The sequence below is a fragment of the Oncorhynchus mykiss genome, chromosome 5 (assembly GCF_057628025.1).
Source record: "Oncorhynchus mykiss isolate SJ-2025 chromosome 5, ASM5762802v1, whole genome shotgun sequence".
Lineage (NCBI taxonomy): Eukaryota > Metazoa > Chordata > Actinopteri > Salmoniformes > Salmonidae > Oncorhynchus > Oncorhynchus mykiss.
In genome coordinates this window covers 63,904,493-64,023,178 of record NC_143026.1, presented here as the reverse complement: position 1 = coordinate 64,023,178, position 118,686 = coordinate 63,904,493, and the positions used below count along the sequence as shown (strand labels likewise).

The 118,686-nt window shown below is 42.3% G+C and overlaps 4 protein-coding genes and 1 long non-coding RNA gene across 6 annotated transcripts; 1 reads left to right on the top strand and 4 right to left on the bottom strand.

Annotated features, from left to right (window-relative positions):
- Positions 1-9,614: 9,614 nt before the first annotated feature.
- hcn2 (hyperpolarization activated cyclic nucleotide-gated potassium channel 2) lies at positions 9,615-80,926 on the bottom strand. 2 transcript variants are annotated; one of them, XM_021601253.3, is made up of 8 exons: positions 79,847-80,926; positions 74,009-74,432; positions 71,224-71,385; positions 56,343-56,561; positions 29,844-29,990; positions 28,092-28,332; positions 25,965-26,129; positions 9,615-14,369 (listed from the first exon to the last, which is right to left on the bottom strand). In XM_021601253.3, exons 1-8 carry the CDS (start codon positions 80,731-80,733, stop codon positions 13,393-13,395), a joined length of 3,222 nt encoding a protein of 1,073 aa, XP_021456928.3. In that variant the 5' UTR covers positions 80,734-80,926; the 3' UTR covers positions 9,615-13,392.
- A 2,396-nt stretch (positions 80,927-83,322) lies between these two features.
- On the bottom strand, positions 83,323-97,194 carry bsg (basigin). The gene is made up of 8 exons (XM_021603758.3): positions 97,011-97,194; positions 88,612-88,780; positions 87,750-87,838; positions 87,415-87,557; positions 86,882-87,155; positions 85,365-85,389; positions 84,710-84,777; positions 83,323-84,559 (listed from the first exon to the last, which is right to left on the bottom strand). The coding sequence occupies exons 1-7, from the start codon at positions 97,072-97,074 to the stop codon at positions 84,723-84,725; spliced, it is 819 nt and encodes a 272-aa protein (XP_021459433.3). The 5' UTR covers positions 97,075-97,194; the 3' UTR covers positions 83,323-84,559; positions 84,710-84,722.
- Positions 88,956-91,307, bottom strand: LOC110524269 (basigin). Its single transcript, XM_021603759.3, has 2 exons — positions 91,092-91,307; positions 88,956-90,420 (listed from the first exon to the last, which is right to left on the bottom strand). Exon 2 carries the CDS (start codon positions 90,389-90,391, stop codon positions 89,924-89,926), a length of 468 nt encoding a protein of 155 aa, XP_021459434.3. The 5' UTR covers positions 90,392-90,420; positions 91,092-91,307; the 3' UTR covers positions 88,956-89,923.
- A 152-nt stretch (positions 97,195-97,346) lies between the features above and the next one.
- On the top strand, positions 97,347-104,700 carry LOC149983547 (uncharacterized). The gene is made up of 2 exons (XR_016496225.1): positions 97,347-97,420; positions 102,964-104,700. It is a non-coding gene; the product is annotated as an uncharacterized LOC149983547 (long non-coding RNA).
- Positions 100,006-105,893, bottom strand: LOC110524267 (E3 ubiquitin-protein ligase RNF126). The gene is made up of 9 exons (XM_090235481.1): positions 105,409-105,893; positions 104,162-104,220; positions 103,911-103,971; positions 103,452-103,690; positions 102,547-102,615; positions 102,337-102,406; positions 102,084-102,177; positions 101,806-101,921; positions 100,006-101,576 (listed from the first exon to the last, which is right to left on the bottom strand). The coding sequence occupies exons 1-9, from the start codon at positions 105,481-105,483 to the stop codon at positions 101,421-101,423; spliced, it is 939 nt and encodes a 312-aa protein (XP_090091607.1). The 5' UTR covers positions 105,484-105,893; the 3' UTR covers positions 100,006-101,420.
- Between the last annotated feature and the right edge of the window lie 12,793 nt (positions 105,894-118,686).

Sequence of the window (118,686 nt, the reverse complement as noted above, 5' to 3'; positions counted from 1 at the left end):
CGGAGTCCCTATACTGGGACGGTTGTTGCTAACGTGCGCTAATGTGACAATAATGACGTTGTAATAACAGCAAACTTTTCAGGACATACATGATTCCATATGTGTTATTTCATAGTTTTGGTGTCTTCACTATTATTCTACAATGTGGGAAATAGTAAGAAGAAAGAAAAACCCTTGAATGAGTAGGTGTGGCCAAACTTTTGACTGGTACTGTATATATTTTTTTAAATACTATATTTCCCCTAATGTTATAGCCTACCTCCTCTTTCTCTCTATTGCTTCATTCCTTCCCAGCTTTCAACAATTAAATGAAATACGTGTTGTTGTCTTCATCATTCTAATGACATGCTTGCATAATATAGGACTAGAAATAGGTGCAGATGGCTTTCACTTCCCTTCACGAAGATTGAATGGTTATGAGTCTGAATAAATAACTGCTATAGCCTACCATCATTGCGCATTCGCTCTTCTTTCAAACTACACGTGAGCTCGATTGGCTGCTGTATTTAGCATTCAGCAAACAAGAGCTTGCATCCCTCTGAATAGTTTATTGATATAAAAAGAAGCCCGGCAAGCTATTGTAGTCTAGCTTTTTCTGCATGGGACTCAAAGAGCTAAGGAGCGTTTTCTTATGGAGAGGTCAGCGGAGCACAGGTGCTTGCATGTTGCGCAAGAGGCAAGCTATAAGTTAGAAGCTTATTATGCATAACCCATAATTAATTAGACTAATATAAAGGCTGATACTGCATTTAATTTATTACCTGAAAGAGATAGACTAGGACATATATATATATAAATCTAGAACAGGATTATCTATTTTGGATGCAATTTGAATGGAATTAAGAAAGATTTGCAAGAGAGTGTTCGCTTGTGAACTAATTTAAAGCAACAACATTTTAGTGATAGGCTGTTGTAAAACTGCAATAATAAAAATGAAGACACCTTTACAATTAAAAAATGAGGTAGTCGTCCTGAGTGGTGCAGCGGTCTAAGGCACTGCATCTTAGTGCTAGCTGCATCACTACAGATCCTGGTAGATCCCAGGCTGTGTTGGGACCGGGAGACCCATGAGGTGGCGCACAATTGGCCCAGCGTTGTCCGGGTTAGGGGAGGGTTTGGCCAGCCGGGTTGTCCTTTTCCCATTGCGCTCTACCTACTCCTGTGGCTGCCCGGGCGCAATGCACGCTGACACGTCGCCAGGTGTACTGAGTCTCCTCTGACACATTGGTGCGGCTGGCTTCCGGGTTAAGTGAACAATGCGTCAAGAAGCAGGCGGCTTGGCGGAGTCATGTTTCGGAGGACGCACGGCTCTCGACCTTGCCTCTCCCGAGTCCATACAGAAGTTGCAGGGATGGGACAAGGCTGTAACTACCAATTTGGATATCACAAAATTGGGGATAGAAAAAAAAAATGAAAAAAGGTGACCCTGAAAGCCAGATAGAGATGTGTAAATTAGACGCACATTTGGTCATTATATTACTTATAGGCTATGCTGCAGCAAATGCACGTCTACCTGTCACAAGAAAATAAAAAAAGGGATGGTGCCAGGTTTACTCCAGACTTGATGCTTGGCATTCAGGCCAAAGAGTTGAAACTTTGTTTCATCAGACCAGAGTCTTGTTTCTCATGGTCTGAGAGTCTTTAGGTGCCTAGTGGGCTGTCATGTCTCTTTTACTGAGGAGAGGCTTCCGTCTGGCCACTCTACCATAAAGCCTGAATGGTGAAGTGCTGCAGAGATGGTTGGCCTTCTGGAAGGTTCTCCCGTCTCCACAGAGGACCTCTAGAGCTAAGAGACCCCAACATTTTGAAAGGTAGTGTATGTAAATAAGGTATTTCTGAATTTTAATATTAATACATTTGCAAACATAAAAAAAAGTTTTTTTTCGCTTAGTCATTATGAGGTATTTTTTTATTTAATTCCTTTTAGAATAAGGCTGTAACGTAACAAAATGTGAAAAAAGTCCAGGGGTTTGACTACTTTCCGAAGGCGTTGTACATGTCTGCCTGAGACAGAGAAGTTGTAGTGAGAAAAATAGAGCAAACTCTAATGTTTCTAAGTGGAACAAAGACAGTAGCTCCAGCACGCTGCATCAGTTACATGGCCAAACAAGCCATGGCCAAACAAGCCATCTCCACCAAAGGGGGTAATGCTTGATAAGGAGGCTGTGTGCTTGAACTCATCCTCTCCCTGCAGTTATTTGAGTGCACTAGTACTGTTCCTATCTAGCTCCTGATTCTGTTTCCCCCAGCTACGGTTTAATGAGATGTGAGCCCCCTTCTGTTGTAAAAAAAAAAAACTTTCTGCCTTCAAAGGCCCTGAACGATGGGGTAATGGTAGTGTCTTTCTACTCCACTGCAGTCCCGGAAGGATTTCCCTTCGTTTTGACCCTCTCTTGTTCCGCTTGTCATACTTATACCTCAGTCTGTTTTATCACATTCGCAAGCCCATTTACCACTCAAAGCCCTCCAAATGTAGATGTTTTTGAAATGGTGTAGGTAACCCTCTCACCAAACACTTGACTAGTTTAACATGGAAATAATGGTGAAAAGGACATCTCAGTAAATTAACTTGTATGATATTGATTCGCTAGGGGAGGCTAGGGATATTACTAATAGATATTTAAAGGCTTAGAAACACTACATTTTACTACAGCCGTTGCTGTTGAGCCTATGTGATTGCATTACTTCAAACAATTGTTGCTTTCATGTGCCATAATCGGTAACAGTCAAGTTGGTAGATTTCTTGCCGTCCACTAAATTATTTTGCTTTTTTACATTCAAGTGAACTAAAGCAACCTGGTTTGGTTTAGCCAATAATAAACATTACGTTTTGGAATAACGTGTGAATTTGGGGGTTTTCTGTTGGGAGGAAGACTTTTTGGGACTCGTGACTCTCTGCTCGAGCTGAGAAGAGAGAAGGACACTATTTGTTGAGCTTAAACTTTTACATCTGTGAAGATATGAATTGCATTTATTTAGCAAAAAGACTGTTGCCTAATCTTATTTACATGTTACAGTCTAGAGAAATTCTAGTTTAATATCTAACTTACCTGAATTCGCCTGCTGTGGATTTATTTTTTATTTTTTATTTCACCTTTATTTAACCAGGTATGCCAGTTGAGAACAAGTTCTCATTTACAACTGACCTGGCCAAGATAAAGCAAAGCAGTACGACAAAAACAACAACACATAGTTACACATGGAATAAACAAACATACAGTCAATATCACAATAGAAAGTTTATATACGGTGTGTGCAAATGAGGTAAGATAAGGGAGTAAATAGGCCATAGTGGCGAAATAATTACAGTTTCGCAATTAAACACTGAAGAGATAGATGTGCAGAAGATGAATGTGCAAGTAGAGATACTGGGGAGCAAAAGAGCAAACAAATAACAGCATGGGGATGAGGTAGTTGGATGGGCTATTTACAGATGGGCTATGTACAGGTGCAGTGATCTGTGAGCTGCTCTGACAGCTGGTGCTTAAAGTTAGAGATGGAGATATGTCTCCAGCTTCAGTGTTTTTTTGCAATTTGTTCCAATCATTGGCAGCAGAGAACTGGAAGGAGAGGCGGCCAAAGGAGGAATTGGCTTTGGGGGTGACCAGGGAAATATACCTTCTGGAGCGCGTGCTACGGGTGTGTGCTGCTATGGTGACCAGTGAGCCGAGATAAGGCGGGGCTTTACCTAGCAAAGACTTATAGAGGACCTGGAGCCAGTGGGTTTGGCGCCGAATATGAAGCGAGGGCCAGCCAACGAGAGCATACAGGTTGCAGTGGTGGGTAGTATATGGGGTTTTGGTGACAAAATGGATGGCACTGTGATAGACCGTATCCAATTTGCTGAGTAGAGTGTTGGAGGCTATTTTGTAAATGACATCGCCGAAGTCAAGGATCGGTAGGATAGTCAGATAGTCAGTCTATTTGTTACGAAATAGGAAGCCGATCCTAGATTTAATGTTGGATTGGAGATGCTTAATGTGAGTCTGGAAGGAGAGTTTACTATCTAACCCGACGCCTAGGTATTTGTAGTTGTCCACATATTCTAAGTCAGAACCGTCCAGAGTAGAGAGGCTGGATGGGCGGGCTGGTGCGGGCAGCGATCGGTTGAAGAGCATGCATTTAGTTTTACTTGCATTTAAGAGCAGTTGGAGGCCACGGAAGGAGAGTTGTATGGCATTGAAGTTCGTCTGGAGGTTAGTTAACACAGTGTCCAAAGAAGGGCCAGAAGTATACAGAATGGTGTCGTTTGCGTAGAGGTGGATCAGAGAATCACCAGCAGCAAGAGCGACATCATTGATGTATACAGGGAAAAGAGACAGCCCGAGAATTGAACCCTGTGGCACCCCATAGAGACTGCCAGAGGTCCGGACAACAGGCCCTCCGATTTGACACACTGAACTCTGTCTGAGAAGTAGTTGGTGAACCAGGCGAGGCAGTCATTTGAGAAACCAAGGCTGTTGAGTCTGCCGATAAGGATGTGGTGATTGACAGAGTTGAAAGCCTTAGCCAGGTCTATAATATGGCTGCACAGTATTGTCTCTTATTGATGCTGGTTATGATATCATTTAGGACCTTGAGCGTGGCTGAGGTGGACCCATGACCAGCTCCGCTTGCATAGCGGAGAAGGGGATTCGAAATGGTCGGTGATCTGTTTGTTAAATTGGCTTTCGAAGACTTTAGAAAGGCAGGGCAGGATGGATATAGGTCTATAACAGTTTGGGTCTAGAATGTCTCCCCCTTTGAAGAGGGGGATGACCGCGGCAGCTTTCCAATCTTTAGGGATCTCAGACGATGCAAAAGAGAGTTTGAACAGGCTAGTAATAGGGATTGCAACAATTGCAACGGATAATTTTAGAAAGAGAGGGTCCAGATTTTCTAGCCCGGCTGATTTGTAGGGGTCCAGATTTTGCAGCTCTATCTAAACATTTCCTATCTGGTTTTGGGTGAAGGAGAAAAGGCGAGGCTACATTTGATTGTGAGGAATTCTAAATCAGGTGAACAGAAGGATTTGAGTTCCTGTATGTTTCTTTCATCACACCATGTCACGTTAGCCATAAGGCATACGCCCCCGCCCCTCTTCTTACCAGAAAGATGTTTGTTTCTGTCTGCGCGATGCGTGGAGAAACCCGTTGGCTGCACCGCCTCGGATAGCGTCTCTCCAGTGAGCCACGTTTCCGTGAAGCAAAGAACGTTACAGTCTCTGATGTCCCTCTGGAATGCTACCCTTGCTCGGATTTCATCAACCTTGTTGTCAAGAGACTGGACATTGGCAAGAAGAATGCTAGGGTGTGGTGCACGGTGTGCCCGTCTCCGGAGTCTGACCAGAAGACCGCCTAGTTTCCCTCTTTTTCGGAGTCGTTTTTTTGGGTCGCTGCATGGGATCCACTCCGTTGTCCTGTTTGTAAGGCAGAACACAGGATCCGCGTCGCGAAAAACATATTCTTGGTCGTACTGATGGTGAGTTGACGCTGATCTTATATTCAGTAGTTCTTCTCGACTGTATGTAATGAAACCTAAGATGACCTGGGGTACTAATGTAAGAAATAACACGTAAAAAAACAAAAAAACTGCATAGTTTCCTAGGAACGCGAAGCGAGGCGGCCATCTCTGTCGGCGCCGGAAGTAGGTTCCCTGTGTTGAGGATCAGAGAAGTGGAGGTGTTGTTTCTTACCTTCACCACCTGATACGGGGAAATAGTAATTTAGTTCAGTTACCTTTTCTTTCTTGAGTACAGGAACAATGGTGTACATATTGAAGTAAGTGGGGACAGCAGACTGGGATTGGGAGAGATTGAATATGTCCGGTAACACACCAGCCAGCTGGTTTCAAGGGTTTGCTGCGGTACTGTGAGTAACATTGTGTTCACATTCATTGCTTAATCATTAATTGAGCTCCAACGTGAGTCAACATTAGCTTGCTAGGTCAAACAGTGTCATTGACTGAGTTTTAAGAGGGAGCTCTATAACCAGGATTTTGTTTTTGATTTCTATACTGTAATTAATTGTATTGCGTTTGTATACCTAATCATTATTTTAGCTAATACATTTAAGTCAAATTGCATTCAGTGTGTGGTTATATTTTCATACTACATTTATTCTATTGCAAAGGAGTACATTCTGAAAACAACCATCTAAACTTTAAATATCTATTAGTAATATCCCTAGCCTCTCGTTTTTCCCCTAGCAAGTCATTATCATAGAATTTAATTTACTGAGATGTCCTTTTCACAATTATTCCCATGCTGATCCATCCGAGTCACAGAGATGACTGTTTTCAGGATGTTCTCCCATGCAATCATAACTCAATAAAAAGACAACTACACACGGAATGCAATTAACTTTAAAATATTATTAGACAAAATTATTTGGCACAACACAATCACAATACAGAAATAAAACAAAACCCTGGGTATAGAGTGCACTCTTAAAACCTCTGTCACTGAAGTGATGACTAACTCAGCAAACAAATGGAAATCCAACATTACTCACGGTACCGCAGCAAACTCCCCGAAACTATAATTCCAAGGCCGATGCTTATCTATAATCCATGGCGGAAAATGCCCTGCGTGCAATAGAAATGATGTCCAGCGTCATAAAATAAGTCCTGCTCTCGCTTGGAACAACTACCATTGAAGCAACGATGGCTACACTCCATAGCAGGTGAATTCAGGTAAGTTCGATAGATAATTGAAGCTTGCACATGAAAGCAACACAAGTGTTTGATGAAAAGCAACCGAACATAGTTTTACTACAGCCTTTGCTGTTAAGCCAAAGTGTTTCTAATGCATTATTTCAAAAGGATGTAGTATACATTTGAGGGATTTATAAACACTTAACTAATTATCTGATGTCATGGTACATAATGTGCACAGTAGCGGGTATCCTAGCTATTGAAGCAACCTAGTGTGAGGAGTTTTAGCATGGCTCAAGCTGTAAGGGATCCAAATGTCTCCATGTGTTAGCCAGGACACTCACTCACTGAGCGAGCTCTTTGGGTCATCTGCCAAGCTCTCCCAGTATCGCTGCGTATCTGCTGCCCGTGGCGTGATGAGTGCCCACCTCTCAGCAGAGCCGGCAGGGGGGGCGCTGGCCACTGGCAGCCCCAGAGGGGGGTTAGGGGGTACTCTGACCTAGAGCTCTGACGCACACTAATGGGTGGCGTGGCTCACTGACTGTCACACACACCTCATCACTGATGCAGCGGCCCTAGCTATTGTCACTGTCTGTGTTTGTGTGTGCTTGTGTGTGTGTGCGAGTGCACGCCGTGTGAGTGAGTGAGTGAGATTACTGTGCTGGGACGTCATTGCATTGAGCAAATTAACCTTGGAAGAATAACAATAAGGTCATGTATTGACAACCATGTCAATTTTTCCCTGTGTACAATTACAATTGAATCAAGAACAGTCAAGAGGATGTTCCATCATTACAGACATTGGCAATGAATGTCAAGGGTCATGACCACTTAGTCATATTGCTGCAGCAAGTGTCACTAATGGAGGAAAAAGTAACCTTATGAGTGAATGCTTTATTGCACAGTAAATGGTGTATTTCAAAGGTGATGGAAAATCCTATCAAAAGGTTGAGTGCAGAGAACAGGGGAACACCAGTTGATTATATAATGCTATAAGGATATGTATGATATAATCCCTATTAACATTTGTTAGAAGTGCAATGTGCATTATGTAATAGCTGATCAGCCAACAAGACATTAGTAATCCAAATGGTATTGATTAGCTTTCCTTATTACATGTATTGTAGTTAGATATACATCACAACTGAATGTATTTGCATTTGGGGAGCTTTTGTTTTACAGCCACAGAGACAATTAACTCTATGTAGTATGTGGAAACTAGGTATGCTAGGCACTAGGTATATACAGTACACGTGCTATGGGGATCCCTTTTCAAGAGAGATGAGACATTTACTGCTCTTTAAAAGAACCAGCTCCCAATTCTGATTAGCATGTGTACCTTTATTGTTTCTGTTGCTCTAACTAGCTGTAAGTATATATATATATTTTTTTTCTTCATGGCTGAGTTTCCAACCAGCTCTGAAAAGAGACCATCAGCTGTTAAGTCAATTGAGTGCTGTAGTTTAGGAACAATGTTAGGCGATAACAGCTGACTCTGCCACTTTGTGCTCAAAGCACCATTTGTATACAGTCACCTCCCTCCAATCTCTCTCACTGTCCACACCCACTCAAAGACGCACTCAAATTGAATCATATAGTCTGTGACGCAGCTAAAAACATTACAGGTTAAATGGGGTCAGCACTAGAGAGGAACAACAACAAAGACTATATTGTGCAGCATACTGTACATATGCTCACATCACATCGGTCATTATACACGTCTATGGCTGTAAGCAATGAATTCACACTTTTTGGGGGGAATAACATTCATGAATATATCATCTATCTCATTGCTTACAGTTTAGGATATTGGTAATAAACCAACAGAAACGGATTTTGTTCAAATGTCAAAGATGTTTGTCCGACCACAGCAACACTTGAAATATAACGTCAGACAAAGCTCAACTGAAAGGACTAACTGATCATTAATTTGATTTGGTGGAGTGATTATTCCAGAGGCCCCCCATCATGCAGTGTCAATGGGATTTCTGTTCAAGTTTGAATCTTAAATTAGGATTAGGCACTACGATGTTTGTGGAACTCCCCTAAAATGTGAGTTTGAAGACTGGGCCAAGCTTTCTGGTAGACTACAAAGCCTGTGAAATGTCAGCTCACGTAACAGTCACCCCAAACCCTCTCTCTCCACCATGACTGGCCACTTCAAAATGACCTCTCTCCCCATCGCAGCTATTTGAATATTTTCTTTCCGAGGTTGATTAGTATTAAATTGTAGCCCTTCTCTAATCCATGTTCTCCCTGATTTATGTCCCAGCTTTACATGATATTTCTCCACAATCACCTGCTCGGCAACACAACAAAAAAACAGCCATCAGTGTCTCCCTAAATTAACTCACTGAGCTGAAGCCATTTCTAAAACTGCAACAGTTTCTGTAAAGTACACTATATTTGGAGAGAGGGAACGACATATGGGGGGCTAATAAAGCATTTGGAAAACACAGATGCTGCGGATTGTGACAAACGCAGATGCCTAACTTGGCCCAGGGGTGTTCTGTGTTTTTCTGTAAAAAGCTCAGGCGCATAATTTTTTTTACAGAAAAAGAGCTTTTCTCTGACAGTGTGAGAGAAAGGGTTACACCAGTGTCAGGATTCAAGGCTAAATTGATAATTGGTTTGAGGATACTTCAGGAAAAGTGGTTAGGAATGTTTGCAGAGCTGAGAGACAACAATGCCCTGAAGATAGTGTTGATAGATATTTCATGTAATTGTATAGCACTGGAAACATCTATTGAGCAAATAAACACTTCATTCAAATTCTTGATAGAGTTTCTGTTGTGTATAGCGATGAATAAAACAGTACCACACGTTTCATTGTTTCAGTTCCTCTGAATAGAACAAAACGTACTAATTGTTATAGAATATGACCTATACAGTACGTACAGTAAATATAAGGGTTTAAAAAGTTATTTCCGCCTCTTCCTGGAAATGTAAGCCAAAACATCAAGGACTCTTTCTTATGCTGCTTGTTATTGCGTCATATATTTATTCAAGTTACAGTTTAAATCACAATTTGGCAAGGAAACATCCCAAGAAAAATGCTGGGTAAAGGCTAACCACATGACAACAAATGTAGCTATTGGAGAGGATAACTGTCATTCTAACCTGACAAAATGAACATGCTTCAGATAGGATTGTAAATGGATTGTATACTAAACACAAATACAGTATAAACGCAACATGGAACAATTTCTAAGATTTTACTGAGTTACAGTTCATATAAGGAAATCAGTCAATTGAAATAAATAAATTAGGCCCTAATCTATGGATTCCACATGCCTAGGAACATTGACATCAGCAAACCGCTTTCCCACACGACTCCATACACGTGGTCTGCGGTTATGAGGCCGGTTGGATGTACTGTCAAATTCTCTAAAACGATGTTGGAGGCGGCTTATGGTAGAGAAATTAACATTCAGTTCTCTGGCGACAGTTCTAGTGGACATTCCTTCAGTCAATATGCCAATTGCACGCTCCCTCAAAAATTTAGACATCTGTGGCATTGTATTGTGTGACAAAACTTCACATTTTAGAGTGGCCTTTTATTGTCCCCAGCACAAGGTCCACCTGTATAAAGATATTGCTGTTTAATCAGCTTCTTGATATGCCACACCTGTCAGGTGGATGGATTATCTTGGTAAAAGAGAAATGCTCACCAACAGGGATGTAAATAAATTTGTGCACAACATTTGAGAGAAATAAGCTATTTGTGCGTATGTAACATTTCTGGGATCTTTTATTTCAGCTCATGAAACATGGGGCCAACACTTTACATGTTGCGTTTATATTTTTATTCAGTGTATATGGATTGCATGAAATATTCCCACCATTTACCATCTTAAGTGTGTCATGTACAGTAGATATAAGAACTTCCAAACGCTTCCCATAAACAAATCTTAAGCAATTCAAAAACATTGAAATTTTATTCAAATTTTGGCTTTTCATCTACACTGTATTGTATGGTATTTATTACATGTTTGCTAAATGTCCTAATTTATTGCTAGACAAATAGTCTCAAAACCTGCTCAGCAATCAAAAAGGAATTTGGCCATTAAAACCACCTTCAAACACATGAAAGTTCCCAAAGAAGTTTCATTGGGCATAATTTCCAGCAACAAATCCCTTCCAAACCCACAACCTTGGCGCCACCGACAAGGTGGATAATACAGTAAAACTTATGATGAAACACAATGGAAAGTAATAACAGTCCAAAATAAATGGGGCCTGAGGGGATCCAATCTTCTCTCTCATTACATAGTAATGGTGGTGGTGGTGGTGGTGGTGGTGCGGGGGTTATTGAGCAGCAGATGAAGTGGATATCAGCGCTTGGAAAGCCTCTTCCACTAATACTTTTGGACACTAATCAGTGGAGGCCGGTACACACATTCAGTGGCATCACTTATGGTAGGAGACACATCATTGAAATGCACCCTCCAAAATGTCTGCTCTGTCCTTGCTGCAGATTAGAATAGAATCGGAGTCATTTAGATTTCAGCATTCCAGAAGCATTATGTCATTTATGCACACAAAATCTACCTCAATTTGATGCAATATTACTGTTAGAATTTGAGAGGAAAGGAAAAATAAAATGGATTTGTTTTAAACTTCAAATAATCTAAAAAGTCTTGTAATGGATGGGAAAATGAAGATGAGATGAAAAGTTCAATGTATTCATTAAATGGTGTAATGTGTGGATCTGACCAGGGTGCATCAGTCTGTACAGTATAAGAATTACACTGCACAGTGCCTTCAGACCATCAGTCAGACTATAAAATATAAAACTATGATCTGTCTATTCTAAACTTCAGCTATGCAAAAAAACTGATACGCATTTCCATCAGAGTTGAATGAGATACGGTATGTTAAAATATATTCATGTGATTCATAACTCAAATCAGGAAATGGATTTCAATAGCCGAGCAGCCAATGGGGATGGATGACTTGGTTTAAACACTATATACACAAAAGTATGTGGACACCCCATCAAATGAGTGGATTTGGATGTTTCAGCCACACCCGTTGCTGACAGGTGTATAAAATTGAGCACACCGCCATGCAATCTCCATAGACAAACGTTGGCAGTAGAATGGTCTTACTGAAGAGCTTTCAACGTGTCACCGTCATAGGATGCCACCTTTCCAGCAAATCAGTTCGTCAAATTTCTGCCCTGCTAGAGCTGCCCCAGTCAACTGTAAGTGCTGTTATTGTGAAGTGGAAATGTCTAGGAGCAACAACGGCTCCGCCCAAAGTGGTAGGCCACACAAGCTCACAGAATGGGACAGCCGAGTGCTGCAGCACATAGAGCGTAAAAATTGTCTGTCCACGGTTGCAACAGTCACTGCCGAGTTCTAAACTGCTTCTGGAAGCAACGTCAGCACAATAATTGTTCATCGGGAGATTCAGGAAATGGATTTCAATAGCCGAGCAGCCGCACGCTAACCTAAGATCACCATGCACAATGCCAAGCGCAGGCTGGAGTGGTTTAAAGCTTGCTGCCATTGGATACTGGAGCAGTTGAAACGCCCTGACCTCAACCCCATCGAACACCTTTGGGATGAATTGGAACGCCAACTGCGAGCCAGGTCTCATCGCCCAACATCAGTGCCCGACCTCACTAATGCTCATGTGGCTGAATGGAAGCAAGACCTCTCAGCAATGTTCCAACATCTAGTGGAAAGCTTTCCCAGCAGAGTAGAGGTTGTTATAGCAGCAAAGGGGGGACCAACTCCATATTAATGCCCATGATTTTCTAATGAGATGTGGTCAACGAGTATGTGCCCACATACTTTTGCTCATGTAGTGTATATCACTTGCACCCTAGCTGTATTCTGGCCAAGCCAGAATGAAATGTAGGCTGTAGACTCCAAGAAAAATACTGAAATGATACCTACACTGTCATCTGCAAATACAATTTGAGGACAGGGGAAGATATATTTTATATCCTTATTAACACACACACACACACACACACACACACACACACACACACACACACACACACACACACACACACACACACACACACACACACACGCACACACAAAGGATATGGCTTCAAATGTTGAAATCAATGCAGTGAAATGATCTATCCACTCGTTTTTTTCAGAAATATATTATTAATCCCATTAATGCAATGCAACATTTTGTTTATTAAGCCCAACCTGTAAAAAAACAAAACAAAAAAAAACAATAATTTAAGACATGGTCTAAAAAAAACATTTTCTTGTTTTCTGAAACAATATTACAGTGACGTGAGTAGAACTTTTGTTAAAACCAGTCCGTAGAGAAAAGATAAAATCCCAGAAGAACTTCTGCAAAGTGTTGATGTCATCGTTGTCATCGGAAGCAGGTTCCTGATTTTCTTCTTGTCCCTGCCAGTTTGTATTGTTCAACTATATAGATAATGGGTGAGAGATGCGTGCTATTTATGTTGAATATGGTTACAGTAAAGAGAGTAAATAAAGGAGAGATGTGGGGAGAAGGTGCTACTACTACGTACGGCCGGTATCTACTATCTATGTCTGTGGGTGGAGTAGAAACATCCCACCTCTGATAATAACTATATTGTTAGTCATACATTGTCTTCCAGCTACGGTCTCCCTCTCCAAGGTCCCACAGCATACATTCTTATAGTCATATTCAGACCTGCGTGACAGGGAGAGGGGAGATTATGGGGTCTAAGGACAAAACCTTCCACAGTTCCTACAACCAAAAACTCCTGGCTCTGCAGAAATCTAATAAAGGTCACAAATTGGAAGATAGCCTCGATCTGACATGGTCTGTCTCAGGGTGGCTGGCTTTGGAGTCCTTTTTGGGTAAACCCGAGTCCGGAAGGGCTGGCGCCAAGCCTGATCCCATGCCCACTCCCATGCCGATTCCCATACCCGCACCCATGCCTGTCCCCAGCGATGTCAGAGTCCCCGGGAGGGAGGCTAGAGGAAACGCCCCCACAGACATCTGGTGGGGCAGAACCATCCTATGAGTCACAGCGCTCCTGAGCCCCACAAAACCCGGGGGGGTCTGAGGTGGCCCAATGGAGGTTGAGGAAACACGGTTGGACTGTGATGGGCTCGGGGCCATGGGTTGAGCCCCTCCCTGGGGCAGAGAGGGCTGAGAGGCAGACAGTGCCCTGGCGTCCTGACTCAGACTGCCCATGTGCAGAGAGCGGGTGCTGTTATGGGTGTTGGGCCGGTGTGGGGGGCTGGGTACAATCTGCTGGACCAGGGAGAGCTGGGAGCCAGAAGAGTGGCCGTACTGGAATGTCCGTCCCCCAGCAGCTAGGGGGCTCTGGATGGGGGGGCTCGAGAGGGCGGAGGCGAAGGCACCACCGGCGTGTAGCTGGGGCTGCATGGTCTGCTCAGTCAGGGGAGGAGGGGAGGCTGACATGCTCTGCATCACCTGGAACCTCCGTACCATCCGAGGTGACTGCAGGGCCCCGGCCCCTACCAGGGGGCCTGCCATGGGGGGACAGAAGCTCATAGCCACAGCCTGCTGGAGGGTGGCGATGGCTGAGCTCTGAGGTGGGGCTGGAGGAGCGAAGATACCCCCGTGCGTGGGGGGGTTGGACATGGACATGGCACGAGGCCTCTGCATGTCCACCTGCTGCACCATCTCACGGTCATATTTCACAATCTCTTGGATAATTTCATTCTCTCGGTTGTTGAAGACACCCGAGTTGAGGTCATGCTGAACCTTGTGCATTAGGATAGAGTTCTTCTTCCCTGAGGACGGAAAATAGAAGAGGAGAGATGAGACTCTGTTACCTGAGCAGACACAGTTCCACTGTAGAATCAGCACAATCAATACATTATACAAAGTAATAAACAGCCAAATGGTCCAATGAATACTCCTAACAGTGCCCGACAGTAATAGCATTCTCCCCCCTGATTAGTTGGTATTAGAGAAGTTGCTGGCATAGCAGAACAGAGTATGGGGCAGCTGGAAGCAGTTAACCTGATCAGGACAGACATGTATTCACATCTCCTTTCAGTCTGCCTATCTGGAGGCTGTCTGTAATGGCTAAGGTGCATAAAGGTGGAGAAATTCGGGCCTCCCGGGTGGCGCAGTGGTCTAAGGCATTGCATCGCAGTGCTAGCTGTGCCACCAGAGACTCTGGGTTCGAGCCCAGGCGCTGTCGCAGCCGACCTCGACCGGGCGGTCCATGGGGCGACGCACAATTGGCCTAGCGTCGTCCGGCTTAGAGAGGGTTTGGCCGGGAGGGATATCCTTGTCTCATCGCGCACTAGCGACTTCTGTGGCGGGCCAGACGCAGTGCACGCTGACCAGGTCGCTAGGTCCTCCGACACATTGGGTTGGATGCGCGCTGTGTTAAGAACCAGTGCGGCTTGGTTGGGTAGGGTTTCGGAGGACGCATGACTCTCAACCTTCGGAGTTGTAGTGATGAGACAAGGCAGTAACTACTAACAATTGGATACTACGAAATTGGGGAGAAAGAGGGGGTAAAAATAAATTTTTTATTTAAAAAAGATATGACGCCATTGTTCTTGCACTATCCACAGACTTTTTAATCTACGGTGTGCAACGTGTAAATCAGCACAATCTACTTTTTGTTTTTTTTAATTGCCACCTTCTTGGGGCTAAAATAAGGATCATGTATACTGTGCTAATGCCAATACAAAACAAATAGTATTGGACAGCATTGTACAATACAGCAAGCTTAGCAAATTAGGTGTCTGTGGTAAGTACACGGGGGCCGCTATCTTTATGCACCTTCGCTACTGAATTCACAGACAGTAATTTTTCACTGAGAAGGGAAGATAAGCTCGAGCCTCCGTATGTGTCAGTGGTCTCACTGTAGATGTTTTAACTGTGTGTGTTTGTGTACTAGAGCTGGGCAAAAAGTCATATTGTGATCAATTGAATTCTTGACCCATTTTGCTCGATAACAATAAATAAATAATTGTCAAAAGTTTGGACACTCATTCAAGTGCTTTTCTGTATTTTTACTATGTTCTACATTGTAGAATAATAGTGACGACATCAAAATTATGAAATAACACATGTGTTAACCAAAAATATGTAGTAACCAAAAAAGTGTTATACAAATCAAAATATATTTTAAATTTGAGATCCTTCAAAGTAGTCACCCTTGATGACAGCTTTGCACACTCTTGGCATTCTCTCAACCAGCTTCATGAGGAACGCTTTTCCAACAGTCTTGAAGGAGTTCCCATATACAGTTGAAATCGGAAGTTTACATACACTTAGGTTGAAATCATTAAAACTTGTTTTTTAACCACTGTACAAATTTCTTGTTAACAAACTAGAGTTTTGGCAGGTCGGTTAGGGCATCTACTTTGTGCTTTACACAAGTAATATTTCCAACAATTGTTTACAGACAGATTATTTCACTTATAATTCATTGTATTACAATTCCAGTGGGTCAGAAGTTAGAAGTTGACAATGCCTTTAAACAGCTTGGAAAATTCCAGAATATGATGTCATGGCTTTAGAAACTTCTGATAGGCTAATTTACGTCATTTGAGTCAATTGGAAGTGTACCTGTGGATGGATTTCAAGGCCTACCTTCAAACTCAGTGCCTCTTTGCTTGAGATCATGGGAAAATCAAAAGAAATCAGCCAAGACCTCTCAGAAAGAAAATTGTAGACCTCCACATGTTTGGTTCATCCTTGGGAGCAATTTCCAAACGCCTGAAGGTACCATGTTCATCTGTATAAACAATAGTACACAAGTATAAACACAATGGGACCACAGACCCGTCATACCGCTCAGGAAGGAGACGCTGTCTCCTAGAGATGAACATACTTTGGTGTGAAAATCAATCCCAGAACAACAGCAAAGGAACTTGTGAAGATACCGGAGGAAACAGGTACAAAAGTATCTATATCCACAGTAAAACGAGTCCTATATCGACATAACCTGAAAGGCCGCTCAGCAAGGAAGAAGCCACTGCTCCAAAACCGCCATAAAAAAACTGCACAGGGGGACAAAGATCATACTTTTTGGAGAAATGTCCTCTGGTCTGATGAAACAAAAATTGTAAATTGTTTGGCCATAACGACAATCCTTATGTTAGGAGGAAAAAGGGGGAGGCTTGCAAGCTGAAGAACACCATCCCAACCGTGAAGCACGGGGGTGGCAGCATCATGTTGTGGGGGTGCTTTGCTCCAGGAGGGACTAGTGCACTTCATGAGGAGGGGAAATTATGTGGATATATTGAAGCAACATCTCATGACATCAGTCAGGAAGAGAAAGCTTGGTCGCAAATAGGTCAAGCATACTTCCAAAGTTGTGGCAAAATAGCTTAAGGACAACAAAGTCAAGGTATTGGAGTGGCCATCACAAAGCCCTGACCTCAATCCGATAGAACATTTGTGGGCAGAACTGAAAAAGCGTCTGTGAGCAAGGAGGCCTACAAACCTGACTCAGTTACACCAGCTCTGTCAGAGGAGTGGGCCAGAATTCAACCAACTTATTGTGGGAAGCTTGTGGAAGGCTACCCAAAATGTTTGACCCAAGTTAAACAATTTAAAGGCAATGCTACCAAATACTAATTGAGTGTATGTAAACTTCTGACCCCCTGGGGATGTGATGAAGGGTATAAAAGCTGAAATAAATCATTCTCTCTACTATTATTCTGACATTTCACATTCGTAAAATAAAGTGGTAACTGACCTAAGACAGGGAATTTTTACTAGGATTAAATGTCAGGAATTGTGAAAAACTGAGTTTAAATGTATTTGGCTAAGGTGTATGTAAACTTCTGACTTCAACTGTATGCTGAGCACTTGTTGACTGCTTTTCCTTCACTGTGCGGTCCAACTCATCCCAAACCATCTCAATTGGATTGAGGTCGGGTGACTGTGGAAGCCAGGACATCTGATGCAGCACTCCATCACTCTCCTTCTTGGTCAAATAGCCCTTTCACAGCCTAAAGGTGTGTTTTGAGTCATTGTCCTCTTGAAAAACCACACATGCGGAGATCATCCATTCACCTACTCTGCGTCTCACAAAGACACGGTGGTTGGAATCAAAAATCGCACATTTGGACTCATCAGACCGAAGGACAAATTTCCACCGGTCTAAGGGACATTGCTCATGTTTCTTGGCCCAAGCAAGTCTCTTCTTTTTATTGGTGTCCTTTAGTAGTTGTTTCTTTGCAGCAATTTGACCATGAAGGCCTGATTCATGCGGTCTCCTCTGAACAATTGATGTTCAGATGTGTCTGTTACTTGAACTCTGTGAAGCATTGCGCTGCAATTTCTGAGGCTGGTAACTCGAATGAACTTATCCTCTGCAGCAAAGGTACCTCTGGGTCTTCCTTTCCTGTGGCTGTCCTCATGAGAGCCAGTTTCATCATAGCCCTTGATGGTTTTTGCGACTCCACTTGAAGAAACTTTCAAAGTTCTTGAAATTTTCCAGGCTGACTGACGTTCATGTCTTAAGATAATGATAAGCTTATTTGAGCTGTACTTACCATAATATGGACTTGGTCTTCTACTAAATAGGGCTATCTTCTGTATACCACCCATACCTTGTCACAAAACAACTGATTGGCTCAAACGCATTAAGAAGGAAAGAAATTTGACAAATTGACTTTTAACAAGGCATACCTGTTAATTGAAATGCATTCATGAAGCCGGTTGAGAGAATGCCAAGAGTTTGCAAAGCTGTCATCAAGGCAAAGGGTGGCTTCTTTGAAGAATCTCAAATATATATGGATTTGTTTAACAATTGTTTGGTTACTACATGATTCCATATGTGTTATTTCATAGTTTTCATGTCTTCACTATTATTCTACAATGTAGAAAATATTCAAACCTCGAATGAGTAGGTGTGTCCAAACTTTTGATTGGTACTGTATATTTTTTTTATGCACAGTCACTTTCCGTTAGCGGCAGGACTTTTAAGGTGCCAAGTAAGACATGAAAAACGTTAGCTATTTCATCTAACATGTTCAGGAAATTAATATCTATATATATATATATATATATACACTGCTCAAAAAAATAAAGGGAACACTTAAACAACACAATGTAACTCCAAGTCAATCACACTTCTGTGAAATCAAACTGTCCACTTAGGAAGCAACACTGATTGACAATCAATTTCACATGCTGTTGTGCAAATGGAATAGACAACAGGAAATTATAGGCAATTAGCAAGACACCCCCAATAAAGGAGTGGTTCTGCAGGTGGTGACCACAGACCACTTCTCAGTTCCTATGCTTCCTGGCGGATGTTTTGGTCACTTTTGAATGCTGGTGGTGCTTTCACTCTAGTGGTAGCATGAGACGGAGTCTACAACCCACACAAGTGGCTCAGGTAGTGCAGCTCATCCAGGATGGCACATCAATGCGAGCTGTGGCAAGAATGTTTGCTGTGTCTGTCAGCGTAGTGTCCAGAGCATGGAGGCGCTACCAGGAGACAGGCTAGTACATCAGGAGACGTGGAGGAGGCCGTAGGAGGGCAACAACCCAGCAGCAGGACCGCTACCTCCGCCTTTGTGCAAGGAAGAGCAGGAGGAGCACTGCCAGAGCCCTGCAAAAGGACCTCCAGCAGACCACAAATGTGCATGTGTCTACTCAAACGGTCAGAAACAGACTCCATGAGGGTGGTATGAGGGCCCGACGTCCACAGGTGGGGGTTGTGCTTATAGCCCAACACCGTGCAGGACGTTTGGCATTTGCCAGTGAACACCAAGATTGGCAAATTCGCCACTGGCACCCTGTGCTCTTCACAGATGAAAGCAGGTTCACACTGAGCACATGTGACAGACGTGACAGAGTCAAAACAGGATCTAGAATGATCAGATTCATTTGGGGCTCTTTAGAGATGAAGTTACCTGCATCTTTTGTGCATATTGGCTTAGGCTATATACTACATAATTCAACACCTAAGGAAGTGGAAGTCAAAACATATTAGCTAGATTGCCAACCCTAAATATGATATTGTTGCTAGATAGCCATGTAATTGATATAATTAATATCCAACAAAACACGTTCCATTGGTTAGGCCTATGTAGGCACTTGATGATGTATTCACCACAAATGGTGCGCTCGGTTCCGCCAACGCATCACCTCAATTATATACTCCGTTTGTAAAGTGTTGAGAAATGTTTTTCATACATACAGAAAGCTGAGACTCTCTTCTCTTTAACAACAGTAACATTAGACAAAAAGTGTTTTTCCTGCAATTACATTTTCTTCACTCCATGCACAAGGTGGGGGGAGGGATTGAGAGCGGGCAGCGAAACAGGGGCGGAGGGGCAGATACTTTACTTGCAGGAAGCAGGTTAATGCACATTACAGTTGACCAAATAATGGTTTGAATAGAACCCTAAAACACATTGTGTAGCCTAATTACCAGTTTATGGACGTAAGCAAAATGCTTTGGTAAGAGGCAGGCAATTAATCAGTTAATCGTCCCATCTCTAGCATGCACCACCTGAATTGTAAACACAAGGGTGTGAGAATGGGTGGCCTGTGTTTTCTCAAACATGAGGTGGATCAACATGTGCATGTGTGTAGTGGTTGTGTGGGCCTGGGTTGGTGGTGGTGCTGGGGGAGAAACCAATTTGCAGCTGAAATTGCCTCCTTCACGGAGCTCACGCAGGCGGCCAAGTAAGATCACAGATCCATCTCTCTCATCTCTCCAGTGTTCAAAACATTTCTAGTTGAACGCGCATTAAAAGGATTATTAGGATTATTACTTCCGCCCCCTCTCAAGTTTCAGAGTTTCATCTTTACTACTCTCTGTTTTTCTCCCCATCGGCAGGGGACTTTCAACTTGTCCGTCTCCATCGGGCTTTTAAAAACAAATAGAGTGACACCCACATGAAAACATCAGGTGGATTTGAAACATGAGTCTGAGGGACTGGAAGAACATGGAAAATACAGTCTGACAGGGACATTAACTCTAATTCAAGCTGCATAACTAGCTAGCATGGTACAACACAGTCCAGTTGACTGCAAAGTGGTTGGCTGCTATAGGCCCCAGGCCAAAAGGGCCAAGTCTATTATGTTTCCTTAGGGTCAGGATAGAGTTCAATGAGTCTAGTCTACTGTCTCTTCCATAGACATCTAAAGGCGCCAGAGCACTGTAGTACACACCCTGATCTGCTAAACAGAAGGATCATAGTCTCCTGTCCTGACATTGTGTAAACTACAAGACTTTATAAACATGATTTCTTTGGATGCTTTAGGTGAAGGTGTCGGAAAAATACCAAAATAACCAAAATACCAAAATAACTCCAAGGTTAACAGATAATTACCATCCTCTGAATTACTGTTTAGATCTGGAATTCATAAGCTTCCTACCCGCCAGTGACTGTTTAGTCTGGCCACTTACAACACTAAGCCTTTGATCCAGGATGCTTCTGTTGTCAGTAAATCTAGAGAATAGCTAAAACAGCAGACGAATGAACCCATTCGCGTGCTTGTACAATATTTAGCACAATATCAAAAACGTGCCACAAATCAAATTATGTTTGGTATGAATGCAAACTGTATTTTTTTGTGAAGAATCAACAACAAGTGGGACACAATCATGAAGTGGAACGACATTTATTGGATATTTCAAACTTTTTTAACAAATCAAAAACTGAAAAATTGGCCGTGCAAAATTATTCAGCCCCCTTAAGTTAATACTTTGTAGCGCCACCTTTTGCTGCGATTACAGCTGTAAGTCGCTTGGGGTATGTCTCTATCAGTTTTGCACATCGAGAGACTGAAATGTTTTCCCATTCCTCCTTGCAAAACAGCTCGAGCTCAGTGAGGTTGGATGGAGAGCATTTGTGAACAGCAGTTTTCAGGTCTTTCCACAGATTCTCGATTGGATTCAGGTCTGGACTTTGACTTGGCCATTCTAACACCTGGATATGTTTATTTTTGAACCATTCCATTGTAGATTTTGCTTTATGTTTTGGATCATTGTCTTGTTGGAAGACAAATCTCCGTCCCAGTCTCAGGTCTTTTGCAGACTCCATCAGGTTTTCTTCCAGAATGGTCCTGTATTTGGCTCCATCCATCTTCCCATCAATTTTAACCATCTTCCCTGTCCCTGCTGAAGAAAAGCAGGCCCAAACCATGATGCTGCCACCACCATATTTGACAGTGGGGATGGTGTGTTCAGCTGTGTTGCTTTTACGCCAAACATAACGTTTTGCATTGTTGCCAAAAAGTTCAATTTTGGTTTCATCTGACCAGAGCACCTTCTTCCACATGTTTGGTGTGTCTCCCAGGTGGCTTGTGGCAAACTTTAAACAACACTTTTTATGGATATCTTTAAGAAATGGCTTTCTTGCCACTCTTCCATAAAGGCCAGATTTGTGCAATATACGACTGATTGTTGTCCTATGGACAGAGTCTCCCACCTCAGCTGTAGATCTCTGCAGTTCATCCAGAGTGATCATGGGCCTCTTGGCTGCATCTCTGATCAGTCTTCTCCTTGTATGAGCTGAAAGTTTAGAGGGACGGCCAGGTCTTGGTAGATTTGCAGTGGTCTGATACTCCTTCCATTTCAATATTATCGCTTGCACAGTGCTCCTTGGGATGTTTAAAGCTTGGGAAATATTTTTGCATCCAAATCCGGCTTTAAACTTCTTCACAACAGTATCTCGGACCTGCCTGGTGTGTTCCTTGTTCTTCATGATGCTCTTTGCGCTTTTAACGGACCTCTGAGACTATCACAGTGCAGGTGCATTTATACGGAGACTTGATTACACACAGGTGGATTGTATTTATCATCATTAGCCATTTAGGTCAACATTGGATCATTCAGAGATCCTCACTGAACTTCTGGAGAGAGTTTGCTGCACTGAAAGTAAAGGGGCTGAATAGTTTTGCACGCCCAATTTTTCCGTTTTTGATTTGTTAAAAAAGTTTGAAATATCCAATAAATGTCGTTCCACTTCATGATTGTGTCCCACTTGTTGTTGATTCTTCACAAAAAAATACAGTTTTATATCTTCATGTTTGAAGCCTGAAATGTGGCAAAAGGTCGCAAAGTTCAAGGGGGCCGAATACTTTCGCAAGGCACTGTATATATACACACATACCAACAATTCTTAAGACCTGAGAGAGAGAGATATGTATGTGTATGTGAGAGAGAGTGTGTGTGTGTGGATTTGTTTAGATATTTGTTTTGTATATACTGAGTGTACAAAGCATTAAAAACACAGGTAAAAGCTATGATCCTTTATTGATGTCCCCTGTCAAATCCACTTCAATCAGCGTAGATGAAGGGGAGGAGACGGGTTAAAGAAGGATTCTGAAGTTTTGATACAATTGAGACATGGATTGTTTATGTGAGCCATTCAGAGGGTGAACGGGCAAGACAAAAGATTTAAGTGCCTTTGAACGGGGGATGGTAGTAGGCGCACCAGTTTGTGTCAAGAACAGCAACTCTGCTGAGTTTGTATCAAGAATTGTACACCACCCAAAGGACATCCAGCCAACTTGACAACTGTGGAAGCATTGGAGCCAACATGGGCCAGCATCCCTGTGGAATGCTTTCGACACCTTGTAGAGTCCATGCCCCAATGAATTGAAGGCAACACAATATATGTTCTGTAAAACCTTCCTAATATTGAGTTAAGGAAATTGCTGTAAAATGACTCACTCTGTAGTCTCCATTGACTTGCACTGGATTTCCTTATGTACTCTAGCGGTGTGTGTGTATAAGAGAGCGTGTTTGGATTGGCTGTTCTGAAGGTGTTCCTAATGCTTGGTATACTCAGTGCATTCGGAGAATATTCAGACCCATTTCCTTTTTCCACATTTTGTTACGTTACAGCCTTATTCTAAAATAAAACAATTTCCTCACCAATCTACACACAATACCCCATAATGACAAAGCGTAAGCAATTTTTTTGAATTTTTTGCAAATGTTAACAAAATAAAAACAGAAATACCTTATTTACATAAGTATTCAGACCCTTTGCTACGAGATTCAAAATTGAGCTCAGGTGCATCCTGTTTCCATTGATCATCCTTGAGATGTTTCTACAACTTGATTGGAGTCCACCTGTGGTAAATTCAATTGATTGAACATGATTTGGAAAGGCACACACCTGTCTGTATAAGGTCCCACAGTTGACAGTACACGTCAGAGCAAAAACCAAGCCATGAGGTTGAAGGAATTGTCCGTAGAGCTCCGAGGCAGGATTGTGTCGAGGCACAGATCTGGGGAAGGGTACCAAAACATTTCTGAAGCATTGAAGGTCCCCAAGAACACAGTGGCCTCCATCATTCTTAAATGGAAGCAGTTTGGAAGCACAAAGATTCTTCCTAGAGCTGGCCATCCAGCCAAACTGAGCAATTGGGGGAGAAGGGCCATGGTCAGGGAGGTGACCAAGAACACGATGGTCACACTGAAAGAGTTACAGAGTTCCTCTGTGGAGATGTGAGAACCTTCCAGAAGGACAATCATCTCCACAGCACTCCACCAATCAGGCCTTTATGGTAGTGGCCAGACAAAAGCCAATCCTCAGTAAAAGGCATATGACAGCCTGCTTGGAGTTTGCCAAAAGGCACCTAAAGACTCTCAGACCTTGAGAAACAAGATTATTTGGTCTGATGAAACCAAGTTTGAACTCTTTGGCCTGAATGCCAAGTGTCACGTCTGGAGGAAACCTGGCACCATCCCTACAGGTAAAGCATGGTGGCGGCAGCATCTTGCTGTGAGGATGCTTTTCAGCGGCAGGGACTGGGAGACTTGTCAGGATTGAGGGAAAGATGAATGGAGAAAAGTACAGAGAGATCCATGATGAAAACCTGCTCCAGAGTGCTCAGGACCTCAGACTGGGGCGAAGGTTCACCATCCAACAAGACAATGACCCTAAGCACACAGCCAAGACAACGCAAGAGTGGCTTTGGGACAAGTACTTGAGTGGCCCAGCCAAAGCCCGAAATTGAACCTGATCAAACATCTCTGGAGAGACCTGAAAATAGCTGTGCAGCTCCCCATCCAACCTGACAGATCTTAAGAGGATCTGCAGAGAAGAATGGGAGAAACTCCCCAAATACAGGTGTGGTAAGCTGGCAGCATCATACCCAAGAAGACTCAAGGGTGTAATCGCTGGCAAAGGTGCTTCAGCAAAGTACTGAGTAAAGGGTCTGAATATTTATGTAAAGGTGATATTTCAGGGGGGGGGTTTATACATTTGCAGACATTTCTAAAAACTGTTTTTGTGTTGTCATTATGGGGTATTGTGTATAGATGATGAGGGGGGAAAAAATGATTTAATCAATTTTAGTGTCAGGCTGTAAAATGTGGAAAAAGTCAAGTGGTCTGAATACTTTCCGAATGCACTGTATATATTGTTCTGGACAATCTATATACCAACATTTTTTTAAAGATCGAATCATTTAAACATGTATTCATTCACATGACGTGATTCATGAAATGTGTAAAAACAGTAACCCCATGTCTCTGGAGACAAAATATAGTACAATATCAACAACTCACATTGTAGACAAATGCTTTGGCTGATTTAAAAGATGTCTTCAGATTCGTCCATCAGTAAGCTCAGAGAACAAGTGTACTAAAATACATTTTACATTTCTGTTACAGACATGAATGGGTTAAACAGAATATTAAACCTTTCTTGCTCCCCTATGCTCTATTCAGGTTAGGTATTAATCTGTTGTCAAAGATCAAAGACAACTCAATCTCATCTGAATGTGTGAAACCGAATGTCTCGTACTTGATGTGGAATCTGGCTGCTATGGCAACCGCTGGCAGGTGGTGGATGCAGGGCCCCTGCACGTCACTGAGCGGTGACATCAGCATCACATTGACCTTGCCTTCACTGTTTAATAATTTATATGTTTACACTCAAAGCTCGGAATTCACTAACCAGGTGCTTTCTGATGATAGCTGAGTGACTGACAGCGTAGCAACACTGGAGGTAACGCAGCAACCAAGAGAGAATACGGTAACTTCCTCCCTTCCACACAGAAGAGGAGAGCATAAGGAAGCTGTTTAGACAGTGTGCTGAGCAGTCCCTTTCACAAATGAGCTTCACTCCTCTTGAGAGCACATTTACAGTAAACCCAGGGGAGGACGGCACACACAGTCATTTTGAGATAATAATCATATCTTGTGAAAATCATATGCTGAAGATACACCAGCTGCATCTAAATCAAAGGAACCAGGGAAGTCAAAGAGAAATGATTAGTGGCATAGTTACAGTAGGTTCCATTGATAGAATACAGTATGTCTGTTTTTGTTCTGCTGATTCTGTGAATGACAAAATGCCTCAACTACGCGCATAGCTAATCCTGTATGGGTCAGTGGCTTATTTACTGGTCAGTGGGTGGGCTGGTCTCACCTATCCGGTCCAGTCGGTCGATGGCCACAGTCTCGAAGGCTCGTCTCATCATGGGGTACTCCTCCAGCACCTCATTGAAGTTATCCACAGACAGGGAGTAGAGACGGCAGTACGTGTCCGCCCGCACACTGGCCGTCCGTCTGCCTCGGGTCAACAGACAGATCTCTGAGGGAGAGAGAGAAAGACAGGACGATCAGAGACAGACACAATTACTACACGGCCAGAGGGAGCATCATTACTGTAACTCAGCTACAGAAAACATGTCAAAGAAACATGAGCCATTCGAATGTCATGGTCCCCATGGCAAAGTTCCCTTGGACATGTCACACTCGTTATTCTTCTTATTTCTATCTTATAAAACACTGCTACACTATGATTCAAATACAATGCACACACAATCCTACAGTATCAATGTATCACATGTGGACATAGGTCATTTACAGACAGGATACAGAGCATGAATACAGAGAGGAGAAAGGCATTTAAACCAAAGACCCTGCTGAGACTACTTAGTGTATGGAGGGAGCTACAGGATACGTAGTAGAGCCAAGGTTCATTACATTCAGGTGTTACCCTTCCTTCTCTGGCCTGTGACTGAGGGTTGTCTTGACAACCATATGCTCTTTTTACTCTGCTGCCTTCTCCCCCCTCGCTCTGCTGTCGCGTGTGAAGGGTATCCTCTGGCTCTCAGTAAAGGGGGGGGGGGGGAGTATTTACTGTATGCATGGGGGAACTGCACTGGCTCCACTCTACATATCAGCTTTTACAGTGGTAGGCAACCCCCCGGGGACAATGGAAAAATAGGATTTAACAAGAAGCGCAGTCAAGTAAAAGATCAGCTACTGCCGGCTGGACAGAGGCCCACATACCATTAAAGAGCAACAAAGGGATGTTCCATTCATGAGTTATACATTTACATAATAATCTTGTCAGTAAGCCGCAGTGACAAACCCTCTCCACCCCAGCTCCCCTCCCACTCTCAAAATGGCTCCTTATTCACAGGGTATTAAAGTGTGACCTTGGGTGTCAGCGCGGCCCTGTGTCTCTCCGCTATCTGATGGGGGATTTACAGTTCTTCACAAGATTAATGAGATTCCGTTCTCTCTGCTGTACCGAGTGCTGCAGAGGCAAGCAGCAGAACACAATGCTGGGATGTGATTCTGACTCTACTACACCCATTTACCCACTCCGGTATTTCCTCCTTTAATAACAAATTACGGCAAATATGGGCCATGTCGTTTCCCTTATGCCCACATTTCATTTATCTCAGGGCAACTATTACAGTACCTAGTTTCTACCTTCTTTCCATATGGCCTCATCATACTACAACAACATGGCCAAAATACGGTATCTTCTCCAGTAATATTATTAATTGTAAATAATAGCAGATGAATCGGCAAATGCCACCACAAATCCAACAGACATTCTGATTCAAGTTTGTGCCTAGCCCATGCCATGTAGAAAAGGGTTGGCCTCCTGGTGGCATAAAATATAATGGCTTGGCTTTGAACGTCGACGGTTGACATTCCTAATTGCTCTGTCATTGGTGTTCTGTGGACTAATTAGCTGTTATTTATGAGCCGTGGGTGCTGCTGTAGATCTCTCTCCCTCAGCATCCGCCCTTGCTCCTGGCACCTCACAGCCCAACCCACAGCACCACTGAACTGAACTCTGCTCTTCTGAAGAGGAGCCGGATGTGAAGAATGCCCCCAGACCATGGCCCAGACACATTGGGAAAAGTTGTGCTTTTTTTGTGGATCAACAGCAGCAATGCATCTGAAAACAGGCAGGGAAGAGGACAGACTGCATGGGAAATGGGGACAAAACTGTCTGCAGGGCGAAAAGACTAGTGAGAATAAGTCAAATGTCAGGGTGTTTTTATTTTATTATCTTGCCTGCTACAATTTTTATATTAACATAGTTGAGACATTGGTGGTTTGGATCATAGGATTTAGGGCAGGGTTCCCCAACTGGTGGGCCACAGGTGGTTTTATTTTTTAATAAAATAAAATAAATTGTATTGTTGGACATAAAAGAATGTAAAAACACCAGGAAATCAGCTCCAAGTCATTTTTATTTAAAAAAAGCTGTTCCCAAGTATTCCTTCACATAAAATATTATATATACCTCCAAAGTAGGATCCATCAGAAAGCTTCATGCCCATAGTTCCTTTGGTCAGCACGCTGGTCACACCATGTTGGATGAAGTACATCTTCTTGCCGATGGTGCCCTCCCTGATGATGTAATCTCCGGGCTGGAAGACCTCGAAGCGGAGCTTGGTCAACATGGCTGTCACAAAGTTGGGGTCGGCATTGGCAAACAGGGGCATGGATGCCACCAGCTTACGGCAGTTGAAGTTGACAATTTCCTGAGGGAAAATATAATTAATGTAACTGAATTTGAATTGTTAAGTCTAAGACTAACATACACTACATACACAAAATGATGTGGACACCCCTTCAAATGAGTGGATTCGGGCGATTTCAGCCACATTCGTTGTTGACAGGTGTATAAAATTGAGCACACACCCATGCAATCTCCATAGGAAAACATTGGCAGTAGAATGGCTTTACTGAAGAGCTGACTTTCAACGTGGCACCGTCACAGGATGACAACTTTACAACAAGTTAGTTCGTAAAATTACTGTCCTGCTAGAGTTGCCCCGGTCAACTGCAGGTGCTTTTATTCTGAAGTGGAAACATCTAGGAGCAACAACAGCTCAGCCGCGAAGTGGTAGGACACACAAGCTCACAGAACGAGACCGCCGAGTGCTGAAGCGCCGGGAGCTTCAGGAAGCAATGTCAGCATAAGAACTGTTCGTCGGGAGTTTCAGGAAATGGGCCGAGCAGCATCACACAAGCCTAAAATCACCATGAGCTTATTGTGGACTATAGGAAACGGAGGGCCGAACACGCCCCAATTCACATCAACGGGGCTGCAGTGGAGCGGGTTGAGAGCTTCAAGTTCCTCTGTGTCCACATCACTAAGGATTTATCATCGTCCACACACATACAAACACAGTCGTGACGAGTGCCCGACAATGCCTCTTCCCTCTTAGGAGGCTGAAAAGATTTGGCATGGGTCCTCAGATCCTCAAAAAGTTATACAGCTGCACCCGCGCTTGGTATGGCAACTGCTCGGCATCCGACTGAAGGTGCTACAGAGGGTAGTGCGTACGACCCAGTACATCACTGAGGCCAAGCTTCCTGACATCCAGGACCTCTATAACAGGCGGTGTCAGGAAGGCCCTAAAAATTGTCAAAGACTCTAGCCACCCAAGTCATAGACTGTTCTCTCTGCTACCGCACGGCAAGCAGTACCGGAGCGCTAAGTCTTGGACCAAAAGGAACCTGAACAGCTTCCACCCCCAAGCCATAAGACTGCTGAACAATCAATCAATCAAATGGCCACCCAGACAGTTTAAATTGACCACCTTTATAACTTCTTCATTTATTTTGATGGTTTTGCACTGACCCCCTTTCACTGGCTCTTGCACACCTACTAGACTCTACCCACACACATACTACACTGACACTCCAACACACACCACCACGTACACAGACACACTTTCACTCACGCTGCTGCTACTCTGTTTATTATATATCCTGATGGCCTAGTCACTTTTATCCCTACCCACATGTAAATACTGTATTACCTCAATTACCTCAGCTACCTCATACACCTGCACATTGACCTGGTACTGGTACTCCTTGTTATGGTTTTTATTGTGATTTTAAAGAAGTGGTTCAGAACTTCAGAAGTTCTCAGTGGGCATGTTTGCAAAAGACATCTGGGGCAGAGACATTGTTTTTCAGTTCCTTTGTTCCTTTAAGTGTAAGACCTTGTCAGGGTTTTTAATGGTGTGTTTGGTTGTTTTACCTCCCGCAGTGGTTCATTAAGCTCCTCCAGGATGCTCTCCTCATCAAACATCTTGCCCTGGTATCTGTGTTCATAGTAGTCATGGATTTTCTGTCGGAAGTCAGCCGGCAGTTTGTGGAAAGACATGTACTGCTCCACTTGTTTGTACTAGAGAACAAGAAATAGAGGGAGAGGGAAAGAGAAAGAAAGAGGGAAGAAAGAGGGGACACTCAAATTAGCATGATATGTTACGTTTGGTTTGGTTACATAAGACAGAAGATTACTGAAGGCAAAAATGAAAGGAGGGTGGTTGGTTGGGCTTTTAACGTCTAGCAACCCAATGGCTGCGCGTTCGAATCTCATCATGGATTTTAGCTAATTAGCCACTTTACAACTACTTACTACTTTTCAGCTACTTTTCAACTACTTAACATGTTAGCTAACCCTTCCCTAACCTTAACCCTTTAACCTAATTCCTAACCATAAACCAATCCTTAACCCTAACCTTAACCCCTAAACCTAACCCCTAGCCTAGCTAATGTTAGCCACCTAGCTAATGTAATTGTAATTTGTAACATATCATACCTATTACAAATTCGTAACATATCATGAATTGGAATTTGTAACATATCATTTGAAATGGATGATGGACATCCATAAATGAATGTTACATTTGGTATGGTATGTAATACTAATTTGAGTGTCCTGGATTTTCATTTACAATGTTACGTCTACCCCTGAGTGCAGGTTGATATAAATGGAGAATGTGGAATACGCTCTACAGCAGTGTCTCCAAACTCTGGTCCTCGAGGCAACAGCACACATTTTTGTTGTAGCGCGGACAAAAACACCACATTCAACTTGTCAAGGGATCAATGATTAGTTAACAAGTAGAATCAGGTGTGCATTTCCGGGGCCACATCAACAATATGTACTGTTGGGGGCACTCATGGACTGGAGTTAGCACCTGCTTATTAAAGGAACAGTTTGTCAAAATAAATATGTTTGGCAGACATAGCAATGCGGCTCTGAGACCAACGTCCTCAGGCGATGCACAGCCCGAATGTGCAACTCCCCAAATTCACAAGCAACGCGGCTCCACGTACTCATCAGCCATCCATTTGAATGGGGTGAGGGTTGGAGAAATTGCTCTAGCAGCGCTGAGAATTTGAAAAGTATGAAAGCCAACGGTCCAATATTCTAGAACACTGCTGTGTGTACGCATTCACGTGTTGGACTCCGATAGATGCTTAGACAACGTTTGATAAATGTATATTTAACCTAACTATTATTTTAAGGTCATGAGGATATTCACACTAGTACTCAATGCATTGTGGTTGTTGTATGCATTCTCATACAATACCATTCACAATAAACAACCTATTGCATATCCATGAAACCATGAGCTAAACATATGTGGTCCTATACCTCTTACTGTACATTGAACATAAACATACATAGGGAAGACAAGGAAGACACGTTCACAGCACTCACCTGACCTATTTATGCTACAGAGCTGGTGGGAGAGGGAAAACATTTAGTTGTTGAGGAAAAGTGACAGCTCCAGAAAGCCCCAGAGATTTCCCACATTTACATTTGAGTCATTGACTGTGTCAGAGTATGTCAGATGTGTACCAGGCTCTATTTGACATATATTAAACCACAGGCCTGCTCTCAGTCAACACACGCCAATATAACCCTGCCACAACTGTTTATCTGGCAACAGTAGTCATATTATTGGACATGGAACCACTCTTTGGCATGATGATGATGACTGTATTCAGTGGAGGACAGGGTATTAATTGGAGCATCATGCATTCCTGTACTTGGGTACTATTCTAAGAGGCATAGATGTAAGTTACTTCCAGTGGAATTGATGGGTATATGCACAGGGGTAGTTTACCATTCTGATCTGATGTTTGTAAAGTGGTGGCTGGACTGTAGTACTCTAAGTTTACTCTATGCTTGTTCATAGAGAGAAGGTCCCTGCTCAAATTGAATTTCAATGATTCAAACCATATTCAGTGTTAAAATCCAGTGTTTCCTTCTCTCTTTGAGGTAGCTGCCAATCGAAATGTGTCAATTCTGCCTCATCAAAACATATTTAACGCTGGGTTTAATGAAACAAATATACTGTAGGTCACAGTAGTGTAAAATGGTGCCCTTTCATGAAGAGGCAGTAATGTAAAATGGTGCCGTTTCATGTATAGACAGTAGTGTAAAATGGTGCCCTTTCATGAAGAGGCAGTAATGTAAAATGGTGCCGTTTCATGTATAGACAGTAGTGTAAAATGGTGCCCTTTCATGAAGAGGCAGTAATGTAAAATGGTGCCGTTTCATGTATAGACAGTAGTGTAAAATTGTGCCCTTTCATGAAGAGGCAGTAGTGTAAAATGGTGCCCTTTCATGAAGAGGCAGTAGTGTAAAATGGTGCCCTTTCATGAAGAGGCAGTAGTGTAAAATGGTGCCCTTTCATGAAGAGGCAGTAGTGTAAAATGGTGCCCTTTCATGTATAGACAGTAGTGTAAAATGGTGCCCTTTCATGTGTACAGTCTGTTGCTGCAACTGAAGAATAAGCAGGGTATTTGCTCATCCCTTGATATAAGAGCATAAAATTGGGTTTTATTCTAGTTTCAAGCATCACTGGATTTCAGTTAACAATGCACACACCTGTCACACACACAACACGAAACACGTGGACAGAGAAGAGGAAGGTAGCTTAATCATGTGACTTAGCTGTGTATTAAACCAATACAGTGAACGCCCCAACCACGGACAATCTTTTCAGCTTCCATTTAATTATAAAACGTGAATAGAGTACTGTAAAGATGCAGAATCAGACAGAAACAATGGTGAAATATGTTGCGTTTGTAATCAACAACCTTGGTTTTCATACCACCGGTCCCCACCCATCATTACATCAAGTGTCAATGAATCCACACGTGAATGAACGAACAGGAAGCTGTGGTCCTATAGAGTCATAGTGACTAATTGACAAGCCACATGGATTGATAATGCTAGCCACATCTGAAGGAGGAAGATTTTGCATAAGCTCTCTCTTCCTTTCTTTATCTCTCTTTCACTCTCTCCCTCTCTCATTTTCTCTATCTTTCTCTCTTTATCTGTCCTTCTCCATATTGTTCTCTCTGTCTCTGGGGTTGGATTAAATGCAGAAGACACATTTCGGTTGAATGCATTGATTTGTGCAACTGATTAGGTATCCCATTTCCCTTTCTTTTCTCTCTGACTGGGTTCAGCTGTGAGAAATTGTTGCAGTACAGATTCAGTACTCACTACTGGACTCACCAAGGAGGAGATCAAGGGCCAATCCAGCCACCTCCCACCTCAAGGGCTTTGGTTTCTCTCCCTCTCTGCCCCAACATGGAACAGGCATTTTGTTGCCTTTATGTATGGGTCTGGGGGGGGGGGGGGGGTATATATGTGTTTTAGTCCAGGCTATACGTGAAAAGGATGTTAACAATTTTGCCATGTACAACCGAAAAAACGCCCCCCCTGGCAGCTCTGACGGCCATTTTGCTATTCCGCCATAGCTGGAAAATGCATTTTTCTTCATATCTGCTGAACCAAACATGACACCACAGAAAAGGTGATGTCTACAGCTATGTTTTTATGGTCAGGGATTACGTTGGTGCCAAGTACAACATCATAAACAGTTCAGATTATTATATAATGGGGAACTTGGGTAAACCATGGTGATAAAATCCAAATAAATCGCAGTTTCTGACAACATATGTAACGGATGTGAAACGGCTAGCTTAGTTAGCGGTGCGCTCTAAATAGCGTTTCAATCAGTGACGTCACTTGCTCTGAGACCTTGAAGTAGAAGTTCCCCTTGCTCTGCAAGGGCCGCGGCTTTTGTGGAGCGATGGGTAACGATGCTTCCAGGGTGACTGTTGTTGATGTGTGCAGAGGGTCCCTGGTTCGCGCCCGGGTATGGGCGAGGGGACGGTCTAAAGTTATACTGTTACACATACACAATATAATATTGTCTGCCTTTGATTCGAAAACTGGAAATCTATAAATATTGAGCTTTTTCATTGAACATAGCAGTTAGACATACAGTGGATAGTCATATTAATAAAATTATCTGCCGAAATTGTTGCAACCCCTATTAACTAGCCTGTTCAACCTCTCTTTCGTATCGTCTGAGATTCCCATCGATTGGAAAAATGCCGCGATCATCCCCCTCTTCAAAGGGGGAGACACTCTAGACCCAAACTGCTACTGACCTATATCTATTTTACCCTGCCTTTCTAAGGTCTTCGAAAGCCAAGTCAACAAACAGATCACTGACCATTTTGAATCCCACCGCACCTTCTCCGCTATACAATCTGGTTTCAGAGCTGGTCATGGGTGCACCTCAGCCACGCTCAAGGTCCTAAACGGTATCATAACCACCATCGATAAGAGACATTACTGTGCAGCCGTATTCATCGACCTGACTAAGGCTTTCGACTCTGTCAATCACAACATTCTTATTGGCAGACTCAACATCCTTGGTTTCTCAAATGACTGCCTCGCCTGGTTCACCAATTACTTCTCTGATAGAGTTCAGTGTGTCAAATCGGAGGGCATGTTGTCCGGACCTCTGGCAGTGTCTATGGGGGTGCCACAGGGTTCAATTCTTGGGCCGACTCTTTTCTCTGTATACATCAATGATGTCGCTCTTGCGGCTGGCTGGTGATTATTTGATCCACCTATACGCAGACAACACCATTCTGTATACTTCTGGGCCTTCTTTGGACACTGTGTTAACAACCCTCCAGGCAAGCTTCAATGCCATACAACTCTCCTTCCGTGGCCTCCAATTGCTCTTAAATACAAGTAAAACTAAATGCACGCTCTTCAACTGATCGCTGCTCGTACCTGCCTGCCCGTCCAGCATCACTACTCTGGACGGTTCTGACTTAGAATATGTGGACAACTACAAATCCTAGGTGTCTGGTTAGACTGTAAACTATCATTCCAGACTCACATTAAACATCTCCAATCAAAAATTAAATCCGCTTCCTATTTCGCAACAAAGTATCCTTCAGTCATGCTGCCAAACATACCCTCGTAAAACTGACCATCCTACCGATCCTCGACTTCGGCGATGTCATTTACAAAATAGCCTCCGATACTCAACAAATTGGATGCAGTCTATCACAGTGCCATCTGTTTTGTCACCAAAGCCCCATATACTACCCACCACTGCGACCTGTATGCTCTCGTTGGCTGACCCTCGCTTCATACTCGTCGCCAAACCCACTGGCTCCAGGTCATCTACAAGTCTCTGCTAGGTAAAGCCCCGCCTTGTCTCAGCTCACGGGTCATCATAGCAGCACCCACCCGTAGCACGCACTCCAGCAGGTATAGCTCACTGGTCACCCCCAAAGCCAATTCTTCCTTTGGCCGCCTCTCCTTCCAGTTCTCTGCTGCCAATGACTGGAAAGAACTGCAAAAATCACTAAAGATGGAGACTCTTACCTCCCTCACTAGCTTTAAGCACCAGCTGTCAGAGCAGCTCACAGATCACTGCACCTGTACATAGCTCATCTGTAAATAGCCCATCCAATCTACCTCATCCCCATACTTTATTTATTTATCTTGTTCCTTTGCACCCCAGTATCTTTACTTGCACATTCATCTTCTGCACATTCTACCATTCCAGTGTTTAATTGCTATATTGTAATTACTTCTCCACCATGGCCTTTTTATTGCCTTACCGCTCTTATCCTACCTCATTTACACATGCTGTATATAGATTTTTCTACTGTATTATTGATTATTGATTGTGTGTTTGTTAATTCCATGTGTAACTCTGTGTTCTTGTATGTGTCGAACTGCTTTGCTTTATCTAAGCCAGGTCGCAGTTGCAAATGAGAACTTGTTCTCAACTAGTCTACCTGGTGAAATAAAGGTGAAATAAAACATTTAAAAATACTGATTATCGTTTATAGTGATTAGCTCTGAATGTGAAAACAATTGTATGGACTTTTCACAAGCCTACTAATATGACTACTTTGCTTGTAAATATTTCACACCACTTTATATTGGCAATATGAAATGTGTGCTGAAATTGATTGTTCCTGTCAAGTCAGCTGTCAAGCAGGAAATGAATCATAGCTACACACGTCACATGGCCACTCCCATCGTATAATATTGTCAGGGCGGTGTCATGTGTGGATGAAAAATACAGCATGCATCACAGAAGACTATCTCCACCAGTGGAGGATCCTCAGAGGAGGAAGGGGACCATCCTCTGTAGTCAATTTCATAAAAGTAGTGAAACATTTAAAAAGGTATCCTTTTCAGATAAAACTATACTAAATATTTTCACGTCACCAAATAATTGATTAAAACACACTGTTTTGCAATGAAGGTCTACATTAGCCTCAACAGCACCACTCTCTAGGGCTGCACCATGATATGGCCGGAGGACAGCTAGCTTCCATCCTCTGGGTAAATTGACTTCAACACAAAACCTAGGAGGCTCATGGTTCTCACCCCTTCCATAGACTTACACAGTAATTATGACTACTTCTGGAGGTGTTGTCCACCCAGTCAAAGGATTAGAGAATGAATCTAGTACTGAAAGCATATGATACAGCTAGCTAGTACTGCAGTGCATGCAATGTGGTGAGTAGTTGACTCAGAGAGAGAAAGACAATAGTTGAACAGTTAACAACAAATTCATTTCTTCAAAAATGAAGGAGAAGCAAGAGAGAGAGAGAACTATATTTTGTCATTTATTTTCGCTGTCACTTTACCTACTTAGCAAACAAATGCAGCTAGCTAGCTAGTTTAGCCTACTCAAAGACTCGGCTCAAACAGAGGGATACTATGGTAGCTAGCTGGCTATGACTATCCAACACAACACTGGAAATCTTCCAAATCAAGGTAAGCTTTTGGTTTTACAAATGTATTGCCACCTGGGCCTGCCAGTGTAACTGCTAAGCTGCTTATTGAACTGCTTACTAACTGTACACTGTAACATTACTGTATGATTGTAGCGGGTTCACTAACGTGTTAGTTCTATTAGCTATGTTGACTATGACGTTACTTTAGCTAATATGATGAAAACTATGTAGGCTGTGTGACGGTTATGATATGGTTTTGCTTGGAAAGTTTTTTTCGCCTATACACATACAGCTGAAGTCCACAAACGAAGGGAAAAGGTGAGAGGAGGGGATCGCATAGATGCGAGAAGGAATACAACGTGGCTGTTATGAAGTGAACTGTGTTACCATGTGATCAGGGGTGTAGTCCTTCCACCAATTCTGTTGTAAAACGTTTCTTAAACAGAAGCAAACAGAACGAAACAGGGATAAACATACCTGGATTTGTCCAATAGAAACTGTTGGACTAATTATTACACCCTAGATCAGCTAGATGCGGGCAAGAGTGTGCAAGGGAGTTTTGAATGTGTCACTGTTCGTCACATAAAGATTTTCTCTCTACCTGTGTACACCTACATTGTAAACTTTCATTCATAGGCTAGGTTGTAGCAACCTCATGATGGGTATAGGGAAAGTTTTAGTATCATGTAGTAGCCTGAAACTATCGATGTTACATTGAACTGGGTGAATGGAATATGAATGACAGTCATCCGATATGCTGTAATAGAAATAAGGCCATGCTGATGAGAAGAGTTTAATTATGCAATTATGTGATTATCTCCACGTGTTTGTGGTTATGCAGTTGGGGAATTCAGTGCAGCATCAGACGTGTCATACATGCAAACTCCATTCTTTAATAATTGATGGTGCTGATGTGTTCCATGCATGTCAATGGCCCATCCCAACATTCATGATGTATATGAATGGATGAATGGGAAGATGGGAGCAATATCATGGTTAGCATTTTCAACACCACAATAAATGTAAATCTCAACAAACAGAAAATACATCTTGGCTTGGTTTGACAATCTTCAAATGTTATTAAACATTTGTGTTTCGTAACAGATCTCTCTTTCCATTCACCAATTGGCCACTGCACAGTTCGGATTGATTGATTGATTGATTTTATTGGTCCGAAAGAAAAAAATATATATACACAAATACTTTTAAGGTACCGGGATTGCACAATGAACTCAGGGATTTTTTTCCAGTGGTCCCTATTTTTAACATAAATACAATTACATAGATACAGACACAACAATGCACTGTAGACAAAAATATGCTTAACCTCCAGATAAGTTTGAGGGGGGAGTTTAAGTACAATTCTTACAAGCTTGTTGGGCTGGTAACTTATTATTTAGATGTTTGGGGCTGCTAGTGAACCATGATGTGCAGGCATGTTCAAAGTGACACTAGACTAATGCACGTGTCAGTCTTTAGGGTGTCTACAGCTTGGTTTCCATGTCACGACTTCTGCAGAAGTTGGTCCCTCTCCTTGATCAGGCGGCGTTCTGCGGTCGAGGTCACCGACCTTCTAGCCATCGCTGATCCACTTCTCATTTTCCATTGGTTTTGTCTTGTCTTCCATCACACCTGGTTCCAATTCCATCAATTACATGTTGTGTTTTTAACCCTCTGTTCCCCCCCATGTCCTTGTCCGTAATTGTTTCTTGTAGTGCTTGTGCACGGTATGCTGGTATTACCGGGTTTTGTTTGACCCATTTTATGTATTGTTCTGTTGACGGTGGTTTATGGATATTAAACGACACCGTTGTAAATCAGTTTCTGCTCTCCTGCGCCTGACTTCTCTGCCGCCAGTACACACCTCACTACATTCCATCCAATTGGAGACACATTTTCATGTGAATATTCTAAAATCTTTATGAAAAGCAATATGCCACTTCAGAGTTTCCTTTAGCGAAATTTGGCGCCGGACAACATGACAGGGAAGATTTAACTTTACCGGACATTTGAGAAATTCTACGCACATCCATATGCATTCAGATCCAACCTGGCGCATCCAGCTCCATCAATAAATCAGTGATGTTGGCTAAATGAGCTACATTTACATGGCTTTAACAAATTACAAAAACACTATTATTTGTGTTTCAATGTGTACCATATACAAAACTTTGTAGCCTGTTTTTATTGTATTTTTTGGCTACTTTCTTAAAGTAATAAATGTCCACCTCACGGTTCAGCTGTCAGATATTTGAGCACTAAATGTATCAGGGCATTGTATGCAAAGGCCTATAGGCTTACAGTGCCTTGCGAAAGTATTCGGCCCCCTTGAACTTTGCGACCTTTTGCCACATTTCAGGCTTCAAACATAAAGATATAAAATTGTATTTTTTTGTGAAGAATCAACAACAAGTGGGACACAATCATGAAGTGGAACGACATTTATTGGATATTTCAAACTTTTTTAACAAATCAAAAACTGAAAAATTGGGCGTGCAAAATTATTCAGCCCCTTTACTTTCAGTGCAGCAAACTCTCTCCAGAAGTTCAGTGAGGATCTCTGAATGATCCAATGTTGACCTAAATGACTAATGATGATAAATACAATCCACCTGTGTGTAATCAAGTCTCCGTATAAATGCACTTGCACTGTGATAGTCTCAGAGGTCCGTTAAAAGCGCAGAGAGCATCATGAAGAACAAGGAACACACCAGGCAGGTCCGAGATACTGTTGTGAAGAAGTTTAAAGCCGGATTTGGATACAAAAAGATTTACCAAGCTTTAAACATCCCAAGGAGCACTGTGCAAGCGATAATATTGAAATGGAAGGAGGATCAGGCCACTGCAAATCTACCAAGACCTGGCCGTCCCTCTAAACTTTCAGCTCATACAAGGAGAAGACTGATCAGAGATGCAGCCAAGAGGCCCATGATCACTCTGGATGAACTGCAGAGATCTACAGCTGAGGTGGGAGACTCTGTCCATAGGACAACAATCAGTCATATATTGCACAAATCTGGCCTTTATGGAAGAGTGGCAAGAAGAAAGCCATTTCTTAAAGATATCCATAAAAAGTGTTGTTTAAAGTTTGCCACAAGCCACCTGGGAGACACACCAAACATGTGGAAGAAGGTGCTCTGGTCAGATGAAACCAAAATTGAACTGTTTGGCAACAATGCAAAACGTTATGTTTGGCGTAAAAGCAACACAGCTCATCACCATCCCCACTGTCAAACATGGTGGTGGCAGCATCATGGTTTGGGCCTGCTTTTCTTCAGCAGGGACAGGGAAGATGGATGGAGCCAAATACAGGACCATTCTGGAAGAATGGTCTGATGGAGTCTGCAAAAGACCTGAGACTGGGGCGGAGATTTGTCTTCCAACAAGACAATGATCCAAAACATAAAGCAAAATCTACAATGGAATGGTTCAATAATAAACATATCCAGGTGTTAGAATGGCCAAGTCAAAGTCCAGACCTGAATCCAATCGAGAATCTGTGGAAAGAACTGAAAACTGCTGTTCACAAATGCTCTCCATCCAACCTCACTGAGCTCAAGCTGTTTTGCAAGGAGGAATGGGAAAAATGTCAGTCTCTCGATGTGCAAAACTGATAGAGACATACCCTAAGCGACTTACAGCTGTAATCGCAGCAAAAGGTGGCGCTACAAAGTATTAACTTAAGGGGGCTGAATAATTTTGCACGCCCAATTTTTCAGTTTTTGATTTGTTAAAAAAGTTTGAAATATCCAATAAATGTCGTTCCACTTCATGATTGTGTCCCACTTGTTGTTGATTCTTCACAAAAAAAATACAGTTTTATATCTTTATGTTTGAAGCCTGAAATGTGGCAAAGGGTCGCAAAGTTCAAGGGGGCTGAATACTTTCGCAAGGCACTGTAGGTGTCCACTGTATGAGTTATACAGTACCAGTCAAAGGTTTGGACACACCTACTCATTCAAGGGTTTTTCTTTATGTTTTACTATGTAGAATAATAGTGAAGACATCGAAACTATAAAATAACACATATGGTAACCAATGTAGTAACCAAAAAAAGTGTTGAAAAATCTAAATATATTTTATATTTGAGATTCTTCAAAGTAGCCACCCTTTGCCTTGATGACAGCTTTGCACACTCTTGGCATTCTCTCAACCAGCTTCACCTGGAATGCTTTTCCAACAGTCTTGAAGGAGTTACTGTTATGCGGAGTGGAACAGGGGAACCCAAGAGCAGACTCAGATGAGGAGACTGGGATGAAGTAACCAAGGTATTTATTGACACACGGTGAGATGGAGTGCAAGTCAAGGGAAGCTCGGGCGGGTTGCTGGAAACCAGGTGCGAAGGCTGAGGCTGGAGCGAGGGGGGTTGAGACAGGGTAAGCAGGTCCTGAGGGGAATCCAAGGGAGTAGTAGAGTGGGGAATCCAGGAGAGAGTATCAGGATGAGGAGACGTGGGACTGGAGACAGGGACCAGAGTCAGAGCGGGCAGAATGAGCAGAGATTTCGATCTGGCAGCGTGGAAGTGACAAGGTTGAGTATTTCTAGAGGTCTTGATTATGGAACAGGTGGCAGCTGGTGGGGATCTACGCTGACTCCAGCATACATGTCTCTGCCCACATAATCACACAGACAGAGAGAGAAACAGAGAGAGGGAGTACTGGGGTAGTGGCGACAGGTCAAGGAGACACAGGATGAGCAGTAGAGGGCGTTGCAGGAGCAGATGTGACAGGTCCCACATATACTGAGCACTTGCTGGCTGATTTTCCTTCACTCTGCGGTCCAACTTATCCCAAACCATCAAAATTGGGTTGAGGTCGGGTGATTGTGGAGGCCAGGTCATCTGATGCAGCACTCCATCATTCTCCTTCTTGATCAAATAGCCCTTACACAGCCTGGAGATGGGTTGGGTCATTGTCATGTTGAAGAACAAATGATAGTCCCACTAAGCGCAAACCAGATGGGATGGCATATCACTGCAGAATGCTATGGCAGCCATGCTGGTTAAGTGTGCCTTGAATTCTAAATAAATCCCAGTGTCACCAGCAAAGCATGGCCACACCATCACACCTCCTCCATGCTTCACGGTGGGAACCACACATGCGGAGATCATCCGTTCACCTACTCTGCGTCTCACAAAAACACTGCGGTTGGAACCAATAATCCAACCAATAATCTCTCTGAGACCAAAGGACAGATTTCCACTGATCTAATGTTCATTGCTTGTGTTTTTTTGGTGCAAGCATGTCTCTTCTTCTTATTAGTGTCTTTTAGTAGTAGTTTCTTTGCAGCAATTTGACAATGAAGGCCTGATTCACATCTGAACAGTTGATATGTGTCTGTTACTTGAACTCTGTGAAGCATTTATTTGGGCTGCAATCTGAAGCTGGTAACTCTGATAAACTTATCCTCTGCAGCAGAGGTAACTCTGGGTGTACCTTTCCTGTGGCGGCCCTCATAAGAGCCAGTTTCATCATAGCGCTTGATGGTTTTTGCAACTGCACTTGACTGACCTCCATGTCTTAAAGTAATGATGGACTGTCATTTCTCTTTGCTTATTTGAGCTGTTCTTGCCATAATATGAACTTGTTATTTTACCAAATTGGACTGTCTTCTGTATACCACCCCAGTCGCAACACAACTTATTGGCTCAAATGCATTACGAAGGAAAGAAATTCCACAAATTAACTTTTAACAAGGCATACCTGTTCATTGAAATGCATTCCAGGTGACTACCTCATGAAGCTGGTTGAGAGAATGCCAAGAGTGTGCAAAGCTGTCAAGGCAAAGGGTGGCTACTTCAAAGAATCTCAAATATAAAATATATTTTTGTTTGTTTAACACTTTTTTGGTTACTTACATGATTCCTTATGTGTTATTCATAGTTTTGATATCTTCACTACTATTCTACAATGTAGAAAATAGTAAAAAAAAAATTTAAAAAACCCTTGAATGAGTAGGTGTGTCTAAACTTTTGACTGGTACTATATATAATGCCTATATAAAAGGAAGAGAAGTTTAGGCCTAACCCCAGAGATATAAAGATACAGTATGACGGTGGCATCCTACGACACCGTCATGTATTTCTTTATGTGAGATGGCTACTGCGTCTGCTATACAAATATAGAAGTACAGAAGGAGGGTAACTCGTACGTTTTTATCAAAATGTTTTTCTATAAAGATAAGCATTTTATTGTTGGATTATAGGAGTAACTCTGGTAGACCTGAAACAGACTTCCTCACCTCAAGTGTTGAGTCAGTGCGCCGGGGCACACCGCCTTCATATCATAGTCCTGCAGTAGCTACATTTTAATAATAACCACACCTTCACAAATGTTTCTAAACTGTCACGCCCTGGCCATAGAGAGGCTTTTATTCTCTATTTTGGTTAGGCCAGGGTGAGACTAGGGTGGGCATTCTATGTTCATTTTCTATGTTTTGGATTTCTTTGTTGTTTGGCCGGGTGTGGTTCTCAATCAGAGGCAGCTGTCTATCGTTGTCTCTGATTGAGAACCATACTTAGGTAGCGTTTTTCCCACTGGGTTGTTGTGGGAAGTTGCTTTCTGTTTTTGTGTCTGCACCAGACAGAACTGTTTCGGTCGTTCTCTTTGTTGTTTTGGTCATTCAGTGTTCAGTTAAATAAACAAGATGAACACGTACCACGCTGCTCCTTGGTCCTCACTTTCTAATGAATGCCGGTACATAAACTTTATTAGGGTAATATCAAAAGTCAAGACATTATTGATAGGAAAAATACAAGCAGAAGAGCGAATGTAAACCGGGGAAAAAACACACTACCTCTCCTGTGCCCAATAAAAAAAAAACACAACCCTTTCCAAAGCAGAAAAAAATAAGTTTGACAACCCTCCCCCCAGTACATTTCGATCTGTCACTTACAGAGAAGAGCGTACTGTCAGAAACAGAGTTGTGACCCTTTGGGCTGTAGTCCTTGTTGTGGGGTTATCTGGCATAACCCTTCTCACTTTTATATCATCTAATAAGAAAATAGATAAAATATGATATGGCTATGTATTTGACAACCTCTTCTTAACGAAGCTCCAAGAAAAGCTCAGTGTACATGCATTCACAGGTGTGTCAGAAACACTTTCAATCACACTTAGCATGAGACTACAAATGTCATTTCTCCCTCAACTGTATAATAATTAGACTTATTTTTACTTCTACAAAAACACCAGGGTAGGCTTTGATATATATACACATTATAGGACAGTATTAAGAGAGTGATTAGAAAAATAATAAGTCAACATAAATACAAAAAGATAAATCAGTATTTTATGAAACATTTATGAAATATGATATACAGTGGGGCAAAAAAGTATTTAGTCAGCCACCAATTGTGCAAGTTCTCCCACTTAAAAAGACGAGAGAGGCCTGTAATTTTCATCATAGGAATACTTCAACTATGACAGACAAAATGAGGAGAAAATCACATTGTAGGATTTTTAATGAATTTATTTGCAAATTATGGTGGAAAATAAGTATTTGGTCAATAACCAAAGTTTATCTCAATAATTTGTTATATACCCTTTGTTGGCAATGACAGAGGTCAAACGTTTTCTGTAAGTCTTCACAAGGTTTTCACACACTGTTGCTGGTATTTTGGCCCATTCCTCCATGCAGATCTCCTCTAGAGCAGTGATGTTTTGGGGCTGTTGCTGGGCAACACGGACTTTCAACTCCCTCCAAAGATTTCCTATGGGGTTGACATCTGGAGACTGGATAGGCCAATCTAGGACCTTGAAATGCTTCTTATGAAGCCACTCCTTCGTTGCCCGGGCGGTGTGTTTGGGATCATTGTCATGCTGAAAGACCCAGCCACGTTTCAACTTCAATGCCCTTGCTGATGGAAGGAGGTTTTCACTCAAAATCTCACGATACATGGCCCCATTCATTCTTTCCTTTACACGGATCAGTCGTCCTGGTCCCTTTGCAGAAAAACAGCCCCAAAGCATGATGTTTCCACCCTCATGCTTCACAGTAGGTATGGTGTTCTTTGGATGCAACTCAGCATTCTTTGTCCTCCAAACACGATGAGTTGAGTTTTTACCAAAAAGTTAGGTTTCATCTGACCATATGACATTCTCCCAATCTTCTTCTGGATCATCCAAATGCTCTCTAGCAAACTTCAGACGGGCCTGGACATGTACTGGCTTAAGCAGGGGGACACGTCTGGCACTGCAGGATTTGAGTCCCTGTCGGCGTAGTGTGTTACTGATGGTAGGCTTTGTTACTTTGGTCCCAGCTCTCTGCAGGTCATTCACTAGGTCCCCCCGTGTGGTTCTGGGATTTTTGCTCACCGTTCTTGTGATCATTTTGACCCCACGGGGTGAGATCTTGCGTGGAGCCCCAGATCGAGGGAGATGATCAGTGTTCTTGTATGTCTTCCAATTTTGTTTCTGGTGTCCTTTGACAGCTCTTTGGTCTTGGCCATAGTGGAGTTTGGAGTGTGACTGTTTGAGGTTGTGGACAGGTGTCTTTTATACTGATAATAAGTTCAAACAGGTGCCATTAATACAGGTAACGAGTGGAGGACAGAGGAGCCTCTTAAAGAATAAGTTACAGGTCTGTGAGAGCCAGAAATCTTGCTTGTTTGTAGGTGACTAAATACTTGTTTTCCACCATAATTTGCAAATAAATTCATTAAAAATCCTACAATGTGATTTTCTGGATTTTTTTTCTCATTTTGTCTGTCATAGTTGAAGTGTACCTATGATGAAAATTACAGGCCTCTCATCTTTTTAAGTGGGAGAACTTGCACAATTGGTGGCTGACTAAATACTTTTTTGCCCCACTGCATCTGCCAAACAAGAAATATTAAAAGGTTGGTAAAACAGAAAATTCTCATAGCCAAATAGAAAAACACCCCCACCCCCATGAGTACATGCACCCACAAGTACACACAGTCTTGTATGGCTAACCTTGTGGGGACACACAATTCAGTCCAATTCAAAATCCAAATTTTCCCTAACCCTAACTCTTACCCTAGCTCCAAAACCTAAACCTTGCTCCTAACCATAAACCTAGCTCCTAACCCTTAATGTAAATCTAACTCTAACCTTAACCCCATAGCAAAATGTCCCTAGTTGGTCAAATTTTTCTTTATTTACTATTCTTGTGGGGACCAACACGTCCACACACACACACGCCCACACATCCACAACCACACACAATCTGGATATGTGAATGTTGAAATCATTTATTAATCGTGTGGAAATCCCCCTCAAAAAATTCAGTCAAATCCTTTTGTTTTCCACGTAATCCGATTTTAATCATAATCTAATTAATTCAAAATGAATTACAATCGGTCTTGGCTTTTTTTGGCATAAACATCGATAGAAGCATGCAATTTTCACTCCCGATTCCTATCAAAACAATTGGCTAATAAATGCCTATTGATTATTTATTAATGCCTATGATTCTTGTAATTTATCGTGCTTGAATGTTTAAAATACTTAGACATTTTTATGATTGCTTATAGAAAGTCATTCTAAAGTGTTCACTGGAGAGAGCAGTAGCCAGTTTGCTATCATCTCCAAATCCCATACATGTATGTAGAGTGCCATCAGAATGTATTCACACCCCTTGCCACAAACCAATTGAAATGTTCAACATTTTGTTGTGTTACAGCCTGAATTGAAAATTAATTTAATTTAGATTTTGTGTCACTGGCCTACACACAGTACCCCATAATGTCAAAGTGGTATAATGTTTTTAGAAATGTTTACAAATTAAAAATGTAAAGCTAAATGCCTTCAGTCAATAAGCATTCAACCCCTTTGTTATGGCAAAAGGAGTTCAGAAGTAAAAGCTTGCTTAACTACTCACATAATAAATGGCATAAACTCACTCTGTGTGAAATAAAAGTGTTTAACATATATTTTTTAGGACTACCTCATCTCTGTACTGCACACATAATTGTAAGTTCCCTCAGTCGAGAACGGAATTTCAAACACAGATTCAACCAGGAAGACCCGGGAGGCTTTCCGACGCCTCGCAAAGAAGGGCACCTATTTGTAAATGGGTAAAAAAAAAGCAGAAGTAACATCCCTTTTTATCATGGGGAAGTTATTAATTACACTTTGGACGGTGTATTAATACACCTAGTCACTACAAAGATACAGGCGTCCTTCCTAACTACGTTGCCGGAGAGAAAGGAAACAGCTCAGGGATCAAGACAATGGTGATTTTAAAACAGTTACAGAGTTTAATGGCTGTGATATGAGAACTGAGGATGGATCAACAACATCGTAGTAACTCCACAATAATAACCTAAATGACAGAGTGAAAAGAAGAAAGCCTGTACAGAATAAAAAATATTCCAAAACATGCATCCTGTTAGCTCACAGTGGGAGAATTACCCAGGAGTCCCTCATTCCATCAACCTAGGGAGAAGCTGGTGAATTCCGTTAAAGTGATGGCTGTCTCTGGATCCACAAATACATATACACTCGCCTTACTATCGCTATTCCATGGCTTTGTAGGACATTGTATTTTATCAACTACCAGTTTTATGATGTTTTGAAAACTGGAAGTTGGAATAGAATAAAGAGTGGAGAAAATGAAGGTCAGTGGCATCACTTGAATCAAACAATTCACCCTAAAACATAAAATACCACAACCAACCCTGGTCTCAGAGCATTTCTTATTATTCTGTAAGTACAGTGCATTCAGAAAGTATTCAGACCCCTTCCCTTTTCCACATTTTGTTACATTTCCAGCCTTATTCCAAAATGGATTAAAACTTATTTTTTCCTCATCAATCTACACACAATAGCCCACATTGACAAAGTGAAAACAGGTTTTTAGAAATGTTTGCAAATGTATTATACATTTTTAAAAACCTAAATACCTTATTTACATAAGTATTCAGACCCTTTGCTATGAGACTCGAAATTGAGCTCAGGTGCATCCTGTTTCCATTGTTTATCCTTGAGATGTTTCTACAACTTGGAGTCCACCTGTGGTAAGTTCAATTGATTGGACATGATTTGGAAAGGCACACACCTGTCTATATAAGGTCCCACAGTTGACAGTGCATGTCAGAGCAAAAACCAAACCATGAGGTTGAAGGAATTGTCTGTAGAGCTCCAAGACAGGATTGTGTCGAGGCACAGATCTAGAGAAGGGTACAAAACCAAAGATTGGAACCACCAACTCTTCCTAGAGCTGGCCGCCCGGCCAAACTGAGCATATAGTAGGTATATGGATGGACTTAGTAAGGGCTTAGTACAATTATAATCTGATATTGCTCCGATTGACCGAGGAGTCATGTGACATGTTGGGGGGGTGTGGCCTTGGCCTATTTTGGACTTTGAAAGGGCCTGAGGCCAACTTTATCATATATGCTTATTCAAGTATGATGCTGGGGGTGCCTCATGGAGCCACGTTAGTAGATCAGATTTGGTCTCATCCGTAATTGATCTATGACATCCAATTTCGATATACAACCACAATTTCGCCCTTACAATCATTACTCTAAATCTCAAGTTGGATTGAAAAGGGTTTTGTGCCATTTCCAATCTATTGCCTAACAACCACGTATGGACTCCCCAGCCAATCTCAACACATTATGCTACATTTGTACAAAGCCCTTACCAAATCCATATCTGAGCCTATCCACACTACCCTAACCCCAATTGGATTGGGGTTAAGGTTAAGTTTAGGAGTTAGCTAAAAGGGTTAAGTTTAGGGTTAGGGGAAGGGTTAGCTAACATGCTATGTAGATGTAAAGTAGCTAAAAAGTAGTAAGTAGTTGAAAAGTTGCTAATTAACAAAAATGCTTGAGTTGTCCGTGATGTGATTTGAACTCGCAACCTTTGGGTTGCTAGATGTTTGCGTTAGAAACCTACCCATCCACCCTGACCAACTACCCTACTTTAATTTTTGCAACAGTCTCAATGTCAACAGTGAAGAGGCAACTCCGGGATGCTGGCCTTCTAGGCAGAGTTCCTCTGTCCAGTGTCTGTGTTATTTTGCCCATCTTAATCTTTTCTTTTTATTGGCCAGTCTGAGATATGGCTTTTTCTTTGCAACTCTGCCTAGAAGGCCAGCATCCCGGAGTCGCCTTTTCACTGTTGACATGCAGATTGGTGTTTTGCGGGTACTATTTACTGAAGCTGCCAGTTGAGGACTTGTTTCTCAACTAGTCTGTTTCTCAAACAAGTCACTAATGTACTTGTCCTCTTGCTCAGTTGTGCACTGAGGCCTCCCACTCCTCTTTCTATTCTGGTTAGAACCAGTTTGCGCTGTTCTGTGAAGGGAGTAGTACACAGCGTTGTGTACTGCTCCCTTCAGCAATTTCTTAGAACAAGAATAGACTGACGAGTTTCAGAAGAAAGTTATTGGTTTCTGGCCATTTGGAGCCTGTAATCGAACCCACAAATGCTGATGCTCCAGATACTCAACTAGTCTAAAGAAGGCCAGTTTTATTGCTTCTTTAATCAAGGCAACAGTTGTCAGCTGTGCTAACATAATTGCAAAAGGGTTTTCTAATGATCAATAAGCCTTGTAAAATGATAAACTTGGATTAGCTAACACAGCGTGTCATTGGAACACAGGAGTGATGGTTGCTGATAATGGGCCTCTGTACGCTTTTGTAGATATTCCATTAAAAAATTGCCATTTCTAGCTACAATAGTTATTTACAACATTAACAATGTCTACACTGCATTTCTGATCAATCTGATGTTATTTTAAATGGACAAAAAATTAGCTTTTCTTTCAAAAACAAGGACAGTTCTAAGTGACCCCAAACTTTTGAACAGTAGTGTACATTCCTACCAAAACCCCTGCCACTGTCACTTTAGGCACAGGGTGTTTGGTACAATGGTGAATTGTGAGATTTAGGGCAGACATACGCCACGGAAAAGTATATATTTTTTTACCACTAAGTTGCCAGACCGTCGGTGGCTGAATGTCAGTAGCTCTGATCTTCTCTACAGCTCTGACTCACTGTATCACTGCAGGCCAAAGGGCAGCTCTGACACCACATCACACTGAGCACACACACTCTGTCACAAAGCTCCGGGAGGAAGTACAGTATTTGACAAAGGGACCCCCATGGCAATCAAACACACACATAGAACATACAGTCAGTGCACTGTGTTTAAAGACAAAGACCCCCCCCCCATACAATACCTGTGTAAGACAGACACCTATGTGAGTCTGTGGAGAGTCAGTTATACAATAGTTACTGCATTGGATATTCCGCTTCACTAGAAGTCAGACAGAAAGTGTAGTTCTTTAAAGCTCCACTGACATGTGACCCTCCATGTCTGCTACAATACAGCTTGTCCTCCAAGGTCATATTTCTGTCCCACTGTCCATCTTATGAAATTAGGCTCAGAGCAGAGATACAGGCAGAGCCGGGGCTATATCTCTTCCTGCACTTATATAAAGATGCATTACATTTTCTGAAATCCAATCTGTTCCCGTCAGCCTGTAGACTTAGGGGAGGAAGAGTTCAGAGTTCCTTTATACATTTTATAGGACATAAAGCCACTGGTCTGTGGCGTACTGGCATGATGCATGGCTGTCATTAGGAGTGGGAGCTGCCACAGAACCAGAGGAGGAAATTAAATTGTCCCTTGAACTAACACAGGATGCCGTAGGCAGGTAGGACGAGGTGGGGCTCAATGACTTGTGTGTGGATGTGTGGAGAGGGGGTGTCAAAGGTGGATCACATCAGAACTGACGTAGCTTAACCTTTCTGGCGCAGGCGTTCCGCTAGCGACCCACCTCGACAACATCCGGTGAAATTGCAGAGCTCCAAATTCAAAATACAGAAAGTGTCATAATAAACATTCATAAAAAATACAAGTGTTATACATCGGTTTAAAGATGAACTTCTTTTATCCCAAAATCTCAGTTTTGTTGGCGCGTTTTGTTCAGTAATCGACTGGCTCAAAGGCGGTCAAAACATGCAGAGGAATACATCCTAATAGTACCGGTAAAGTTCGTTGAAACATGTCAAACGATGTTTATAATTAATATTCAGGTTGTCAATTGTCTAAATAATCAATAATATATTTAAACCGAACAATAGCGTATTCAAAAAGAAAGGAAAAGCAAAGAAGGGCTCGCACTCGGTCAAGCGTGCTAACCAGCGCTGCATGATTCTACAGTCCACTGACAGAAAGGTCTCATTCTTCTTCATTTTTCAGAAAACAAGCCTGAAACAATGTCTAAAGACTGTTAACATCTAGTGGAAGCCATAGGAACTGCAATCTGGGTCCTAACCCATTAGATACTCTATAGGATTTCAATTAAAAATACCCACATCAACAAACAAAAAACACTACTTGGATGGATTGTCCTCAGGTTTTCGCCTGCCATATCAGTTCTGTTATACTCACCGACATTTTTTAACAGTTTTGGAAACTTTAGAGTGTTTTCTATCCAAATCTACCAATTATATGTATATCCTAGCTTATGGGCCTGAGTAACAGGCAGTTTACTTTGGGCACGCTTCTCATCCAGACACCGAAATTCTGCCCCCAAGCCATAAGAAGTTTTAAGCAGGATAAAACTCAACGAGCCGGGAATGTAAGAGTCCTGGACTCGTGCTACACCCCCAATGAAGCATGCTGCTCAAAAGGAAGGACAAGGGGGACCTGAACAGGGACAAAGTCATATACATGAGCTAACACAGTGAACTAACACTTTAAAAGTTGCAGTGTACTGTGGCACAGCTTGCATGTTGCGGCAGAATTCTATGGCACGTTATTTAAGTGTAAACCACTGGTACCATTAATGTTAGTTAGTGCTAGTTTGACCAGCAGAGGGCATCTTTGAGAAGCATTTGATAGCCTTCAATAATGGCTGAACTAGAGAACGTGGGCACGCGGGAAACTGGGGTTCAATTCCCCGACGAGGAGGAAGGAGTAGGCTGTCCTTGTAAATAAGAATTTGTTCTTAACTGATTCCATATGTCTTATTTCATAGTTGTGATGTCTCCACTATTATTCTACAATGTAGAAAATAGTAACAATAAAGAACCCTGGAATGAGTAGGTGTGTCCAAACTTTTGACTGTTACTTGCTTAATTTAATTAATTTGATGAATATTATGTTTCTATTCCAAGAAAAATTAAAAACCCTCAGGGTTTCCGTTAGGATGGAACGGAAAATCTGGCGCTGTACAATATGACGGTCGGGAGTACAGTACTGGGCTACTTAGCTAAATCCCTGTGTCGTGTGGGCAGGGCACAAGGGAGACCGGGGTTCAATTCCCCAATGGGGAAGAAGGAGTAGGCTGTCCCTGTTCTTAACTAAGAGCATAACATCTGCACCCTAATTTTCTAATTCTAGTCTAACCAAAAACCCAAATGGAGATTCAGTGAAAATAAAAATCTCATTGATTTATCCCGACCAGTCCCCATGCTTATCTCAGAGCAGCACGAAACGGTGCTAAAATAGTTGTAGGCTTTTGCTTCAAACTTCAATATGCTCTTTAAATAAATAAGACCTACACCACTTTTAACAGCACGTTACTCAACACTAGTGAGATTCATGTCGCCTACGGTGGGGTGAGACATTGTTACTAATTTATAAATAAATCCAGTTTGTTATTTAGAATGATTTATTTCTGTTTTTAGAGGGAGAAAAAACAAAAACCTACAGTCATCTCATGGGTCTCCCAGTTGAGGCTGGCAGGGGTATTGAACCAGCATCTATAGCAACACAGCTTCTTAGACCGTTGCACCACTCAGGCGTTGTGCTAGAGTAAGAGCAAAATAATCCTAACAAAATAAAATAATAAAAACCTTAGTGTAACAACAGTTTTAGTAAGTAATACTGAAGTCGTGCACAATTATCAGTTTCTATTTAGGTTTATGTTGCCGATTCATAGTCCGTTAGAGACTCAGTAGAACCCAAAATCATAATCAGTGCTTTAACTCCCCCCCTGCGCTGGTCTGGAGCAATGAAGTGGTGATGCAGGGTAACGTACTAAACCACAAATGACCTCTAAGTCCCATGGTGTAAGCTCGCAACTATTAAAGGAGGAACCACTGTACAAGTGTTTCTACACCATCATTTCCCATTACACATTCCATAGGATTTTCTTTTGATTTGTCTTATTCCAATGAGCTTTCACAAGAAGCAAATAAATACCAATCACACTATGGAAATATTGACTCATGTACCAGAGAGACCACAGGGGTTGTGCTGAGTCAACGAAGACAGTAGGTTGACTGGACCCCAGTGGAGAACTGTTCTGCCCTAGAGGCCCCTTGGGTCACATCTTTCTTCAGAGCCTATTCAGCAGCGTTGCTGCATCCCTCTGGAGGAGGAGAAGGACAGTAGTAACAGTTACATAAAGCCTAAAGATCTGGGCGGCGGGGCCACTTGCACGCTGTGTCCTCTGGCAGATGATGTTTCACCCAGTTAGATGTCAAAGACGGAGGGAGGTGAGAGAGGGATGGGGGGGGGGGGGGGGGGGGGTTGTGTCACCTCAGAGGAAGAGAGGACACAGGGACATGCTGCTGCTGCTTCATCTGTTGCCACACTGTCCTCAATACGAGAGACAGACACGATACGACAGTGTATCTGTGTCCTCTACTCAACACCATCAGACGATTAGGACACAGGTTGATGGTATTCCTTGTCTCCTATGTGAGAAAACCCAGCAGACATGTGTGTGCGTGCGTGCGTGCGTGCGTGCGTGTGGAATCCTTTCCCCAGAGGGTTCTCCTATGGGAACAGCTGAAGAACTCTTTTGGAACTTTTTTTTCTAAGAGTGTACATGGAATGTGTGACCGGGTGAGATACATGGAGAGGGACAATGTGTACCTTTAGAGAGCCATTGAGAATGAGCTGCTGAATGTCTAATGAGAAACAGAAACTCTGACCGCCTAAGGCCCAGACGCCACACTCTGATAAATCAGTAGCCTACGCATTGTCTAACAGTGTGGACATTGCAAACAATGACAATACCTTCTCTCAACGTAAAAGTGGATTTTCTCGGTGTCAGAAGTACACTACATCACCAAGAGTATGTGGACACCTGCTCGTCCAAAATCATAGGCATTAATAAGGAGTTGGGCCCCCCTTTGCTGCTATAACAGCCTCCACTCTTCTGGGAAGGCTTTCCACTAGATGTTGGAACATTGCTGCAGGGACTTGCTTCCATTCATCCACAAGAGCATTAGTGAGGTCGGGCACTGATGTTGGGCGATGAGGCCTGGCTCGCAGTCGGCGTTCCAATTCATCCCAAAGGTGATTCATCCACACCGATTTCGACAAACCATTTCTGTGCGGACATCGCTTTGTGCATGGGGACATTGTCATGCTGAAACAGGAAAGGTCCTTCCCCAAACTGTTGCCACAAAGTTGGAAGCACAGAATCATCTAGAATGTCATTGTATGCTATAGCGTTAACATTTCCCTTCACTGGAACCAAGAGGCCTAGCCCGAACCATGAAAAAACAGCCCCAGACCATTATTCCTCCTCCACCAAACATTCCAATTGGCACTATGCATTCGGACAGGTAGCATTTTCCTGGCATCCGCCAAACCCAGATTCGTCCGTCGGAAAGCCAGATGGTGAAGCGTGTTTCATCACTCCAGAGAACGCATTTCCACTGCTCCAGAGTCCAGAGAGCTTTACCCCACTCCAGCTGATGCTTCACATTGCGCATGGTGATCTTAGGCTTGTGTGCAGCTACTCAACCATGGAAACCCATTTCATGAAGCTCCCGGCGAACAATTATTGGGCTGGCGTTGCTTCCAGAGGCAGTTTGGAACTCGGTAGTGAGTGTTGCAACCGAGGACAGACGATTTTTACGCGCTTCAACACTTGGTGGGCCCGTTCTGTGAGCTTATATGGCCTACCACCTTGCTGCTTAGCCGTTGTTGCTCCTAGACTTTTCCTCTTCACAATAACAGCACTTACAGTTGACCGGGGCAACTCTAGCAGGGCAGAAATTTGACGAACTGACTTTTTGGAAAGGTTGCATCCTATGACGGTGCCACGGTGAAAGTCACTGAGCTCATCAGTAAGGCCATTCTACATCCAATGTTGTCTATGGGGATTGCATGGCCATGTGCTAGATTTTATACACAACGGGTGAGGCTGAAATAGCCGAATCCACTAATTTGAACGGGTGTCCATATACTTTTGTATATATAGTGTATCATGACTAATCTGTTTCAACACAGAAACCACGGCTAACTTTTTACACTGCGCTGTCAATACGACCACGCACTGACGCCTGTGTTTACACTACCCTGTACAAAGAAACACTTTTGTGGGGATCGGAGGCGAGGGTTCAGACTCATTGTGCCATTATCACTGTGTAATCGGATGCCTGCCTCAGTGTGTATCGCAGTATACTGTATCTCAAGTAGCTGATGATGAATAAAACACCCTCATGAGTGATGGCCTGAGGAAGATCTAGATGTGATGAGCTGTCTTCGCTGGATCACGGTAGTCACATCGTTAGTTCTGACATTAGGGAAGAAGGGGAGCATGAGAGAGAGAGCAGTTCCAGGAATAACGGGGCCTTCCTGGCTTTACGTGCTCTTCCTGTGATAGGAGGCGTGTGCATCTCTTCAGCTAGAGATCTCTCTCTCTCTCCATCTCGGTCACCGAGTAGGGAGTAGTAGGGATTGATGTGCTGTGTCAGGAGCATACTTGTTGTAACCGGTCCGAACAGTCCTGAGATAATGTAATGGGCATATATTTAGCTAGGGAACAGAGAGTGTGGTTTCACTCTACATTAAGTGGCCTAAATGTATGTTTTTGAGAAGTTACATAAAGAGGTAGTGTAGTTACAGAGTAGGTACAAATTGCTACATAGCACTAACTGTTGCATCTCCATCACTAGGGAGTAAGGAATAGGGAGAAGCACATCTCTATTGAACGTTTGTATTCATTATCCCATGCAGGGGAAATTACTTACAGCGGGTGCACTTGTGTATGAATGATAGTATGCAGTGGATACAGATCATGTCAAATTGGTTCAGGGAAACCCTTTCCTGTGAATTTAGTCTAACTTTTATCTTACTGTACTAGCCGACTTAATGTTATCTGATCGGAGACTTGGTTTATATAATCCCTCATTCAAATGCAAATTCATTCTGTTTCAAGCACACAATTTCCCCTCGTCGCTCCCTAGTATTGTGAACCAGAAAACAGGATGATTATCTCTCCAAGATAATAACAAAAAGGTATTGGAGACTGAGACAGAGGGCAGAAACTAGAGACAGGATGGAATCCTGTCTCAGGTCTTGAAGAGAAGCCAAACAGTAGATGACAGAAGCGGAGTCGGAGGCACTGTTCTCCTCTGTTCTCAACATTAGCCAGATGCTGCAATTAGACAACAAAGCCTGGCAAATGATTGCAGGCCAGGGGGACATGCTGCTGACAGACTGAATAATACTCCACCAGATCACCCAGTATCTAAGAACTCTATGGAGACTCAGCTGCAATGTCCTTATAGAGCAGTGTTCTCCTTCTTAAGAGACTTGACCACATGCTTTGATCTGACGACACAGACTGGTGGATGCCGGTAGGGACAGGGATTTTCCTGACTATGTGACTTGACCAGGGAAAACTCTAGGCCGTACTAATAACCTGTGTCTACGGCTCTGAGTTTCTCCTGGTCACATGGCTTGGTCCTCATCGACGGCGGTCTTACCTTCTCCTGGTACTGGCGCCGGGATGAGTCCAGGGACTGGATGAGGGCGGTGGCATGGCCAATGAACATGGCATAGCAGGTGGCGCCCACGATCATACTGAGCATGGTCAGCCAGATATCAGACATGCTCTCTGGGGCTTGGCGCCCGTAACCGATACACAGCATGTGACTCATGGCCTTGAACAGGGCAAAGGAGTACAGCTCGCTCCACGAGTCGTTCTGTTGGGAGAGAGAAAAAAAACAGGGTTTTTGTTACAAAAAAGGATATTATATAGAAAGAATAACATTGCATTAAAACCACATTTTCAATCTCACTGTACAAAAAAACATGACTATGATACCAACCTAAAAGTCTAAAATAGAAAGCCTTTAAAAAGAGAGAGAAAGAGAGAGCGAGAGAAAGAGAGAGGGGGGGGGATATGAGAAAGTTCCTGGAAGAAAGCTGAGATCTCTCCTCTGGAGTAGGTAAGGAGTTTGGCTCCATTGTACTAGCTTGCTGTTTGTTGAAGACCTAATCACTCCACCATAGTGTTGTTGACTCAGGTATAGAAGGCCTCTTCAGACTGGGCTCTAATGAGGAGCCATTACGTCTGCCTCCTCCACTCTGCCTTTGATTTGTGTATACAGTGAGACTAGTCATGTTAGAATCATTATAAACACTGTCTACTCAGCCGTAAACAGCAACACTGACTGAGAAACGCTGCCTGGCTACAGGTTTGCTCATCCAGGGAAATGTCACTGTTAATCTTCTCCTCTGCCATCTACAGTGCTTTTGGTTCAGAGTTAGACTGGCCTGGCGGTATTAGTTATTCTGTTTATTTGGCAGGTACAATGTACAACAAAACATACGTCTCAGAGTAAGAGAAGTGATCCGTTGCACCAGCTTTAGCAGACATTTACACCTGCAGTCCCCTGGCAGGTGAACATATAAACATGAAAACATTAAGTACAGACATTTAAAAAAAAACATGCTTTACAGAGCTATCTGCATGCCATAGAGAGCCGAGCCGAACAGAGCAGTCTCCACTATCAACGGTTGACTCCTTCTGGATCGGCTATCTGCATGCCATAGAGAGCCGAGCCGAACAGAGCAGTCTCCACTATCAACGGTTGACTCCTTCTGGATCGGCTATCTGCATGCCGTAGAGAGCCGAGCCGAACAGAGCAGTCTCCACTATCAACGGTTGACTCCTTCTGGATCGGCTATCTGCATGCCGTAGAGAGCCGAGCCGAACAGAGCAGTCTCCACTATCAACGGTTGACTCCTTCTGGATCGGCTATCTGCATGCCGTAGAGAGCCGAGCCGAACAGAGCAGTCTCCACTATCAACGGTTGACTCCTTCTGGATCGGCTATCTGCATGCCGTAGAGAGCCGAGCCGAACAGAGCAGTCTCCACTATCAACGGTTGACTCCTTCTGGATCGGCTATCTGCATGCCGTAGAGAGCCGAGCCGAACAGAGCAGTCTCCACTATCAACGGTTGACTCCTTCTGGATCGGCTATCTGCATGCCGTAGAGAGCCGAGCCGAACAGAGCAGTCTCCACTATCAACGGTTGACTCCTTCTGGATCGGCTATCTGCATGCCGTAGAGAGCCGAGCCGAACAGAGCAGTCTCCACTATCAATGGTTGACTCCTTCTGGATCGGATTGTATCTGTTTTGAATTTCTTTGAACTCCATTTGCATTCAATTCAAAATGCTTTAGTTGGGAGAGGAGTTGGGGTGGAAATCAGGAGAAATGAGTGCGAGGCACCATTAGATTGTTTTGAAATGTGACAGAGCGAATTGGATGGAAAGGAATAATGGAAGAGGACAGATAGGTACTGTGTGGAATTGCATGGGGATGAGATGAGATGAGATCTTGGGAGCACTCAGCAGTCAGCACTGAGGAGGGACTGCCAGTAAAGAGCCAAAGCAGAGATGGAGATGTATTTGTGTGTCCTCATATGGAACCTCCCTCCCCCTCTCTCTCTTTGCTAGGGGCAGCTTTAGCCTCAGACCTGGTCCCAATACCTTGGGTGTGCAATAGAGGCAGAGCTGCATCTCTTTCCTTCTCTCTCTCTCTCTTTCTCTCTCTGTCCCCCTGGTCTATCAGCATGCTGCCTACAGAGCATGCCCGCCAGGCAAACAGCAGCAGCAACCCGTCACCCTGAGCTCCAAACTCTGAGCCGGAAATAGCACACACACACGCACCCATCCAATGCCAGATCAGGACAGAATTAGCAGCAAATGTTCTCTATTGTGGACTGTGGTCTCAAGACTGAGCTGAAATATATATATATATATATATATATATATATAAACCTTTATTTAACTTGGCAAGTCAGTTAAGAAAAAATTCTCATTTGCAATGACGGCCTACCCCGGACGACGCTGAGCCATTTGTGTGCCGCCCTATGGGACTCACGGCCGGATGTGATACAGCCTGGATATGTGTACTCCCTACCACCAGGCCTGTTTGACTGACATGTGCAGGTAGCTACAATAACTCTGTCAGAGCCAGAGAAACTGTCCAACATGGATGAAAAAAGAATACATTCAGATAAAGTCATGCCTTTAAGAAATGTGACAGGGAGATGTAGCTAGCTGCTCTGGCTCGGCCTGCTTGCAGTAGCTTATCTGAATTTACAATGTTCACCCAGGCTTTTATACTAACGTCTCTATGCTGCCTCACTGCACCCCGAGTTTGAGGAACTGAGCACAGCACACACACACACACACACACACACACACACACACACATCGCCTGTGATCTAAAGACCCAATCCCCAGTGCAGATGACTGAACATCCTCCACAGTACTGACACATCCATTTTCTCTGTCTCGGTAGGACAATACCATATTTTACCCACTGCACTGTGTGTGTATGTGTGCCTGTGTGTGTCGCACCGCGCCATTACTGCTTCCATAGCGACAGGGAGTTGACAGAAATGCTAATCTATTAGAACATGCATCCATCCTACAGGTACGGGAGCTCAGATTTGTGATCAAATGATGAAACATAGTCCCCAATCCCCACAGCAATAACGTCAACAGACAGCCTGGTGTTTAGACAGGAGCAGGTGAATCATCTCTGTTCTGTACTCTGATTCTCACACCGATATGATATAGGCATACACTTTCCACTAAAAATAACCCATTACAATGACAATGGGTGACATGTGGACCCAGCTCATAAGGTATTGGCTCTGAGGGATAGTGTGGAATACACACCACAGCTCCATTGAAGCAGGCTACAACCCAACATTCTCTGCCAAGGAGAAGGTGCAAATGCTAGAGAAAATCAAATCCCCCAGTCTAGTGTGCAACCGTCACTTAGGATCAAACTCTACACCTTTCACTACATGATGCACGCCACTGAGCTCTGTTTTGTTATTCACAATTCAGCAGCAATACAGAGGATAATCTCCCCCATCCATTGCATTAGTCATTCCCCAGCTAAAGGAACAGGGGCAAAGCCTAATTGTACATAATCCATTTACAGAAAGGAGCACTCATGCAGTATGGGTTGTGCATGATCTATGATGGCATAATCAGAGATAAACGCAGATTTGTTCCAAGATCCTGGAGGGAGGTAAGATGTGGAAGGAGAAGGGAGGAGGGGTTGTGGTGTGTGTGTACGTGTGTGCATGTGTGTGTGTGTGTGTGCAGGCGTGTGTGTGTGTGTGTGTCTGTGGACTTTTTGTCACTATTGCTCCCTCACTTCTGAACTGTGCCTCGGAGCTTACGTTTAACCTCTGAGTGGCCTGCCTTCATAGATGGATAACAGTGAGAGCTGAGTAAAAGGCTCTTTCTTCAGCTACATTCACCATGTCAGATGCCTAAACTGGTACAGCCATCTTTACCATCCCTAAGGGCCATGGGTAGGCATGATATGAGGGTTGAGATGCTGAGCCACTCTAATGGATTCAGTCATTTAATAAAGGGAGGATATCCTTATTAGCCATTGAAACAAGGGTATTTCCTGTGGCTCTGTGGGTGGGGGTGTGAGTGTGTGTGTGCGCGCGCACATACAGTGCCTTCAGAAAGTATTCACACCACTTGACTTTTTCCACATTTTGTTGTCTTACAAAGGGGGATTATGATGGATTTCATTGTCATTTTTGGCCAACGATCTACACAACATACTATGGTCATGTCAAAGTGGAAGAAAAATCCTAACATTTTTTTATTTTGTCAAATAAAACACTAATATATCTTGATTCGATAAGTACTCAATCCCCTGAGACAATATATGTTAGAATTACATTTGACAGTGATTATAGATGTGAGTCTTCTGGGTAAGTTTCTAAGAAATTTGCACCCCTGGATTGTACAATATTTGCCCTTTTTTTTATTCCTTAAACTCTGTCAAGTTGGTTGTTGATCATTGCTAAACAGCCATTTTTAAGTCTTGCCATCGATTTTCACGCCAATTTAAGACAAAAATGTAAGTAACTAGGTCTCGTCTTGGTAAGCAACTCCAATTTAGATTTGGCCTTGAGTTTTAGGTTTAACTCTTCTTAGCTCCATTCCGTTTCATTTTATCCTAAAAAATATCCCTATTCCTTGCCGATGAGAAGCATATCCATAACATGATGCAAGCCACCACCATGCTTGAAAATATGAAGAGTGGTACTCAGTGATGTGTTGTGTTGGTTTGGCCCAAACGTAACGCTTTGCATTCAGGACAAAAAGTTAACTTCTTTGCCACACAACAGGATACATGTTTTGGAATATTTGTATTCTGTAACAGGCTTCCTTCTTTTCACTCTGTCATTTAGGTTCGTATTTTGGGGTAACTACAATGTTGTTGATCCATCCTCAGTTTTCTCATATCACAACCATTAAACTCTTAACTGTTTTAAAATCCCCATTGTCTTGATTGTAAAATCCCTGAGTGGTTTCCTTTCTCTCTGGCAACGTAGTTAGGAAGGATGCCTGTATCTTTAGAGACTGGGTGTATGGATACACCATTCAAAGCCTAACAAATAACTTCACCATGCGTAAAGGGATATTCCATGTGTAACTCTGTGTTGTTGTTTGCGTCGCACTGCTTTCCTTTATCTTGGCCAGGTCGCAGTTGTAAATTAGAACTTATTCTCAACTGGCTTACCTGGTTAAATAAATGTGAAATATATATAAATATATTTTTTTAACTAAATTGCTTTGGATAAAAGTTTAATATATTACATTATTACTTTAACCACAATTATTGAACACAGAATGAGTCCATGCAACTTTTGTGATATGTTAAGTACATTTTAACTCCTGAATTTATTTAGGCTTGCCATAACAAAGGGGTTGAATACTTATCAGCTCAAGACATTTCAGCTTTTCATTTTTTATTAATTTCGAAAATGTTCTACAAACAAAATTCCACTTTGATATTATAGGGTATTGTGTGTAGATCGGTGACACAAAATCTAAATTTAATCCATTTTAAATTCAGGTTGTAACACAACAAAATGTGGAAAAAGTAAAGGGATGTGAACACCGTCTGAAGGCTCTGTATGTGTGTGTATGTATAGGTGTTTTTTTAATAAATAAATTACATATATATATATTGCACCCTTATTTAACCAGGTAGACTAGTTGAGAACAAGTTCTTATTTACAACTGCAACCTGGCCAAGATAAAGGAAAGCAGTGCGACAAAAACAACAACACAGAGTTACACATGGGATAAACAAACGTACAGTCAATAACGCAATAGAAAAGGTCTATGTACAATGTGTGCAAATGTATTAAGATTAGGGAGGTAAGTCAATCAATAGGCCATAGAGGCAAAATCATTACAATTTAGCATTAACACTGGAGGGATAGATGTGCAGATGATGATGTGCAAGTAGAGATACTGGGGTGCAAAAGAGCAACAACAACAAAAAATACAAATATGGGGATGAGGTTGTTGGGTGTGCTATTTACAGATGGGCTGTGTACAGGTACAGTGATCGGTAAGCTGCTCTGACTGCTGATGCTTAAAGTTAGAGAGGGAGATATATACGTCTCGTCTTAGTAACTGTATTTTCCCTGGCTGCCCTGCATCTTCTAGCCAGATGAACCCTGGCATGAGAGCCGGATTACTCTACCTCAGGTCTAAGATCATAAAGGACAGATGGATAGTGAGATGATCCAGGGCTTTATTATAATTCTATTGATCTAAGAGCCATACAGGATAAGGTATATGAGATGAAAGCACCTGGCCCTGACTTGGGCTTCATAACAGAGGGGACATTTTTATTTAATTTGATCAGGTGCTATAAACTTAAATCCTGGCTTATAGCAGAACAGTCTGTATCTAATAACAATGAGGTGGGTGCTTATATTTGTCCTATTTCAGACATGTACCAAGTGTGTGTCATACTCATGTGTGAATTGGAAATCCCAACTCCCCGAGACACCCAATGGCAACCCTGGAGCAATTAGGGTTAATTGCCTTGCTCGACCTAGTTGGCTCGGGGATTCAAACTAGCAACCGTTCGGTTACTGGCCCAACACTCTAACCGCTAGGCTACCTGTCGCCCCGTATCAGTGGTCAGATCAGGGAGGGTCAGGTATTATAACATGTTGACTTGCTGACTTGCTGCACCCTCGACAACTACTGTGATTATTATTAATTGACCATGCTGGTAATTTATGAACATTTGAACATCTTGGCCATGTTCTGTTATAATCTCCACCCGGCACAGCCAGAAGACGACTGGCCAACCCTCATAGCCTGGTTCCTCTCTAGGTTTCTTCCTAGGTTTTGGCCTTTCTAGGGAGTTTTTCCTAGCCACCGTGCTTCTACACCTGCATTGCTTGCTGTTTGGGTTTTTAGGCTGGGTTTCTGTATAGCACTTTGAGATATCAGCTGATGTAAGAAGGGCTATATAAATAAATGTGATTTGACTGGCTGTTTGATGAAGGGACCTCCTGGTAATTCTCTCCCTCGGGGCCTTAAGATAGTTGGAGGAAAGCCTCTCCCACACCTGATGCTCTGGCTCAGTGAATTAGCCCAGTAGGGACCTGGAGAAGTGGCTTCCTGTGTGTTTGTGTGTGTGTTACAGCTGGGCGGAATACCATATTTTACTATACTGAAGACTTGTATTGATGCAAGGACCGGCTTGTGTTTTTACTTCTATAACGGTATTTCACTGTTTGGTTTGTTAAATGTGATACGCCACTCTGCCGCGTGTAAAGACCGTTTGTATAGGTTACTTCGCTATACTTAATTTGTCTCTCTCGCTCTCTCATACAACAAGCCCCACCCTGCCACGTGACTCGAGGAGCGCAGTTGTCGTTTCTCGACCATTTGCTGTTCACTCTTCAGTCTGCATGTTCAAGACTGACAACATTGCTCCATTCCACTTTGCTTCCTAATATAAATCCACAAGCATTCTATAATTACACTTAGTTTGTGTATCTTACTGTCTGCAAACAGCTAGTTTGTCTTTTCTTAGCAAGTTGTGGCTACAATAAATCATGTTTGCTCCAATTGCTTTTCGCTAGTTAGCTGGCTAGCTGGTTGTTTGTGCATTAGTATCTTCTAAATCAGAGAGAAATAGGCAAAGCATGAATATGTTAGCTGTATTCCATTTAATGAAGACAAAGATTAAAGGGTCTCCTTGGAAACACTGACCAACATTTTGGTTCCTACCCTGTCACAATAATGCCACCCTGGCTTTTTCATTCGCTGTCAAACGAATGTCAAACTACACTGTATTCAGTGCCTATTGTTATATTCTAACTATAGAATTATAATAATCATTGTATTCCCCCTTTTCCAACAGTTTACCCAAGTGTTTTGATCTAAATTGCAAGTCAAATCGCAATTTCAATAGTTCAGACTCTATGTTTTGCACATATTGTGCAGACCAACATGGCAGTGTGGAAATAATCTCAAATGAGTGCAGGGAATGCAGAAATTTATGAAAATGCTTAGGGGGGGTTGAAATTAAATTGAACAGTATAAAACAATCAGAAAGGAGACAGAGCCATTGAAATCACTTAGAATGTACAGTTGAAGTCGGAAGTTTACATACACTTAGGTTGGAGTCATTAAAACTTTTTTCAACCACTTCACAAATTTCTTGTTAACAAACTATAGTTTTGGCAAGTTGGTTAGGACACCTACTTTGTTTACATACACTAAGTTGACTGTGCTTTTAAACAGCTTGGAAAATTTCAGAAATGATGTCATGGCTTTAGAAGCTTCTGATAGGCTAATTGACATAATTTGAGTCAATTGGAGGTGTACCTGTGGATGTATTTCAAGGCCTACCTTCAAACTCAGTGCCTCTGATTTTCCCATGATGTCAAGCTAAAGAAATCAGCCAAGACCTCAGAAAAATAATTGTAGACCGCCACAAGTCTGGTTCATCCTTGGGAGCAATTTCCAAACGCCTGAAGGTACCACGTTCATCTGTACAAACAATAGTACGCAAGTATTAACACGATGGGACCATGCAGCTGCCATACCGCTCAGGAAGGAGACTTGTTTTGTCTCCTAGAAATGAACGTACTTTGGTGCAAAAAGTGCAAATCAATCCCAGAACAGCAAAGGACCTTGTGAAGATGCTGGAGGAAACAGGTACAAAAGTATCTATATCCACAGTAAAACAAGTCCTATATCGACACAACCTGAAAGGCCTCTCAGCAAGGAAGAAGCCACTGCTCCAAACCCGCCATAAAAAAAGCCAGACTATGGTTTGCAACATGGGGACAAAGATCATACTTTTGAGGAATGTCCTCTGGTCTGATGAAACAAAAATAGAACCGTTTGGTCATAATGACCATCCTTATGTTTGGAGGAAAAAGTGGGAGGCTTGCAAGCCGAAGAACACCATCCCAACTGTGAAGCACAGGGGTGGCAGCATCATGTTGTGGGGGTGCTTTGCTGCAGGAGGGACTGGTGCACTTCACAATATAGATCATGAGGAAAGAAAATTGTATGGATATATTGAAGTAACATCTCAAGACATCAGTTAAAGATTGGTCGCAAATGGGTCTTCCAAATGGGTCTTCCAAATGGACAATGACCCCAAGCATACTTCCAAAGTTGTGGCAAAATGGCTTAAGAACAACAAAGTCAAGGTATTGGAGTGGCCATCACAAAGCCCTGACCTCAATCCTATAGAACATTTGTGGGCAGAACTGAAAAAACATGTGCGAGCAAGGAGGCCTACAAACCTGACTCAGTTACACCATCTCTGTCAGGAATGGGCCAAAATTCACCCAAATTATTGTGGGAAGCTTGTGGAAGGCTAACTGAAACGTTTGACCCAAGTTAAACAATTTAAAGGCAATGCTACCAAATACTAATTGAGTGTATGTAAACTTCTGACCCACTGGGAATGTGATGAAAGAAATAAAAGCTTAAATAAATCACTCTACTATTATTCTGACATTTCACTTTCTTTAAATAAAGTGATGATCCTAACTGACCTATGACAGGGAATTTTTACTAGGATTAAATGTCAGGAAATGTGAAAAACTGAGTTTAAATGTCTTAGACTAAGGTGTATGTAAACTTCCGAATTCAACTGTATGTGTTGCCACCATAGGATCATAGACTACTCATAAAGCAAATGTAGAACTATTATTCAAAAACATAAAATACAGTCAAACTTTCAAAAATGTGAAAAGTATTGTGGCCACAGAGATGTGTGTGTCTCTGTTCTCTGAGCAGCATGAAGGATGCAGACCAGGATGCAGTGAGTAGACAAGCAGCCACTCGAAGTGAACAAGTCTCGAGTGGCAGGGAGATGGATCATTTAACGCTGCGTCTCTCATTTGAAGCCATCCGCCTCCAGAGAAATGCTGACCTTGGTTGCTGGGAGATGCCAGCCAGCCTGCGCCTGCCTGCACCCGATCGCCCAGGACGACTGTTCTCAGAGAAATTGGCATGGAGTACACAGAGTAGGGGCCCAGCTCAGAGGAACAGAACATCAACAGGACCGAGAGGCATGGGTTCGTGTGTATGTTTGTGCACGAGGCGTACGCGACGTACACTCACAGTGTGTCAGAGTGTGTGTGTGTCAGAGTGTGTGTGTGTCAGAGTGTGTGTGTGTGTGTGTGTGTGTGTGGCATACACACAGCACTGCACCCTACCTACCATCATCCCAAATCAAGGAGGGAGGTAGGGGAGGGGGCCAAACACAATTACTGCACAGTAAGAGACTGAGTCAACGTCTGCGCTTGCCATAATCCTGGGCCTGGTTCAGAGACAGTGATGTAGAGCTGGCACGTAGTAGTGGAGCAGTCTACCCAGGCAGGCACAGTCCACCCAGACCCAGGCCAGTCTGAGGGGAGATGTGGGAGAGATAGAGCCACCCTCCACCATCTCACTGCTCTCTACTATGGGGTAATGGTGGCCATCTGGAACTAGAGACCTGGAACATACAGCTCTTTTAGTTTAAATCAAATCAATTGCAGCGAAATGCATCGGTTTCTAGCTTCAACAGTGCAGTAATATCTAGCAATAAAAAAAATAACATACACACATAATCCAGAAAAATACAAAAATAAATTATGTAGTATAAGCCATGACTAGAATACAGCATATACAGTACCAGTTAAACGTTTGGACACACCTACTCATTCAAGGGTTTTTCTTTATTTTTTTACTATTTTCTACATTGTAGAACAATAGTGAATACATCAGAACTATGAAATAACACATATGGAATCATGTTACAACCAAAAAAGGGTTAAACTAATCAAAATATATTTTATATTTGAGATTCTTCAAAGTAGCCACTCTTTGCCTTGATGGCAGCTTTGCACATTCTTGGCATTCTCTCAACCAGCTTCACCTGGAATGCTTTTCCAACAGTCTTGAAGGAGTTCCCACATATGCTGAGCACTTGTTGGCTGCTTTTCCTTCACTCTGCGGTCCAACTCATCCCAAATCATCAAAATTGGGTTGAGGTAGGGTGATTGTGGAGACCAGGTCATCTGATGCAGCACTCCATCTCTATCCGTCTTGGTCACATAGCCCTTACACAGCCTGAAGGTGTGTTGGGTCATTGTCCTGTTAAAAAACAAATATAGCGCCTCTAAGGCGCAAACCAGATGGGATGGCGTATCGCTGCAGAATGCTGTGGTATCCATGCTAGTTAAGTGTGGCTTGAATTCTAAATGAATCACAGACAGTGTCACCAGCAAAGCACCGCCACACTATCACACCTCCTCCTCCATCAAATCAAATGTATTTATATAGCCCTTCTTACATCAGCTGATATCTCAAAGTGCTGTACAGAAGAAACCCAGCCTAAACCCCCAAACAGCAAGCAATGCAGGCTCCATGCTTCACGGTGGGAACCACATATGCAGAGATCATCCTTTCAGCTACTGGGACCACCCATATGTAAGGTTTGATTTCCACCGGTCTAATGACCATTGATGGCGTTTCTTGGCCCAAGCAAGTCTCTTCTTGTTATTGGTGTCCTTTAGTAGTGGTTTCTTTGCAGCAATTTGACCATGAAGGCCTGATTTACGCAGCCTCCTCTATTAAGATGTGTCTGTTACTTTTATTTGGGCTGCAATTTCTGAGGCGGGTAACTCTAATGAACTTATCCTCTGCAGCAGAGGTAACTCTGGGTCTTACTTTTCTGTGGTGGTCCTCATGAGAGCCAGTTTCATCATAGCGCTTGATGATTTTTGCGACTGCACTTGAAGAAACTTTCAAAGTTCTAGACATTTTATGGATTGACTGACCTTCATGTCTTAAAGTAATGATGTTCTTTGCTTATTTAAGCTGTTCTTGCCATAATATGGACTTGGTCTTTTACCAAATAGGGCTGTCTTCTGTATACCACCCCTACCTTGTCACAACACAACTGATTAGCTCAAACGCATTAAGAAGGAAAGAAATTCCACAAATGAGCATTTAACAAGGCACACCTTTTAATTTAAATGCATTCCAGGTGACTACCTCATGAAGCTGGTTGAGAGAGAATGCCAAGAGTGTGCAAAGCTGTCATCGAGGCAAAGTGTGGCTATTTGAAGAATCTCAAATACAAAATATATTTTGATTTGTTTAACACTTTTTTGGTTACTAAATTATTCCATGTGTTATTTCATAGTGTTGATGTCTTCACTATTATTCTACAATGTAGAAAATAGTCAAAATAAAGAAAAACCCTTGAATAAGTAGGTGTCCAAACTTAACTGGTACTGTACATATACATTTGGTGAAATAGTATGTAAAAATTATTAAAGTGACCACCGAAAGTTTGCTGGATCGAATCCCCGAGCTGACAATATAAAAATCTGATGTTCTGCCCCTGAGCAAGGCAGTTAACCCACTGTTCCCCGGGCGCCGAAGGCGTGGATGTCGATTAAGGCAATTCCCCCCACCTCTCTGATTCAGAGGAGTTGGGTTAATTGCGGAAGGCACATTTCAGTTGAAGGCATTAATTTGTACAACTGTCTAGGTATCCCCCTTTCCCTTTCCCAATGACTCTGTACATAGGGCAGCCGTCTCTAAGGTGCAGGGTAGAGTGCTGGGTGGTAGCCGACTAGAACAGTAAGGTTCAGGGCAGGGTACTGGGCGGAGGCCGGCTAGTGGTGACTGTTTAACAGTCTGATTGACTGGAGATAGAAGCTATTTCTCAGTCTGTCGTTCCCAGCTTTGATGCACGTGTACTGCCCCTGTCTTCTACATGGTAGCAGGATGAACAGGCTGTGGCTTGGGTGGCTCTTTTAGTTCCTGCCTGAACTATTTGTTTTCACATGAACATGTCTCAATACTTCCTTATTTGGACTTGGAATTAGCATGTGCAGAAGCATGTGTTTTTACCCATTGGAGTTTTATGTTACAGCACAGCACTATCATTAAGGCAACTCAACAGGTTGCAGGTTACTCTATGCTTGTAGAACATAAATGTGTCTCCTGTGTTGTTAGATAGTGCTTATGGCATGACAGTGCTTATGGCATGGCTGTTAGTTGTAATGGCATGGCAGTAAAGGTCCTGAAGACCTGGGGTGGTGGTTCTGGGGCTGCCAGCTACTCTCTCAGCTGTACGGGAGTCCCAGTCAGTCACACCACCTGTCTGCTAAAGCTCCTCCGTTTCAGGTGAACTCTATTCCTCAACCCCAGAGGAGGGCACAGGAGAGGCACGGGGCTCATCAATACACACACGTTTAAACATATCGGATCACTGCAATTTATTGGACAGAGAGTAGGGCTGAAAAATGCCTTTTTAACTCGGTATGGCCCCAGACCCCAGAAAGACTTTGTTCCCAGATGGGAGGGGTTGTATAGGCCAGAGAGGGCTAGATGCCAGCGGGAACATACACAGACAGTGTGATGAAGAGGGTGCAACAGCTTGGCCCCCAAGACCCTCACAAACCTCTACAGATGCACCATTGAGAGCATCCTGTCGGGCTGGTTCAACCCAACACATCACTGGGGACACACTGCCCTCCAGGACATCCATGGCACCCAGTGTCAAAGGAAAGCCAAGAAGATCATCAAGGACCTCAGAACCAAGCAATGTGTTGAATCTCTGAGTCAGGTGCATCTATGTTGATCCTCAGTCATGCTAGCCCTCAGCCTGTTCAAAACACATTTGTCTGTGAGCACTCAGCCAGATATTTATGGCTTGTGAGGGCTGATGGATTGCTAGCACTATGATATCTGGAGAAAGAGAAGGAGAAGACCGGTGTGCTGCTGCAACGTGCCCCCTGCCTGTTCACGTCTTCTGTCTTTATTCTCTCTGTAGTGTTGTCAGCCTCCTCTCTCTATGAGGAGTCTGCAGGTGGACACAAGCAACGAATCATCTGTGAGTCCACAGACATCAGAGCAAAGAAAAGGAACGGAGTGCAGAGAGAATGACAGGTCCTTTTTATCTTCCTTTCTGACAGCGAGAAAGCGTCGTGTGCTGAATGATTGGGGTCCGGGCCTGAGACTAGAGAGAGCCTGAGACTAGAACAAACCTTCAACAAGCCTCTTGAGTACTACTATAATTGCTTGTTTACTGCAGGCCTGGGTGAGTGTGTCGTTCTTAGCAGGAGCTGGTTAGGAAACACCTGTTGGTCCATTAATATTTTTGTCTCAGTAAAGACAATATATTCACTCTAATACGGTCTGTGCCTTGGGATTCTTGCTTTTCCCAGCACTGGTATTTTGGATGAGCGTCTACCTCAGACCTCTTTTGAGGTAGGAAATACTCCTTCACGGTAGCACTTGAATGGTTGATTTTACGGACCTAGATTAAGCTTACTCCTGGACTATAAAGCATGCTCCGTGGAGAATCACCACTGAAAGTGTTTTTAGTCCAGGAATAGGCTTCATCTGTGTCCGCAGCCTAGCCTCAGGGCAATTCGTAAGATTTGGAATGTAAATCTGTTCCCCTCCATTTAGTACGAAACATTACACTACGTTAGGTTACATTACGAATGGAATAGCAGTCGTACAATATATATATATCATATGAATTAAAGGACGTATAGTATTATACGTTCTTCTCTGAAACCAAGTTGCTTGTTGCATGGTAACAACAAAGGAGAATTACAGGGAGAATTTGCATTGGTGGATAAATATCAACAAAGGTTAGGATAATTTATGTAAAAAGTCAGGGGAACTAAAACGACAAAGGTTCAGAAAGTGAAGTAAAAAAAGTTAGATGAATTGGGTTAAGGTTAGAATATGGATTAGCTCAAATGCTACGGTTGTCCCTGACACGTCTAGAACACGCAACCTTTGGATTGCTAGACGGTCACGGTCCAACGTCCCTCCGATCGTTTCTGTCTTAAGTAACCATACCAAATGTAACATATAAGACTTATTGGAAATGCTAATATTTACATAAAATACCAAACGTCTGCCCGGTAGTCCAGTCTGGTGTCCAGGAATTGGCCCCTAGAGTACCGGATCGAACTACACTCTAGAGTGTGTATTAAGCAGCACTTACCACCATCTTGTTGAGAGAGACCCAACAGTCCTGGGGGAAGTCCTGCAGCATGGGAACCAGGAACTGCAAACAGCCATCCCAGTGACACAGCAGCAGCATCATACCAATCAGGTTGAAGATACGCATCACTGCACTGGCCAGGTCATAGGTCATATGGAAGATCTGTCATGAGAGGGTCAGAGAGAGAGGAGTAAGTGGTGTGTTACACACCTCATTCATTCACCATTTCACATCGACTTAGCCTGTTAACATAGCCAATGAACACATGATTAAAAAAAAAAATGAAACCGATTCCATTATAAGCATTATCTGGTTACAACAGGATTTGGATTCATGATCGGATTAGTTATTGTAATTAAGTAAGTAAGTTTACCGGTGCCAAAAAATGCACAGTTGCTTTTCTGTACACAGAAGTTGAACGTAGTTTGCCTTGAGAAATGAAGTACATCAAATAACTTCAGTGATGACGGCACTCCTTTCCTGCACTCATCAGAGGCACTGAAAGCTTTGATGAGACAAATATGACCAAGAGGGATAAGCATGGAGTATCTCCATCGAAGTGTGAGCCAGGTGATTCAGTCACCTCACAAGACCTCACGCAAACCCATGGGTTTAAAGCTTAACCGGACACAAAATGAAAAGCAGCTCTGATAGACAACACAAGGTCGGAGTGCCTCCTTCCGCTGTTTGTAAGTGACTGTATTGGAATATCTGTGGTGAAAAAGGCCAAACAAGCCTCCTTCTGCATGACCTCTTTCTATCTGTCTCAAAAGCCCTAAAATTAAAAACAAAATCCCTGTAATACTGAGTTTGGGTGGTATTGGGTTATTTTCACGGTGCCTGTACAGCTATTTCTGTATCTGTTTATGGACAATTTACCTGCAGCGTACACACACACCTACATAAATGCAATGGCTTGTCTTACACCATTAAGGTCAGAGGGCTCAGATTGGTGCGTTTAGCGTATCGCGGTGCCCTCACAGGCAGTTGCTCGCCATCTCTCAACTCCCCCTCCATGCTTCTGCTATCAGACTCACTGCCCGCAAGCAACAGGAGGAGAAGGCCTTGAAGGCCTTGCATTTTGATTAGGATCCAATCATGGGCTAAAACTAAGTCTTCAGCTAACTAGCAGAACTATGACATGTAACATGTGTCACTGTCAGTTGGCCGGAAGGGCCAGGGCACATAGCGTAGATGTAACAAGAACCTTGTGGCCTGCAGCCCATTACACAAATAGAAACGCAGGACAAAGCATTACGCAATCCACTCTAACACATTACACAACAGTTCCACAGCCACTAATATGGAAATACTGTATCAATTCAATTAAAATGTAATTGTTTAAGGATTCTGATTCAATCATAATGCTCTAGATGGGAATCAGAAATGAGAGCATGCTAAGTGAAAGTCCTCCTGAACCCACAACGCAATCCCAGAGTGCCTAGTGCACTGCTGCCTGGCCAGCCCAGCTCATGAGAAAGGTAACATCCACTCAGTCTGGACGTGACTGCAAATGGAAGAGGTTGATACAAGCTTCCTATTCCCAGAAAGCCTCAGTGTTTTTACCGCTGCATCCTGTCTAGCACCTAGAACACAAACTAACAAGCACGTACACACAAACAGCCCAATGCAGAGGGGATGACACTCAGGGAATACGTGGGTCCTAGATAGGGTATCAGAGAAGTGCTCCAAACAGCTGTCAGCTACATGCAGTAGTAAAGAAGACCGTGTTCCCAGGTACATCTTGATGAGCACATTGCTCTCTAAGAAAATCAAGTCACTATATGACAACAGCTGTGAAAAATATTGCAGTTCAGGTTCCTCCTTTATTCGGTGACTTGTCTAACTGGCCCTCTCATGCTCCAGATGAGGTGAGCAGCTGCCCTGTGCAGAGCAGAGCTGAGCAGTGGGTGAGAGGCACTCGGTTACGCAAGGGGTTGATTCAATAATTAGGGGGTTGTGTCTGGCTCAAATTACCACTCTGGAATCAAGAAAATAATTGTCCCATTAAGTAGAGTACAGAACACACACAAATGAGTCATCAGACTTGGGTCAGCTCAGAGCCTTTTCTGGAATATCTTAGCTAGCACAGAAGGGGCATAAATGTATGTATAGCCATCCTACCCTCTGTTTGGCCAGTACAGCTTTACACATCCAGTCACATCAGGGTAAAACAGGCCACTGTGACTGGCTGCACACCACAGCCAAAGGTTGTGATGATGAGGCTAACTGGCCAACACAGTCACTGAGAAAGCAAGGCTGTGAATCTCAGCATCCTGCTGATGTATATCACTACAGATACAGAGAGAAAACAGTGTTGAAGGCCTGTGATAGTGTGAGACTAGCCTATTATTGGAAGGACATTACTCTGAAGTAGGTTGGGCTGATGATGTTCATATCTGACTCCCTTCTGTACTTGCCCTGATTTGACAAACTAAAAGAGCTTATTCTTTCTACTGCTGCCTTTGTATCATAGGGGCATTATTGCGGCCTACCCCCTCTTTCCATTGGTCGATGCAAGTACTTAACCTATAGTGTGTAGCCTCTCATTTTAAATTCTAGAAACACATTGCCAATCCCATCTCCTCCTGCCACTGGTCAAAGTTAGACTCTGCCGAGTCATCAACAACCTCCTCCACATTTACTGGATTAGTTGAACAGTGCAGAAGAGAACCTCCCCAGTTATTTTTCTTCTCCTCAAGACCAGTATGTAGGAGATCTAGTTTCAGGCATTTCTTTCACGCCTGCTATGTTAGGTCAAAGTAAGTTCTAGAGCCCAGTTTACCTCTTCCCATTGGTGGATGTAGCGGATTAGCCTGGACAGCCTGAGCAGCCTCAGCAGACTGAGGATCTTGGTAAAGCGTAGGATCCTCAGGGCTCTGGCCGTCTTATACAACTCAGAGTCGATCCCCTTCTCAACAATCAGGAAGATATAATCCACAGGGATGGAGGAGACAAAGTCCACCAAGAACCAGGTCTTCAGGTACGTCCTCTTGATCTTCCTGGGGTCCAGGATAATCTCGGTGTTGTCCTCAAATACAATGCCTGTGCGGAAGTTGAGGACCAGGTCCATGAGGAAGAAGGTGTCAGAGACCACGTTGAAGATGATCCAGGGCGCGGTGGTCTCGTCCTTGAAGAAGGTGATCCCAACGGGGATGATGATGAGGTTGCCCACCATGAACATCAGCATGGTGAAATCCCAGTAGAACCTAGAGGGCAGGAGAAGGAGGTTAGGGGACTGAGAGACAGTTATGGTGGAAGAACTCGGGACACCTGAACTTCAACTCCTGTTCAATCGAGTACAGGCTTAACTAAATTAAAAACAAAGAATGCAATATAACATTTTATTAAATTGTTTGGGGAATGGTCTTGTCGCGAGGGAAGATCCTCGGAGACAGGGCTTCTTGTCATCACATAATCAATGCGGGACCAATTGACAGGTGCTTTTACTTAGTAAGAATACTACAATAACAGTACAGTAAGTGACTAGGGTAGGATGAGTACTAGTTCAAGTAGAAACTGTAGTATCATTGTTTTCATTATGAGCAAATGTTCTTATTTTCTGTTTGCTGTGCATATCACATGCAAGTAGTAGGGAATGGCCAGGAACGTCGCAATACATTATCACTATACCGAGGAGCTGATAAGATACTGTATGTACTGCGATTCTCACGACTCCCACCATTCTCACGAATCACAATTCTACATTTATTGCGATTTGATGTTCCAAACATATTCTCACTATATGTCTGCTGCAGAGACAAGAGAGAGCAGGAGAAAACAAGTTATCATCAGTCCGGGAAATATAAGTGCTGAAAAGAAATTGGCTCCCTATTCTTTATTTTAAAGATGGAGAACAAGCTATGAAGGAAAAGTACTGGTGTTTGGATGCAGGTACAGCCGACTAGTACAAGCTGATGCTACCTACAGTGGCACAAATAAATAAACGATACTTGGAGACAAATATCAATATAGTATCATCCAAAAATAATATCACGATATGTAACTGTATGGATTTTTTCCCTCTAATCACTAAAAAGTTGCTGATGTTGCTGATCACTCTGACAAGTACCCTCTCGACTTACTGCAGCCTGCTCTCTACTGTCCACATCTCACAACACCCTCTGTCAGAAAGGGCCACACTGACAATAACACACACACACACAGAGTCAAGCAAACATGTGCATGCAAGCTCACACACACACACAACAAGGCTGGTGGCATAGCCTACCGCAAAACAGTTAACAATCAACAGTCATATCACTGCAACCTGTCAGAAATCAAGTCCATCCTCCTGCTCATGCATGACAAGGTCATGTCAAGGACAGGAGGGGAGGCGATGGGGGAAGAGGGTAATATGAGGGTACAGCTGGATGGTGAATTGATTCTAAATCCTTGCCACAAGGACAAAGGGTGGCATAGGTGAAACCAGAATAGTAGGCCTATATCGGTATATTTGAATTATTGTGACTGCCAGGTTATGTAAGATAGTTACACTACAAGTTTATGGAATTTTGCATATGGAATGTTACACTTGACAATAACATGTGAGGTAAGAGATTGATTAATATTGAAGAGCTCAACTGAAAATACATATTGAATTGTGCACCTAGTGTAATATCAGTGGCTATCAATATTGCTGTCTAATCAACCCAAGGTAATGCTTGGAAAGAGTGTAACTGATAGGTGGGACGCTGAGTCATGTCTTGATTGACTGATCGGAAACGGACATCGATGACTCCACTGAGTGAGTGATCATCCTTCCAACGAGAAATTGCTACAGTAGGCTACATAACAAAAATGCCCTAAATGTTGCCGTGAAGTTTGCAAATTGCTCAAATTTACTGTATCGGAGAAGTTATTGGTTGTGAAATAGGCCTAAAAATCACTCTCTGTCTAAACGCACAGTATGTGACAGTATGCTGTCATGTTGACAGTTTTGAATGCCGGGCTGTTTTTCATGGTTCGGGCAAGGCCCCTTAGTTCCAGTGAAATGAAATCTTAACGCTATAGCATACAATAACAATCTAGATGATTCTGTGCTTCCAACTTTGTGGCAACAGATTGGTGAAGCCATTTGTGTCCTGTTTCAGCATGACAATTCCCCCATGCCCAAAGCAAGATCCATACAGAAATGGTTTGTTGAGATCCGTGTGGAAGAACTTGACTGGCTTGCACAGAGCCCTGACCTAAATCCCGTCGAACACCTTTGGGATGAATTGGAACGCCAATTGCGAGCCAGGCCTAATCGCCCAACATCAGTGCCCGACCTCACTAATACTCTTGCGGCTGAATGGAAGCTTGTCCCCGCAGCAATATTCCAACATCTAGTGGAAAGCCTTCCCAGAAGAGTGGAGACTGTTGTAGAAGCAAAGGGGGGACCAACTCCATATTAATGACCATGATTTTGGAATGAGATGTTCGACGAGCAGGTTTCCATATACTTTTGGTCATGTAGCGTATCTCACCCTATGTGAACCTAACCTGCAAACTGAAGGCTACCTAACAAACATACATAACAGTACTACTTTACATTTGTGTTACTGAGTAATGGGTCAGTGTACGTGCCAGTTTGTTTCTCTAAAAGGTCATGTTTCGGAAAGAGGGAGCAATGGGACAGGGTGCTGCTTTATAACACAATTCATCATTCACTTTAAAAACCACTCCAACCTGAACCCTAGAAGAGAGATGATACCTTAACTCTTTCTTGACATCAAGACCTGGAATTGACTTAATAAAAAATCATGGTGCCTCTTATAATTACACGTGCACGTAATGAAATTGATTATCAGTCGGCTTAAAATAGCTGTCACCATACGAGGGAGAGTCTGTCTTAGACCGAAGCGTCTGATTTCGGGGGAAAGCCTAAATGTTTATGGGAATCTATTGTAGAGCGATGTGAGGAAATGGGAGGAGAATAGAGAGGGATAGGGACGAAGCAGCTACAGTGAGATAGCTCAAGCTGTTTTTGCATTCATGAAAGAAATTGTTCCCGATTTTAATTACAGAGTATTAAATTAACACCGACACCTACCCATAACGAAATCCAAAAGATCAAACTAGATTGGTACATTTAGTATTTTCAATATGAAATCTAATATGAATATATTTGCATGGAATAATATCCTGTCAATGCATGCATGGTTCCATTCATGTAACGTTCATATTTTATGAATAAGCATTGACAAAATAAATATGAAACATGTTTGACCAAGTTATGTGACAAAACAATATCAGATGTCTGTGTATGATAATGTAATCCAGGGATGGGCAACTGGCGGCCCACACACCCCCTTTTGAAGGCCCTCGGATCAATACCCCCACCCCCAAAAAAATATATACAGTACCAGTCAAAAGTTTGGACATACCTACTCATTCAAGGGTTTTTCTTTATTTTTACTATTATTGTAGAATAATAGGGAAGACATGAAATAGCACATACAGAATCATGTAGTAACCAAAAAAAGTGTTAAACAAATCAAGATATATTTTACATTTGAGATTCTTCCAAGTAGCCACCATTTGCCTTGATGACAGCTTTGCACACTCTTGGCATTCTCTCAACCAGCTTCTTGAGGTAGTCACCTGGAATGCATTTCAAGTGTGCCTTGTTAAAAGTTAATTTGTGGAATTTCTTTCCTTCTTATTGCGTTTTAGTAAATCAGTTGTGTTGTGACAAGGTAGGGGTGGTATACAGAAGATGTGGTATAGATCTTCTGGGTGGTATACAGAAGATGTGGTATAGATCTTCTGGGTGGTATATAGAAGATTTGGTAAAAGACCAAGTCCATATTAGGTCAAGAACAGCTCAAATAAGCAACACCCTCATTACTTTAAGACAGGTCTGGGCAATTCCAGTCCTCGAGCGCCTGATTGGTGTCAATGTTTTGCCCCAGCCACATCTAACACACATGACTCCAATAATCACCTAATCATGATCTTCAGTTTAGAATGCAATTCGATTAATCAGCTGTGTTTGCTAGGGATGGAGAAAAGTGTGACACCAATCAGGCCCTCGAGGACTGGAGTTGCCCACCCCTGCTTTAAGACATGAAGGTCAGTCAATCAGGCCACAAGAGCAGTCGCAAAAACCATCAAGCACTATGATGAAACTGTCTCTCACGAGGACCGCCACAAGAAAGGAAGACCCAGAGTTAGCTTTGCTGCAGAGGATAAGTTCATTCGAGTTACCAGCCTCAGAAATTACAGACCAAATAAATGCTTCACAGAGTTCAAGTAACAGACATCTCAACATGAAATGTTCAGAGGAGACTGAGTGAATCAGGCCTTCATGGTCAAATTGCTGCAAAGAAACCACTACTAAAGGACACCAAGTAACAGCCAACAAGTGCTGTTAATATGTGGGAACTCCTTCAAGTCTGTTGAAAAAAGCATTCCAGGTGAAGCTGGTTGAGAGAATGCCAAGCGTGTGCAAAGCTGTCATCAAGGCAATGGGAGGCTTCTTTGAAGAATCTCAAATATATTTTGATTTGTTTAAAGCTTTTTTTGGATGCTACATGATTCCATGTGTTATTTCATAGTTTTGATGTCTTCACTATTATTATACAATGTAGAAAATAGTCAAAATAAAGAAAAACCGTTGAAATATATATATATATATTATATATAGTTTTTAAGAACTCGGTCAGTGTCTCAATTTTACTGTTGCGATTTCGAGTAGTAAACTACACAAGGTACAATTTGCTGTGCATCAGCAGTTTTTACAGTCAGTCAATTAGCCCATGTCAGTTAAAAAAATAAAAATAAAAAAAAAGATTGCCAAATTAATTTAGAAGCCAGCTATCTAAGCTTGTTATCATCGTCGAATGAATGGCGGCCCCCACCATTGATTTTGTTAGTCTCACTCAGATATCATTTTAAAAACAGCAAACATTTCTCATGATGAGCTCAGATTTTTTTTGTGGTCCCCACCCCCATCAAAGTTGCCCATCCCTGCTTGAAATATGGCTATACTATTAGGGAATCTGAGAAAAACGCTTTATAGTAGGCTACCATTAAGAGCTTAATAAAAAAGCGCATGTAGCATTTCATGAAGGTGATAACCTGGGACACATTTTATCAACTGCGTGGGTGTTTTAGATTGATTTCATGCGGTATATGTTTGCCAAGTAACTTCACCAACAACAAGGCCTTTGTGGTCAGCTGTTTTACACACGCGTCTTCACTGTAAATCGCGAGACATAAATAGGCATTTCCTGTAAACTACAGAGGTTTCAGCAACGCAACTCTCATCCCTAAATCAAGTATTTTCCATGGAATAGGTCTTTCGACCCCAATGAATCAAAACTGCGCAATGATGAGAATGTGCAACATACCTTTTCAGCTTTTAGATTCGGTGTTGTTCTCCCAATATATGTTGCCTAATTTGACATTTAGTGGCAATGCATTACTCATGAAAAGCAGCAGACCGCACTGACAGCAAACATCAAAATGGATGTCAACAAATCTTATAATTTAACAACTCATAAACTACTTCCAATTCTTAATATCAAATTGGTTATGTTAATTTATATTCAAGTTACTTATTGGGTAAATTGTTTAGCCCATAGATCACATTAACAATTTGCGCCCACCTCAGAGTGGCACTTCACTCAACCCATACCTGAAATCGCTGTATGGATGAATAATCCAATTACCGGCCGATTGGACGCGCTCTTGTTCCTTTTCCACCGCTTTTTGGCTCCCAAACATACGCAGGGAAAATTTATTAACTCCAGGCTGAAGCATGGAACTAAATTGGCGCTGCATATAAGTCCGATTGTCCTGCGGTTCCCCATCATCTGGCACAATCTGGGGTCCATCCTCAGATTTAAAAAATGCGAGAGAATTCCTGTTCTGTTGGTTCTGCACAGAGGACGATGCTTTTCTATTAGGGGCACTTGAGAAGGAAACTCTGGAGTCCTTTTTCTCATTGCCAGTAGTTGTGGCCCCGGCCACCTCGGGCCCTTGCCCCTGTACTGAGGTGATCGAACCGTCCATGCTGGCGACTCTGGAATTACATCTAGTTGGCCTTTTCCCGTTGTCCGCTGCAACTATTCCACCGGTCTGTTTCTCCTGCCTAGAGACGATGGAGGACAGGCTCCCTGAAATGTTGGGGTCCCTTCTGCAATCTCCGTTGTTGTTGCATATCACACCGGTAGTGCCTTCACCTGTCCAACAAGTAGCCAACCCGGTTACCGCTGACCCTGGGGCTAAGTCCCCTCCAGCCCTATAGTATGAGCCGCCACGGGCAGTAGCATCTCCCTGGCATAACAGAGCACAGCTTGTGGCGCCTGTAGGAGCACAAGGTGCAGACTCTTCGCCTTGCATGAACCACAGCTCATTGTTGGAGTTCTTGCGCGCTGTTGATGATGCTCCCCCTCCTGGCGTAAATTGCTTCATCTTCAAACTTAGACCGTTCCTATCGCCTCCGCCACCAACGGAGCCGGTTCCGCACAATAAAGGCTGCTGGAATTTGGACTCATCTTCTCCATCCTCAGCCTCGTCCATGACAGCGCCTGGGAATAGAGTGCGCGCCTTCGGAACCTTTGCGTGGCTGGGCGGCGACGAGTTCAAAGCAGCCCCAGCCTATTGTATCCAGTGGAAACCACTTTAGGATACAGCACCAGTGGCGTTGCTATGGCTGCAATCAGGCTATTCGTTTCATGTCACAGTGAAACGGAGAGCCCGTCCTATTACCTATAACCTCAGAGCCCTCCTCTCCTCCTCACGAATGACATCCAAGGGAAGTTTCCAATGTGAGATGACAGCATGGTGGACCAAAGAAAGATGGAAAAGAAGTAATACAATCGTGAAATATTTTATATATCTGTTTTGAATATTGTATTTTCAATACAAATAGTTTGTGAAACATTCAAATGCAATAGAAGCCTTGAAAGGTCAATCGATAAGCACATTGGCAAATTTACTCAATTTTATGCATAGCACGCATGTGTAATCCCCAAATAATACTGGTGGATTACTTCACCTGAGAAATGGAATATGTGCCAATATAGGCTACAATATTCACCAGTCCAGATGTCGATTTATTCAAGACACCTTGATAGGCTACGTCAACCATGCCACATGGAATCACAATGGTTCCTCCACTGATGATTAAATGGCACCCTCTGGTGTCGAATCTTCTCAATGATTTGGATGTGTAGGCCGACTGATGTAATATTGTACAGTGAGTCTATATCGGTTTGGACTATGAAATCAGACTTTTAGTCCACTCATTTACTAGTCTCACTAGGACCTAAGTAGATACATTGCCTCCCACAACGTTAGCAATGTTCCAGTATACAGTCGTGGCCAAAAGTTGAGAATGACAAATATTAATTTTCACAAAGTTAGCTGCCTCAGTGTTTTAGATAGTTTTGTCAGATGTTACTATGGAATACTGAAGTATAATTACAAGCATTTCATAAATGTCAAAGGCTTTTATTGAAAATTACATGAAGTTGATGCAAAGAGTCAATATTTGCAGTGTTGACCCTTCTTTTTCAAGACCTCTGCAATCCGCCCTGGCATGATGTCAATTAACTTCTGGGCCACATCCAGACTGACGGCAGCCCATTCTTGCATAATCAATGCTTGGAGATTGTCAGAATTCGTGGATTTTTGTTTGTCCACCCGCCTCTTGAGGATTGAGCATAAATTCTCAATGGGATTATGGTCTGGGGAGTTTCCTGGCCATGGACCCAAAATGTTGATGTTTTGTTCCCCGAGCCACTTAGTTATCACTTTTGCCTTATGGCAAGGTGCTCCATCATGCTGGAAAAGGCATTGTTCGTCACCAAACTGTTCCTGGATGGTTGGGAGAAGTTGCTCTCGGAGGATGTGTTGGTACCATTCTTTATTCATGGCTGTGTTCTTAGGCAAATTGTGAGTGAGCCCACTCCCTTGGCTGAGAAGCAACCCAACACATGAAAGGTGCTTTAGTGTTGGCATGAAAGATGCTTTACTGTTGGCATGACACAGGACTGTTGGTAGCGCTCACCATGTCTTCTCCGGACAAACTTTTTTCCAGATGCCCCAAACAATCGGGAAGGGGATTTATCAGAGAAATTGACTTTACCTCAGTAGTCCAATCCATGTACTTTTTGCAGAATATCAATCTGTCCCTGATGTTTTTCCTGGAGAGAAGTGGCTTCTTTGCTGCCCTTCTTGACACCAGGCCATCCTCAAAGTCTTCACCCCACTGTGCGTGCAGATGCACTCACACCTGCCTGCTGCCATTCCTGAGCAAGCTCTGTACTGGTGGTGCCCCGATCCCGCAGCTGAATCAACTTCAGGAGTCTGTCCTGGCGCTTGCTGGACTTTCTTGGGCGCCCTGAAGCCTTCACAATTGAACCGCTCTCCTTGAAGTTCTTGATCCGATAAATGGTTGATTTAGGTGCAATCTTACTGGCAGCAATATCCTTGCCTGTGAAGCCGTTTTTGTGCAAAGCATTGACAGCACGTGTTTGCTTGCAGGCAACCATGGTTGACAATGACTCCAAGCACCACCCTCCTTTTGAAGCTTTCAGTCTGTTATTCAAACTCAATCAGCATGACCGTGATCTCCACCCTTGTCCTCGTCAACACTCACACCTGTGTTAATGAGAGAATCACTGACATGTCAGCTGGTCCTTTTGTGGCAGGGCTGAAATGCAGTGGAAATGTTTTGGGGATTCAGTTCATTTGCATGGCAAAGAGGGACTTTGCAATTAATTGTAATTCATCTGATCACTCAGAACATTCTGGAGTATATGCACATTTCCATCATACAAACTGAGGCAGCAGACTGAAAATGTATATGTGTCATTCTCAAAACTTTTGGCCACAACTGTATGTAATGTTGTTGTCATAGGTCTGGAATTTCCAAGACTACTCCGTCACCATTGGGTAACTCCTTCTGTATGTATGCCAGCTTCAAGTCATGCCATTTACCAGAGGACCAACACCTTTGCTCTACAAACCCATCGCCCACGACTAGCCAGGGCACTTAACAGTAACTTCATAGCTTGGTGTGGGATGACCTATAGCATTTTATTGCCCAGAGGAAATGAACCAAAATGTCCATCTTATTCAAGCAGTAACGACAGACCACATCTCTTAAATCAGATCACTTTATTGAGATTGTGCAAATTGGTACAGTTGTGTTGAATCTAATTAGTTACTTTTAAGCAAAATAAATGACAGTCATTTTCACATGTACGTCTTAAACTACCGGTGCACATCCAGTCACAATACTAAATCAAGTTAGTGCAACATGTGGCATCTGAGTTGTCTACAAAATGGAGGTTAGAAAAAGGACAATGCTTCAATAGTGTCAATCCTGTTTAGGTTCCATGTACCCTTCAAGAAAACAAGCCATTTAAAAATCGCCTTCCATTCTGATTAATACATTAGTATTAGTCGTTGTTCAGAAGCAGAAAACCAATCTCTTACACTTGGTCCTTTTTCAGGAAGTATTACTATGGATGTGACTATGGCAACAAAAGCATAGAAAATTCAAAACTACAACTTAACATAGTAGTAAAACTCCAAAAAGCTTGGGTTTTATTTTGCAATGATTAGCCTTTTAAAATCTCAACAGCGCATGTATTAAATACAGCAGGAACTCAGACGAAATTGCATTATAATCCTACCTGCTGCGTTTAATTTAGGAACTACCTACAGTATTATAACTTCCTCTGCAGAAAATCAAATACAGTGGAGGAAGTCAAATGGACTGTGTTAAGGTGTATCCTATAACTCAGCCAACTATGTGAGGGATGCATGGATGGGCCTCTCCAGTTCAGGGGCCTGATTCATGTCATTTGTCCCCAGCCCTATATCTAAACACACCTGATTAAACTAATTGCATTCTAAAGACAATGATTAGTTGATTGGAATCAGGTGTGGTAATAGGGCCTGGGGAAAAAGCATGTCAGTGTCCAAACGTTTCACAATCGTAGTAAGATCCATGTTGCTTAACAGGTGGCTGGCTGTTCATGCTTGCAAATATAAGAGCAGATATTTAGACGTGAAGGACAGTGGAGGAAGCTATAAGCACAAATAGAAAAACCACCAATAGATCATTCCCACGTAAACCTTTACAATGGACTTCACTACGAACAAACACTTCTAGAACGGCAATAAAACTCATGCAAAAACATGTTTTTTTTTGCCAATGGCCTTAAGCCGAAAGCACAATATGGAGAGAAATATAGAAGTACAATTCAGTCCATTTCTCAAGACATTAACGTTCAAGAATTTAAATTTAAAGTTGTTTAAAATTTGCAGGGTGCACTAGATTATGTGACGCTCAGCAAATGCTCTTCATCCTGGAAGATGGTCATCAGGATATCTGTCAGGAAAGAAAGGGGACTGACAATTAGATTGAGAGCTCAACCTCTACGGGAGGTTTACTGCTTTGATTTTGCAATCAGAATAAATTAATTTGAAATAGGCTCATCCAGTCGAGTGGGTTGATTCAAAAGCACACACACACACACACCTCTCATCTTCTCTCAGTTGGAGTTCCTTTGCCTGACATCCTTGTGGTTTGTGGCAGCATTGCTTTTCCTGAAAGACATTTTCCATCCAGAACTTTACAAACACAGCAATGTATATCTTTAAAAAAAACGTTTTTACCCCTTTTTCGTGATATCCAAATTGGTAATTACAGCCTTGTCCCATCGCTGCAACTCCTGAACTGACTCGGGCAAGGCGAAGGTCGAGAGCCATGTGTCCTCCGAAACACGGCCCTGCCAAGCCACACTGCTTCTTGACACACCGCCCGCTTAACCCCGAAGCCAGCCGCACCAATGTGTCGGAGGAAACACCGTACAACTAGCGACCGAAGTCGCCTGTGTGCGCCCGGCCCTCCACAGGAGTCGCTAGAGCACGCTGGGACAACGACATCCCGGCCGGCCAAACCCTCCCCTAACCCGGACGACGCTAGGCCAATTGTGCGCCGCCTCATGGGTCTACCGGTCACAGCCACCTGCGTGCGACAGCATGGGATCGAACCCAGGTCTGTAGTGACGCTTCTAGCACTGCGATGCTGTGCCTTAGACCCTTGCACCTCTCGGGAGGCCCATTTATATATTTTCTTCATGAGTAATGAAATGTATTGCATTTTTACATGTCAGTGTAAAATGTGTACTTACAGGGGAGCAGAACCTGAGTCCTCATCTATAAAGCAGCACAGGGACAAGAGAAAAGATGTGTCAACAGCTGAATTGGTCAGAGACTGTCTGGTAGGGAGACATTCTAATGAGAGCAAGGCATGGAGAAAATTCTTTCCACAGACAATGAAGGAAATGGTGACAAAGTTCCAAGTATTTCTTTAAGTAGGCCATTGTCAAATGATTGCAGTCAATTATGCAAAACAAGCATACACTGCCATAATTCTATCTGCAATAAGCAAATACAGTTACATCGCTTGAACTTAATCATTTCATTTAAAAAGAAAACTGCAGTTATGACAAATCTACCTACACTGTATCCCAACTCTATGTTCCTGATTAGAAGATATGGTATCAATCTGTTCTGAACATCTCAAAATAACGCAAACAGGATAACCAAGTGAAAAGTGAAAAATTGAAGGGACAATGCAACACCGAAAACAGCTCTAAACAAAGCGTACAGGTATACTGCAGATTAAAAAGGTCTGGACATGACCGTTCAGTCACCGGTTAAAATCAAAGAATAGGTGCCCTCAGGCAATGAATGAGATCAATGAAATGATATCCCTATTATAAAAAAAAGAAAATGACTTGTCATGCATGAGATCAAGATGCAGATGGCATGCAAGACAAGATATTATAAAAGGTACACACAGAAATATGACATAACCAGAGCAACTTCCTGCTTACAGACGTCAACAACTGTATGCAAGCAGGAAGTTGCCCCGTGATGTCATACTGCTGTGTGTACCTTTAAAAACCCTAAACCCTTATGTGTTTCCAACACTACAAACCATGACATTAGGCCTAATTTCCATCTCCACATAAAATCACATGACTTGGGCTATTTGACCCTTTTACTGGCATGACAAAAACACATTGATTGGTGGGCATAAAAATGTGGCTAAGTTTTAGCAGTCTGAAAATGTATTCCAAATTTGGCCCAAATTGGTCCAATATATGAATGCAAGGCCAGTGGAAGAGTTCCTTATTAGATACATTCTTAACAAGTGAACGCAGTGCATTCCTATAGCTTCTCAGTTACGGTCATCTCAGGTCAACCACTTCCGTCTGACATGCAGTTTTGATCACTTACCAAAACGCAAACGCAGCAGCGAACAGAGAAATACAAAACGGAGAAGAAAAAAAAGTGTTCTAATAGAAAACCAATTGCTTTTGATCAAATGAAATGACTAAAATCATAAGTGAAAAACATTTAAATTGCAAATCAAGAAGACCAAGTAAATAACAGTAAACCTGCTATATCCAAACCATTAAGAAAAGACAACGTGTTGAGATATCATTAAAATGGCAGCTAATGCACAGCAATCTTTGGAGAATGACAGTACATCTGAAACTAAGACTGTTCTGCCACTGGAGGGCAGCAGACACTCACAGCTAAATCATATGGACTTAGCGAGGTATGCTACTTCAGAAATCATGAATGGCAAAACAAGAGTACTTAGTTTCTGCATTTCTCTGTGGGTGTTCCTACGTACCGTCGTTGATCTCATCAGGCTTTCTCCTCTTCTCGTAGATGAAGATGATGCTGACCAAGATGATGACCTCGGCCACGATGCCCAGGAAGGGCCAGAGGGCGGCCAGGCGGCTGCGGACGCGCAGGTGGATCTTGTCGAAGGCCGAGTCCACTTCTCTGGCACCGTAGCACACGTAGTCGCCCATGTCCATGGCGATGTCCAGGTCATTGATGGTCAGGGTGGTCCTGTTGGGGGTGCTCTTGATCTCATACCTGTCAGTACCGTTGGTGATGGCCTGAGAATGACAAATAGGGAGCAAAAAGTAATTGAATACTCAACTCTTATCTAGGGCAGAGACCTCTTTGGATAGTACTAGTGCATGTGGCAGTACTGTGACTTCAATCAAGATATTGATTTAGTCAACGATTCCTAACATTGGAAAATAACTGCAGCATGTGACTTCATTCACTCAGTTCAGCATCAGGGGTTATTCTGGCTCAGTGAAACTCATCGTGGTTAAGCCTAACGGTGCGTCAATGATGGTAAACGCATACCTTCTTCAGCATTTCTTCTCCTTCCAGTTTGTACCACTTCCAGTCAGTAGGCAGTGGATATCCATGACTGACACACACCAGCACACCCTTGTCCTGCTCGTTTCCATGCTCAGAGCGTTTGTAGGCCGAGACATGGATAGCAGCTAGTGACAAACACACGGATGCAGGTATTTATCGGATAGCCGCGATTCATCCAACACCTGCAGTTGTCTAAAACTGGCTATAGAAGCCCATTACAGCTTTCAGATACTCAAAGTGCACTAAGGTAGTAACATTCATCGGCATAGCTAATGACAGTAGAGACTTCACTTTAAAAGTTCAAACGCATTACTTACTTTTGACTGCAATGGATTTCTTCACCACAGGATCAGACAGGAAGACGCAGTCATATACTCCACCAGAATGGAAATCAATTTTAGCCAAGCTAATGGGGGGGGGAAAACAACAACGTAAGCCCTGAGGATGAGAAACGCAGGCCTACAGACTTCACTCAATGGCTTCAAACACATCTCAGTCATGAAGTCACTTTGCCTGTAAAAACACACTACAAAAGATGCTGCACCAACAGGCTGAACTTCAAATGGCTCCCTGTTGCTGTTGAGAATGAGAAGCAACCAGATGAAAATAAACTGCCTCTCTCCTTGTTACAAACGCTTCTACTTCCCCCTGGTAACAACAATCGGACTTGTGTCGGCACTGGAACCCTCCCTGCTCTTTACGTCTGATGGGGAATTATGGTTATTATGAGAGTGAAAGAATGGGAGTGCTAGGGGGCGCTTATCCATGCTGCTGCCAAGGCTACAACCAAAGCTGCAGTCCATCTCGCTGCTAATTAATGGCAGGGAATGCCTGAGCAGGGCCTGGAGTGTTACCATTAATGGATGGTATGTGTATGTGTGTGTGAGCAATAGAATGAGGGAGAGCTAACATGTAGAAAATACATGGAGGAAAGGTTGGCGTGGTTTTTCATTCAGTGTTGCTGTGCGGTCAAATATGTGACCTACCGCCCTGCTGACCAAACATTATAAAGGCATGGTCGCTAATAATGACAAGCAATGACTGCTAGATTCAGGACAACAGCTGAATCTCAAATCAGCGAGCCCAGCTCCGGGAAATCGTTCTATAGCTCAGAGGGATTCCTGTCCATCTGGTGGCTCAAACATGCAAACACACGCTGCCTGCCTGGCAGGCACTTACATGTACTCGGTGTAGAGAGCAGCAGAGTCCTGCTTGGATGACTCGATCACATTGCCATTCCTCATCCAGTAATGACCTTTGACTGTGGACGGGGGGTTGGTCAGGTTGCACGAGAGGATGGCAGAGGTCTGGTTGTTCACCTCCATAGGTGAAGACACAATTAAGGGATCTGTAGACAAAGTCAACATATTAATAAGCCGTCCTTTGACATGACCACTTCTAGTAGGATCATTACCGTAGTAACGTTACCACGACTACAAGCCAAGTGTAACTAATTCTTGCATGTCTTTTCACGTACAGGATATTGCTAAAATACTTTAGGGTAACTAAAGACAAAAAAAAAATTTATATCCAAGTAGTGGATTTAATCCAAACTTAAAAGGTACGCATGTATTGGGTTTACAGGATAAATGGCTCTCTTGATACCAACATGTTGCAGCACAAACCTTGACTGTTCAGGGCTTGACATTGCTTTACTATCCTTTAGCCTAAACTTCATAGTGACAACTGATAAGGTCTAGCTTAGCTTGTCAAATGTTATTACTTTCAAAATCAAGCCAAGAACTGGCCAAGAACAGCACAATATAAAAAAGGCAGCGCCTCTTCCAAGAAGAGGCGGATCACATGGGCAGGCACCTAAAAATGGAGAGCTCGGGCTGAACCAAGAGTTAAATACAAGAGGGGTTACACAGGGAAATTAATCTAGGAGACCATGAGGAGAGGAGCTTGTAATCAACACATGCAGAAGAAGCAACCGGCAAGGTATGGTAGGTTGGTGTTCCACTAACAGAGAAGAGGAACAAATAAGAGGATATTTTGGTTTGATTCAGGTAGAGAAAACAAATACTGGAAAGATGCCCTATGGCTAAGAATCAGAAAGCTGGGTTGCTGTCTCCTATAGATAGATTTAGTACTCCTAAAGAGCCTAGTCAGGCCTAACAGGTCTAAAGAGTGTAAACACCACAGGACAGTGTCAATATGTTAGTATCAATTACACATTCTATACCTTGGACAAGACAGCAAAATAGACCAAATGGAAGCCAACAAGAAGCTGACCAACCCATAATCTGACCCTTTTAAAAACAAAATTAACATTTTATGATTCAAAAATTAGATGTAGCCATTTGCAGGTTTCAGACCTTATGACCAGTATTATGTGAAATATTTTCCTAATTCATTTAAAATAAGGATTTGACATAGGCCCAGCAAAAAAAAAGGCATCAGATTGAGGGTAGTGCTACGGCAGGTAGGACACGTCTAAGGAGAGGCCCGGCCACGCCTTGTGGTCAGGTTGGCTCTCCACTACTGGACATCATGGGAGCTCAGTGAGGGGAGAGTAAGGGAGTCTGGGTGAAACAGGGGAGAGGGCAGGAGAAGGTGTGGGACAGGAGCTGGACCCCTTGCTGTCCTCTACAGGGAGCCGCTGCCTGGCTGTACGTAGGGCCTCCCAACACTCACATTCAAACACTATAACGTTAGCCTGTGAGCGGATCCACTTGATTTTGGGTGCCTTCTTCAGCTCGTTGCGGTCGGGGTCGTTGGAAGCGCGGCACTCGTACGTGCCGGAGTCATCGAGCGTGAGGTTTAAGAGGTGAATGGAGCTGGTGGCGTGCAGGATGTAGGTGGCGTTGATCTCGACACGGTCTCGCCGAGCCCCATCGAACAGCTGGGTCATGGTCTCGTCGGGCTCCTCGCCCTCTATGAACCACCACTGCACCTCTGGGATGGGGTTCCCCGTCACCTCACAGTGCAGCTCTGCAATGTCCTCTATCAGTTTCATCTGGGACAGGGGCGACTTGACAAAACCAGCTGATCAGGCCATTGTGGGGGAGGGGTGGTTTACATTGATTTGGTTTCAGATTGGTTTTTTAGCAAATCCGACAATTTTATGGAGGTGAAAGTAAAATGCGATGGAAAAGGCAAGCAGGCAAAAAAGAAAGAAACAAAAGATTAATAAAACACAAGAATGAGAGAAGGCACATGAAGAGTAGGGGTTTGAGTATCATTATTAACCAAAATAGTTCATGCCAAATGGCTTTTTAGAGTACTTGATACTCAGACCCATTGCAGATATAGACAAGTTGAATGACATGCATTAAAATCAAAAGCAACTAATAAAAACAGATACATTTCATGAAGGGCAAGTGAAAATATGTTTGTTATTTATCGCACGAGTGGACTAAGCAGATGGATGAAATTTAAAATGTCAGATATGATTCAAAATTGTGTCTGTAAATCTATTACATTCTCTGTCCGTTTGTCATTGTGTTGAGAAGTGCAGGGCTTAGTTATTAAACGAAACACCTGATCTGACGTTGAGGACATTCTGTACAGGATTTAATACCCAGGAGGAGCAACAGAAGAATAACATTTGCAAGGCTCGAGGCGCACTCTGTAGAGTTAGCCCCCTGTAGGGTTATTTCTATCGAAGCCCACGGAACAATCTTAAATCAACACAGGAGAACAAAACCTTGGCATACCTTCAACATCCAGGCCCACTTGAATAAACAACCCAGGAGATCAATGATGAGAAATGCTTCAGAACAAACTCAGGGATCCCTATGTAACGCCGCTTGAACAAAGACAACCATGTTCAGACAACGCCTGAGCCACACCCTCTTTCTCTATTGCATTTTTGCATAGTAGGACAACAAGGCATGGTGGTAGGTGGACATTTTCTGAATAGTTGGCTCCCTAAAGACCAGAGACAGTATGTACCCATTAACATGTCCAAAGTCAAACTTGTGAAGTGGATTGGAGGCACGGCTGCCTCTGGCTCTAAAAATCATGTGACCTTTTAGCTAAGTCTGACAGGATCATTTTAACCATAACAAAGAGGTCACCTTCATAGCAAATGCTGTACAAAACAAACCCAAGTAAATGCAGAGTGACTTCACATATGACTTTCGTTCAGGCCTAACTAAAATTAGTTGTTACTCTAGCTTGTATCAAACCTAACACACCAGCAAGTCCCCCCCCCCCCCTTCCCCCCCCCCCCCCCCCAAAAAAACATTTTGGAAAGAGACCTGACCAAAAAGCCCGCTCCAGTATACCCCTCTTGAAATCAGTGTGACTCACCAGTACTGTAGGCAACATGTAGTCCTAACTGGCCTAGCATAGCAAAAAGACAGAAGCCTGACTGCTTGGAATGGTTGTCAAGTTAATGTGCTACAGTTTACTAACTACATAGGGTCATGCTCCACAGGCCACCTACTCAGTGTAAACAACTAGGTTTATATTTTGTGTGAATGTTAGCTGGGGACAAATAGGACATTTCAAAAGCAGGTGTGATAGGCATGTGACTGCAAAATATAAAAGATGAACACAAAAAAATGTCCTGCAACAGGTGAGAGAAAGAGTGATCATAGTCATTACAGTTGTTTGTATGCAGCATTTAGCCTACCCAGTGATCAATTATGCTGACATAAAATGGTCACCCAGAAAATGGGCACACAATCAAAATAGCAAACCAACATGAATCCTGAACACACTGTTTGGGGCAGACAGGGAAACAAATGCTACTAGCAATAAAGATTTATCAGAGTCATATATGTATTAATATTCTGTTACATAAATCAATGGGCTTTTATGAGCCCATCGTACTTCATGACTCCGCTCATTTGCATAGGAAATGTTTCAAAACGTGCTTTTCCTGACCTCGTTTAACCAAAGGGAAAATGGCTGCCTGCTTTCTATAACCTACTTCTCCAACCAACGTTTTGCTCAAGACGAAGCTGGAGCGCAATAGAAATATAATTGTATTAATGATCTGGAGTTGCCAAAGCGGAAAACTGCCCGTCCAGCATGGGGACTGCCTGTGTGCTGTATCTTCAGAGGCATCTGCAGTCCTCTGGGACATGCCCTCTAAAGCTTTCATGCCACTCTGTATATCTAGGTCAATGGAGGACCTCGCAAGGCCCAATGCAAAGTCCAGTCTCCCCTGACGAAAATCAATATTTTTGTTGTTAGGTTTACCAATTTAAATTGTTTGGAGCAAATAGGGCAGGTTATAGTGTAGGACTTTTCTATAAAATCTGCTTTTAAAAAAGCAAAATACGAGGCAAGTTTCAAACATTTGGTACGGTTTTTAGGATTAACCAAAACCATTAGGCCTAAAAATTGAGCATTTTTCACACCAAATTAAGTGAGCTAGCAATCTACTCTCAATAAGATTATACATCATCCCCATCGCTCCTTACTTAGAATGTTTTAGTGTCATTAATTGGTTCAAAACACATGAAATCATCATAATGAATCCACATACTGCCTTGTTTCTTTGACACTGAACATAAGTTAATACAATGTTGGACCCTCACTCTCAATTGGCTAAATTAACAATGAGTGCATCATGCGCTGCATGCAATGCTTTATTAAGTACTCAAGGTTGCGTAATGTATATATACTGCCATGGCTTGAGGCTCTTCCAGGCTTAGAAAGTCAGCACAATCTTAAATAGACAAGGCAGTGGTTGTGACGGAATGTTATAATGAGATTAAGGTAATCTAAATGTGTTGCAGTCTCCGCTAAAAACAAACCCCCACAACAATCGTGTAAATAAAGCTTCTTGCTTGTTTGACACATTTCATGTAACACATTCACATACATTTGTAATCAATTTAAAATGGTGTGAATTTAAATGTGGTAGCATGTTGTACCTCAACTGCATGCCATTAATCTCCATAGAAAAGGTTACACCTGATTTGAGGTCAAATATAGGCCTACTTTTTAAAAATGGGATGTCTTTATATAGGACACAGCAGCTAACCTGCTAGTTAATGTCCAATGATTCAGGCAGGCAAACTGGTCTACACCAGTTTAAAGACTGCAGCTAAAACAAGCCAGAAGCACAAGCTTTGGCTCTCACACAAAACTAGCTGAGACTTGAAACACAAGTGTCTGGTTAGTCTGCTAATTTACAAATACAACACTAAAAAAAATATTTTTGGTTTATTTCTTCATAAACCAGCCAAAAGCAACTGCATTGGCTGGTTTATGAAAAATAAAACATCTATGATATTTGGCCAAAGGTGGGTTTGGATCACATGAAAAATTAGCAAGTTAGCTACCTAGTAGATACCATCTGTAAATGTTGACACTAGTTTACCCATTTAAAACAAGTTATTTAATAAAACAATTTTTATGATGGCTGGTTCCAATTGCAAAATCAACTATTTTACCTAGCGTTAACCGTTACAAGGCAGTGATTTTGATCACCGCAATGTGTTTAAATTAACTACCCGGTAAAGCCATTCATAGATGCTAACTACCTTTAGCACCTCTACTAAACATAGTATCTTCTTGCCGGCGTAGTTTGGTTAAAAGCCCAGACGCTCGTTCTTAATATTAGCATGCATCGCTTGCGGTAAAATTTTGGAAACACAAGGAAAGTAGCCATCTTTCATCTCAGAGAGAAATTATGTTCAAAAAAACAAAAAGGTTCAAATACTACACACCTTTAAAGGGTCAGTGTTCCCATACTGCCATACTATTCCCATTCTACAGCGCTGGCGCTACCGAAGACAGACACGGCCACCTATGCTAATAAGTCATCTACTGTGATCGAACAGTGTCGCGAAAGTATAGTTCATCGGATGGTTGCTAGAAAATACCCCACCGTTACACTTCAGTGAGCTGCACGGGGGGCGAAAAACTTACCTTAATGCAAGAATGGGATATGCTACTGTACCTTTATCCACAATATATAAATACAGTTGAAGTCAGAAGTTTCAATACACCTTAGTCAAATACATTTAAACTCAGTTTCACAATTCCTGACATTTAATCCTAGTAAAACTTCCCTGTCATAAGTCAGTTAGGATCACTACTTTATTTTAATCATGTGAAATGTCAAAATAATAGTACAGAGAATGATTTATTTCTGCTTTTATTTCTTTCATCACATTCCCAGTGGGTCAGAAGTTTACATACTAATTGAGTGTATTTGGTAGCATTGCCTTTAAATTGTTTAACTTGGGTGAAACATTTCAGGTAGCCTTCCACAAGCTTCCCACAATAAATTGGGTGAATTTTGGCCCATTCCTCCTGACAGAGCTGGTGTAACTGAGTCAGGTTTGCAGGCCTCCTTGCTCACACATGTTTTTTCAGTTCTGCCCACAAATTTTCTATAGGATTGAGGTCAGGGCTTTGTGATGGCTACTCCAATACCTTGACTTTGTTGTCCTTAAGCCATTTTGCTACAGCTTTGGAAGTATGCTTGGGGTCATTGTCCATTTGGAAGACCCATTTGCGAGCAAGCTTTAACTTCCTGACTGATGTCTTGAGATGTTACATCAATATATCCACATAATTTTCCATCCTCATGATGCCATCTATTTTGTCAAGTGCACCAGTCCCTCCTGCAGCAAAGCACCCCCAAAACATGACGCTGCCACCCCCCTTGCTTCACGGTTGGGATGGTGTTCTTCAGCTTGCAAGCCCCCCCCCCCCTTTCCTCCAAACATAATGGTCATTATGGCCAAACAGTTATATTTTTGTTTCAGCAGACCAGAGGACATTCCTCCAAAAAGTACAATCATTGTCCCCATGTGCAGTTGCAAACCCTGGTCTGGCTTTACGGCGGTTTTTGAGCAGTGGCTACTTTGCTGAGCAGCCTTTCAGGTTATAGGACTTCACAAGGTCCTTTGCTGTTGTTCTGGGATTGATTTGCACATTTCGCACCAATGTACGTTCATTTCTAGGAGGCAGAACGCGTCTCCTTCCTGAGCGGTATGATGGTTGCGTTGTCCCATAGTGTTTATACTTGCGTACTATTGTTTGTATAGATGAATGTGGTACCTTCAGGCGTTTGGAAATTGCTCCCAAGGATGAACTAGACTTGTGGATATCCATCTTTTTTTTCTGGGGGTCTTGGCTGATTTCCCCATGATGTCAAGCAAAGAGGCACAGAGATTGAAGGTAGCCCTTGAAATACATCCACAGGTACACCTCCAAATGACTCAAATTATGTCAATCAACCTATTAGAAGCTTCTAAAGCCATGACATCATTTTCTGGAATTTTCCCAGCTGTTTATAGGCACTGTCGACTTAGTGTATGTAAACTTCTGACCCACTGGAATTGTGATTATTTCACTTATAATTCCCGGTCTAAACAATTGTTGGAAAAATGACTTGTGTCATGCACAAAGTAGATGTCCTAACTGACTTGCCAAAACTATAGTTTGTTGACAAGACATTTGTGGAGTGGTTGAGAAACAAGTTTTAATGACTCCAACCTAAGTGTATGTAAACTTCTGACTTCAACTGTATTTAGTTCTGGTAAAGTTTACTTCTTGTTCTCATGCTAGCGAGCTGTAGCCACGGCAGCCATTGTGTAATGGCACTTCACGTAGAACAAAGGAGCTGATTGGCTAACACCATCCAAAACGCTAGCTAGTATGAGGACGAGAAGGACAGTTTTACAGGAAAACAAGCATTATTTCAATATTCTTGCTGTATCAGTTACGGATGAAAGTACAATTTGGGTCACAGTGGCATAGCCCATCCCTGCAAAGAGGTGCGTTTTCCGACCTATATCTTACACCGGCTCCACATTGCATTCCTACCCCAGTGTAGCTCATCGTAAACAATCATAATGGTATGGTATCTTATAATCTCCACCCGGCACAGCCAGAAGAGGAATGGCCTGGTTCCTCTAGGTTTCTTCCTAGGTTTTAGCCTTTCTATGGAGTTTTTCCTAGCCACCGTGCTTATACACCTGCATTGCTTGCTGGTGATTTAGGCTGGGTTTCTGTACAGCACTTTATATATCAGCTGATGTAACTAGGGCTATATACATAATTTTGATTGATTTGTTTTCTGGCACACAGCATATGGATCTGTGCAAAACTGCTACAGTAGCTAAGTGTTTATTTTTTATTTGAAAGTCTTCCTCGCTGATATGAGTGGCATATCAGCATATGTTTATAAAACATTTTAGCAAGGGATGATAGACGTTTCTAAATGCGTCGGAATTGTAGTTCACATGGAGCCAACCGTGGACGAGGCAAACCGCTGAAAACCCTACCGAGAAGCAGAGTGAGAAATGATCAATGGCTCCTACGCTTGGAACGCTGGGACCATTATACTAGCTAACGTTAGCCAACTTAGCTAACGCATTACAAAAGGAAGGTTGTTTCCTAGCCAGCTAGCCACTGGTCCATTTTCTAAAGTAGCTCGATGGCAAAGACTGGTTTAAAAACGTTGGGAAAACATTCAACTGTAAAAAATAATGTCTTAGCTACGTTTACGAAAGCACTATATCAAATCAATAATTGAAAAGCGCTAACGTTAGCTTGTTTGCTATCAAGCCAGTGAGTTAGCACGGCACACACAACCGAGTTAGTCTAACTCAATGACTGTATGATGTCTAACTAGCTAGAAAGCAAGCTAAAAATATTACCTGTCAGGGCATCGGCTCGGTACAAGCACAAGAGGAGGGCACTTAAACCCCACAGATATTTCATTTCGACGATGTCCTTTTCTACCACAGATATATACTTTCACAATTTTTTTTTAATACGTTAGCTCTGCTCCACCATCGACCGAGTTGGTCGTCCTCTACTTGTTCCTCAATTCAATCAGTCACGTCGTGAACTAGCACGTACACATGACATGACGCTCGGGCGTGACCAAAATAGATTTGATTACCAAACCACAGAGTTTCTAAACCCAGAGGCGCAGCATCACTTCCGGGAACGCTTGCGGAAACAGACTCTTCACACTTCCGTTAGCAGATAAGGCCAGGGTTTGAGTGGTAAAGGTGGAAGTAGCCGAATGTAGACGAAAGTCAGGAGAGTAAAGTGGATGGAGGTACACGTGCACCAACAGCAAGTCGGACAACTTATGCTTTTTCTAGGAAACGTGAAAATGGCATTCTCCTCTGTTACTGTTGATAAGATCAATATGTATTGGTCACATACACATATTTAGCAGATGTTATTGCGAGTGTAGCGAAATGCTTGTGTTCTTACCTCCAACAGTGCAATAGTATCTAACAATTTACAACAATACATACAAATCTAATAGTAAAATAATGGAATTAAGAAATATATAAATATTAGATCGAGCAATGTCGGAGAGGCATTGACGAAAATACAGTATATTAGAATATAGTATATACATATAAGATAAGTAAAGCAGTATGTAGACATTAAAGTGGCCAGTAATTCCAAGTCTATGTGTATAGGGCAGCAGCCTCCAAGGTGCAGGGGTGCGTAACTGGGGGGAAGCAGGCTAGTGATGGCAAGAAAGCGGCTGCTATCGAAATTCCACTTCTGCACAAAGCTGAACATGATCAATTTTTATACCTTTATTTAACTAGGCAAGTCAGTTAAGAACAAATCATTATTTGCAATGACAGCCTAGGAACAGTGGGTTAACTGCCTTGTTCAGGGGCAGAATGACAGATTTCTACCTTGTCAGCTCGGGGATTCGATCTGAGCACCTTTTGGTTATTGACCAACCACCTGGCTACCTGCCGCCCCAACATGTTCCAATGAATGAACATCCTGATGATAAGGAATTTAGATACTAGCCCAAGCTCTTTCTAACATTCACTAGACTTGTTTTGTATTTTTGTGTTGGTTTTCGTAATGCCCATGAACCTTCCTCATTATTATTTGTGATTGTGCAACATGGAATTGTAACAAATGTGATTACATGGAGTCAACAAAAAAATCTTACTCTATGGAAATTTGGATCACACAGATAGGCCTATGTAGTTAGATTGTAAAGATAAAGATGTATTTAAACTCTAAATAGTCATCCACCCAAAACAGTACAGATGGAAGGGATAATCAACGAAGGGCTGGCTATGCGTTCCGTGGAAAATAATGAACGACGTGGAAGATGTGTTCCACGACGTTAGCAGAGTGGAACTGACCTTCCACGGAGTTGCATTATTCCCCAGAGAACGCATAGAGCCCCGAGATAATTATCCCTTTCATACATACCATGGTTATATATTTTTTTGCCGCTATAAATGTGTTCAACGTCCACTGCTTTTAAGTTGACAGCCTGTACATGCTCAGTAAGGCCACAGTTAGACCCGATGACGTGTTGCTGCGCATGAGTTTAGCTAGCCAACGTCGCCATGACATCGCCTATCGAGTTAGCAGTTTCTTCATTTATTTTAGTTAACCAGGTAAATTGCCTAAGAACAATTTCCCATTTACTGCAAGGACCTGGGGTATAGTTACAGGGGAAAGGAGGTGGGATGAATTAGCCAGTTTGAAACTGGGGATGATTAGGAGGCCATGATGGTATGAGGGCCAGATTGGGAATTCATACGGTTTTTGACAAAACCCCCCTCGGAAAATGACAACAAAGCAAATGCTCCATTTTTTGGGGCATGTTACTCATGGATGTTATTCTCGCACAGACAACCATTTATATGGTTTACTCTTAAAGTGGTTCAGGAAATCTCACTTAATAGGTAGGTGTATCAGTGGCAATGAATCTAGAGACCCACTACATTTCTTTGGAGGAACTGACAGCTTGAGCAATTGTTTTGTATTATAATATAAACAGAATCGTGGCAAGCAATTCTTCAAATATAAGTTTATAAGACTTGCCATGTCTACTCTTGCAAATTTACAAATTACTCAGTTTTAGAAGCTAAAAATATGAACTCGTTCCTGATGTTCATATTAAAAGAGAGGTACCAATGTTGCATTGGGTGTATTGTACAATAGGCATATTCAATGATACTTAAAGTACATTAGATACCGTATAATTAAATATTTGGTCCTTAAATACAGCAGGCACTGGATTTGTTGTGTAACGTTTATCCAAGACATGCCCTTTGTTGGATCTCACAAGTAAAAAAAAAACTCGACAACAATTATTTTCCCTTAACCAAACACCTTGCCAAAGAGGGGTGTGTAATTTCCAGTGTTGGTCATTAATGAGTTCATTGTATTACCCTCTGGTGAGTTCACAACTTCTCAGGGTAGTAAATGTTATATCATTGCTCTAAATGGGAGTATGAGACACCGTCCCAGAACAATTGTTGATTATAGCCCTTGAAAACAATTGTTATGTCCATTATGCAACAAGGCTTTGTTTTATATAGGGTGACAAAACAATTACCTACAATTCCAAACTGTATGAATAGTTGTTTCAGGCAACCACATCAGAGGGTTGCGTGACAAACAGTAGCCATTTTGTATTACACTCCCACCTAGTGTCAAACCCATGTCGTCATGAGGAAATGCATAAGTAATAGACACTGAGTGACTGAAATCTACTAGATAACCCATGAGTAATAAGATATTGGTCTGATAGCATTATCATTTCTGGGACAATATATACATGTTTGAACTACCGAGCACTAAATGTCCATCCATACATGTTTATGATAAGCTTATATATTTAAATAAACCAATATAGAATTATTCACTTGAATATTGAGCGGTAGCACCCAAAACATCTTTATTTTCAAATTGATTGTTTTGTTCAGGGGTTTACATAATCTGCAAATCAATATTTCACTTAATTTTATTTTGTGATTTTTTTCACATTTAACTTCATGTATAAAAAAAATGCACTGAAACTCACTGATTATGTATGATTGAATAAGAAAAGGCTGAATGTCTAGAAGGTTAACTACAATGGATTTTCCCTCTGTAGTTAAAGGAATTCAGTAACATTTGACAATCCAGCATCCAAATAAATTTTCCAAAAAGCCCCAAGCCAAATGTAGTTTGTTTCTTAATTGAAAGAGCAAAACAATGATATCAGTGCAACTTAAGTCAGTAAGAAACTGAGATACCCAAATCAGGTGGACCATACTTATACTCAAACTGGAAATAAAATTATCCTCCATCACTACAACAGTGGATTAATCAAATTATTTAAATATTTTAAAAAGGTGTGGGCTACAAAGAATCAGAACAGTGCAATTTGAGGCCATATGGCATAGTGCTACAAGCACTGGAAAGTTCCAGGGGATGAAGGGGGAGTGTAGTTGAGATATATACGTGATGTGTATGGTTGAGACATACGTCATGTGTATGGTTGCGGTGGGAACAGGTGTAATGTCGTCGATGTTGGTTGAAATGTGTGTGCATCGGTTTATTGGTCTTTTGTTTATGTAGCGTTGTTATTGTTTGAGAAAATGGTTTGTTTTTTTAAAGTATGAATGATAAATTCATACGTACTTTTGTTTAAAAAAAAAAAACTTACACTTAAAATTTGATAAGATGTTTCCAATCCATGGAAACAAGATGCAGAATCCAAACCAAGTAGACATCCTATACTTAGCCTCCTTTCTCCTCCACTCCTGAAAGTTCCATGTTGAGGCCTACAACTGTACAGATATGGATGCTACTTAAAAAAAAAAAAAGTGAATGCAATATATTTATCCTTTTTCACAAATTGCTGTGCATCCAAAGTATTAAAATGAACATACCTCTCATTGTAAAACAACTCTGTCTTGGTAAGAGACCAGAAAAACCTCCCACCCTTGTCTGCCCTCAGAATGCAGGACTAACTGGCTTGATCTGTTGTTGCATGATGAGGTTTCCAGAGTGACACCCCCCCCCCCCCCCCTAATGTTCCTATTCTCCCCCAGGCAGGGGGTCAGCCACCCGGCAAGGCGCACTATTCCTGAAGGCTTGAGGAGAGCCTCAGGTGGGGAAGAAACGCATCGACTTTCATTTGATTGGATTCCTGCTGGCTCCAGTCCAGTGTGAGACAGCGCTCCAAGTGAGAATGAGACTGGGTGTGTGCTCTTAGTTCCCCTCTACAGCCAGAGACTGGCACCCACTCAGGGCAGTTCACAGGGTGGTGTGAGGTGGAGAATGATTTTTTAGCAGTTGTTGGCTGAGTTCTCGTTGTTGGTTGAAGTGGAGGACGGGGGTGTAGGGGATGAGGCCGCAGCAAAGTTCATCCCTGATAGACCTGGAGGATTCATAGCGGTGTTCTGTCCACTCAAGCTTTTCCTGCACACTGGACATGTGTCGTGCTGTGGAAGCACACAGTGGCACAAACACAGAAGACATCACTATATAAATCAGTCATCTTCAAGAATTTAAAGTAGGGCCAGTAGTTTTTACTGACCACTTAACTTGCCTTGGAGAATATATGTGGGCCAATATATGTTTGTGGTTAGGTGATGTGGGGGGGGGGTAAGGTCATATAGGTTTTGTCAATGATAGCACTAAAAGAAGGGTATATGAGTGGGAAGGTCTTACCTGTTCAAGCCAAGGTATTATGCAATCATTATGAAACAAATGATTACATGGAAGTTGCCTAACATTTTCTCCAGCACTGTAGTCTTCTTTACACACTGGACATTCTAGACCTGAGACTGGAAACAAAACAAATTCAAGATGTAAATGGCTTAAAAACACCACCAAACCCTATGACTCACTGACTTCTGTAGAAAAAGAACAAGACCACAACAAGTCCAGCCCACAGGTGATGCAATTGACTGTGCTGTACATGTGTGTTAATGTTCAGGGTCACTCACCAACATGCTCCTGTGTGATTGGGATTGTGGGAAGGCTCTTGATTTTGTCCCTGTCAGCTGGCGGAGGGCCAGTGTTCTCAAATTGATTTAATAACTAAGGGACACATAAAAAATACATTTTTATTTCATACCGCGCAGATCTTGCTGTCCAAACGCAACCATTTTCACAATGCAAATATGCAGGCATTTGTGTGCTTTTTGACGGTTAATTTAGAAACTTTAATAATGTGAGTGGTAAACAGTCAATACGTACCTGTGTAATGATTGCATCTAGTCCGTTGGCACCCCAGGCATAATCCATGGGGTTTGAGTGGAGCACGCCCCTATAAAAATGAATATTAAAAAAAACAACTGTCAGATGGAAGAAAAAGAGTCAGTTGGCTGACCTCAAAGTTTAACATAAAAAATGTATTTAAAAAGGGGGCATAGTACATCCCAGTATCCTGAGACTAATTATACTCACCAGGGTCCCACACCAATATTTGGCATTGCCGTAGGGGCGATTATTCCATTCACTAGCTGCTGAATGATTCTACACAAGATGACAAAAAAAAAACATGATTATGTTCTGCATGCATCCAAAAATGAAACCTAATTTCATCATTGCTTACATAGAACATGGTTGACAAGCTAAATGGGAATGTAGCCATGTGTTATATCCTTCCTGTTTGGCCCTGTCCGGGGGTGTCCTCGGATGGGGCCACAGTGTCTCCTGACCCCTCCTGTCTCAGCCTCCAGTATTTATGCTGCAGTAGTTTGTGTCGGGGGGCTAGGGTCAGTTTGTTATATCTGGAGTACTTCTCCTGTCCTATTCGGTGTCCTGTGTGAATTTAAGTGTGCTCTCTCTAATTCTCCCTTTCTTTCTCTCTCTCTCTCTCAGGGGACCTGAGCCCTAGGACCATGCCTCAGGACTACCTGACATGATTACTCCTTGCTGTCCCCAGTCCACCTGGCCGTGCTGCTGCTCCAGTTTCAACTGTTCTGCCTTATTATTATTGGACCATGCTGGTCATTTATGAACATTTGAACATCTTGGCCATGTTCTGTTATAATCTCCACCCGGCACAGCCAGAAGACGACTGGCCACCCCTCATAGCCTGGTTCCTCTCTAGGTTTCTTCCTAGGTTTTGGCCTTTCTAGGAAGTTTTTCCTAGCCACCATGCTTCTACACCTGCATTGCTTGCTGTTTGGGGTTTTAGGCTGGGTTTCTGTACAGCACTTTGAGATATCAGCTGATGTACGAAGGGCTATATAAATACATTTGATTTGATTTAAATCATCAAAGCTCAGATGAAAAGAGACAAGCTTGTCACTGGGAACTGCTGACACGTATAAAGTTAAAAAGGTCCCACAAGTCACTGAGCTTACCCCTCTAGAGTGGGCACTCCCTCATGTCTCCCTGCCTGTCCCCGGATGTCATGGCGGCCGCGAGGTTGCCTGGCGCCGTAACGCTGCCTTGATGCCATCTCCTGTTCCCGCCGGTTCTCTGTGTCGCGGTTGTCCTCTGTTCCCTGCCCCGCTCCAAAATCAAAGGAGTCGTCAAAGACACCCAGAGCAAATTGTCCGTAACCCGATGGGAATGTAGCCATGTGTGACAAGTCCACATTCTACAAGAAAAGGACATTTAACATACAGCCACATTCATAAATTACTTGGAGTTCTTTCTGTATTATTCAATGTTAATAGTCAACAGAAATCCCAACTACATCAAAATTCAACTGATGGAATCTTTCCAGAATGCACAGAGGCGTGCTTTTGTGTTTGATAAGATAATATCATGGTCTAGCCTGGGTTTATCAATAAGCAGAATGAATAAGCTGCAAAAACCTCTAACGACTGTTGGTTCTGATCACCGCTGGAGATGGTGGATGTGGACCCATTTTCACTGCTGTTCAGGAAGAGAAACATAGAAAATAACAGTTAGCAATTTTGGAAATATGTTTTTATATTTGTGCACACCCTCTTGACCAGATTGATGTAATCATAGGTGAAAAGTTCTGTGATGCCAAGTGACAAAATCAATTGAAATCTTTAATCAGAATGTCAACAGTATGCCTGCCATCACACATTTAACAAACCTTCTTTCCTCCAGCAGTTCCTCGATGAAGCCAGATTCACACCGTGGACATGTGTAATCCTGCAAACAAATATTACAATGACTTTAGGTGTCCTTTTCACATTCACTACCACACATTGAGCACATAGCTATTGAATTCCTACTTCACTACATTCAACTATGAACATGGACAGCTTCAAAGAACAAGCATAATCAACAAATAATCCTGGAAGGACTTGAAATGTTTTCAGTATGTAATTCAGTTGTCATTAGCACCAAACTGGGGAAAGCCTACAGATGAACATTTCATTGTGAGACACCTTTAGTATTCTATGACAGATTGTTCCAGGCCCTGACTGTTATGCTGGTGTGATTTAACTGAATGGCACACACACACAGAAAGAATGCAACATGCCATTGTCACTGACTAGCATTTCAACACTAGACATAATATTTTACATTTGGCATTGGAATATGCCAGCAAATGACCAACCTATGTCTACGCTTTCTAGAGAAAACCTTAATGCCATAATGGAAATATTTACAATAAACTGTTCCTTGGAGAGAATGGTTAATTAAATCAATATCTCACGACCAGCTAAATACAAATCGTCCTCTGCTGCAGCTGATCTGGATGTAGTCATAAGGCCTACAGGCTGTTTGGACACTGAATGAAATCCTTTAGTAATCATTCATTGCTAATCTGGACGTAACTGTCATCACATGCCATTGCCAAGCATTGCTGACTGATATCAAAGGACGTTCTGATGCATTCCTTGGCTAAGAGTGCTTGTCCCATCATGTCTGATTTCTTGCTAGCTAGATATGTGAGTCACATTTATATCTTGCATACATGTAATGCCCTAGCTAAGTAAACTAGTTAGCACGTACACAGCCAAGCTAGTTACAGTAGCTAGTTACAACCGACGCAACTCTAGACAGGCTGGCTAATTAGCTAGCCATCTTAACCGAAAACCATATCAGATACGGTTAGGTTAGTTGGTTAACTAGATAGCGAGTCTCTGATTTCACACACCATCCTTCCAGCTTAAAATATTAGCTAACTAGTTCTCATTAGATAACTGTCAGTTGCCAGACATGGACAATCTAGTTAGCTCACGTTAGCGTACTGCTTAGCTAGATACTAGCCAGAGTGGCTGTTAGCTAGCTAGAAATGCGAAGGACTCCAAACGTTCAAGACCAACATCAATGTATCTACTCTCCACGACTATTGTCTTTAACTTCTTGCTTCTTGTCAACGTCACTTACCGGGAGGCGAGGGCTGATCTCTTCCGAACATCTGTGACAGAAAAACTGTCTGGGCCATGGAGGTGCTTCTGCCATCTTTTTGGTTGTAGAGGGAGAATGTACGGCGAAATGAAGGGGACAATAATCATTCGCTCACTATAATATAGGCATCACGTCTCAGTGAATGTACGACGCGCTATAATGAAATACATCACATGTCTTAAATCTGTATTATTCAGTAGGTAGCTAAAGAAAAACAATGGCATATTTATTTAGGCCTAAATTAGCATTTTCGTTGCACTTAGTTTCCAGTAAATTAGCAATACAAAACATCTTCATGTGCTTCACTGATGTTTGTTGTATAATGAATGATAAGGTAAGAAGCAATACTAAGCCAATATGCATTTCTGATAGTTAAAAATAATAATAATAATAACATGAACAACATACATTATAACTAAAGAAATTCCGGGGAATAATGAAGCGCTATGTTCTATTTCACTTTTCTGATGGCGGGTCTACGCAGTATTGCCACATGGTGGCGCTTTTGTGTCCTAAGTATATTGTTTTATTGCTGATCTCCAGCAAATATTGACCCTCAGCAGGTAAAGTATTCTTCATATTAATGTACAGGATTGTGGAACATTTAGTGACCAGTTGAGAACCTATTGGCAACTTTCCTTTCACCTTATGTAATACTAAAAGATCCAGAGTCCAGTTCAAAAAATAGATAATGCTGGTCTATTCTATTACATATTTTGGGGGATTTTACAATTGATGTGTATAAACCCTGGCTGACTGACAGGGGGCTCTGTTTTGAAGCCACCGTGCAGCCATATTTTGGAAGCTATATAAATGCATTTATTAATGTCTACATTTGTTTTTGACAAGTATATTCTATTAGACACCTTACTGCATACGTTTGAATTATATTATGTGAACGGAACATAAACAAATAAAATAAAAATATAGCATTTATTCACAGTATAGGTCTACTAACAAGTATATTTTTTTATAACTAACCCTTTATAGACCACAGCCTGTCGTAGTAGGGAGCGCCTACTCTGTGAAGTGCGCATGTGCAATAACTCAATTCACCCTTGCATTCCTTCTAAACAACGCAAGTTTTTAACTATGTCGAAGGGTAAAATCTACAGAACTTAGTCTACTCTGTACGTAACAGATTGTAGTTTTGGGAACAGAAAACTGTATTGAGATCAAATGTTTAATCGATGAGAAAATGTGCAATATCTCGGCCAAAATCCATCTCATACCATCTTCTCCCACTGCCGGCCAATTGGCTTCTTCTTGTCACCATATTTGGTAGTGAGTGGAAACGCCAGCCGGATGCTTCACATTTATACATCCGGTGAAATATCTGCCTAATTGTTCTATCTGTGGTAGTAATGTTACTGCCAGTGATGTCTATACCCCCTGGGTTGCTATTTCTATGTTTTGGTCATTGAGAGGCTTTGAAGCTACCGGTCGGCCATATTGGCACTGCCCAGTAGGAGCAGTGCTCCACAGGAATTAATGGAATCCTACAGTATTTCAATTAAATTTTTTAAGGACAAAATTATGTGTCTTTAAGTATTTTTTGTTGTAGAGGGGACAGTAACATTAGTACTCTCATTTAAAAATGTATATATTATTACATTTATGTTTAGCTCGCATATCATTTAAACGTATGCATTAAAGGTGTCTATAATATAATAAACGTGTTAAAAACTAATGTAAACATTAACAAATGCATTTCTATAGCTTCCAAAATCTTTTTTGACAATGGAATACCAAGATGGCTCCGAGGTGGCTTCAATTCAGCACCACCTGTCAGTTATCCAGGGTTTATACACATCATTGGTTACTGTCCCCAATTCATCATATAAATACTAAAATACACTTAATTTTGTCCATGAAACATTTTATTGAAATACTCCTATGGAAGACTTCTCATTCTGGGCAGTACCAATATGGCGGCCAGTGGCTTCAAAGCCTCTAATTGGCCAATGCATAGCATGACTCGTTCCAGAGTTTATGTATACACATCATTGGATTTGACAAGCTGTGGGTTTCAGAGATATTTTAGATATACAAAGTTGATAGTTTGGATCTATTTGTCTGTTGTCAATGTACATAATATACTGAACAAAAATATAAACGTTATGCTCAACAATTTACAGTTCATATGAGGAAATCAGCCAATTTAAATCAATTCATTAGGCCCTAATCTATAGATTTCACATGACTGGGAATAAAGATACCCATCTGTTGGTCACATATACTGTACCTTAATAGAAATGGGCCTCAAAATTATCTTGTCACAGTATTTCTGTCCATTCAAATTGCCATTGATAAAATGCAATTGTGTTCGTTGTCCATAGCTTATATCTGCCCATATCATAACCCCACCGCCAACATGGGGAACTCTGTTCACAACATTGACATCAGCAAACGGCTCGCCAACATTACGCCATACACGTGGTCTGCGGTTGTGAGGCGGGTTGGACGCACTGCCAAAATGTCTAAAACTATGTTGGAGGCAGCTTATGGTAGAGAAATGAACATGACATTTTCTGGAAACAGCTTGGTGGACATTCCTGCAGTCAAAACTTGAGACAACTGTGGCATTGTGCTGTGTGATAAAATTGTACATTTTAGAGTGGCAATTCATTGTCCCCCAGCACAAGGTGCACCTGTGTAATGACCATGCTGTTTAATCAGCTTTTTGATATGCCACACCTGTCTGGTGGATGGATTATCTTGGCAAAGAATAAATGCCCACTAACAGGGACGTAAACAAATTTGTGAACAACATTTGAGGGAATTAAGCTTTTAGTGCGAATGGAACATTTCTGGGATCTTTTATTTCAGCTCATGAATCATGGGACCAACACTTAACATGTTGCGTTTATATTTTTGTTCAGTGTAGTTCAAACATCAAATTTTAAAGCATTTTCAAGATTGCACTGCCCAGGTGGTCTTGTAGTTATGTTAAAGAGGAGAGCTTGATTGATAAGACCCAGGGCACTATGCAGGTCTGTTTTTATTTTGGAGATGAAAAATACTTCTCCTTTAATATTTCACTCTTTCACAGGTAGCTTTAATGTTATCTCCAGAGAGCCATAACAGCAGTGATTTATGGTCAGCTCTGGCAGCTTTGTAAGATACTGTATCACTCCAGCATCCAGGGGTATTGAGTTTACTGTGCTACCTTGAGACAAATCTCCAGTATTTGGCACCACATGTTGAGAGTAAGTAGGAGTTTCCGCCTGACTGTCCTCTAGCCAATCCCAGCTCTCCAATCTGCTCGGCTGATTTGATGTGTTATTTCATACTCCTACCATACCGAAACCATTATGGTTTTGCAAACACAGAAGTCTTAAAGCCATAGACCCAGAATGAAGCCTTGTAATAAAATACATCAACATTAAATGATGCCAAACTAGGATACTTTTGATTGATTTGGACTAAATACAGTTGCCATTTTATTGCCAATATACCTTTAAAACTAATTAGAAAAATGGCATAGTAAACACAATGTATAAATTGCCCAGCATAATATACAAATTGTCATGGCCTTTACAGCCCTGTGGGTAGTTATGCCTTTTAAAATATTTTCTATCACATTAGTTAGTTTAATACAAGGACTGCTTCTCTTTATCAACTGAGAACATTTTTACAGTGATAGGATTTAATGTGGATGGAATGTTCTGCCCATAGGAAATACATAGTAACCCAGTCAGTTAGTCCACAGCTCCGGTCCTGTATCCTGTGGTGTCTGATCACTGTTGGAACTGGAGGGGCACTTCTGTTCTATGGGCTGTGAATAGAGAGGTCTGATAGCACTAAGGTTGCTATGTCTAAGTTGCTGAGGTAAGCTATTGCCTCCCTGCTCCCCAGTGTGCCATTGCTGCAATTCAATATTCATTGTTGCACTTAAATCTGGGGAGTGTCTGTGAGCAGACTGAGCAGACCAGGGTCAGAGACAGGTCATGTGAGCTGTTGGAAACAATGCAAGACTGAGCGAGCCCTCTGATCATGCCACCGAAGCAATATGGGGTTGAGATATTGAATTGATAAGTGTTGAAAATAGAACTGAGCTTACCATTCAAGTATTTTAGCGTGTCCCTGAGTCATGTAGAAGTAAGATATGGTGACAGGCAGCAGTTCAATATGAAATATGCTGAATAGCTCAAAATGTGTGTATGCCTAGAGCAGGGCTGTTCCTGGAGAGCGACCCTCCTGTAGGTTTTTCGCTCTAACCACAGTTGTAACTAACCTGCATCAGCTCATCAACCAGTTAATTATTAGAAGCCCGGGCCTAGAGTAAATGGGATGGATTAACACTGTAATAAATCAAATCAAATGTTATTGGTCACATACACAGATATAGCAGAAGTTATTGCGGGTGAAGTGAAATCCTTGTTTTCCTAGCTCCAACAGTGCAGTAGTATCTAACAATTCACAACAATACACACAAATCTAAAAGTAAAATAATGAAATTAATATATAAATATTAGGTCGAGCAATGTCAGAGTGTTATATACATATGAAATGAGTAAATTAGTAAGTAACCATTATTAAAGTGACCAGTGATACCATGCATATATACAGTGCCTTCAGAAAGTATTCAAACCCCTTGACTTTTTCTACATTTTGTAACGTTCCAGGCTTATTATAAAATGTATTAAATTGTTGTTTTCCCGTCATCAATCTATAGTCGTGGCCAAAAGTTTTGAGAATGACACAAATATTAATTTTCATATTTTGCTGCCTCAGTTTGTTTGATGGCAATTTGTATATACTCCAGAATGTTATGAAGAGTGATCAGATGAATTGCAATTAATTACAAAGTCCCTCTTTGCCATGCAAATGAACGGAATCCCCAAAAAACATTTCCACTGCATTTCAGCCCTGCCACAAAAGGACCAGCTGACATCATGTCAGTGATTTTCTCGTTAACACAGGTGTGAGTGTTGACGAGGACAAGGCTGTCTGTCATGCTGATTGAGTTCGAATAACAGACTGGAAGCTTCAAAAGGAGGGTGGTGCTTGGAATCATTGTTCTTCCTCTGTCAACCATGGTTTCCTGCAAGGAAACACGTGCTGTCATCATTGCTTTGCACGAAAAAAGGGCTTTACAGGCAAGGATATTGCTGCAAGTAAGATTGCACCTAAATCAACCATTTATCGGATCATCAAGAACTTCAAGAAGAGCGGTTCAATTGTTGTGAAGAATGCTTCAGGGCGCCCAAGAAAGTCCAGCAAGCGCCAGGACCGACTCCTGAAGTTGATTCAGCTGCGGGATCGGGACACCACCAGTACAGAGCTTGCTCAGGAATGGCAGCAGGCAGGTGTGAGTGCATCTGCATGCACAGTGAGGCGAAGACTTTGAGGATGGCCTGGTGTCAAGAAGGGCAGAAAAGAAGCCACTTCTCTCCAGGAAAAGCATCAGGGACAGGCTGATATTCTGCAAAAGGTACAGGGATTGGACTGCTGAGGACTGGGGTAAAGTCATTTTCTCTGCTGAATCCCCTTACCGATTGTTTGGGGCATCCGGAAAAAAGTTTGTCTGGAGAAGACATGGTGAGCGCTACCATCAGTCCTGTGTCATGCCAACAGTAAAGCATCCTGACACCATGTATGTGTGGGATTGCTTCTCAGCCAAGGGAGTGGACTCACTCACAATTTTGCCTAAGAACACAGCCATGAATAAAGAATGGTACCAACACATCCTCCGAGAGCAACTTCTCCCAACCATCCAGGAACAGTTTGGTGACGAACAATGCCTTTTACAGCATAAGGCAAAAGTGATAACTAAGTGGCTCGGGGAACAAAACATCGATATTTTGGGTCCATGGCCAGGAAACTCCCCAGACCATAATCCCATTGAGAACTTGTGGTCAATCCTCAAGAGGCGGGTGGACAAACAAAAACCCACAAATTCTGACAATCTCCAAGCATTGATTATGCAAGAATGGGCTGCCATCAGTCAGGATGTTGCCCAGAAGTTAATTGACAGCATGCCAGGGCAGATTGCAGAGGTCTTGAAAAAGAAGGGTCAACACTGCAAATATTGACTCTTTGCATCAACTTCAACTTCATTGTCAATAAAAGCCTTTGACATTTATGAAATGCTTGTAATTATACTTCAGTATTCCATAGTAACATCAAAAATATCTAAAGACAGTGAAGCAGTAAACTTTGTGGAAATTAATATTTGTGTCATTCTCAAAACTTTTGGCCACGACTGTACACATAATACCCCTTAATAACAAGGTTAAAAGGTTTTAAGAAATGTTTGCTAATTTATTAAAAATAAAAAATAGAAATATGACATTTACGTAAGTATTCAGACCCTTTACTCAGTACCTTGTTAAAGCACCTTTGGCAGAAATTAAACCCTTTAGTCTTCTTGAGTATGCTTGGCAAGCTTGGCACACCTTTATTTGGGGAAGGTTCTCCAATTCTTCTCTGCATACCCTCTCAGGTTGGATGTTGAGCATTGCTGCACAACTATTTTCAAGTCTCTCCAGATATGTTTGATCGGGTTAAAGTCCGGGCTCTGGCCAGGCCACTCAAGGATATTCAGAGACTTGTCCCGAAGCCACTCCTGCGTTATCTTGGCCCTGTGCTTAGGGTCATTGTCTTGTTGGAAGGTGACCCTTCGCACCAGTCTGAGGTCCTGTGCGCTCTGGGGCAGGTTTTAATCAAGGATCTCTGTACTTTGCTCCATTCATCTCTGCCTCGATCTTTACTAGTCTACCCGTCTCTGCCTCTGAAAAACACCCCCACTGCATGATGCTGCCACCACCATGCGTGAAGCATGGTGGTGGCAGCATCATGCTTTGGGGGTGTTTGTGATGGTGCCTGGTTTTCTCCAGATGTGATGCTTGGCATTCAGGCCAAAGAGTTCAATTTTGGTTCCATCAGACCAGAGAATCTTGTTTTTCATGGTCTGAGAGTCCTTTAGGTGCCTTTTGTCAAACTCCAAGCGGGCTGTCATGTGCCTTTTACTGAGTAGTGGCTTCCATCTAGCCACTCTACCATAAAGGCCTGATTGGTAGAGTGCTGCAGAGATGGTTGTCTTTCTGGAAGGTTCTCCCATCTCCACAGAGGAACTCTAGACCTCTGTCAGAGTGACCATCGGGTTCTTGGTCCCTTCCCTGACCAAGGCCCTTCTCCCTCGATTGCTTAGTTTGGCGGGGCGGCCAGCTCTAGGAAGAGTCTTGGTGGTTCCCAACTTCTTCCATTTAAGAATGATAGAGGCCACTGTGTTCTTGGGGACCATCAATGCTGCAGAAATATTTTGGTACCCTTCCCCAGATCTGTGCCTTGACACAATCCTGTGTCAGAGCTCTATGGACAATTCCTTCGACCTCACGGCTTGGTTTTTGCTCTGACATGCACTGTCAGCTGCGGGACCTTATATAGAAAGTTGTGTGCCTTTCCAAATCATGTCCAATCAATTGAATTTACCACAGGTGGACTCCAATCAATTCGTAGAAACATCTCAAGGATGATCAATGGAAACAGGATGCACCTGAGTTCAATTTCGAGTCTTATAGCAAAAGGTCTGAATACTTACAGTTGAAGTCAGAAGTTGACATACACTTAGGTTGGAGTCATTAAAACTTGCTTTCAACCACTCCACACATTTCTTGTTAACAAACTATAGTTTTGGCAAGTCGGTTAGGACATCTACTTTGTGCATGACACAAGTAATTTTTCCAACAATTGTTAACAGACAGATAAGTTCACTTCTAATTCACTGTATCACAATTCCAGTGGGTCAGAAGTTTACATACACTAAGTTGACTGTGCCGTTAAACAGCTTAGAAAATTGCAGAAAATGATGTCATGGCTTTAGAATCTTCTGATAGGCTTATTGACATAATTTGAGTGATTTGGAGGTGTACCTGTGGATGTATTTCAAGGCCTACCTTCAAACTTAGTGCCTCTTTGCTTGACATCATGGGAAAATCAAAAGAAATCAGCCAAGACCTCAGGAAAAAAATTGTAAACCTCCACAAGTCTGGTTCATCCTTGGGAGCAATTTCCAAACGCCTGAAGGTACCACGTTCATCTGTACAAACAATAGTACGCAAGTACAAACACCATGGGACCACGCAGCTGTCATACCGCTCAGGAAGAAGACGAGTTCTGTCTCCTAGACAGAACGTACTTTGGTGCGATATTTGCAAATCAATCCCAGAACAACAGCAAAGGACCTTGTGAAGATGCTGGAGGAAACAGGTACAAAAGTATCTATATCCACATTAAAACGAGTCCTATATCAAAATAACCTGAAAGGCCGCTCAGCAAGGAAGAAGCCACTGCTCCAAAACCAAAAAAGATTGTACTTTTGGAGAAATGTCCTCTGGTCTGATGAAACAAAAATAGAACTGTTAGGCCATAATGACCATCGTTATTTTTGGAGGAAAAAGTGGGAGGCTTGCAAGCCGAAGAACACCATCCCAACCGTGAAGCATGGGGGTGGCAGAATCATGTTGTGGGGGTGCTTTGCTGCAGGAGGGATGGCATCATGAGGAAAGAAAATTATGTGGATATAATTGAAGCAAGATCTCAAGACATCAGTCAAGAAGTTAAAGCTTAGGACTTCCAAATGGGTCTTCCAAATGGACAATAACCCCAAGCATACTTCCAAAGTTGTGGCAAAATGGCTTAAGAACAACAAAGTCAAGGTATTGGAGTGGCCATCACAAAGCCCTGACCTCAATCCTATAGAAAATGTGTGGGCAGAACTGAAAAGGTGTGTGCGACCAAGGAGGCCTACAAACCTGACTCAGATACACCAGCTCTGTCAGGAGGAATGGGCCAAAATTCAACCAACTTATTGTGGGAAGCTTGTGGAAGGCTACCCGAAACATTTGCCCCAAGTTAAACAATTTAACGGCAATGCTACCAAATACTAATTGAGTTTATTTAAACTTCTGACCCCCTGGGAATGTAATGAAAGAAATAAAAGCTGAAATAAATCATTCTCTCTACTATTTTTCTGACATTTCACATTCTTAAAATAAAGTGGTGATCCTAACTGAACTAAGACAGGGAATTTTTACTAGGATTAAATGTCAGTAATTGTGAATCTGAGTTCAACTCTATGTAAATAATGGTTTTCAGTTTTTAATTTTAATACTTAATACCTTTGCAAAAATGTCTAAAAACCTGTTTTTACTTTGTCATGATGGGGTAGTCTGTGTAGATTGCTGTGGATTTTTATTTGTTGAATCCATTTTACAATAATGCTGTAACGCATCAACATGTGGAAAAAGTAAAGTGGTTTGAATACTTTCTAAAGGCACATAGGGCAGCAGTGTACTTTACGTGTGTTTCTATGCCATTTATCTAAGTACAGATGGTAATAGAAATCGCCAGACAGGTCCTTTAGGAACAGCATTGCTGGTACAGTCAGAGGAACAGAAAAATATTTTGTGTATTGGCAGCCATTGTCCCGGGCATGCTGGTAGGACGACTGTCACCCCAAAGAGTTGTTCCAGACACTCCAGCAGGGAATACCCTGCACAGTTCCTCTCGGCCCCCGAATACCTAGACACACAGCAGTAGCACATTTCCTGGCCCTCTTAGTCATGCATGCGTCACTTATTTTTGCTCCCACTGAACAAGATCCCTCTCCTACACATGCTGGCGGTAGCCATGCGTCACAAGAGCTGAGCATCACACTGTAAAATCCCAGAAGTGAGTCCCAAAGTTGAAATATGTCAGTAGTTAAGGAAAGAGTTGTGCCCAACAAGTCAAGACAGACATAAAACTCCTCAACACATAAATTAAAGTGCCACTTAAACACAGGTTAGGCAGTGTGGATTGTCTGCCAAACTAATTCCAGGCCATGAGATCTTCTCTTTGCTCAGCTCATCCAGTGTTTTCCATTGTGTGACTAGACTCTGTGTCATACACACTGGCCACACTGCAATAGTCCATTAGCTTTGGCAATTACATCATTATACAGCTAAGGAAATATAGACGTCAGTGTGGTCTGCAATAACATGTGTGCACAATTAGCAACAAAAATCCAATCTTCTCTGTCATGGTAAATTTGATCTTAGTCACTCTCTGCACATGCTGTTGCAATACCCAAGAGATCTTGATATCATGGTAGTTTGAGAGTGACTTTATGACTCATTGATTCACTAACACATTATTACAGTCTTCCCTGGACATGTCTAAGACATGAGTGTGAACACAAAGTGTGCCTCCATCCCTAATCTTGGAATCAGGTCACCATGGTGAGGAACGGTGGCAGAGGGCCACAGCAGACAGATTCAGATCCCTATTTGCATATTTCCCAGGTTGCCTTTTCGGAGTGAATTTTATAGTTAGCAGTACCACCCATGACTGTGTTTGCTAGTGACAGAGACATTGCTTTTGTAGTCATTCAGATTCAGTTCTGTGGCCTTCACCATTAAATCCTAGGTGAATATGTAATCATCAAAATAAAATAATTTAAGACAATCATTTACTTACAATATTTAATACAGCCTTACATAATGGCCTAGTTTTACTCATATTCAGTGGCCTGAAATTCATAGGTTTTAGGCCACATCGGGCCTGCAAGTCATGTTATGTTGGCTTGCAAAGTGAAGTGTAATTCCTATTGGAATCCAGCCAGAGTTCAGATCTTCACCCTCAACCTGCATTCAGAATGACTGCCATGGTTGGGAAGACTAAGATATGAGACTACCTAAAGCATCTAAACTGGAATAACCATTTAAGTAACTAACGGGTGCAATAAGTCCAACTAATTTACGCTGTGTTTAGACAGGCAGACCAATTCGGATCTTTTTTTCACAAATTAGTCTTTTGACCAATCAGATCAGCTCTGTAGAAGAGCTGATGTGAAAAGATCTGATGTGATTGGTCAAAAGACCAATTAGTGGAAAAAATATCAGAATTGAGCTGCCTGTCTAAACGCCGTCAGATTGGACTAGTTTCAAAAAAATTATGCTCTTTATATTTGTGTAGAATAAGATTAATTAATCAATCAATGTACATGCCTAGACATAGATATTGAACAGTGGCAACCCGTCATTCAGGGCAGGTGGGGCTTTTCTCCACGAGGAGGTGATATTATAATGTTTTTGGGTCTGTAACCATGTTTTCCAGTGAAAGTTCAGTTACAGACCCATGTAATTCCAGTTGATATTGCGAGGATTATTTTGTTTGCGCAATGTGCTGTCTGTGCTTCGGTATAAGCCTATTCTCTATAAAGTGGATCCTTGTGATTGTATTTTCCTTCCTTTTTAGACCACATAGGCCTAATAAAATACTTCAAATAGTAGGCTAACCGCGTCTCTCTCGCTCTCTCTATCTCTGGTGACTTAAAGAAGAGTAAAATTAACGCCTCAGCATCTGCTGAATTTATCTGAACTAACACCTACCTGAATCTCTGTCTGTGTCCATTTTGAAGGTGCTGAACAAAGGCCTAACTCTTCGCAGCTCGTTTTCTTGCACTTACTTATAATTAGAGCTTAGTGTTAATGATATAAGAACAAACATTATGAATCTACTGAAAATAAATGTAATCATGTTTGTATATGGTTCAAGAGTCAAAACTCATGTCGGCATTCATTATTATTGAAGGAGAAAAGGTTTTTTATCGAGTTACACAAATCCACAAGAAGTCAGTAGAAACCATATTAATTTAAGCAAGTCAGCCATATCAGCTATGGTTTTTAAAAAGGCAGTAAATGAGGCTGAATTAACTTTTTCGCTGCAAGAGGAGGCTGCACTGATAGCCAGGTGTAGCCGCCTTATGTCGGCCCTAACAGTTTGTGGGCACCGCTTGTCACCGTTATAGTGGAATTAATGTATTGTTCAGTGTTGTGTTGTGTAGTGACATGCTGGAATGCATCTATTATTTTTTTTTTGCCCCACATACTAAAATCGCCACTGATATTGAAACAAACAATTAAAAAAATCTACCTGCAATAGAGCATGCTGGGAAGTCTGCTAATGTTGGGCGTGGTTTTGGTTGAATTAATACCAACACTGGGGTTATTTTACAGCAAAGAGTGTTGATTTAACTCTTTACGGTGTTAATTTAACTCCTGAATCAACACTAGAAATGTTACATGGAAAAATCAACACTCCTTAACACTGGCCAATTTGCTATGTGCTATGAAAGGGACACATCTGCAGGTTTCCATACATTTCAAAGACCTTTTAGAATTTCTGAAGAACTGTAGATGCCATATCAAGGTTCCTTTTGGGCAAGAGTTCTCCAAGGAACCTCAAGTGCTAAGGAAGAACCATTTAAGAACTTTATTTTGTCCACTGTGTTAGACACAGCCTACAGTATGTGTCAAAAGGCTGAGTGAGGTGAAAACAATACAATTACCAAAAGAGCAACAACAATATACAGTACCAGTCAAAACTTTGGACTCACCTACGCATTCAAGGGTTTTTCTTTCTTGTCACTATTTTCTACAATGTGGAATGATAGTGAAGACATCAAAACTATGAACTAATACATATGTGCGCAAAGCTGTCATCAAGGCAAAGGGTGGCTACTTTGAAGAATCTAACATCTAAAATATATTTTGATTTGTTTAACACTTTTTTTGGTTACTACATGATTCCATATGTTTATTTCATAGTTTTGATTTCTTCACTATTATTCCACAATGTAGAAAATAGTTAAAATAAATAAAAACCCTTCAATGATTAGGAGTGTCCAAACTTTTGACTGGTACTGTAGATGGTGGAGGAGATACATAGTGGGGCTAGTGCGTCAGACTGTTATTGTCAACACGCTCCTGCACTGAGCCGGGACAGATGTTATCAGGGCAGAGGCAAGCAGGCAGGCAGGCAGGCAGGCAGTCCTCCAGTCTAGAACTCCCTCACCATAAGTCTGTTGCAGAGATGTGTGTAATAGTCAGAGGAAATAGATTCCATATGGCCACAGGAGTTCACTGGGGGTACATTGTTCCCTTCTGATGAGAAGGGAATTCTCTGCAGTTACTTTTGCTATCTAGTTGGGTCCTTGTGGTTAATCTATCAAGTTGATATACATTATCACTGTTTGCTTGTATCTTCGAAACGTAAATTTATGCTGCTGAATGTACACTTGTCAAAAGGTTATGCATGACTTCTGTGAATGAATACAACCAACTATCTATGACAAATATGCAGGCATTTTGGCCCTCTCTTGAGCCAACGTTTATAAAATAGTTTCTACCTGTGTCTAAATTAGCCCACCGAATGTAGGGCAGTGATGTTGCTGATGGTGTAAGAAACAACATATGTACAGATCTACTC

What these genes read in the sequence shown, in the direction of transcription:
- hcn2 (XM_021601253.3), bottom strand. Translation starts at nt 80,733, where the DNA reads ATGGACGAGGCTGAGGATGGAGAAGATGAGTCCAAATTCCAGCAGCCT. An exon ending in CATCCATACAGCGATTTCAG is followed by an intron (nt 74,433 to 79,846) that starts GTATGGGTTGAG and finishes CCTGCCCTCTAG; the next exon opens with GTTCTACTGGGATTTCACCA. An exon ending in TCTCTCTCAACAAGATGGTG is followed by an intron (nt 56,562 to 71,223) that starts GTAAGTGCTGCT and finishes CTCTCCCAACAG; the next exon opens with AACGACTCGTGGAGCGAGCT.
- LOC110524269 (XM_021603759.3), bottom strand. Translation starts at nt 90,391, where the DNA reads ATGAAACTGATAGAGGACATTGCAGAGCTGCACTGTGAGGTGACGGGG.
- bsg (XM_021603758.3), bottom strand. Translation starts at nt 97,074, where the DNA reads ATGAAATATCTGTGGGGTTTAAGTGCCCTCCTCTTGTGCTTGTACCGA. An exon ending in GCTCTCTACACCGAGTACAT is followed by an intron (nt 87,839 to 88,611) that starts GTAAGTGCCTGC and finishes CCCCCCCATTAG; the next exon opens with CTTGGCTAAAATTGATTTCC. An exon ending in GACTCAGGTTCTGCTCCCCT is followed by an intron (nt 84,778 to 85,364) that starts GTAAGTACACAT and finishes AATGTCTTTCAG; the next exon opens with GAAAAGCAATGCTGCCACAA.
- LOC110524267 (XM_090235481.1), bottom strand. Translation starts at nt 105,483, where the DNA reads ATGGCAGAAGCACCTCCATGGCCCAGACAGTTTTTCTGTCACAGATGT. An exon ending in GAACTGCTGGAGGAAAGAAG is followed by an intron (nt 103,972 to 104,161) that starts GTTTGTTAAATG and finishes CTTCCTGAACAG; the next exon opens with CAGTGAAAATGGGTCCACAT. An exon ending in GGAGTGCCCACTCTAGAGGG is followed by an intron (nt 102,616 to 103,451) that starts GTAAGCTCAGTG and finishes CATCTTGTGTAG; the next exon opens with AATCATTCAGCAGCTAGTGA.